The sequence below is a fragment of the Adiantum capillus-veneris genome, chromosome 1 (genome assembly GCF_014529385.1).
Source record: "Adiantum capillus-veneris isolate H3 chromosome 1, ASM1452938v2, whole genome shotgun sequence".
NCBI lineage: Eukaryota > Viridiplantae > Streptophyta > Polypodiopsida > Polypodiales > Pteridaceae > Adiantum > Adiantum capillus-veneris.
This window is the reverse complement of record NC_140931.1, coordinates 135,321,820-135,465,998: the sequence shown is the minus strand read 5'-3', so window position 1 is coordinate 135,465,998 and position 144,179 is coordinate 135,321,820. Positions and strand designations below refer to the sequence as shown.

Genomic DNA, 144,179 nt, shown 5'->3' with positions numbered 1-144,179 from the left:
ATTGCACTATGGTTGACAAGACGAATGACATCGGGGAAGAGGGTTTGTCTTCACAGGACATACAGGCTGTTCCTCCTCCAGTGTTTGAGCGTGGCGAAAGTTCACGGCCACCCCTGTTTGTAGCTCTTGTTGAGTTGAATGCTCCCAAGGTCAAGGGTTTATGACTAGGCAACTAGAAGAGGATGCATTCAGGACACAATTGGTTGCTGCTTTGAATGTGTTTTCTCAGTTGGTGCAAAATCCTAGGTTTATGGAATTTGTGCAAGCGTCACCAGTGTCACAACAAACAAGGCAACTGTCTCATGCAGTAGAGCTTTTGAGGCTCAAACCCAAGTCCCTCACGCGTCCCAGCAGGGCAAGGAGCACTCGCATGATGTGAAGTCAGTTGGGGCTCCAAGGCAAATTCCTTCTATCCACGAACAGGTGGCTAGGACGCAAGTTTCACAAGCCATACCGGTTCAGCCAGCCACCTTTTAAAGTCCAAATGCTGGTTTAAATGGACAAGGAATTAATTTCTAGGCTGTGCGTCAGGTTTTTCCATCACCCACAGTACATCCTGGGTATTTCTGGGGTGGATCTGTGTTTCAAAGCATGGTTGGTTATGCGTCTGGAAACAAGCAGTACATGCCAGGATCGGTCTTTGGGGGTATGCAGTGCATGATGCCAAACTCTATGTATGGTAACATTCCCCTCCACCAAGGGTTTCAAAGCAATCAGGGTCAGTTTGGGGTGCCACATGCCACTTTTGGTATGGCCCGTTTTTCCGACCAACAGGCAAATATTGCACTAGGGAATCAAAATGCTAATGGTCAAGGGGCACAAATGATCATCACCAGTGTACCCATGTTGCAGATGTAATAAACTTGGACACTCCAAGTTAAGATTCTACTGCGACACAGCAGAGATTCACTTCAAAACAGTTCACAATTCACAATTGATTCGACACGGCATGTAACAGACTTGGACACTCCAAGTCGAGAATCTGCCGCAGCAACACAAATAACCACTTCAAAACAGTTCACAGTTCACAATTGATTCGACACTGGCCCGACAGAGTTCCGTGCCTAGAGTTATTGGCCCCAAAGACTGGCGTCCCTTTCGGTATTTCTTTTTGTATTAATTTGTGTTCAAAGTACAAGAGTGCGGGCAAGCGCTTACACTCGGACTATGCGTCCAGATGCTCCGAGTTATGAGGCCTGCTCACATATTTAATGGTTACAAGGGATGCTAAAAACTGAAAATCAAAAGTCTAAAAATAAAGCAAAGGCTCTTTCTCTTACAAGCTCTCTCTTGAGCCAATAGAAAATAAAGCAAAAGTTTCTCTCTCTCTTTCCAATTTGCTTAGAGCAAATAAAGCAAAAGCTTTTTATCTGTGTGTGTGTGTGTGTGTGTGTGTGTGTGTGTGTGTGTAGGAAAGCAACAAAAAGCAATGCCAAAATCTGTTGCTAAAACAACCCGCAAAAAGTACCGCAATCGGCGGACGTCCATACAGTCTGTCATGCGTCTTGTATTTCGTGATTTTTGGGACTGGCAGCCACATCAGCATTTTCTTCCGGCTTGTGCAAGGTGTGTGTACACACGAGGCAGCCACGTCACCCATTTGTGACATACCCCCCTCTTGAAAGCATTGTAATCGCCCTCGATTGCGCCTGCAAAACAGACAGAAGCAATAAACTGCCTTAGAAGACACTGACTGTTAGTACCTATGCACTAGGAACACACATCTAGCACATGTACTAATCGACAGTCACATCACAGGACATCACATGACATTCAACATTCATTTGGATCTTAGACCATGATTTATCGGCAATGTAGTTAGCAATCGCATCTAGATCCACTCAGGACCTCATCAATGCCCGATTGACTAACCCCTATGGCAATCATGTCTTTTCGAGATCATTCATACCAAAATGTTGCAATCATTTCATCTATCAGTTTCTGCACTTAAAAACAAGTCAAGAACAAATGAGTTTCATATTCCGAAATTCCATATCATAAAGTCATACAACAGAATACTGTCAGCTCTCAGTATCCCTGAAGCTCAAAGAGACATCAGTGACTCTAGTACTCTGAAATCAAGGCATCTGTTGACAAGGAGCGGAGTAACTCCCCACTTGTGCACCCCACTGCACCAGATCTGCAGCCAAGCTGAATTCTGGGTTCCATTTCGAATAGATTATGCTAAACCAAAAGCTTCAAGGTAGAGTTTCACAATCTGAGTATCTGCTAGGTCCTCCTCCTCCATCCCTTTGCATCCAATGTAGGATAGTTCTTGAATTTAACCAAGAACCGCCTTCTCACTTTACCCTTATTCTTTGTGTCCTTATGTGCCAATATCTGTTCAGGAACAAGGATCTCCTCATTTTCCTCCACTTCGGGTTGCTCATCGGGCTCCCCATCTTCAGACACATCACCTTTGAAAGGTTTCAAGAGACTCACATGGAATGCATTGTGAATCCTCAAGTGTCAGGCAGTTTCAATCGAAAGGAGACATCATTGAACTTTTCAGAGATCTAGAAAGGTCCGTAGTATTGCATACTAAGATTTGGAAAAAGCCTCTCCTTTCCCTTCTTCTTTCTCAGGCGTGCCTTCTTAAAACGTAAGAGCACCCAATCATCCTCCTTCCGTTTCAAATCGCAGCGATGGCGATCCGCTGCCTTTTTCTGTCTTTCGTGAGATTTTTGCAAAGCCTCGAGGACCTTGGCAAAAGTCATGTCTAAGTCGCGCGTGTACTGTACTCACCGCTTGAAAAATCTTATCTTTCGTGATTAGGAAGGGTGGACCTTCGCAGCACCTTCAATAATCTCAAATGGCGCCTTCCCCGTCGAAGAGTGTATCGTGTTATTGTAGGCAAATTCCACCAAAGGTAGATACTTTTCCCATTGAGTCTTTTGATCCGAGATATAAGACTTGAATAAATCTAAAACACTAAGTTGGCAATCTCAGATTGCCCGTCAGTCTGCGGGTGGAAAGATGACGAGAATTGCAACCGCATGCCAATGTTCTCCCAAATTGCCTTTCGAAACAAACACGTAAATCTGGGGTCCCTGTTGGAGACAATCGTCTCAGACATGCCATGTAATCTGAAAATTTGGGCCACAAACAGTCTCGCTAAGTGATCCGGCTTGACTCATCCTTCTTGAGTCTCGACTCTCGGCCAAAAGACCATGGTGGTAGCAATGCTGCGGTGACCCGTAAAAGGCGGACAGTGGCATTCAGTAATAACCTTTTCCCTCAATGGCTGTGTAACACACAACATGGTTTTTCTCATCAAGTAGCCATCCCGAATGGAATATCCCGCTACTGTCTCCCCATCCCGTATCCGTGTGAAAACGTCTGAAAAATCCGGATCTGTGGCATACTGGTCGACCATATCCTCGAAGCTCCTATGACGTATCGCGGAAATAGCCAGATTCAAAGGCTTCCGAGACAAAGCATTTGCCACGAAATTCTTCTGTCCCTGAACATGGACAATCTGGAAGTGAAACTGTGACAAGATGTTCGCCCACCGCATCTGCTTTTCGATAGTTGCTTCTGTGACAAGAAGTAGCGTAAACTCTGATGGTCTGTAAAGACAGTAAAATCCGCTCCGAGTAGGTAGTGCCGCCACTGAGTAAGAGCATGGATAACCGCTAAAAGCTCTTTCTCATAAATCTGTGTTGTCAATTCTGGCCTTGAGAACAATCGGCTCTCATAAGCAATGACATGGCCTTCTTGCATTAAGACTGTACCCAGACTACGACCACAAGCATCACAATATACTTCAAATGACTTCTGCAAGTCCGGCAAAGTCAAAACTGGTCCCGTAGTCAATTTCTCTTTCAATGTCTGAAAGGCAGTCACCTCTGTGGATCCCCACGAGAAAGGGACTCCTTTCTGTGTCAAGATATGCATAGGGGAAGCAACCTCTGCAAACTTTCGAATGAACCGCCTGTAGTACAAACACAATCCCAAGAAGCTTCTAACTTCATGGACATTCTTCAAATCCGGCCAATCACGGATAGTCTCTATCTTGGCCGGATCCATTTGCACTCCTGCTCCTGGCACAATGTGTCCCAAAAAGTGTATCTCTAGTAGGAAAAATTCGCTTTTCTTCGCATTAATCACTAACTTGTGATCTTGTAATGCCTGAAAGACCTGAAGCAAATGATCTCTATGTTGTGCTCATCCTTGGAGAAAACAACGATATCGTCAAAGAAAGTGCCAACAAATAGCCTGTACTCTTTAAAAATCCTGTCCATCATCCGATTAAATGTCGCAGGAGCATTGGTTAGGCAAAAAGGCATCACCAAAAACTCAAATAACCCAAAAGTCGTCCGAAAGACTGTCTTGTAGACGTCTCCTGGCGCGATTCGGATATGATGATATCCGCTCTTCAAATCAATCTTGCTAAAGCACGAGGGTCCGTGTAATCTGTCGAGTATATCATCGATCCTAGGAATCGGAAATCTGTTCTTGATGGTGATTTTGTTGAGAGCTCTATAATCGATGCACATTCTCCAAGATCCATCTTTCTTCAAAACCAGCAACACTGGAGAGCAATACAATGAAGTAGTAGGTTGGACAAGACCCTTTTCCAAGAGGTCTTTCACTTGGTTCCTAATCTCTTCGTTCTGGGCCCGGCTCACACGGTAAGGGGCCGGTTCGGTGGTGTGCTGCCAGGTATCAGATCAATAGTATGATCTTCAGGACGAGCAGGTGGTAACTTGCCTGGCAGGCCCTCTAAGAAGCAATCGGCATGAGAGTGGGGAAAATCTTGCCGTTCTTTATCAAGTCAGACATATTTGTCCTATCCTCATCACTCAACTCTTTCAAAAAGATTGAGTAAACAAACAGACTGGATTTCATTAACTTTGAAATGGCCAAAGCCGATACAATTGCGACAGACTCGCCCTTAAGTACAATGGTTTTGCCCTTCTCTGTGGGCAATGTTGCTTTCCTCGCCCGATAGTCGACCACGGCGTTGTTCTTGTGGCACCAGGGAATTCCCAAGAGGACATCACAACCTTCCAAAGGCATTATGTAAGAGGCCTCATGCCCCAAATACCCCCGACAATGCAACCGAAGTTTGCCAATGACAGGTGTAATGGCTACATCCTTGCCGGGTGCCGCTAGAACTGCCTCCGCAAGTGGTCCCATCCAATCGGGAGTGATCTTGAGCCGCGTCGCCAATTCCGGTGAAATGAAGTTGGCCTTGGCTCCTCCATCAAAGAAGATCAGGGCTTCTTGGTCTTTCACTTTGCCCCAGGCTCGGCAAAGTTCTGTACTCTCGTCCGACGTGCTGGGATCGATACCCACGCAATCTTGAACTAGTCCTGTTTTCATCTTGCCTTTTCTTCCACGTTCCTTAGCTGCTCTCGAACTCTCAGGCCCTTTGTTGTCCTTGTCGTTCTGTTCTTTCTGTGCTTCTCTAGGGCACTTCGCGGAGGTATGTCCAGTTTCCTCGCATCCAAAGCACTTCCGTTCTTTGATGTAGCGAGCTCTCCTGTGAGGAGTAAGCTTGGGTCGTGCATCCTTCTTTTCTGGGTTGCCTTCCTCTTTCTACTTTCATTTGTCGAAGTCTGTTCGGCTCTTTGTGTCATGATCTCATCGGTGGGGTAGGTTAGACTGCCAGAGTGAATGGCAAAACCCTGTTTCTCATGACTCATTAGCTCCTGAATAGAAGCTGACTTTTGTTCCAAGTAGTGATCTCGGATCTCTGTAGGAAGATCCAAGGTAAACCGCTCAATCTGTTCCTTGAACAAGATCTTCTTAAATGAAGAGGCAGGTAGAAAGAGCTCCAGAATCTCTCGCAATAAGTGTTCACTGTATCCTTCTTGGTCATCCGAAGATGGTTCCAAGCAGTTTGTATATCACGTTCATACTCTCGAGTCAGCCAAGAAGAAATAAAAAGCCTCTTGAATTGCAACCATTTAACTGGCGCAGTCTTGTTTAATAGAAGCGTGGACCACCAAGTTCTAGCATTCCCCTTAAAGTAAGAGGCAGCACTCCGAATCTTAGAGTGCTGTCAGTAATGCCCTCCCGCGAAAGCGATGTCAAATTGCTGTACAAAAGACCAAAGCCTTTGAAGCATCTCTATATCTAGAAAACGTGTCAAATTTAATTGACTGTCCACCTTGCTTAAACTCTCGGACTTTCTTGCTTTTGTCTTCCATAAAGTCATACTGGTTGGCTTTATAGAAATTCTTCTTCTTTGCATAAAAGTTTCTATCGTCAGAGTCTGAACTGTCTGTAGAACTGTCACTCATAGGACGAGTCCTCTGTAGAACTGTCACTCACAGGGTGAGATTTAGTTTTCTTTGCCTTTTTCTTGCCCCATGGCTTTTCGGTTTTAGTTGTCGTGGTGGCTAGTTGTATATAGATTTTCCGATGTCACCTTTGGGCCTGCTCTGAGAGAGAGAGAGAGAGAGAGAGAGAGAGAGAGAGAGAGAGAGAGAGAGAGAGAGAGAGAGATGAAATGAAAAGATATATTAACGTCTACAAAAGGCCAAAATGACCTATGAGACCAAAACGATTACAATGGTGAGTCTAATACCAAGTTTGGGTACAAACAAAGAAAGCTACTAACTAAAAACTGAGATAGGAGTGCTACCGACTCCTATGGGTGGCTGGTAAGCTGAGCAATGGTATAATGCCACAAAGGTACAAAGTGGGGATAAGTGTCACCATGATACAAAATAGCAGTAGCATGAAGCCTATCCTGATCGACACTCTGGGTGTCATGCTAGAATCTTGTGGATCCTCTGCTGCAATCTTTGTCGGTGCTGCGTGGCTCCCCTTCTCATTCGTGGTCGTCTCGATCTCTCCAACTCTATGGCTCGATCAATGAGAGTACCACTGGTGTGTGTATGGGTGGGAACCGAGCTCTGTGGTGGTGGTGGCCCCTCTGGCTCTGTGGTACTCGGACTGAAGAAATCTGAGATGCGTCTCTGGGACCGTCTCTATCTATGCCCTCTCAATAGAGAGTCCTATGTCTCCGTATCTCAAGTAGAAATAATCCGAGACATCTCTGATCCTGATATCTCATGACTCTATCTAACGAGTCAAAACCATCTCTGAATAAACAGTGAAAGCGTCCCCGAATCTCATAGTAGACTGTGCAGTGACATATCAAGTGAAACTCTGTCTCTGGCTCTGCATGGCATAACTGACATATCCTCTTGTCTGCTGGTATGCCTCTGAATCTACCTGTCTCAATCCTAAGCTGGTGTGAAGATGTGCGTATCTGGCCTGTGGCACATCGTAACCCATGAAATAGATGTGTGTCCATGTAGCTGGGCCTTGTGACAAATCTGTCTGTCGTGAGTTGGAGAAGATGCTCTTTATTGAAAGCCCTCTTCGTACCCAACTCCCGTGATGGCTCTATCCATGTCCTCCTGGTATCAAGCTGGATAAGATCCTGTCGAATGAGTCTAGTAATCTCCATCCGTGTAAGAGCCAAAGATGTGCATCAAGAGAATACTAGAAAGGGGGCAGCCTGTCCATGCTGAAACCATGCCTCTGAAAGCATGAGCTCATCTGTGCATACCAACATGATGTATCTCCCTGTAATGCCAGCTGTCTGGATGACTCAAGAGCAAGCCTAGCATATCTGTCCCTGGTGGTGTCCCATAAGCTGTGTACAAATGATACTGATCTGGTAAGTGCCTCACTTTCCATAGGTGGGGCAGCCAGCTCTGTTCGTATGATGTCATGTGGAACTAAGGTCTTGGCTCTAATCAGCCTAGAAATCATAGATACTAAGGGCCTCTCCATATTACTCCATCCAGCACTGTCAATAGATGGTCCCCAAACCTGAATCCCGTAGTGCATAACTGAAGCGACCAAAGTGTCAAAGAGCCAGAGCTTTGTTTGAGGTTCCTGGAACTGAACCTGCGAACAAATCCTCTCTAAACCGCCTAGGGCTGCATAGGCACCGAGTCAATATATATATATATATATATATATATATATATATATATATATATATATATAGATAGATAGATAGATAGATAGATAGATAGATAGATAGATAGAGAGAGAGAGAGAGAGAGAGAGAGAGAGAGAGTTTTACAGGCAGATTGATTGTGATTGCAAGTTTCTAGAGTCCGAGCGTATAATGGATTAGAGTTTTGCAGGCAGATTGATTGTGATTGCAAGTTTCTAGAGTCCGAGCGTATAATGGATTACAGCCTCTTGTTGGGCCTCCATTTCAGGGCTCCACAATTTCCCGCCATTTTTTCATCAGAGCCATCCTGCCAAGCAGATACAGCAGTTAACGGAGTCAAGGATGGTATACTTGCAACATTGAATGTTTGCTTACTTGTAATGAGGTTCATACTCCTCACTTATCATCTGTGTTCTGTTTGTGTGTACTTCAGAAACCGTCAACGAGGCTGCACAAACGCCTTCCAATGGATTAGTTCTTGTTGCACATAAACCACAAAAGTCTGTTCTACCTGCAGGCTCGCATGTGAGAGGTAGTCCATTAAGAGCTCCTGCAGCTGGCAACAAGGAGGTTGATCTTTTGTTACCAGGAACTGCAAGGTTTGTGTGTGTGTGTGTTCAGTTCTAATGGTGTATGGCCCTCATTATTTCAGTACGTCACATAAACTTTTTCTTAGCAGATTGCGGGTTCAGTTAGGTGTTAACATGCCAGCAAGGGCAGATCGCAGGCCACGAGGCACAGGAAAAGATCAAGAGTTTGGGGAAGTTTATGATGTGGTGCTCTATCTTGGAATTATCGATATTCTGCAGGAGTATGATGTGGGCAAGAAATTGGAGCACGCATACAAATCCCTTCAGTTCGACTCTCTTTCGATCTCAGCTGTGGATCCGAGTCTGTATTCAAAGCGTTTCCAGGATTTCATTCGGAAGACATTTCCAGACAGCTGGGATTAGAGATGGCCATCGTAGCACTGCCTCCACATCGTCCAAGGTTAACCATACCTTCTTGATACTTTTTTGGGGTAAAGATGGGGTGAGTTTTGTTGTTGTGATGAGTCCGATTACGGATAACAAGAGTGGGCGAAGCAAATATACCATACAGCATCTCCCAAGCACTATGGTCTCCCACTTCATTCAACTTAAGCAAGTGCCTTGAGAGCTATACGAATTAAAGCAAGTCCAGTGCTGTTCCATTCTTTGGAATGCTTACAGAGTTGTTGAGTCTCTGTGCTCTTGGAGAACAGAATTACGCCAACAGAGTTGTATAGTCAAGAAGAGGCAAGCCTGCTTTGCAGCTAACAAATTTTTTTTTGGGCCTTTTCAGGCAGCCTTGTAATGTGCATAGATAACAATCTAATGTGAAAGCAGTTACCATTTTTTTATACGAGTCTGTTTTTGAATGGTCTTTTGTATCTTGCAAGAGGTGGGAAATTGGATGTTTATATTTATAAGACTTTAACCCTTTAATATGATCTGCAATCTTGTTGATGTGAGTGCCTCCCTTGTTAAATGGCACCTCTTTGAAGATGAGTCTTTTATACTCTCAACTGAAGTAAAGTGAAACTTCGTGCTCGTCTTTGTTCCTTTGTATTGAAAAGGTAATGGCTTGTAGCGGTAATGGCTTGTAGCGTTTGGTGGCTGTATTCAAAGCATCTTTTAGAAGACAAAAGAGTGTAAGATTCAACCACAACTTTTTGTCCTCCTATGCAAACTGAGTGACTTGGGAGGGCTATGGCACAATTATAATTGGGATATTAACACCATGGAGTTTCCATACGGTGTATGAATGCTCATATCGTACAAGGTACAAATACGGTGTACTCTATACAGTATTGTATGATCATACAATACAATAGACCAATAGTTTTAAAAAGAAACCCATTGCGCGATGCTAACTGTACGACATTGTGTGAGACTAATTTCCCGAGCAGATCGAATTGTACTTTACCGTACTACCATATGCTGACAATCTTGATTAACACTAGCAATGTATTTTGAGATATTTGGATGTTCGAAGTCTTTCTTAAAAAGGGGGCACCTAGGTGCTAGTGGGGCCTAAGGGGTCTCCAACCACCAACACAGAGGTCCTTGAGCGTGTGTATAATTTTTTCAACATTGAACACAAGTATTTAACTTTATCCAAAGAGCACCTAATGACAACTTAAGGGAATAAGGTGAATGCATGACAATATGGCATGGCATGGATCATACACATCAAAACGAGGCAAGGTTCATATAGATAATCATGTTCAAGCACTAAGCTCATTAGAACGGCTTCTTATATCGCTCCTAGAGGTCACACTAGTAGGGTCACAATTAATGAAATCATAATTGGAATAAAAGGAATAAATAAAACACACATGCTATAGACATCTCACTTGGAATGTGGTTTGGGGTAGATGCCCAACTTAATTTAGCAAAAAGATTATGATTGAGAAAGAAAAGTGACTAGTGTTTGTGGAGCCATGTGCTACATAAAATATTACTTTTGCCCAAAACAAAAAGAGAGAATTTTCAAGTTCCATAAACTCCATATACAAGATCATTAGCCATGATTGCCACGTAGAAAAGTTTCAGAGAAGAAAAAAAGGTACAAACAAGAAAAATAAAATCAAAGTAGAAATCTAAATAAGATTCTATCACCTATAGATATAAACTTAAGAAAAGGTAAATTGCAGACTGACAACACTATTCAAATCATGCACTTCGAGCATTGGGACCAAGTTGTTGATCACCTAGTTGTTGATCAAACACTTTATGCACTCATAAAACTAAGGTCTAGAAAGTTTTTATCACTTAAAATCCATGTTTGAACTCAACACTATTGTCAAACTAGTGAGTGTCCATAACAATAGGTATTGCAAGGTCCAAAATCTACTAGGTTGCATGTTGAGAGACAAAATAAGGAGTCCTATATAACCTCTCTAGATGGCGTGGCTTGTATCCCAAAGATAAGATCTATTATATTGATGGTTCACACAAACCTACAAGTCAACATCGGGTGTAATAAATAAGATCAATGATAGACTTTAATTTGAGCTTGCATTAAATTTTGAGTGGCAAAAATGTTCTCCCCCTTACTTTTGTGAATTAAAAAAAAAAAAGTTCTCTCCCTTCATTTTTGTTTATGAAAATGCTCCACACTTCAAAGCCTAATTGTCTTCTTTACAAGCAAGTATATTGGGAATTGCTCCACATTTGAGCTCATAATTTTTGTGAATGGTTTTCAATCAATTGTAAACGCTTTCTCACTTGATTAAGAAGTTGCACATCCTCCAATGGCTGATTTCACATTTCTTATTTCATCCTTTTACTAATTTGTCTTAAAGATAATGCAAGTACTCTAATTTATTGTTCATTAAAAAACAAGCTCACATGCCTCATAACCAACATTGGAGATGAGGTAATTTGCAGATGATTTAGTCCTCAAAAAGTGGGAGGCCACTTTCTATTGGATATCTAGATTGTAGTCATGCATCGTCTCTTTGCAATAAGATACAAAACTTAATTATCAAATTTCAATGTGCCTCCTCATTGCAATGATTCTGGTAGAAGGGGAAAACCTTGAATATGCAAGAATGATAGATTCATTGACTTTCCTCTTCCAATTTTTAAGAATGCTAAGAGAATCAACATCTAAAACCACATTATCTTTCCTGTGCTAGATTTTATCTTCAGGAAAGAAAGCCATCATGAAACCACTTGGGTTGATTTATCTCAACATTGATGGAATTTTTGCTTCAATCTCCCTTAGCTCCTTGGTTTTTCCAACTCCTCCCTTTCAAATTTCCTCTCTTTCCTTTCTTTCATTAATTCCTCCTCATCCTTCTGTATGCCATATCTTGAAGTGGCACTGGTTCTAGAACTTTATTAAACTTGTACCTCAACCTCCCTAGGATAATCATGTCTTTATCCATAAGGGTAACCTATGTGAGTGGCTGCATAGATGCATTTTGAACGAGCTCAATCAAGAAATATATAGTAGCCTACTGCATGCAATCCAAGGCACTCCTTGCCTAGCTCATATCTATTTTGAGTTTCTCAACAATCTTGGAAATTGCCACACTCAGTGCCTTTTGTGTTGTTCTAATCTCCTTCATAAAAGTCAATCTCTGAGAAAAGCTTCTCTTCTTTTGCAACATGCTTGATTGGGATATTTGTATCACTTTCTTTTTGTGAACCATTCTTTTGTCCCTCTTTAGGTGGTTTTTTTTGCTGGAGGCTTCTTTGCTTGCTTTGGACCCTCTTCTTTGTTTGCTTTGTCCTCATTAGGTGGCTCTTTTTGACTAATATGACCTTCCTAGCTATTTGCTTTGTCCTTGCTATTGTTTAAATCTCACCCCTTGCAACACCAATCAAAATCAAAGCGTAAGTGATTAACTAAATCATGGAAGAACTATTACATGTAAAGGAATATATCTTTTTGATATTCAACTTAGGGCATGTTTTCCCTTATACACAAAACATACTAGGCAGATAACCCTCTGTGTAAGCTAAATTCATGCAGGGAGAAAACCATGCAACGAAATTGACTTTGATGGATGGTTTTCTCCTGACACCAAAACATTGTCATCAGATGGCCCAATGACATTGGCTTTGATGGATGGTTTTTCCTCCTTATGCAAAAACATTGTCATCAAATGGCCCACCATACAAATTTTTTTTGCACAAGGACGACACCATAAAAAAAGTTTGTGTTAAATGGGACGTTTCCTCCATATGCAAAAATAGGCTCGTTGGACTGCTCTCTTATCAAAGCAAAATTCGTGCAGGATAAGACCACCAAAAAGAGTTGTGTTGATTGGGCGGTTTCCTCCATACACAACAAAAAAGCTCATTGGAGTGCTCTTCATGGAACAAGAAAACTTGCCATTAGGAAAATTCCATGCAAAAAAATGGCTTTATTGGCTATTTTTTCCCTTACACCAAAATAGCATTATCAAACATGCCTCTCTTGCTGCATATTTTGTGCGAGGATGACTCCATGCTAAAAATAAGGGGAAAATAACATATTCTTACTTGCACAAGTTGAGACAATTTGGTATAGGTTCGGGCAAAAATCAGAGGGGATTGGAGAACATTAGGAGTAGATTATAGGCATGTCCTCAAAAAATCTGGTCTAAATGGGTGAGTAGGTAGGCAAAATGGGTGAATGGGAAGTTGGTGGAAAATGGAAGGAAGCCCTGACAAAAATATGATAGAAAATTGAATTTGGAGGTGACATTCCATTTATATAGATGTATACAATTCCCTATGCAATGATATGCATGGTCACATATATCTAGAAAAAAATAGATGTTGGGTGCCAGATTTCACCGCCACTCAAATTTCTAGGAGCATAAGTGTAGCACTATGTAAAGACCAAGGGTACCCTAAGTGACATTTTTTTCTCTTTCACAAAAATTTTCCTCAATGAGCTAGATTTTATAACCACGATGCTAAGAGGGCATGAAGTTGTTCTTCATTAAGTTTCCTCTTTGTACCATTTTAGTGTTAGCAGAGAACCCTCTATTTACACTATTTTTGTTTACTAGGTGAACCATGGACCATAACACACCATTAGGTGCCAATGGCCACCAATAGTCATGACGGTTTCCTCTCTTCATGATTTTAATGTTGATGGATAGTCCTCTGTGTACATTATAATCGCTTACAATGTGAACCATGGACCAAAATACACCATTAGGCACCAATGACCACCAATAGTAGGATGGTTCTTTCATTGCACAATTTTGCCCTCCATATACACTTTAATCATTTATAGAGTGAACAATGGACCAAAACACACGATTAGGTGCCAATGACCATAAATAGTAGGATGGTGTCCGCTTGCACGGTTTTAATTTTAACAAACAACCCTTTGTGTACACTATAATTGTGTACAAGGTGAACCATGGACCAAAAGACACCATTAGGTGCCAATGAGGAGCAATAATAAATGATTTTATAGTATGTTTTTGTGAGAATAAGGGAGAGAGAGAGAGAGTGTGTGTGATAACCGAGGATAGTGCTAAACATGAGTTTCTTCTTTTCTAGGAAAACCTTCTAGGAGGAACTGAGAAGGCATTGGACATTTAAGAGGTTGAAGAGATAGGTGATGATGATTGACGACCCTCCTTTATTAGGTGAAGGAGTTATAAAAGTTTGCCTATATTAAGGATATCTTCAATCTTCTTGTTGACTTGGAGAGCTTTCTTGAAGTGTTCCCTTCAAGAGGTATATAGAGACCTTACAAAGGAGAAACAAGGTCGAAACTTTATAAATTCTTTTTGACATATTCAAGGCAAGAAACTTAACCAAGAGCACTGGGTCCAAAACATGGAAAACACTCCTATATAATTGGAAGATGATACATAACCCTTGTCAATGGCATGGCACTAAGGATTTCCATTATGTGATTGAAGACATTGGATACTTGGTTTTTTTGAGTCTTCTTCCAGTAGAAGAGAGAGAGAGGGTCAAAATTCTTGCAAATAACACAAGTTGAAAATGATATAGATGTTGAAGAGACAACTAAAGATTTTAGTGAGGAGGATGAAATACAAAAAAGATTGAAAATAGACCACCTATGCAGAGAAGATGCCAAAGAAGCTAAACAACAGAACCAACCTTTTCCATTGACCTCTAGAATAAGGAACTTTTTGAAGATGTTGAAAACCCAAAGGTAAGCCAAACATTTGCAAGCACAATGTCTAGGCTAATGAAGCTTTGATTACATATTTCTAATACTGATTTTTAAATACATATTGACATTGTTGATACATATAAATTTTTGGGAAAACAAAGGGCCAAACATTTGCAAGCACAATGTCTAGGCTAATGAAGCTTTGATTACATATTTCTAATACTAATTTTTAAACACATATTGACATTGTTGATACATATAATTTTTTGGGAAAACAAAAGGGATCAAGGCCTTTAATCTCAAGAGGCATCAAAGTTTGGGACATTTCATTGGGAATTTTATACCGTAGAAGTCTCTCTTCATCACCTAATCTCCCCATGCTTATAGTACAACACTATAAAGGGTGGTTGACTCACAATGAATATGCTCGAGAGTTGAAAAAATAATACATGTTGAAAATTAGGAGGCCATTATAATATTTATACTTGCTCTAAGACTTATGGGATCAAAAATTGCATACTATGATAGGCTATGTGTGTACCTCTACTAGTGATATAGGAAAGTAATTTCAGGGTTACAAGACGCAAGAGTACTTGAAATGGAGGAGAAGGATTGAAAACCAGGCTCAAGTAGCCAAATTTGATCCTTGTAATGCTCTCCACTCGCTTTCTTGTCTCTCCCTAGTGGCAAGCCATTGTAAAAACCTTTCACTTGTAGACGACCTATTGTATGCATCTTTCCTTTGTTGCTTGCTCCTGTGTATAGTTGTACCAAAATTTGAATACTCTAATAGTTTCTTAGCTTCTTGTGATCTTGTTCTATGCCACACTTGTTTGTAAAATCATTCAAATACTTCAAGAAAACTATTAGAGTTTTTTGCTCCTCCTCCATGTTTAGTGTGCTTGAAAAACTTGGTTCTTGTTGGGTACCGAGACTTTTGCATAGTTTGGGTTGACAAGGTCCCATATTTCTTTATACACCGAGAAGTGTAATAGTAGAAGATATGTTGCACAAAAAAGTGAATTCATCTAACATTTTATGCAGAAGTGTTGAAGTAAATTAGTAGCCATATTGTAATAAATCAAGATGAAGTAAATGAGATGTATCATAATTGACTCTTATCGTGTATTGTTTGAAGTGCTCTAAGCTTTAACAAATTTTCATAGTTTTCTTAAATATGCTGAGCTGTGTCTTAAAGTTGGAGAGGTCATTCTTTCTCGAATGAGTTTTATCACAGTAAGAGAAGACTACATCCAAAGCTTCCCACACTTTTGCCTTTTGATTTCCAATGCCATCAAGTCCATGGTCCTTCAAAACAATGTACAAGGCATCCATTGGTTGTAGTAAACATTGAATGCACCCCTACCCAATTTCCCATGGAATCCTAGGAAGGTCCTTGTCTTCCACCCACAACCTTTCTAATAGTAGTGTTTCCATTATATGACCTCTTGGGGTTTGTCTCAATCACCACAATCTCCCATGAAGTCCAAAAAATAAAATAAAATCCACGTAGACTGCTACCTCTCATGACACGAGAGAGAGAGAGAGAGAGAGAGAGAGAGAGAGAGAGAGAGAGAGAATCCCTACAAGGCACTAGAAAGAGAGAGACCCAAATTTTATTGTAGTTTCCCTGGATGATAAAGGTTGTAGTTTTCATACAAATCCTATATAAAGATGCACAATCTTCTCAATAATTCTACACAATGTATGCAATGTGTACAAGTGAACATTTGAGAGGGGGATATCCATAATTGCTTCAAAGTTTGGATGTTTTGAGAGTCTTTCATAGGCTTTATTCCAATTAGCAGGATTTAATTCCCTTGCCATGGGCTTTATTGCAATAATTCCCTTGCCACACCCATGCAATAGATACAATGGCTTTTGGCTTTGGAACCCTTTGACGCATTATACATACACATTAGTGTCTTTATATCTCTCCATGTGCCATTCCACCTTGTACCTACCAAAAACCTCAACAACAAGCTCCTCCTATGCCCTCAAAAGCACCCAACCAATAAATGTCTTTAGATCTCCCCATGTGCCATTCCACCTTGTACCTACCAAAACTCTCAACAACTAGCTCCTCCCAGGCCCTCAAAAGCACCCAACCACTAAATGTGGATCTTTCATTGGACACTAAAACTTTTAATTTCTCAAGAGCTCTATCCACAATATTTATTGAGACAGTCCCTCTAGTTTCCTATTCTTCACAATTTCACTTTCATCTAAATTAATCACAAAAATGGCTTGCTCATTCTTCACAATTTCACTTTTATATAACTTAATCACAAAAATGTCATGCCCATTCACCTTAGAATGCCAAAGATTGTAGAATTTGAACATTGCTCACTACAAAGTCTTAAAGCAAAAGAATAGATTATGGAAATAGTTAAACTTGGGCTCTTTTTTCTTCCCATGATATATGTCATTAATGTGAAAGGCTCCCTAAGCAACTCCATGACCCTAGAACTAATTCTAAGCCTTAATTGCTAATCAAGAGATGGATTTGGTAGCAAGAGGCCCTTCAATTTTGAGTTCTTTAAGCTTCTATTCATGATCTTGAATACCTTTATATATTGAGTGGATAACCTCCCCTACTAATTCCAACTTTGTCCATATTGCTTTGAACATCATCCTTGTCCAAAGTAGAACTTTCCAATAGTCCATCTAGGCATTTGTACTTATCCTTCTTGAACCTTCTCTCATCAAACAAGAACAAATGGAATCACTTCACAAAATGATTGTGATCCACCTTTTATGTTTGCTTATGGACAATGTGGTTGAACTAGGTACTTGACTTGAATGCAAGCAGAGTATAACACTAGTTTCTTTGATTAAAAGAACAAATCTAAAGATATCTACTTGAAAAATAAACCAATTTTACCTCACTACTTTTATTTTTCTAGTAAAGCCTCCACCTCTTTTCTTGAGACTCTCAACATTGTTCTTCTTTCTTTATCTCTGTGTAATCCCAAGCCCTGTCTTCTTTATTCTGGTTGCAGTCAGTAAAGATTGAAATTTATTTATCTTATCCTTGATTTCTTCAACCTCATGGTTGAGAGAATATCTAAACTCTTGTAGAAAATGTTCTTGCACCTTAAGAATGTTCCTCTTTACTGCACGATTTTGTGTATAGCCTAATAGCGCTTCAATGCCATCTCCTATAAACCGCATTGATGAAGAACATTTGAAGATTGGCGGGATGCTTTTGGTGATGGGATGTAGAAGGTGGGAACCGTTCCCTAGAGAGATGACTTTCACGTGAATATTTAAAGTAGCAGTCTCATACTATACGACATGCCGGCTAATCAAAGCCCAATGTAAATGCCTATAAATAGGGCCTGCTCATCTCATTTTGGGACTTTTTGACTCTTGAGATCTTACCTTTATAACTCTTACACTTGGATGAGCCTAGGAGAGTTTAGGAGCAGTCAATGCTAGTCTATGTATTGTTTGTGCTTTCTAGTCAATCATTCCAGAGTTATCAATCTGAACCAATCGTACTCTGTATTGTTATTTGAATAGGAACCATATTCTAAGTTGATTTCATTTAATGTCTCATAATTTGATTTATCTATTTCATCTAAGTCTAGTTGTTTATATGTAGTTTAATAAGTCATTTAAAGTCTAAATATGTCATTGGTCATCTGAACATATTCAGTTACTTTGAGCCTAGCTCTAGAATAGTTGTTAAGTGATCTAGCTCATTTTGGCAATTATGGCGGTGAGCTAAAGCTCTTGACAAGAACCGCTTTCCCGAGTTAGGACTCAGAGTTAGAGTTCTTATCCAAGATTTCAAGCAATATGCTAACCTTAAAGACATTGATGAAGATGAATGGGTGAAATATTCCCCTCAAACCATGAAGGATGCAGCTCAACAATGATACTACTATTATTTGGAATATAGGATGAGAACATATAGAAAGTTGAAGAAAGATTTCATACTTGAGTATGGTGAGAATGGAGGGGATGAGGATATCGTCTGTGAACTAGACAAGATTCACCAAGGTAAGTTGTTGATACATAGCTACGTAGAAAACATCAAAGTACTCACTAGACATCTGCATGAACCCCCATCAAGAAATGCATGAGAGAATGATTTCTAAGTGAATTTAAGAGCAAGAAGATGAGGGAGTAGTAAGTTACATCTCCCACAAGGAAATTTAATGATCTAGTGCAAAGAGCTATAAAATTGGAGCAACATCCCAAGAAGGAGAAGGGTCAAAAAGGTAAGTCTAGCTAAAGCTCCAGTGAATCTTCTTTAGAAGATCCATCATCTAGCTCCAACTCCTATTAGGACAAGAATTTTGAAGAAATATCCAAGTAAAGAAGAAAGAAATCTGAAAGCAAAATAATGAAGAGATGTCCAAACAAATATGTGAGATCTCAAGGACTAGACCTTCAATTTGGAAAGTAGAGACTGAGGGTAGTTTTCTAGAAGAGAGATTATCAAGTTTAGATAGTAGTTCTGGAAAATGGGCGTTGATGAAATCTATGTAAAGAAAGATTTGTGAAAGAATCCAAAAGCTGATTATTATCAAGTTGGATGATATCAGATAAGACTTTTCCAGAGGCAAAAAAGTTCAAGAACAAGCAAAGGAAAAAGGATTGGGATGTAATGGTAGCCAACTGGTTTGAGACTAAGGTAGCAGTCTTCCAGATTGACTATAAAGTAAGAAAGCAATGGGAATTATTGTCAGGAGTCATCTGGATGAGGGTGTGGGTGTAAACATTTTAAGTGAGTATATCAGACAAAAACTGGGGATAATGAAGATGAAGCCTACACCATTCAGGATTGAACTGGCAGATCAAAGGATTGCGCAAGCCAACGATATGATTGAGAATCTCTAGATCAATATTTTAGAGAAGTTCAAGACAAATTTTTTGGTAATGGATGTGCAGGATGCTTATAATATGTTGTTGGGAAGGCCGTGGTCGAGGGCTATGCATGATTATGCTAGCCATAAATTCACTATACAAGGGCCTATCAAAACAATTCAGGTCAAAATGAATAATATCAAAACTTGGAATAAAGCCATGAATCCTAAAGAGCTATTTAGGAATATGGCACTAAGAAGATTGAACAGATGCTATTCTCCATGAATATATTTCCCATATTTGAAATAGACCTCAATGTGATTCTTGTCTACCAACAAAGGGCACAAGAGAAATATTTGTAGTACCCTGTGAATTTTATTGAATCAAACCCAAGAGAATGACCAGTGAGTCTAGATGGGAGATCTTTAGAAGAAGGATCAAAGTAGACATCAGGTACAAATTCAAATGGAAGTACACATAGAAGGATCTGACTAGATAGTGTTGACACATGGTTTAGGCATCAGAATGGCCAGACCCCAAAAGGTGATGATCAATCACTATTTGAAGTGGAACACTTACCAGCCAATGCAGAATCTTCAGCTAGATGGGAAGGAGATGGGACATCTAATGGCTACTACTATTTGATTAGGAGGTAGAGGAGTGGAACCTTGGTACATAATCAAATCCAAAAGCCATAAATATCAACAAACATTTGAAGCAAGAGGTCAAGGAGAAAGCTAAACAAAAATTTCAAAAATATAAAGACATTTTACGTGGGAGCATACTGATTTGAAAGGAGTCAATCCTGAGGTTTGTCAACATAGAATACCACTTAAGCCTCATGCTAGAGCAGTCAGATTACAGAGTTATAAGATGAGCCCAAAAGAGGGTATGCCAAATTCCTCATCCAAACTCTGCTCAAATCCACTACTATCACTATCATCATGACCATCACTCAAATTTGGCAACTTAGGGGAATCATCAACTTTTTACTTCCCTTTCCTTGATACATTTGAAGAGTTAGTAGGACTCACTCATTCACGCAACTTTCCCCTCCATGGATTCTCACCATGGCCTGCACTAGATGAACCTTGTGGCCCACTCAAGACTTCTGACTGCACACCTATATTTTTTGCAGCCACATTCTCTCTCTTACATCAGCCCCCAAATCATCTTTTACATCAGCATACCAACTTGCCATTTCATAAAAAACAACATCCTTTCTCACACTCACTTTAGGATTGTAACACTTGTACTCTTTTTGCTCAAGGGAATAGCCTATGGTCACACATTTTTCTTCTTTTGGATCAAGCTTACTTCTTGGCTCATCCAACACATGCACAAAAGCAATACATCCGAACACTTTAAAATTTGATACATTCAATTTTTCACCACTGAAATTCTCTTCATGTGTCATATCATGTACTGCAGTAGTAGGGGTCATGTTCATAATGTAAACACTTGTAGAAATAGCCTCAACCCAATAACAATGAAGCATGTTCTTCTCATTCAGGATCTAGCAACTTTTGCAATTTGCCTTCTCTTTCGCTTACCAACACCATTTTGCTACGGAGTATACCTGCATGAAAACTGCCTCTGAATTCCATGCTTTTTCAAAAAACCAATGAATTCATTGGAGAAGTATTCTCCCCCTCCATATGACCTCAGGCACTTTACATGTTTCCTAATCTGCTTTTCAACCATAACTTTCAAATTATGAAAACATAAACACCTCACTTTTTTGCTTCATGAAATAGACCCATAATTTCCTTGTATGGTCATCAAAATGAAACTCACATAGTATCTACATCCACCCATAGATGCAGTCTTTGTCAAGAGATAGAGAAGAAGAGAGCTTGAGCTCTTGCAAGCGTGCACACACACACACACACACACACACACACACACACACACACACACACACACACACAAAGATGGAGGCAAAAGACTGTACTTCTTCTTCTTTACAAACTCAAGATAAGAGGTCTTTAAAACATAAGGGAAAATACAACATAAAAGGGAGACTAGTACAACGGTCTAGTATGAACCGCTAGTGAGTGAGGTGTGTAGGAAAGTGTGCCATCACTCTGGGAGGTAGACCAATTTGGTGTAGTCCAGCTGTAGTATCACCGGGGAAGATATGTGTATCCACCTAGGTGCACCAATGATGATGACTGTCAGTGATAGTCATCCAGGAGTTGTACATGTTGAGCTTGACATCTCAACACTCCCCCTCAAGCTCAACGCCATCTCTTGTATGCCAAGTATTTCTTGAAACCGTCGTAGGTTTGCCAATCCAAGGGCCTTCGGAAGATATCTGCAAATTGCTCATCCATCGCCACATACTCTAGGTCGATATGTCACCTGCTAAGACCCTCTCTCTGATAAAGTGGTAGTGCACCTCAATGTGATTTGTACTAACATGAAACATGGGTTTTGTGCCAAGTATATGATGCTAAGGTTGTCACAATATTTGACAATCGGTCTCTATACTTGTACTCCAAAGTCGTGAAGTAGCAATCCCAGACATGCTATCTCACATGCTACCAGTGCAACACCCCTTGTACTCTACCTCTATACTCAAAAGAGCAATCATAGGTTGCTTTTTTCTTCTCCATGTGATAATAGCACTCCCAAGTGAGAACATGAATCCACTGGTAGACTTGCAATCGTATATACTACCATCCCAATCCGCATCTGTGTAGCCATAGAGCTGCAACTCCAAATCAGCCCTATAAAAGAGTGCATAATCTAAAGTAGCACTCACATAGCACAAAGTGCATCTCACTTCATCGAAGTGTCATTTCCTCGAAGACTGCATAAACTGACTCACCAATCTAATTGTGTAGCTCAAGTCTGGATGTGAGATAGTCAAGTAGATCAAGCTACCCCACAATCTTCTAGTATATGGTAGCATTATCAAGCACTTGACCTGCATCATATCCCAACTTCAAATTCTGATATAAGGGCATTGAAATTGGCTTACAATTAGCCATACCATACTTTTTCAGTTTATCCAAAGCATATTGCCTTTGTGACAGCCATACACCTTCTCTCGTGCAAATAATTTTAATGCCCACGAAATAACGCAAGTCTCCCAAGTCTTTCATGTCAAATTTCTGCATAAGTAGAGCCTGCATGCCCTCTACTTCAGCCACATTATCATCTCCAACAATCAAATTATCCACATAGGTACATATTACCACAATTCCTGCCTCATTCTTCCGCACATACAATGAATGGTCTGCATTAGACATCTCAAAGCCCAATGAAATGAGAAATGCCACAATCCTCTCATACCAAGATCTAGGTGCTTGCTTCAGCCCATAAAATGCTTTCTTTAACTTTCATACAAGGTCACGTAGCTTCATATTTGCATAACCTTGTGGCTACTCCATATACACAGTTTCGTCCAAGTTTCCATTCCAAAATGCATTCTTTACATCCATTTGTTTCAACACCCATTTGAATGCGGCAGCCACTGCAATAAACACACGAATGGTAGCCACCTTAGCTACGAGGCTGAACGTCTCCTCATAATCAATCCCATAATTCTATGCATAACCTTTGGCCACAAATCTAGCCTTATACCTGCTCACATTGCCATGCTTTATTTTGTGAACCCACTTACATCCAATCGCCTTCTTATTCTTTGGTAATGGCATCAATTCCCATGTTCCATTTTCATCAACTGCAGCCATCTCTTCATCCATAGCTTGCCGCCATTTTTCATCCTTGACAGCATCCTCAAAACATGTGGGTTCTACTTCTTTTGTAATCTTTGCCATAAATGCACAATGATGAGCCACATAATTGTCATAATTCAATCTCTGCACATGAATTCTTGCTCTTTTTGACCTGCGTGGTCCTGGATCACTTCCAAGTGCCCTATTCCCTGCTTGCATTCTTCTTGTACCCGAAGTCTTCACAGAGGGTATGCCAAACTCCTCGTCCAAACTCTACTCAGAACCACTGCTATCGCCATCATCATAACTAGCACTCAAATTTGGCAACTTAGGGGAATCATCAACTTTTTCCTTTCCTTTCCTTGATACATTTCAAGAGTTTGTAGGACTTACTCTTTCATGTAACTTGCCACTCTATGGATTCTCACCATGACTTGCACTAGAGGACCCTTGCGGCCCACTTAAAATTTGTGATTGCACATCTGTATTTTGTGCAGCCACATTCTCTCTTACATCAGTCCTAAAATTTGTGATTGCACATCTGTATTTGTGATTGCACATCTGTATTTTGTGCAGCCACATTCTCTCTTACATCAGTCCTAAAATCATCCTTTACATCAACATACCAGCTTGCCATTTCATAAAAAAAGGCATCCTTGCTCACCCTCACTTTACCTGTGACAAGATTGTAACACTTGTACCCTTTGTGCTCAAGGCAATAGCCAACATAAACACATTTTTTTGCTTTTGGATCAAGCTTACTTCTTAGCTCATCCGGCACATGCACATAAGCAATTCATCCAAAGACTTTAAAATATGATACATTTGGTTTCTCACCACTGAACTTTTTTTCAGGTATCATATCATGTACTACAGGAGTAGGGGTCCTGCTCATAATGTAGACACCTGTAGCAATAGCCTCGGCCCAATAACAGTGATGTTGTTCTTCTCATTCATCAATGCTCTAGCCACTTCTACAATGATTCTTCCACTTAGCAACACCATTTTGCTGCAGAGTATACCTGCATGAAAATTGCCTCTGAATTCCATGCTTTTTCAGAAAACCGTTGAATTCATTGGAGAAGTATTCTCCCCCTCCATCTGATCTCATGCACTTTATATGTTTCCCAGTCTTTTTTTCAACCATAACTTTGAAATTCCAAAAATGCATAAACACCTCACTTTTTTTGCCTCATGAAATAGACCCATACCTTCCTTGTATGGTCGTCAATGAAACTCACATTGTATCTACATTCACCCATAGATGCAGTCTTTGCAAGACCCCATACTTGTATGGTCGTCAATGAAACTCAGATTGTATCTACAACCACCCATAGATGTAGTCTTTGCAAGATCCCATACATTTGTATGCACTAAATCTAATGCATTCTTGCTTACATGCTTATCATGAGGAAAGGATGCTTTTGCCTGCTTTCCAAATTGACAAACTTTTTGCATTTTAGCAACTCGAAACATAGGTAAACATGTAACCATCTCTTTAGTCTGCATCATTTTCAGCCTTTGCAAATTGACATGACCAATACATTTGTGCCAAATCTCTATATTTGGAACAACACCTGCACCTTTTGAAACCATGGCAGCATTCACCTTGGGTACATTTACATCCAAAGTAAACATTCTGCCCTTTTTCTTTCCTTGCGCAACCAGCCTTCCATCCTTCTTATGCTCTTTGACAAAGAGACCATCGGAGTTAAACCTGACCTGTAAACCCTGCTCAACCATTTTCCCAATAGAAACCAGGTTCTTTGTAATGTTAGGTACATGTAGTACACCAGCTAGGTACTTCACTTTACCATCTGCCATAGACAATGACACATTGCCTATATTCATAACAGAATGTGCAGTATCATCCCCATTTTCTATATAACCACGACTTTGTAAAGTCTGGATTTCCTTAAACCATTCACCATGGCTGGTCATGTGATTCGATGCACCAAAATCCACATATCAGACATTATCACTTGATTTTTCCACATTTTCGCACATAGTATTCAGCATGTGTTGCATCAAAAATAGCCTCTTAGGATCATCTGCTTTCCTGCTAGTGATTGCGTAATTGTTTTGCTGCCTCCTATCTGAATAGTCACGTTCAAAGTGACCATGTCTTCCACAACCCCAACGTACTACATTTCCATGTTGACCTGCATTATTGTGCTTCCTATTTCCATGACCTCTTGGACTTCCCCTAACTGAAAAGTTCCCTCAACCACCACCTGTGTTCTGACCATGATTTTTGTTCTGCTGTTGTGCTTGGTGGTTGCCTCTTCCATGGCCTCATCCATGACCTGGACCACATACTCTTCCTCTTCATTTGTTGTTGAAAAGAACCCGTTCAATATTGTTTCCACCCTGCGTAGAGGAGTCTTCCTCAAGTTCCTTCTCTTCCATAATCAATAAGGACACCAAATCTGTAAACGAGGGAATGTTCTCTCAAAGATGGATGCCGGTTTTGAATTGTTTGTACTCAAGACCCAAAACTCGCACACAGACTTCTACTTTATCATCATCATCGATTGTAACACCAATCGATGCAAGTGACTCACATATGCTCTTTATCTTCAGCAAATAGTCATTGATGGATAGGGTTTTGTTCTGCATAGTATTCAGCTCAGTCTTCAACTGCGACTTCCTTGCCTTTGTGTTGGTCACATCCAATGATAGCAAAGTGTCCCAAGTCTCCTTAGGAGATTGAGCATCCTATATATGCCCAATCGTAGTGTCTTGTACACTGACAAAAAGCCAGTACATGACCTTCCGAACTCCCTAGTTCCAATCTTTAAATGTCTTAATCTGCGCAGCAGTCGCACCTTCCTCTCACCCCAATAACCTTTGCCCATAAGGAAATTGGTCATTGAAATTCCAAGCATGGAATTTGTTCTTGTTCAGATTCTCACTGACAACCTAGTTAAGCCCATCATTGTTGGTGGACAACATGTTTCCAACCCTTCACACAGTCTTTGAGCAACCTGCTAAAAATAGTCGGTTACCACCTGTAACCACAATCTGCATACATACACCTATTTCACTGCACTAAACAGTGTTTGTGCACACTACAACCAAACCAAATCTTTCTACACCACCTATATGTAGATCTGCAGAATTTTGAACCTTAGCATTTCTGCATGCGGACGCACTCTAACTCCGAAACGGGGTCGAAACGCGCCCAGAATGAAAATCTGGCTACACAGTTGTAGTCCAAAGGGCCGTTTAAAAATTTGAGATGCACACTTTGCAAGTGGAATCACCTGAATTGGAGATCGTGTTACGACAACTCTCGGGAATACAGAAGCCGCTTCCTAGGCTGCTCCTGCTTGCTGCTTCAAGCTCCTCAGACACAACCAGACACTGATACCATGTCAAGAGATAGAGAAGGAGAGAGCTTGATCTCTTGTAAGAGCACGCACATGCACGCACATACACACACACACGCACCTACACACAAAGATGGAGGCAAAAGACTGCACTTCTTCTTCTTCACAAACTCAAGATAAGAGGTCTTTAAAACATAAGGGAAAGTACAACATAAAAGAGAAACTAGTACAACTATTTAGTATGAACCGCTAGTGAGTGAGGTGAGTAGGCAAGTGTGCGATCACTCTGATAGGTAGACCAACTCGATTTAGTCCAATTGTAGTATCATTGGAAAAAATATGTGTATCCACCAAGGCGCGTCAATGATGATGACTGTCGATGATAGTCATCCAGGAGTCGTACATGTTGAGCTTGACATCTCAACAATCTTTGCCGGACCCCGCAAATTTGTATGCACTAAATCCAATGCATTCCTGCTTATATGCTTATCATGAGGAAAGGATGCTTTTCCTGCTTGCCAAATTGACAAGCTTCACAAACTTTCTACATTTCAGTAACTTTAAATGTTGGTAGACCTATAACCATCTTTTTAGTTTGCATCATCTTTAGCCTCTGCAAACTTACATGAACAATACATTTGTGCCAATTCTCAATATTTGGAAAAACACCTATGCTCTTCAACAAAGAGACCATCAGAATTAAACCTGACCTGCATGCCTTGCTCAACCATTTGCCCAATAGATACGAGATTCTTTGTGATGTTGGGTACATGCAATACATCAGCCATATACTTTACCATCTGTCATAGACAATGACACATTTCTTGTATGCATAATGGGATGTGAAATATCATCCCTAGTCTCTACATAACCAGAACTTTGTAAAGTCTACATTTCCTTGAACCACTCACTATAATTGGTCATGTGATTTTTGATGCACCAGATTCCACATACCATACATAATCACTAGATTTTTCCACATTTACAGACATAGTGTACAACATGTGTTGCACCACAAATAGCCTTTCAGGCTCATCTACATTCCCGTTGGTGGTTGCATAATTATTTTTGTATCTCATGTTTGGACATTCACATTCAAAATGATCACATATTTCACAACCCCAACATACTACATCTCCGTGTTGACTTGCATTATTGCAGGTGCGCATTTCCATGACCTCTTGGACTCCCCCTAACTCAAAATTTTCCTCTACCACCTATGTTCTGACCCTGATTTTTATTTTGTTGTTGTGCTTGGTGGTTGCCTCTTCCTCGGCCACCTATGTTTTGACCCTGATTGTTATTCTGTTGTTGTGCTTGGTGGTTGCCTCTTCCTTGGCCTCGTCCATGACCTGTACCACGTCCTCTTCCTCTTTCTCTATTGTTGAAAAGTACCTGTTCAAAATTGTTTCCACCCCGTGTGGACGAGTCTTCATCAAGTTCCTTCTCTTCCACAATCAATAAGGACACCAAAAATGTAAATGAGGGAATGTTCTCTCAAAGATGGATACCAGTTTTAAACTATTTGTATTTTGGACCCAAACCTTGTAGACAAACTTCTACTTTATCATCATCATTGACTGTAACACCAATCAATGCAAGTGACTCACATGTGTTCTTTATCTGCAACGAATAGTCATTGATGGACATGTTTCTTTTCTGTGCACAATATTCATCTTAGTCTTCAATTGCAGCTTCCTTGCCTTTATGTTGGTCATATCCAATCATAGCAAGGTGTCCCAAGCTTCTTTAGGGGTATGAGCATCTTGTGTCCAATCATAGTGTCCTTCACAATCACAAAAAGCCAGTACATGACCTTCCAAGCTCCCTAATTCCCATATTTGAACATATTTATTTGTGCATCCCTTTCACCTCCCTCTGGTAATGGTGGTGCTATCTCATGCTCTCCATCAATGTAGTCCCAACAACCTTTACCCATAAGTAAATTGGTCATTATGAACTCCAAAGCATGGAGATTGTTCTTTTCCAGCTTCTCACTGACAAGTTGGTTAAGCCCATCATTGTTGGATGACATGTTTCCAAAATTCCACCAAGTCTTTGAGAAGCTTGCTAAAAATAGTTAGTTACCACTTGTAACCACAATCTATGTACATACAATTGTTTCACTATGCCAAACAGTATATGTGCACACTGCAAAAGCTTTCTGCACCACCAACATGCAGATTTGGAGAATCTCGAACCTCAGCATTTTTGCACGCAAACACACATAACTCCAAAACGGGGGTCAAATCATGCCCGAAATGGAAATTCGGATGCACAATTTTGCAGTCCAAAGGACTACATAGAAACCTTAGACACACAATCTCCAAAAGGAAGCACCTCAATTGGAGATCCTTTGACGATGGCTCCTGAGAATTTCAAGACTACTTTCTCTTCTGCTCTTGCTTGTTACTCCAAGCCCTCAGACACAACCTGTCTTTGATACCTTGTTAGGAGATAAAGAAAGAGATAGCTTGAGCTCTTGCAAATGTGCATGCATACGCGCGTGCGCGCGCACACACACACACACACACACACACACACACACACACACACACACACACACACACACACACACACACACACACACACACTCACACACAAAGATGGAGGCAAAATACAATTCTTCTTCACTAACTCAAGATAAGAAGTCTACAAAATGTAACAAAAAATACAACATAAAAGGAAACTAGTACAACAATCTAGTGTAAATGCTAGTGAGTGAGGTGAGTAGATAAGTATTCCATAAAGATGGAGGCAAAAGAAAATTCTTCTTCTTCACTAACTCAAGATAAGAGGTCTACAAAACATAAGGAAAACTACAGCATAAAAGGAAACTAGTACAACGGTCTAGTGTAAACGCTAGTGAGTGAGGTGAGTAAATAAGTGTTCCATGACTCCGGTAGGTAGATCAACTTGGTGTAGTACAATTGTAGTATCACTAGCAAAGATTTGCATATCCACCAAGGCACGCCAGTGATGATGACTGTCGGTGGTAGTCATCTAGGAGTTGTACATGTTCAGCTTGACATCTCAACACAAGGTCCCAAGGAAAGATAAGGGTAAGGGCTCCAAGGAAAACAAAAAAGATAATACATATACTCCAAAAAAGGTAAGAGAAAGTCCGTGAAGCCACATAAGTTGAAGCCAATTTAAAGTAAGAGAAAGTTTAGCCAAGGTGTCGAGTGCTTCAAGGAGATAATGAGGGCACAAAGGGAATTAACATGGCCTTTCCAAGGCTTCCTTTTAAGAGGTTGTGTAGAAAAATTGTGAAGGAGTACAAAATTGATATGATACGTCAAAGGTCAACATTGGGATGTCTTCAAGAAGTTATTGAGGACTTTCATATTGAGCTCATGAAAGACTCTTATATTTGTGCTACCCATGCCCATAGGGTCACTCTCATGGACAAAGATGTGATAATTGTGAGAAGATTAAAGTACAAATTTAGCAAGATTTTAGATCCAATAGCAATGCATGATGAGAAGACTTACAACATTGTCAACATTCCTCCATGGAGGGAGCCTAAGGAGCCAGATGTAAAGATTGAGGAAGTTTCCTCTGAGAGTGAACACGTTGATGAGAAAGGGAAGAAATAGGAGTTAGAAGAAAGTCTACAAGCTCTTGAGAGGAAAGTCAACTAAATGCTCCCTTCACTCAACCCAAATGGATTTCTTGTGTCATGCTTCCTGCCAAATGATCCATGCAATAGAGAGCAGAGAGCCTAAAAATTCTATCTAACTGGACTCTTGAGATCAATGATCCAATTATTTAATGTGCAATGAGGTTTCTCCAAGATCTATATCTTGTGACGTTAATACTATATATCTTTAAATAACATCTCTATTTTCTTTTTTGAAACAATCTTATGGTGCATGACTTCCCCTTGAATGTCCAAGAAAATGTAGAGGTGGTTGACCCTTCAATTTGTCTCTTTCTTAGGACAGAAGGAACTACCAGTGACCTTACCAGGTGGACAAGGCATATAGATTTGAAAGTCTGTGAGGTCTTCATCATCCCATACCATGAGAAGTAAGACCCTACTTTTTATGACTTTTATTTCCCTTTTTGAATAATGATATGGCATACACCATGACTTTCTACAATGGTCACTAGAGATTGATGTTGCTTGATGTTACTAGAAGGAGATGCTACTTTGCAAATTCCTTGATGGGCAAGTGTGGCTCGTTAAGATTGTAAGCGGTGCTTTCAACTTGGATTATCACATAATGTTATGCATTTTTTCTTAGTAGTTTTTCTCTTCTTAAATTTTGGCCTACTACAAGATTTATTAATGTGTTAGAGCATTGCCCACAAAGGCCAAAAATGATGGAGGATATCAAGTGTGTAAATGTCCCATAGACCAAATTTCTTCCTTATAGTTTTCCTATGGATGGAGGACAATAACCAATGTAAATTTTGATGCTTCAGTACATTTACTCCAGTGAAAACAAAGATGTTGAGGTGAGATATCTCCAAATTAAATATTGTGATGCATTTCTCAATTCCTTATAGAATGTATCATTTATTTTGACAAATATCAAGGAAGTGCTATGAGGATAGCCATGTTTGGTTTACAAGTGAAGACGCAATTAAACCACCAAAGGAGAGGAAGGAGGGAGAGTCAAGTAAACAAGCGGGTGAAAATAAGAGGAGGAAGCAATAGCAACAAAAAAGTGAGAAGGAGGAGAAAGAACAAAAAAGGGATCCTAATTACAAAGTTGAAGATTTTGAGGATATGGAATCTGAGGCAATTTTCCAACCAACACATGAATAATTTGAAGAGGAAGAGGCAGATATGGAAGAAACAGATAAGGAGTCAATAGAGGAGGAAGGTGATGAGGAAAATGAGGAAGGTGACGAGGCAAACAAGGAGACAAATAGAGAGGCAATAGAGGAGGTAGTTGATGAGGCCAATGTACATGAGACGGACAAAAATGTTGATCATGAGGAGCCAAGGGTTGATCAAGAGGAACCAAAGAAAGAGAAGGTATGGCAAGATGATTCAGATAAACAAGATACAAAGGAAGAGTTGGTGGGGCAAGATGATTCAAAAAATAAGGATACAAAGAAAGAGAAGAAAAGGCAAGATACAGAGGAGAAATAGGAGGAGCCCAAGGAAACGAGTCTTAAGAATCGTCCACCCTCTGCAATCCCTTGGAAGAGACCTAGATTCCATCCTCCCTCTACAAGGAAACCCAAAACACAAGGGAGAAAGCTATTTTGAACAACAAACCATTCAAGAGTACATGTTTATCTAGTCATTTTGTAAAGAGAACATTTTGTAAAGACAACATTATATAAAGAGAACCAAAGTTTTGAGTTCTTTATTATGTTTGGAAATTTAATTCTGGGTGGAGATCATATGATTGTAAGCAACGGAGTTGGGTTGGACATTGCATGTGCCTCCATTGACTGCTTTGTGTTCCATCCCTCATCCACAAACTCGAGAACTTTTTAATTTCTAAGCATTTTACTAAGAACATTGTACTAGAATCTTGGAATTTAGTATCTGAGAAAAAGTACACAAATACATTTAATGGCATGAAAAGTGTTATTTTGCTTTGTTTTCTTGCAATATTTTACTTCAAGCATCTCTAGATTTCATTGAAGATTTTACACTTATAGCTCTCACTTGTCATGGAGCTTGGAAGTGGCAAATCTCCACTTTTGAAACCAAGATTATCTACTTTTGACAGAAAAACCCATTCCCCATTATCTCTTGGAGGAATATAAGAATAATCATTAAAAAAAACACCATTTTCAGCAAGAGATCCCTTGGTTCTCCCTTTGTAAATATCTTCACCAGTAGACCCATGAAAGACATCCAATATGTCAATGACACACTCCACATGTTGCCACTCCTCTATATTGGAGGGATATAAGACTGTGCAAGCAATAGTTATACTCAATAACAATTAGCAATTGTCTATGCAAGCAATTCAATAACATTCAAAGTTAGTTCAACTTACAATTTGGTCTATGCATAGGAAAATTGTAGTGCTATGGATACACATATAGCTCTTTGTGCATGTATACATGCTGCACCAAAATTTCCTTAACGCTCTTCTTGCTAGTCCCTTGTCTAAAAGCTTTCACTCTTCCCTTCTAGTAAGACAAAAATAGATTCTTAGAGGATGTTTTTTTCCTTCTACTTTGCTGCATAAGAATCCAACTACTCCGTTGCATAAGAATCCAGCTACTCTGTTACATAAGAATCTAGCCACCTTTGGTTATAGTGATTGTAATCCTTCTTCCTTCTACTCTATTGCATAATAATCCATCTACCTTTGTTTATATTGATTGGAATTCATTGATTTCGTTTGTCAAATGTGTTGTCGGTGATTATTGAATCAATGGATGTGCTTGGTCTTTTGGATGGGGAAGCCATAGCTTCTATGCAAGAGGAGGTGCAAAAGGAGGGAAACCTTGATGAGGTGCAGACTCCGGGAGTGAAATCCATATTTTGAATGTTAGTTCCACGTGTTTTTTCTTTTAAAAGGACATTCCATAATAGAGAAACAAGAGGTAATTGGAAATGTTCAAGAAAAGATAAAAAGGAAGGTAGAAATGATAGATTTCTTGTACAAATAGCACTTTCACAAATAGAAAGTGACACTTACTCAAATATATTTTCCCTTTTCTAAATCTAAAACTATTCTCTGGATGTAATAATTCCAAAGCTTTTGTAACAAAAGCTTTCCTCCCATTGGTTGAGAGCACTCTCTCTCAATGCTAAAAGGAAAAAATATGGCCTCAAACTTTCCCTAATGATGGGTGCAAGTAAGAGCTCATGTGATGATGACATTGTGTGTGGAGAGGACAACAAAATGAACTTAGGGCCATAAAAGCATTGCATGGTGATTCTAATTTGAGCCATGAATAACCAACTCCTTTCACACCTTTGAGAAAGAACAATGGTTATTGACGTGTCATACGTGCATTGGTCAATCCTTATAATCATCATCATTGGCTTGGTTCTCAAAAATATTTGATCATTAATGCACCACCAATTATTGTTAATCACTTTAGATATAGTCTCATTGTCTGGTCAAGTCTTTAGATGGTTGGCTGGTTATCCGCATGTCAGATACATACTGTTATTCAATCTAAAAACTATCACCACCTTTGTCAAGATCAGATCTTATTGGAAGTAAGTCCAATGTTTGAGTTTTAAAATCTAATGTATCTTATAGGTTAGTAGGTTGTGCTTGGGGTTACTCTGGGTTAAGTAATGCAGCTTTTTTTACTCGATAACATCAATCTAGATAAATCTTTCATTCTAATTATCCCATTGGAGAACACCCAATTGACCTCATAAGGTCCATACCATGAAATTTTCAAGTTGGTTTTCTTGCCCTCACTTAGACTGGTATAGCAAAATCAGATTCCCTTCCTAGAACTCCCATACTTTTAACTTAGTGTGATGCCAATATTTCCTTCATTGCTACACTATCTCCTATAGCTTTAGTAGATTTTCCAATTCCTTTTTCATATTAGTTTTATAGTCTATATCATGTTTAGCTACAACACTGAGATTGGAAACTACAAACACTAATGGGACTATTACCTCAATACCATACACCATTGTGAATGGTGTCATTCCAATAGTGATCTTGTAGGCTATTTATAGGCCCATAGTGCAATTCAAAGCTTCTAATCCCAGCTGTGGGACTCCTTCTTGACAATTTTAGATAAGATAGTCTTTATGGTCTTGTTAATGCTTTCAACATATCCATTGCATCAATGATAATCTGGTGTTGATCTCCAATGCTTGATAGAGAACATCTCAATTAAGATCTAAATAGCATCGTTAATGAAATGAGTTTTCTGATCAGAAACTATTTTCAAAAGGCAACCATACTGACAAATGATATGCTCATATATGAATTGGGATGTGGACTTGGCTATGTTGTTTGGTAGTGCCTTGGCTTCTACCCACTTACTCACATAGCATGTTGCCATGTCTATGTTATTATTCTTCATGGGTGTGACTTTCTTGAAAGGCCCCATAAAGATTAGTCCCCACTTCATATATATTTAGAAGGGCTCAATAGTGGTCAATGGTGTCATATTTGTTGTAGGTTTACCCATTCTCTAAAAAAATATCACGTCTTGCAAAAGGCTTGAGCATTTGACGTCATACTCTACAACCATAAACCAGCCTGTAGAATTTTCATATAAGTGATATCGTTGGAAAAGTGTCCTCCCAAATTCCCATTGTGGGCCTCAGTAATGACCTATATTTTGGCTTGCATAGGCACAGACCTCCTCAATGCTCCATCAATGCCCAATTGATACAAGGATCCAACAATAGTAGTAAATGTTAGACTTACGAGAATGAGTGCCTTCTTGCTAGAATGTGACCAGTCCTTTGGTAAACCAACAAGGAATCATAAAATTCTTTCCATTCTAGATCTGGATCTTTAGCAATCAAAGTTTGAAATAACTTTACTGGTCACCTCGCACAATGAAACTGATGAAACACCTTCAGTGCTTCTCGATAGGAAGTATGTGCCACAATGGAACTTTCTAGGCTTATTGTAAATCGTAAAATCAAACTCCGGTAAAAAAATCATACGTCTAATCAATTTAACCTAGATGACAACCTTGTTTATCAAATGCAATAGAGCTTGCCGATAATCTACATAGAAATGAAATAACTTTCCCAACAAGTAGCATATGAATTTTGTAGCATTGAAAACCATTCCAAGTGCCTCCCTTTTTGCAGCTGAATACCCTTATTTTGCCTTATCAAACGTGTGACTGGAAAAGTACATTGGTTATCAATTTGCTATTCTAGTTGAGCAAAAAATAGCACCCATCATCATGCTAGAGGCATCAACATACACATGGAAAATGACATCACAGTTTTGGCTGGCAAAGCATTGGTTTTGTGCTATAATAGTTGTTTTTAGATTTTAAAAGGCCACTTCACATTCAAGGGAACATATAAACTTGACACCTTTTTGGGTCAATTCATTTAATAGAAGAGCCTTGGAAACAAACAAATGGATGAATCTTTGATATAAATCAATATATCCTAGAAAATTGCTTAGTTTAGTTCCAACACATTTATGGTGTTCTGGCCTCCTAGACCCTTCATATTTTCTCTTCAACCATTTCAATGCCATTTTTGAGCACAATGCGGCCTAACGGCCATCCCTTCCATACCATGAACATTGACTTGAAGGGCTTCTAAAAAATCCTCTTTTCTCAGTATCTCTCAAAATTTAGCAAATCCATCTCTTCAGATGAATATATAGTGAAGTTGAAAAACGTATGCAAGAACTCACTCAATATTTCCATCATACATCTCTAAAATTTTTTTGGAGTAAGGAGTCATTTTATTCATTCAAACATGTTAAAAGAGGGATTTCTTTAATACCCCACGAACGCACGTTATATAGGGGGATATTGAACGGTGAACCCCCCTGAGGTGCCAATGGACAACACTCCCAAGCCCACAGCCTCCAGTGGCCAATCTCAAGAGCTGCTAGGTCAAGATCTATGACACAAGTCCTCCCACAGATGCCCATAAGTCGGATCCTCTGAAAACAACACTCTGCCACCTATGGGGCCTCTACTAAAACTCGGTGTAAATGACCCTCACCCTGTAGCTTGAAAAACAGGGAGGGTACAATCTCTGAGCAAACCCAAACTGCAATGAGAACCTCCAGTCGCGTGAAGGCCCCCATCCATCTGGGTGTTGTTGACTCAAGAGGTGTGAGCCACTTAGCTGGTATTGCCTCTGAGTCATGCTCTGCACCTCTCTCATGCCCTGTAGTTGGATGCTTTGAAGATCCTCTGATAAGCCTGAAAACTGTAGCCAATCACCTAAAGTGCATGCTAGACCCTCTGCCATGGGACCCCAAGGAACATGAGGCCTACTACGAACCAAGTGGCCTCTTTGAGTGCTAACCATGGGGTTCCAAACAAGGAGCTGTCTCAGGCGCTCCTCCATGCAAGTAGGTCCCTCCAGGCCCCTCCACAGCTTCTCCCAGGAGCGGAGCAGACTCACGACAAAACGGTCCTGCAATCTCCTACTCATGCCAACCTTGCGCATCTCTGTGAAAATCCATCTGGTGAAAGGTCGCTAAGGCCTCCAGCCTGAGGCACTCTAGCACTAAGCTGCTAAAGCAAAAACTCCTTCCAGGGCTCCTCCCGTGGAAGTAATCCTCTGACAACAAACTTCCCAAGAAGGGCTCTGCTCCGCTGTGCTAGGTCTATGATCCCCAACCCTCCGTGAGAGCAAGGAAGAGTGATGACCTGCTAGGCCACTTTGGCCCGGGCTATCTGAGTTTCATGCCCTGACCAAAGGAATTTCCTGATCAGCCTTTCTACCTGGCTGATGCAGGAACTCAAAAAGATCCAACAAGAAGTGATGTACCACATAGTAGCCAACAACACCTAGTTGGCCACAACAACTCTGCCTGCCAGCAGAGAAAGTCGTGTGGAGCTCTAATGTAACAACTTCCTACTGATGGACAGGAGGAGGGGAGAAATCTGCTACTCAGGAGACAAGTCCAGAACAACCTGACAACCCAAGTATCGAACTGCAGTCCCTGGGGGAAACCATCTGAAACCCTCAACTAGCAGCCAACAATCAGGTGTAGGAGCACTACCAACCGAGAAAGCCAATGTCTTTCTCGAGTTGATCAGTGTGCCTGATGCACAACAGAAGGTCTCAAGAGCCTGCTCACACCTATGAAGGTTGGCCTCCTGGCCCTCCAAGTACAAGGCTGAGTTGCTAGAAAACTCAGTATCTAGTAGCTCATCTCCCCGAATAGGGAGTGCTAAGGCACGTAGACCAACCTGCTGTGAAACCAAAACCCTGCTCATCGCCTTAGCATAGAACAGAAAGAGGAAGGGGGCAAGAGAGCAGCAATGTCTGATGGAACGTGTGAGCATGAAATGATATCCTCTACCACCTGAAAAAAGTACCTGACTATGTGCCCGTCTGTAAAGAGCTGACACACCTTTGATCCAGGCATCTGAGAAGCCCATCCTGCGTAGAGTGCCCTCCAAAAAGTCCCAGTCAACTCTATCGTAGGCCTTCTAAAAATCAAGAAGAAGCATCATTAGATCCTCACCACGAAGGCGCGCGAGGGCAGATGCCTCCCAGAAAGTAAAGATAATGTCAAGGATACTACGCTCCTCGACAAAACCTGTCTGTGTCCCATGTATGATGCTCTCTAGAAGTGGTTGAATCCTCAAACTCAGAGCCTTGGCAAGAATTTTATAGGCTAAGTTGAGGATGGTGATGGGCCGCCACTATTGAATCTCATCCAAGGAGCCACCCTCCTTGGAAATGAGGTAAATCAGGCCCTCACTCATGCTATCAGGCATGTCTCATGTGTGTAGGATGTACTAAAAAGTGATGCAGAGATCTGAGCCAAGCAAGTCCCAGTACTCTAAGAAAAAGCTCGGAGTCAAACCATCCTCACCTAGATAGCTACCACGGGGAAGTGCTCTGAGGGCCGCATGGAGCTCCTCTAGCTGAAGAGGTAGCTCAAGCCTCTAGTGCATCTCCTCAATCACAAGACAAAGCATCTGTGCCCACACCTGCTCTATGCATGCATCCTGACGCTCTGACTGAGGCTCTATTGACAGCAGGTCACGATAAAAGTCGGTGACAACTGCACGCATGTCCTCTGTCTCTGAAGCAACTGACCCGTAAGGCCTCCTCAACTGGCTGACCTTGGCATGCGCATGCAAGGGCCCCACTGTGTCAAAGAAAGCCCATGTCACTCTGTCACCCACCTGGGTCCACTGAGATGCCTGTCGATGAAAAGCAAACTCTAGATGCCTCTCTTTTGTGCTGGCAAGCTCGTGGCGAACCTGCTGCAACTGCTCCTCCAACCAAGGACTACCTAGATGCTGCTCCTGCATCCTCTGCAAGGAAGAAACACCTTGTTGGAGACGTTGCTCCCCTCTCTCGCTGCAGCTAGGTGGGCCGTAGACTCCTGGAGAAATAGCCAACAAAGCTGAGCAAGTCCAGAGGCCACTCTGTCAGCACGAGAGTCTTGCATGTTTAAGGTCTCTGTCCAAAGAGCCACCACTCGCTCTCTGAGCGCAGAGTCCAGCGAGATCCTCTTAGGGATGCGAAGCATTGTGCTCCCCCTCCCCTGTCTATCTGTCATTGTGATGATCACTGGTGCATGGTCCGAAAAAGAAGTCCCACTCAGAATGCAAACTGACCCACCCAAGTCACATAAGTGGTCACTACTGTAGAAGCGATCTATCCAAGATAGATTCACTCCTCCCACTCTGCGGTCCGAGAGAAGGCCAAACTATCTAGGGGCCTCACAAAGCTAGAATGCTGCCACACATCTGAAACCCACAGAGTCATACATAACCTCTCCCAAGTTGCCAACTCAACTCTATGTAAAGTAGTATGGCTACCTCCAATCCTGTCAAAGGGGTCCTCCAACATGTTGAAGTCACCCCCAATGCACCATTGCTCTGCCTGTGGTAGAGACTTTACAATATGAGAACAAAACTCTGCATGTGCACTCGCCACATTGGGCGGGTAGATGTTCAGGAAGCCCATGAGGCAACCCTGAACCTGCATAATAACCCACTGAGCCCTGCCTGGCACAATAATCCCTCTGTCCATAATGGCCTACTGCAAAGAATCCACAATAGTCATACATACCCCACCTTGGATGCCTCCAAGTCCAAATGTAGTGTACCAAAACGTCTCATAGCGACCACGCAAAATTTAACCACACCGTCTAATGCGGCTCTCACAAAGATGATGCTCCTGTAGCATAATAATGTCAATCTCACCACCCACAAGGCATCTCTAAAGCTCCTGACGCAGACGACCCCTCTGATGCTGGAATTGGGGCCCTCCAAATCCCTGTACATTCCATGAGACGAACATCATGGAGTCAGTGGGAGAAAACAGATGCTGCCACAGTAGCCAACCTTGCTATCTTTGAGGCCGGTTTGGATGGGGAATAATCTGCATGCGAACAACCTCTAGAAAAGCACAAAAGAAGTGACTGTCCCGCCCAGGCCCAAGCCGAGCGTGCAGCCCGAAGGGCTACATCCTCTGTCCAAGAATCCTCATGTACAAATACATAACAAGGAGGGCTCTGAGTGTCAACAAACAAATGCACCACAATGTGCTCGCAGCCCGCTGTATTCGGAGGTGTCACACTAAACTTGGCAAGAGACCAAAGTTTCTGCACCAGATCTGTCACCCTTGAGTCCCCTGTGTAGTGTGAGAACTTAGTAGCTCGAGTCTGGATCCAGTCAAAAATTGTATGCTAGGTTCACTCTGTGAGATCCCTACTGCACAACAGAAAGGAGAAACCCACCGCTGTGTCCAAAGCCTCAATGCCTCTAGCTGCAAGAAAGAGGACGTGGACTCAAAAGAAAGCCTCCTCCAGGTCAGGAGAAGAGTCACCCGGAAACCATGTGAAACTGTAGTCTAAGAAGTTCCAGCATCTGCAAATGTCAAAGCTAGTCAAACCTATAGGACTACTGCAAAAGAAGAAGTATGCACCAAAAAAGGCGGCCTCAAGTGGGGCTGTCCTCTCGAGCCACACGGCTCATAGCAAAATCACTACCAAGAGATCGCCTCGCAGCAGATGCGTGGCCAGACCTCTGCATCTGAGGAGGAGTGGTGGAGGGGTCGGGAGAAGAGGCTGTAGAGGTGAAGGTGGAGGTGGAGGTGGGGGAGGCGAAGCGGCAACATATGAAGGAGGAGGGGGTGGAGGTGTAGGAAGTAAAGTGGACGGGGCCTCCTCAGGTGGGTCCTGCTAAAGGGGGTCAAAACGGTTCCCAGTTGTGGCGGAACCTAGTGCTGCTGAGCTGCAAAAGGTCGGCCACCAGGGGGAGTAGTGAGGCGAGCCCGCCCTGTCGACAATGGCTAGGCACCTGTTGCCGCCAGTTGTCTGAACCTTGGTCTCAATCAAGGTACCAACATGTGTGTCCTGTGTGTCTGGATGTTGGGCTTGCTCAACCTTGGGAGGCTACGCATGCACTGTGGGTCGAGTTCTTCTGCAAGGAGATGCCTTTGCCAAATGGCCCATCTATTTGGAAATGAAACACTAATTTGGGAGGCCCGAATACTTCACGCTCTGACGGAACCAACCCCCACTCACCCGAGGTAGTAGGATGACCTTCGGGAGAGTGTGGGTTTCTCAAACCAGAACACGTATTGAGGGGATGTCGGCTACCATGTCGCCTTAACAGCTACAGATGCTGTCGTGCGAAGTGTCTCTAGAACAGTCCCAATCTCTGAGCCTATCCTGGACAAGAGTGGCAAGTACTCCCTCGTCAAACCGGAAAAGCAGACAGAGATGGGAAGGTCTGCCTCCGCTACCAAAACATCTGTAGCAGGATCAAAATCATGCTGCCACTGTCGGAAGTGGGCTCGAACTGCTTGGATGGCCAAGGGGCTTATCATGATGACCTTGGACACGAGTTTGAAAGTATCAAACTCTATCTGAGAGTAGCCGTGTCCAAGGAATTGAACATCCAAGATATTGCCCACCTCTACGAGAAGAAGGGCCTGGAGAAGATCACGCACCTCTCCTCTGCTGGGTGTGGTGCCGAGAATCTTGCAGATGACGAAAGTCACCTGAAGGCATTCCACTTATGCTGCAAGGCTCGCTTGTTGTGTCGGCGAAAGAGAAAGTCGGATGGTGGGCTCTGCAGAGTAGGGCAAGAGGGGTTCTTGAGAGTTCCTCTGAGGTGGAGCATGAGCCTCCATCAGTGTCTGCTGTTGTGGAGAAGGGGTGAAGTGACGTCGATGAAGGAACGCCTTTTGCTGGATCAAGCACGTCGAGGTTGTCGGTGAGACCAGCCAAGAAGGACCCGGGGGGGGGGGGGGATGGGTAGGGCAACGGGAAGGTAGGGGGGAGGGTGAGAGAAGGGGGGAGCACAATGGCGAGCAGGGAGGCGAGGGGGAAGAGCAGCAGCAGCGAGCGCATCACCGCATTTTTTAAGTATGCGAAGGAAATCCGTCTTCACGTCCATCTAGACCAATTCCATGTCCTCAATTGGTACTAGTCCAAGCATAAGATACAATGTAGTCATTTTGACCACTGGAGAAAAAATCTCATCAAAGTCCATGCCTTTCTTCTACTTGAATCCCTTAGCAACCAATCTAGCCTTATACTTAGGCTCATGATCTTTTGCTATGTACTTTTTCTTATAGACCCAATTGTCAGGAAAGGCTTCTTTTTCTTATACACCCAGTTGCAAGGCAAGGCTTCTTTTCCCTCTATCAAATTTTTTAGTTCCCAAGTCTCATTTTCCATAATCAAGTTATACTCAAAATTGCATTGCTTTCTCCCTCTTCACATTATCTTCCATCTCAATAGACTCTTGGTAGTAGATAGGCTCTCCACAGTCAATGACCAACAAATAGTCTAACCTTGGCTAAAAATGCTTAGGGTCACGAGATACACATGTAGATCTCCTCATTGCATGATTGTCTAACTTTGTTGTCTCATGAGCATCATTAGATCTCTCTAGAACATTACTACATCGCTACTAGATTGAGTTGTTTATGTAATTGGACTTGAGGCTACGTCCTCAAATCTTACTTTGCAATATTCAACCTCTTGCACCGACTGTTTGTGCATCTTTGACTCATCAAAGATCACTTGTGAGCTGCAAATAAATCTCCAAGATTTTGGGTTCCAAAGACGATAACTCGTCGCTCCATTTGAACCGTAGCCAACCAAGATCATTTATGCATTAGGAAAAGTTTGAACTCAAATTTGGGCCTTGTAAGAAATGCCATGTCAGCATAGGGAGAGATAATGGGAAATTTATTTTCTCTTTTTCATACATTTGTTCTAAAATTCAAATATCTTTTTCATTACAAGGTACGTTTATTAAAAAACTCAAAAAGTAATCTAGTCATGCTAACACTAAACTGTTTTTGGCCGCTAAGTGGAGCGGAACACAACAACCTCCTTGGCACCTTATGACCTCATACTCAATCACAAAAACATCACTAGCCTCTTGGATGACAAGCGCTATGGTAAGATGGTTTCCAAGCAGCTTGAGAGTCTTTTAAAGGAGAACCAGTTTCATTTGCACTTTTCATTTTATTAAGGAAGGGTTTAACATCCTAACTCCTCGTATTCATGTATGTGCAACCACATGTTAAAAATATTCATATCAAGCACACCCTACTTTCAAACCCTTTCTCTATTCAAAAAACAAGACAGGAAGTTAACGAGGGACAACTTCAAACTCTGGGTAGTCCTTTTCACATTGATTCAACATACACATCACCGAAAGGAGAGAAAATGGTATCTGACAAGTAACGTAATCGAACCATGGCTTGGATGTTGGATACACGTAGTCATTGTCAGTGGCTTCATATTCCCCCCTTCCACTAGAAGGAGCAAAAGCCTCCCACTCAAGTTGAACCAATAGATAAAGGGTGAAAATCAGGGTTATGTTTCAACTATTGAAGACCTTAAAGTATTTTCTTACGTAAGTAATAGCTTCTTTTTGTTCGAATCACACAAAATCCCGTGTGAATCGAAGCAAACATCTTTTGCAAGTAATAGCTTATAAGCGATTTAAAAATCCCAACATTTTCCTTTTACCAACCCCCCCCCCCCCCCCCCCCCCCCCTTCCTTTTTTTTCTTGCTAGCTATTGGGATCAAGATAGTAAAGTAGAGACCATGTCAAAAATTTAGAGACTTGAGACGACACTAAACAAAAATAGAAATGACTAAAAATTTGAATAAGTACAACAGATGCTCCTTTGTGCAACAAAAGTTTGATAAGAGTGATGAGTGAATTAGGGTAGCCTTATCTTGGACAACCCTTCCTTTTAGGCTAGCATTCCCAACAAAGAGGTAACTTTGTAGGAGCAATCCCAAGACACCTCAAAGATCTATTTTCAATTGTTGAACTCGAGACCTTTTGTTCGAGCGGGACCTAGGAATTGAGAGAGAGAGAGAGAGAGAGAGAGAGAGAGACCTCATAGCGGGAAAAGGAAGGAATCTTTTCAGATTCCAAATATCAAATCCCTCCTTCCTCATCTCCAACTCTGTCTCCTTCCCCACGGCTGCCCGCGCGTTTCTTCTCCAATGCTCCCCCCTCTGTCGCATGACCCCAAACAGTGTCCTGCCCCCACAGTTTTCCTGTGCGCAACATCTGCAGTATATCATGCAGCTCAGAAGCACCGCAATCGTGCGCAACACCAACTGTAACAGATTGTGTAGGAATATAGAGAGAGAGAGAGAGAGAGAGAGAGAGAGAGAGAGAGAGAGAGATGACCGCCTCTGCAAGCTACTTTCCCCCCCTTCCCTTTCCTCGTTTCGCAGCCTTCCATGCATACCGTCCCTTTCACTCCCATCTGGCTTAGCTCCCACTCCCTTCGATGTGAATCTCTCTCTCTCTCTCATTGAAATAGGGCGGGGTAAACTAGGGTGTGATTGTGCACCACACCGACATGGACAGTGACCCGCGCTAGCGTGATGCTAGGGCTTTCGTATGGCTCCCGAGAGGTCTCGGATTCAACCCACCCCCCGCGAGGCAAGTGAACTAGGAGTGAACTCGAGGCGCCATTTTTGTCCCCAATTCAACTTGAGTTCACCCCCTAGTTCACTCCTAGTTCACCAAGCAATCCCACGGTTGAGATCAAAACCGTTCAATGACCCCAAATTGAGCCCTAGATCCCCCCGGCTGCACCCCCCCCTCCCCCCCCCCAATGTGTGACTAAATACACTTCATGCTCATTCAAAGACGTGTCAATCGCACTACTCGTAAATAAATTTTGAAAAATCGACATTGATCCCGACTAGAAACAACTCTTGTCTCAATGTGGTACATAATAAGCATGCATCGTAGTAGCAACAAGCTTGATACACATGTTACATACACTTCTGGAGGGTAAGAATTCCTCCAGTAAGGTTTTTCTCAGATCATGTGAATGATGTTTGTGAGCCGCGACAAGATGCAGATAAATCATTGAAGATTAGTGAGAGATGTGAATAAATGTTAAGTGAAAACAAACAACAGTAAATTTTCTCTTTTTCTCTTTGGGAGATCACACATCGGTAAGATTGGACTCGTGTGATAGAGAGGTATTTGGAGCTCTTTATCGAAAACCAGAAGTACCTCCATAATTTATTCTCCCAGAAAGCCTAGCCTCCATCCATTTGGCCACTGGCCAACACAATGTTCCCCATTGCTTCCTCAGCTTTGTCCATGGCATCGTTAGTCCCTACATCAGTAGCCCTCTCATTTTGGACCTCAGAGCCAGCTTGGTCCTGGCCTGATAAAATTTGAGCCTGTGTATTGGGAAGTCCTACATTGAGCCATAAATGCAAAAGACATTGACTGGCCGTAGGCCGTTTTTCAGGAACAAAATCTAGCAAGGGAAGAAGAAAATCGCTAAGCTCCTTCGCATTTTGTTGTGAAAACTCGTACTTCTCAACGAGCACTCTGTCTAGAGGCCAGTATCTTAATCTTCTAATGTGTCTCAAATCCCCATGCCTATTGAAAAAGTCCTTTGAATATCGACCACCAAGAGCAATCTGCAAAATAAGTCGAGCATTAAAATGATCAGCTTACAAAGGGTGGACAAACCCTTACATGCCCTATCTTTTAAAGCAGAAAAGTCATTTAAAGCAGAAAGGTCATTAAGGTAGCATTTGAGGATTGTTTACAAATCCCTATAAATCAGTGTCGCTATACAAGGATTTTCCAAAACACTTACAGACTCCGTCTATACATAGCAAGGCATGGTCAACAAGCTTGATGAGCAGCTCTTGGAATGGGCCTCTTTTTCAAGTGATTTTACATTAAGTCTTAAGTTGATGGGCTGCATGTGAAGGATAGGTCACCAAGGGGTGAGGTGAGAGAGCCGCCAGAAGAGATGAGAGGAAGGAGGTGGGCAGAATGGGTTGCCATGCTCGTGGCCATCATGAAGGGAGGTCATCAAAGTTTCAAACAAAAGAGGGGCTACCTATGCAAGGGAAGCAGTCATTGGCAGGCACAGAGAGTCACCATCTGAATACCTGAGAAGAGAGCTCTTCCTGACAATTTGCCTAGTGTATAAGAGCTTATGTCTCTTGAATAGGGCAGGAGTGGTGAGAGGAAGCGGGTGGAAAGTCGCCCTTGATGTAGAGGGGCATCAGATCACCGGGTACGGAGCTCACCATACACATGAAAGAGATGGGGTTAATTCTTTCTAAAGAGCCAGCCTATTTCAACCATCTTAAGCAATCGACATCGAGCTGTACAATGTCTCCATCAGCCTCCTTCAACCTTAGTGAAGTTAACAGCTTCGGTCTTCCCTTTTTCTAAAGCTCGAAGTTGTAGAGGTTTGAATAGAATTCCTTTTTTCCAGCAAGTGTCAACAATGAAGTAAGCACAGTAATACAAATCTACAGTAAACCCATTTATATTTCTCATATTTAAACTCTCTAATCTGTCAGACCTCTCTCTAAGAAAGATCGCTTGGAGGAAGCTTTTGTAAAAATGCCCTCCGCTTCTACTAGTAAATATGACTGAGCCCCCTATACTCTCCCTTGTTCTTGGTCAAGAGGCTCCTTATTTCATGCTCTTTTAATAGCTTTCCTTTATGATGGGAGATAAACCTACCTTTAGGCGTCAATGCTGATGAATGGGTGGAGTTTAGTATTCCTGATGATCTCCCTGATTTTATTCATCAGATGGAGTTTTCTGATGAGGCGGATACACTGCAATTTATCTAATAGATCAAAGTTTGTAATAAAGGTTTTCTTTCCTAGGTTGCATGTGTTTCATTTCCTCTTGAAAATTAGAGGCTTGGGGAGCAAGCATGACTTGTAGAATTACAAGGGAGCATAAAGACAATGCATGAAGAGTGTGAGGTAAGAGTATTCAGCACTCCCACTGCTTCATCTTGGTCTACGGCATACTTGTATGGCTAGTTTGTCTCCCAACATACGAATGACCGGTATGATAGAGAAACCCACCTCTAGCCCCGAAGAAGAGGCTAAAGCGCTATCCAGCAAACTTGGCTATAAAGGAGATGACCACCCCCTTTTCATCAAGCTTCGTGAGCAAGAGGGTGGTGTTGCAATAAGAGGGTTCTGTACCGCGACGGCCGTGTCATCACTGATGGCAACGCAATCGAATAGGGACTCGCCGTCTATGAGACACCATGCGCAGATCTACACATGGCGGTGTGAAACTACAATATATCCCTATGAGCACACCCAAGGAGATTGGAGGAGGTAACGGCATGTAGAGACATCATATTTCTCACCAAGACACATGAGAGTCATGAATAGGGCCTACCGGAGTACAATGGTTTGTATGGAGTCCCTACATCGGAAGTGTATGTGCCATAACACTTCCCGGGGATCAAGACGCATGGCAATCTTCACATACAAGAGCTACAAGGGAGGATAAAGTTCATGACACACAACCCAGAGGCCCCCTTTGTGTCGATCAGACTATAGGTACATGAGGGGAGCTTAATACACCTTGCTCTTTGCTACTTTGCACGAATTCGGCAGTAATGAGGCAGAGAAATTGTAACAGACTTGGACACTCCAAGTCAAGAATCAATCGCGACAGCACCAAATAACCACTTCAAAACAATTCACAGATCACAATAGATTTGCACTAGCCCGGTGGAGTTCTGTGCCTAAAGATATTGGCCCCAAAGATTGGCGCCCCTTTCGGTATTTCTTTATGTATTAAAACAATGTCAGAGTACAAAGAGCGGTTAAGGTTTCACTCTCAGAGTCTGCGTCCAGATGCTTTGCAGAGTGAGCCCTAAACCATGTATATAAAGATTACAAGGGATGCCCAAAAGCAGAGCCCCAAAAACTTTCAGTTCAAAAGCAGTTTCTCTCTCTCTCAATGAGAGCAAAATAAGCAAAGCGTAGCCCAAAAGCTGGGATTTGCGTCGCTCAAAAATTTTATTTATTTATTTTTCCACCTCCATAATTTCCGGAAATTAAGGTTTTTGCAAAATTAGGGTTTCTGGCAGAAATAAGGGTTTGCAAGAATTTTAGGGTTTCTGCTGTGGGTAGCCACGTCATCACTTTGTGACATACCCCCCTCTTGAAATCATTGTAATAGACCACGATTACGCCTTCAAAACCGACAAAAGCCATAAACCGTCTTAGCGGACACTGATTGTTAGTACCTACGTACTAGGAACACACATCTAGCACATGTACCAAATCGACAGTCACATCACACAATATCACGGGACATCACTAGAAATCACTGGACATCACATGACATTCAACATTCATTCGGATCGTAGAGCATGATTTATCGACAATGTAGCTAGCAATCATCTCTAGGTCCAATCGGGACCTCATCGATGTCCGATTGACTAACCCCTATTGCAACCATGTCTATTCGAGATCAATCAGACTAAAATGCTGCAGTCATTTCGTCTATCAGCTCATGCACTTAAAAGAAGTCAAGAACAAATTAGTATCATAATTAGGAATTCCATTTCATAAAGTCATCCAATAGAATACTGTCAGCTCTCAGTATCCTTGAAGCTCAAAGAGACATCAGTGACTTTAGTATCAAAATCAAGGCATCTGTTGACAAAGGAGTGGAGTGACTCCCCTCTTGTGCATCCCACTACACCAGATCTCCGGCCAAGCTGAATTCTGGGTTCCGTTTGGAGTAGACTACGCTAAACCAAAGCATCAAGGTAAAGTTTCACAATCCGAGGAGTATCTGCTAGGTCCTCCTCCTCCATCCACTTCGCATCAAATCCAGGATAGTTCTTGAACTTAACCAAGAACCGCCTTCGGACTTTACCTTTAGTCTTCGTATCCTTATGTGCCAAATCTGTTCAGGAACAAGGATCTCCTCGTTTTCTTGCACTTCGGGTTGCTCATCACGCTCCCCATCATTAGGCACATCACCCTCAACAGGTTTCAAGAGACTCACATGCAATGCATTGTGAATCCTCTAAGTATCTGGTAGTTTCAATCGGAAGGAGACATCATTTATCTTTTCAATGATCTGGAAAGGTCCATAGTATCGCATACTAAGCTTTGGAAAAAGCCTCTCCTTTCCCTTTTTCTTTCTTAGGTGTGCCTTCTCAAAACGTAAGAGCACCCAATCATCCTCCTTCAATTTCAAGTCACGGAGATGGCGATCCGCTGCCTTTTTCTGTCGTTCTTGAGACTTCTGCAAAGTCTCGCGAACCTCGGCAAAAGCCGCATCCAAATCTCGCGAATATTCATCCGCTTCAAATATCTAATCTTTCGTACTCAGGAAGGATGGAACCTTCGCAGCACTTTCAACAATCTCAAATGGCGTCTTCCCCGTCGAAGAGTGTATCTTGTTAATGTAGGCAAATTCCACCAAAGGTAAGTTCCTTTCCCATTGAGTCTTCTGATCCGAGATACAAGACTTCAATAAATCTAAAACCAATGGATTGGCAATCTCAGATTGCCCGTCGGTCTGCAAGTGGAACGATGACAAGAACTGAAACCGCGTGCCAATGTTCTCCCAAATTGCCTTTCAAAACAAACTCATAAATCTGGGGTCTCTGTCAGAGACAATCGTGATCATTCTGTGTTCTCGACAGATCAAAAATGAAATCCATTGCAATACTTTCCCAGGGGTGGGTGGGTATGGGTAAAGGCTATAACAATCCCTGTGCCTTATGCCTGTCAAACTTGACCTTCTGGCATACTGAGCAACTGCACACAAACTCTTCCACATCCTTTTTGAGTCTCGGCCAATAGAAGTATCTCTCTACCCCCTTCATGGTGGTAGCAATGCCGCGGTGACCCGTAAAAGTTGGACAGTGGCATTCAGTCATAACCTTTTCCCTCAACGGCTGTGTAATGCACAACATAGTCTTTCTCACTAAGTAGCCTTCCCGAAGGGAGTATCCAGCTACTGTCTCCCCATCCCGTATCCGTGTGAAAATATCTGGAAAATCTGTATCTGTATCCTCAAAGCTCCTATGATGTATTGCGGAAATAGCCAGAACCAACGGCTTCCGAGACAAAGCATCTGCTTTTCCGACAACTGCTTCTGTGACAAGAAGTAGCGCAAACTCTGATGGTCCGTAAAGACAGTAAAATCTGCTCCGAGTAGGTAATGCCGCCACTAAGTAAGAGCATGGATAACCGCCAAAAGCTCTTTCTCATATATCTGTGCTGTCATCTCCGGCATAGAGAACAATCGGCTCTCGTAAGCAATGACATGGCCTTCTTGCATCAAGACCGCACCTAGACTACGACCACAAGCATCACAATATACTTCAAATGACTTCTGCAAGTCTGACAAAGTCAAAACTAATCCCGTAGTCAATTTCTCTTTCAATGTGTGAAAGGCAGTCACCTCTGTGGATCCCCACAAGAAAGGGACTCCTTTCAGTATAAATATATGCAAAGGGGAAGCAACCGCTGCAAACTTTCGAATGAACCGTCTGTAGTACGAACACAGTCCCAAGAAGCTTCCAACTTCATGGACATTCTTCAAATGGGGCCAATCACGGATAGTGTCTATCTTGGCCGGATCCAGTTGCACTCCTACTACTGAGACAAAGTATCCCAAAAAAGTATCTCTGAAGCAGATGATCTCTGTGTTCTGCCTCATTCTTGGAGAAAACAATGATATCATCAAAGAAAGTGCCAACAAATAGCCTGTACTCTCGAAAAATCATGTCCATCATCCGGTTAAATATCGCAGGGGCATTGGTTAAGCCAAAAGGCATCACCAAAAACTCAAATAACCCAAAAGTCGTCCGAAAGGCTATCTTGTACACGTTTCCCGACGCGATTCGAATCTGATGATATCCAAAACTGAAGTTCATCAAGTACAATCTCTCAGCCCTTCATTTATCAAAGTCGCTTTCTCGACCTGGTAGTCAACCACGGCGTAGTTCTTGTGGTACCAAGGGATCCTGAGTAGAACGTCACTCGCGTGCCCTGAACACCCCTGTCATCGCAAACGAAGTTTGCCAATGCTCGGTGTAATGGCAACATCCCATTCGGGTGCTAGTCGAACTACCTCCGCCTGTGGCATCAGTCTGTCGGGCGTAATTCCAAATCGAGCCGCCAATTCCAAGTGAAAAGAAGTTGGCCTTGGCTCCTTCAAAAGAGCTTCCTGATCCTTCACTTTGCCACAAAAGCGGCAAAGTTTGTACTTTCATTCATTAGATTCCGTGCAGGTCCCATGCCATGTGGTACCAGTTCTGCTTTTCTATCTTCCTTTTCTACCACGTTCCTCAACTGCTCTCGAACTCTCAAGCCTATCGTCGTGTTTATCATTCCGTTCTTTCTGTGTCTTTTTAGAGCACTTCGTGGAGATATGTCCATGTTCCCCGCATCCAAAGCACTTCCCCTCTCTAATGAAGCGAGCTCGCTCCTCAGGAATAAGCTTGGGTCGTGCATCCTTTTTCTCTGAGTTGCTCTTTTCTTTCTACTTTTATTTCCAAAAGTCCGTTCGACTCGTTGTGTCATGGTCTCATCTGTGGGTAGGTCAGACTGCCAGAGTGAATGGCAAAGCCCAGCTTCGCATGACTCATCAACTCCTGAATAGAAGCTGACTTCTGTTCCAAGCAATGATCTCGGATCTCTGTAAGTAGACCCAAGGTAAACCGCTCAATCTGTTCTCTGAACGAGATCTTCTTGAATCAAGAGGCGGGTAGAAAAGAGATCGAGAATCGTTCACAGTAAGCATTGATTGTATCTTTCTTGGTCATCCGAAGATGGTTCCAAGCAGCTCGTATATCTCGTTCATATTCTTTCGTCAACCAAGAAGAAATAAAAAGCTTCTTAAATTTCAGCCATTTAACTGGCTCGGTCTTGTTTAAAAGAAGCGTGGACCACCAAGTACAAGCATTCCCCTTAGAGTAAGAGGTAGCTCTCCGAATCTGGGAGTGCTCTAAATAGCGTCCTCCCGCGAAAGCGATGTCAAACTGCTGTATAAAAGACAAAGCCTTCGAAGGATCTGAGTATCCTGAAAAAGTATCAAACTTGATCGAGTGGCCATCTTCCTTAAACTCTCGGACTTTCTTGCTTTTATCTTCGAGAAAGTCATACTGGTTGGCTTTGTAAAAATTCTTCTTGTTCGCATAAAAGTTTCCATCATCGGAATCTGAGCTGTCTGTAGACGAGTCCTCAGTAGATTTGTCAGACTCTAGGCGAGATTTAGCCTTCTTTGCCTTTTTCTTGCCCTTTCCGAAGCATTGTTTCTTGCTTCGCTTTTTACCTTTTCTGTCTTCTTCGCTCGAATCTGAAGAGCTAGAAGAACTGTCAGAAGAAGAAGAAGAAGAACTGAGTACTCCTTCAAATCGAACCCGTTTCTTCTGTTTCTTTGCCTTGTCGAATGTCGAGTGACGACCCAAATATCCCAGGAAGTCGGTGCCTTTCTTCTGCTTTTTGCCGTGCTTTTTGGCTTTCTTTTGCACGTCAAGAAGTTGAGCAATCCGTGCATCAACCTTGTAATTCCTTCTCTGAATACTATTTGTGATCAGAAGGTTTCTTGAGAGCGGGTTTCAGGGGTGGTGTGGTGGTTTTCTGCCACTACGTATGCACTTCCTGAAAAGAAGTCTCGCTCATATATTTTGCCAATTTCGGATCCTTCGCAAAACTGAGCATTATCTTTGTTGCATCGCCGATTAATTGACGACGCTTCATCTCTCTTTGCTCCGCCTGAGTAGGCCGAGGTGGGCCATACTCTCTCCCGGAATCTTCGTTGTGATCCTTGCCCGCATCTCCAGATGCAGAGGGAGTCGATTTATCCTTGCGTGAAGCCATAGGTGCCGCGGAAAGAAAAATTGGGGATCGGATTTCCCGTAGAAGAGAAATCGGCCGTGCTCTGATACCACTGTAACAGACTTGGACACTCCAAGTCAAGAATCAATCACGACAACACCAAATAACCACTTCAAAACAATTCACAGATCACAATAGATTTGCACTGGCCCAGTGGAGTTCCGTGCCTAGAGATATTGGCCCCAAAGACTGGCGCCCCTTTCGGTATTTCTTGATGTATTAAATCAATGTCAAAGTACAAAGAGCGGTTAGGGTTTCACTCTCAGACTCAGCGTCCAAATGCTATGCAGAGTGAGCCCTAAACCGTGTATATAAAGATTACAAGGGATGCCCAAAAGCAGAGCCCCAAAAACTTTCAGTTCAAAGGCAGTTTCTCTCTCTCTCTCAATGAGAGCAAAATAAAGCAAAGCGTAGCCCAAAAGCTGGGATTTGCGTCGCTCAAATTATAAAAAAAATTAAAAATTTAAAAAAAAAAACCACCTCCGTGATTTTCGAAAATTAGGGTTTCTACAAAATTAGGGGTTTTGGCATAAATTAAGGTTTGTAGGAATTTTAGGGTTTCTGGCAAAAATTAGGGTTTCTGTTGTCGGTAGCCACGTCATCACTTTGTGACAGAAACGACACCCAATTGAGCAAGAGAGGGAGGAGGATGATAACACCCTCTCACATATACATGTCTTGAAAAGGGGATCATAGTATTTTGGCCTCGGAGAGGACTTCCTCATGGGACACTTCAATGGCCGACCAGAGCAAGCAATCAAAGAGTATCGAAGACTTATGCCTTTGAAGAGTTTGCGATGATGCACGCCCGAAATGAGACTCAAGTCGAGGTCCTAGTCGAGAAGGCCTCGGTAGATACGACAACACCCATAGCCCATGGGCAACATCTGCCACAAACTGTTGACGTGTCAAGTCACTGAAGAACAGTGTCACCTGACACATCCAACCCTATGTGTCCGTGGACAAGCTACAGCATGACCAAGGTTCAATTCAATCAAGTCAGTCTAGAATAGGAAGTGTTCTGGCACTTTTGTGAGTCTGTTCGCAGACCGTGCATGTCCAGGCACTTAGAGTAGATGCATATCCTCCGGTTACACACAGCATGATCATCAGATTTCCATCAGATTTCTTCAAGAGCATTTTTACAGTGCATAGACCTATTTTCCTTATTTTTGACATTTTTTTCACTTATTATTTTTAAGTGACTTTTGTTGAAACTGGGTAGGGAAAATTAGCAAGTCTAGTATATAAGAAAACCTAGCGCTAGCACTTTCTGGCAGAAGAGGCAGCAAGAACCCGGTGTTCATCAAGTAACTTCTCAGCAAGACTCCCCCCCGCGACAACTCTAGCGTTTTCACTCACCAGAAGGCCTAGCGTTTTTGCATCAGATCAGCCAGCGTTTTTGCACTTGCAAATTCCCGGCGACAGTAGACGGCAGATCAGCCCTAGCATTAGTAGATTCCCTAGAAGACAGCAGATTCCCGACGTCAGCAGATTTCCACCGCACAAAGTAGAATTCAACCTTGCGTTTTTGGTTTGCAGATCAGCCTCAGTGTTTTGCAATTCCATCGCGACAGATTCAGCCCTAGGACCAGCATTTTCAGTTTTCCGCCTTAAAGCAGAACAAGTCCCAAACCTCGCAGATCTCACCTTCCCGCAGCAGATCCTCGCCGGAAGGTCAGATTCCGCGAAGTTTGCAGATTCAGCGTAGATTTCAGCATCTGCGTTTTCAGCGCGTCGTCGTCGCATCGTCGTCATCGACATCGTCATCGACATAGAGTCAGAATTCAACAGATAAAGATTTGCAGATTTCAGCCATTAGCATTTTCAAAATTCAGCCTGTCTCATCGTCGTCGACATCGTCGGCAAGTCCAAGCATTGTAGAGATTTGTGCAATCAATAGTAGACCGCTCTCGCCATAGAGAGTGGGGCCTTCGGAGGAGGGTTTTGACAACATTTTGGTGTCGTATTCTTCTCTCTCTATCTCTCAGTCTCAGCACCTTCATTCACAGTGTTCATCCACTTTGTTTGTGTCCATTGCACTCTCTCACTAAAGGAACGAAAGGCTCTCCCTTCCATAAGTAAAAGGAAACCTTGAGCACAGTTCGGAGTACTCATTTTGAGCAAAGTTCAACATTCACTTCCGTTGCACCTTACATTGGTATCAGAGCTTTGGCAGTGTTCTGTATCACTCAAGGAAAGAACCACATAAATTTATTCTTTTTGCTTGTTGCCGTCGCACGTAACCCAAGTCCTCTTGGGCGTGTCGATTCTTAATCGTGTTTTTGAAGAGTGACAGGAAACCCAAGAAAGAAGGGCTTGTCCAACCTCCCCTTGTGCCTCATTTCACTCATTGAGAGCGGACCGTGCACTTAGCAGCCGGCCAATCGACGTGAGGTGGGAAAAAGTAACCTTGGTGTGAGCACAAGGCCGCCAAGGGGTGCCCCGCGGAAAAGAGCAGAACTCGGGTGAAGAGAAGATCCTTCTCTAACACGGATTGCAAGCTAAAGAAGAACCTCAAGAACCTCAAGAACTCAAGAACCAAGACCCACAAGAACCCAAGAGAACCCAAGACTTCAGTGGATGGTCATCACCCAAAGCGGCATGGATACTTCGCATAATGGTGATGAGCATGAGGGTGGTGAAGAAGAATTTTCCCCACCAGGAGGTTTTTCCGGCCCTCCCCCTTCCACATCTACGCCAAGGATTGCACTAACTCCTATGGAGGAGTTGAAGCAGCTGTTTATGGAAAGGAAGTTAGAAAGCGAAGCAAGAACAACAGAAAGAATGGCAGAAATTGATCGTAAGTACCAAGAAAAATAAGAAGCCAAAACGCGTGAGCACGACGAAAGAGAAGCAAATTTGATCGCGAGAACAAAGCAAGAATGCAAGAGATGTTGCGACTCTTTTCTCAAGTTCAGGCACAGATGCAAGAGATTGGGGAAAAGGAGACTCTCTCAGTGTCTTCTTCTCCAAAGCATGAGGCACAAGATTTGCATGATGATAAGCATGATGAATTGCGTAATAATGATAAGCATGATGATTTGAATGACAATGACAAGTATGATGATTTGGCTGACAATGACAAGCATAATAATTTGCATGATGATCACGATGTGATTTCTCACGAGCATGATGATTGTTATGATCAAGATGTGATTGTTCACAAGGATGATGGTTTAGTTGATGCTTTTTCTAGCGAAGCTAACCTCATTGCAGATTCGATAGATCCCGAAGAACCAATCTTGGCTCTCGAGCCTAGGTCCAAAGAACCCTCTCAGGAAGTATTATGTGTTCAAATGATTAGTCAGCACGCATTGTTCGAGTGTTTCATTCGTGATCGTTTCCTGTATTTTAGTCAGTGTCTCTATGTGATCCCTTTCCAAAGGCATGCCATATTGTACGTTGAGCAGATTCACTCATGAATGAGCACGGATGTATGCGGATTTCTCATGAAAAGCTGAAATGTTTGCACCCAAGGAGTTCACATTCCATGTCTCTTCCTTGGCATGACACAGTATCCGAAAGAGCACAAGAAGGATTGAGCATCAAGCATCGGCATTTCCATTGTGATTTAACACAGTTGATTGACTTAAATCGGAAAGTCAAGATTCAACCCCATTGTTTGCGTGTATTTGATGAACAGTTTGGCACTCTATCTCTATGTTCATCTACATTGCATGCACAGTTTTTTCGAAAGAATACTATTTTTCCAGTCACTTTACATGAAATGGGTATGTTCATGTTTTTGTGTTGGAAGTGGTTTCAGAAATTTTCAGCCTCGGAGATTCTTGAAGAAGGTGTACCTACGTCCATAGAAGAAGTGGAAGCATTGAAGGAGCCACAGAAGACTGTCGCTTTCGGCGCGGCCCAAAGAAGCAAGCATTGCAGACCTTTATGAAGTTCAAGTATCGCATGGAACACGCATCAGAGTGGGCTGGCAAAGATTCCTTTCCAGGATTCCAGACACTGTTGGCGATCTCCCTCGACGCCATACAGTTCGGTACCAATACCTCACTTTGAAAAGGAGGGGATGTCACGTGACACATCCAACCCTATGTGTCCGTGGACAAGCTACAACATGACCAGGGTTCAGTTCAATCGTCGGTCTAGAATAGGAAGTGTTCTGACACTTTTGTGAGTCTGTTCGCAGACTGTGCATGTCCTAGCACTTAAGGTAGATGCATATCCTCCGGTTGCACACAGCATGATCATCAGATTTCCATCAGAACCCATCAGGAGCATTTTTACAATGCATAGACCTATTTTTCCTATTTTTGACATTTTTCACTTATTATTTTTAAGTGACTTTTGTTGGAAACTAGGTAGGGTAAATTAGCAAGTCTAGTATATAAGAAAACCTAGCGCTAGCACTTTCTGGCAGAAGACGCAGCAGAAACCCAGTGTTCATTAGGCAACTTCTCAGCAAGACTCCCCCCCGCGACAACTCTACCATTTTCACTCACCAGAAGGCCTAGCGTTTTTGCATCAGATCAGCCAGTGTTTTTGCACTTGCAGATTCCCGGCGACAGTAGACAGCAGATCAGCCCTAGCGTTAGCAGATTCCCTAGAAGACAACAGATTCCCAGCGTCAGCAAAATTCCACCGCAGGAAGTAGAATTCAACCTAGCGTTTTTGGTTTGCAGATCAGCCTCGGTGTTTTGCAATTCCATCGCAACAGATTCAGCCCTAGGACCAGCATTTTCAGTTTTCAGCCTTTAAACACAGTAGAACAAGTCCCGAACCTCGCAGATCTCACCTTCCCGCAGCAGATCCTCGCCACACGGTCAGATTCCACGAAGTTTGCAGATTCAGCCCGGAAAACGCAGGTTTCAGCATCTGCGTTTTCAGCACGTCGTCGTAGCATCGTCGTCATCGACATAGCGTCATAATTCAGCATATAAAGATTTGCAGATTTAAGCCATTAGCATTTTCAGAATTCAGCCCGTCTCGTCGTCATCCTTATCGTCCTCATTGTCATCGACATCGTCGGCAAGTCCAAGCATTGTAGAGATTTGTGCAATCAATAGTAGACCGCTCTCGCCATAGAGAGGGCCTTCGGAGGAGGGTTTTGACAACATTCTGGTGTCGTATTCTTCTCTCTCTATCTCTTAGTCTCAGCACCTTCATTCATAGTGTTCATCCACTTTGTTTGTGTCCATTGCACTCTCTCGCTAAAGGAACGGAAGGCTTTCCCTTCCGTAAGTAAAAGGAACCCTTGAGCACAGTTCGAAGCACTCATCTTTAGCAAAGTTCAACATTCACTTCCGCTGCACCTTACAAACGGAGCCAACCTTCAAATCCCGGCCGAGGGACCTAAACCCTAAGTGAAGAAGCAGAAGCAGCATAACAGGTTTTACCAACTTGCAAAGTCTTGCCGAGAGGCCTATTTTTAAAGAGAAGTTCCCGCCAACTTATGGGACCCTGTCCGAAGGGGCCCAAGTGAACTAAAGATATTAAAATAAAGCAGGACCAGTGCACACGCACACACACAGACGTGCTAATTTGCAAGTAGCTTGATGACGTGGTAGGCTTGTATGGATTCCCAAATCTTGCTCTGACTTTTGACGTGGCAGATTGTACGGATTGTTGACGTGGCAGAGCTGTACAGATTTTTGCTTTTGCACTGGCAATATTTGGGCATTTGTTTTTTAGGACAGTTGCTTTTGAGTTTATAGCTTTTTATGTAAACTTCTTTTCATAGGCAGGGTCTTTAAAAATGAGCCAAGGGCTCATTCTCTGGCATGCTCCACGTGAGGTGCAGAGGATGGAGTACCAACGATGTACTGAGTTCAAGCAATATAAAGAATACCGGAAGGGGTGCCAAGGTTTGGGGCCAGTGCTCTCTGAGGTGGAACTCCGCCACTCCCGTCTCTTGTGTCGTGCATCTCTTTCAGTTCAGTTGTTATTTTAAGTGCTGAAAGTCTGTTCAGTCTGTTCTTTTCTATTGGCACGTGGTACCCGTCCCGTGACAACATCTACTCACATCGCGATCACAATAATGTCTAGTGATCTATGCCAAGAATCAGGATGGCCCAATAACCAAATTCGCAATGTCTCACAAGTATTTCGTCATTATTTCGATATTTCTTTATTATTGCTAACAACAAAGTACAACTCCCGAGGGTCCTCAGCTCTCAGCCTTTGCGTCATTATTTCGGTATTTCTTTATTATTGCTAACAACAAAGTACAACTCCCGAGGGTCCTCTGCTCTTAGACTTTGCGTCCAGAGGCTCTACAGAGTGAGGCCCCAAGGATCCATATAAACATTACAAGGGATGCCCAAAAACAAAGTCCTAAAAGCAATCACTTCAAAAGCACTACAAAAGCATCTACTTCCAAAATCTAGTGTTGGAGACTCCAAAAGCAGCTAGCGTAACTTGCGAAAATCCGTACAGCTTGCCACGTGGAACTAACAACGCAAAACGTAGAATATCCATATTGTCATGCCACATCATCGTCTGTACGGACTGCCAAGTCAGCATGTCAACACCATTTAAGAAAATCTCTTTCAAAGTTTAAGCTTCTGTCTTTTAGGTTTTGGGCCCCACGATCGATACTCATAAGTTCTTCAAGTTGGTCGGTTCAATTTCTCTTGTCCACTCAGCCATTTCTCTTTCATTTGGTCATGCCACATCATCACTTTGTGACATTCCCTCCTCTTGAAAGAATTGTAATCGCCCTCGATTATACCTACAAAAACAGCCAAAGGACAGAAACTTTCTTCATTAGACACTAACTCTATGTACTCATGCACCAGGCCCCACCAATCCAGCACTTCTACAAAGACATCAATCACTGATCTATTTCTGTTGAGGATCTCAAATGCAAATCTTGATCATTGTAACCATTTAGCAATCACATCAAGACCACGCTGATCTTTTCACGGATGTCTTGATCTACTAAATATTGTTACTATCAGATTCATATACTTTCATTTCACATTTCAACCAAGCAAACCATGGCCATGACCATCCTCACATGATAGTACATCCACATAGCATGCAATTCACAAAACCACACACTTAGTTCACATTGAACATCATGTTTTCAATCATTCAGACTACTAGCCATCTCATTCCGTCCAAAACTCTTGATCCACCTAGATCACTGTGCAGCCATCTCCTCCTTCCGGAACTCTTGATGCACTCACAATAGTATCCAATCATCTCATCGAGATAGACATCTTAATGCACTAGAATCTCATTCAGTTCACATTCACTTAGACGTCAGATCTAGATCTCATTGATCTCTAACAGATGTCTAGATGCACTAAGTTTAAATCATTCATCAGATAAAATGTTGCAGACATTTCATCTTTCTCTACATGTCTCTAACAATACACACATGAAAGAGCACATGTTTTCAATTCAATCAAGGAAATTTCCAATTGAGTGCACCACAGTTCATAAAGTCATTCCTCAAAATACTGTCAGCCCGTCAGTACCCTAAAATCTCAAAGAGAAATTAGTGACTTTATTCAATTTAGGCAATTTGTGACAAAGGAGTGGATTGGCTCCCTCTTGTGCAGTCCGCACCACACCAGATTCAACCCACTGATTCATTGGTAACTTTTGGCATGGACACTACTAATAGCCCAAAAGCTTCAAGGTACAGCTCTCTCAGAAGAGAATTTGCGAGGTTCTCTTTCTCCATCCACTTCGCATCAAGGGCCAAAAAGCATAGTCACAAGGGACGCCCATTTTTGGGTATCCCATCCCCCCTTGCCGTCCCTCCCTCTTTTTTTCACTAAAAACCCTCTGAGCCCCGTCCCCATTCCCCCGTCCCCACTCCTTGGGACGCGTCCCATGTGACTATGCCAAAAAGTACCCTTGACCAAATTGTTTGGTGGACCTAGCTGACCTTTCTGTTCTTGTCTCATGCCCTGTGAAGTGTTGGTAGCCCTCCTCACCTCCCTCTCCTTGGCACTTCAATCCGGATCTATGCAATTCTTTGATCTACCAACTAATTCCCTCTTCTTTCTTTCCTGGTGCCCTAGGACCTGTGAGTAGACTCGCTAGCCTCCCCTGTCCGTCAACACGTCAGTCTCAATCGTCGGAACCCTGAGATGCACTATCATCTAATCCATGTTCTTCTCCGGAATCATCTGATGAACTTGCATCTCGTTCCCTTAGTTCGTTGAAACCCTCGGATGCGCTACCATCTGATTCTCTTACAGCTCCAGAATCATGCCATGAGGTGTCATCCAGTTCCCCTAATTCATTCTCCAGTGGAAGACTCTTGCCATGTTGAGGTGGATACTCTCCTGTCCGTAGGATAAGTCAATGAGCCGGCATGCATTCCAACTCCTTGCTTAACATGTCCCATAAGTCTCTGAATAGAGTCATTTCTCTATTCTAGATAGGACTCTCGAATCTCTTTTGGCAAACCACAGCAAAATCGCTCAATCTGGTCCCTCAAAGTAATCTTTTGAAACGAAGACACTGTCAAGTAAGTATCCCAAAACCTCTGTCAATAGTCATCCAATGTATCTTTCTTAGTCATTCTCAAATGATGCCAAGCCGTGATGACATCTCTTTCATATTCGTCTGTTGTTACGCAGGTGCTTCTCTGCGTAACAACAGAGTAGACCACCATGATTGTGCAGTTCCTTTCAAGTAAGATGTCGCCCTTCGCACCTTGGAGTGTTTTGAGAGCCTCCTCCAAAAAAGGCGACGTCAAATAGCTATGTAAACTCAAGGGCTCGATGGGTGTCTTGGTAGCCTGAAAACTTCTCAAACCTAACGGCCTAACCCCCTTCCTTGAACTCCTTGGTCTTCTTGCTCATATGATCATTGTTAGTAGAGGACGAGCCTGTTCTTCTCCGGAATCATCTGATGACCTTGCATCTAGTTTCCTTAGTTCGTCGGAACCCTCGGATGCGCTCCTATCTCATTCTCTTACTGCTCTAGAATCCTATGATGAACTGTCATCCAGTTCTTCTGATTCATTCTCTTCACTAGAAGACTCTTGCCCTCGTGAGGTGGATACTATCCTATCCAAAGGATAAGTCAATGAGCCAGCCCGCATTCTAAATCCTTGCTTAGCATGTCACATAAGTTTCTGGATAGAGTCAGACTTCTGTTCTAGACAATACTCTCGAATCTCTTTTGGCAAACCATAGCAAAATTGCTCAAACTTGTCCCTCAAAGTAATCTTCCGAAACGAAGACACAAGCAAATAAATAACCCAAAACCTATCACAGACTTGGACACCTCAAGTCGGAAATCCAGCACGACTCACAAGAGAATCACTTAGAATACTTCACAACTTTATCACACTTAAAAATTAGAGTCGACAAGGCCCGGCGTAGTTCCGTGCCCAAAGGTATTGGCCCCAAAATTTGGCGCCCCTTTCGGTATTTATTTTTATATTAATGCTTGAGCAAAGTTACTACACCCACGGGCCCTCTCTGCTCAGAAGCTTGTCCGCTAACTGAGGAAAACGAGTGACCTTGGGTTCTTATTTAAAGGCCCTTGGCCATTGAAAAGCAATTACATGAAAAGCTTCAAACTCAAAAGCATTGGGCCCCAAAAACAACCAGCGTGAATCGTGGAAATTTGTCCAACCTGCCACGCAACACATTGCAAAACGCAGAAATCCGTACTGCCGCCACGTCAGCATGTCAACGCAATTTATGAGATTCTGCATTGCCACGTCATCAAGGCCGTACAATTCTGCCGTGTCATCAGGTTCGAGCTGCCACGTCATCAGTTTGTGACATACCCCCTTCTTGAAAGAATTATATTGCCCTCAATTACGTCTGCAAAATCAGACAGTAAGCCATAAACCAGTCCAATAGACACTGACTCTAAGTACCGACGCACTAGACCACACAAATCTAGCACTTGCACAAAGACGACAGTCACATCACATTCACATTCACATTCAGATCATATCACATAAAAATCAATCCAAATTTAGGACCATGATTCTTGGCAATGTATTTAGCAATCGCATCTAAATTCCCACCGGACCTCATTAATGTCGCATTAACTAATTCTTATTGTCATCATCTCCATAGATTTTTCAAGACCAAAATGCTGCAATTTCGTCGTTCAATCATTTCATCTTTCAATCTTGCACTCAAACAAAATCACGTCAGTGAGTATTGAAAAATCAAGTTTATTTCCGAAAATTCAAGTTCATCAATCACACACTGATTTCATACTGAAAAGAGTATTTCAATCATTTAGTCTAATCATGTTATCGTTGTGTAGCCATCTCCTCCCTTGGGAACTCTTAATGCGCTCACAATAGTATCTAGTCGTATCATTCATCATCAATCATCATCATCATTCAAAATTCATGATTCTTATCTCGAATCGTGATCGGGTTCATTCTAAAGCTGTCATTGCTCCCAATTGCATTCATATGCAAACTCATCATCATCTCATTCTCGTTTTCACTTGTTATCTGTTCACAAATAACCAGACCTTCCAAACACATTAATTCATACATAAATCAAAGTCATCTTCGAAAATTCCTATTTCAAAATTATTCTGTCGTAAAGCAAAATATTGTCAGCACATCAGTATCTTTTTCAATTGTCTATCCAGTACCTGTTCTCGAGCGAGTATCTCCTTGCCCAATTCTATTTCAGTCGGTCAGTAATTCTCATTCTTGTGCCTTTCTGGGGATCCATGCAAATATATGTCCTTGTTCCCCACAGTCAAAACACTTCCCTGTTTTGAGGTATTCGTCTTTCTGTTCCTCTGTCAATCGGGGACCTCTTTCCCCTTTTTCTGCCATCATTCGTCGAGAGTTGCTTTGTTGGATAAGTCAAGTTACTTGAACGCATAGCAAACCCATCCTTAGCATGTCCCATCAGTTGCTGTATACTCAGACTTTTGCGATAAGCAATAGTCTCCTATCTCTTTGGGAAGTCCATAGCAAAATCGTTCAATTTGTTGCTTAAAACTGGTCTCTTTAAAAGATGAGGCGGACAGAAAAACATCCCGAAATCTCTCGCAATAAGTATCCAGAGTATCTACCTTGGCCATCCCAAGATGATTCCAAGCGATAATCACGTCACCTTCGTACTCTTCAGTGAGCCATGAGGAAATAAAAAGTCCTTTAAACTTTAGCCACTTTGTCGGTGCTCTTTTTGTAACAAAAGAGTGGACCACCATGCCCGTGCATTTCCTTTTAAATAGGATGTTGCCCTTCTGATCTTAGAGTGCTCTGAATAGCGCCCTCCAGAAAAAGCTTTGTCAAACTATTAAATAAAAGCGAGACTTCTGCGCATCTCGAAAACTTGAAAAGGTATCAAATTTTATCACTTGTCCGCTCTCCTTGAATTCTTTGGTCTTCTTGCTCTCATCTTCGAGAAAGTCGTATTGATTGGCTCAATAAAAGTGCTTCCTCTTAGAATAAAACATCTCATCCTCAGAGTCCGAACTCTCAAAAGAGGATGAACTCTCAAAAGAGGATGAATCCTCCTCATAACTGTCAGAAAATTGCCGGGATCTTCAATGCGATCTGCTTTTCTTGGAGTTCTTCTTGTTCTTTCCATGTCTCTCGTTCTTTCGTCGTTTCTTGTCCTTTCTATCCTCATCACTGGAATCGGAAGAGGAAGAGCTGTCGGAACTGTGAGAAGAGGATGAGGACGAACTAGACACTCCCTCGAAGCGTACACGCTTCTTGGCTTCTCGTGCATTTGCAAAAGAAGACTGTCGACCCAAATAGCCGGGGTAATCTGTTCTCTTGGTGCGTCTTATTGCATGCTTTGTGGTCTTCAATATTTGGTTGACTCGTCGTTCGATCACATCATCAAGTTCATCTTCAAGGTACATCTGCGGGGTAAGTGGTTTCTTCAATGCGAATTTTGATGGTGAATCGATGGCCGTACGCCATCGTAAATGCATCTCATCAATCGAGTACCAGGTCAACAATTTCGCATACTGGGGATCCTTCGAGTACTGTAGCATCTACTTAGCACAAGCATCAACCTAATGTTGATGCAGCATCTCTATTCGTTCATATACTCCGTAGGCCGTGGAGGCCCGTACTCTTGTTCCAATTGCCCATTTGAATTTCCCGTATTTTCACCCAATCCGAAAATTGTCGGCTGGGTTCGTCTGATTCTTGCAGGATTCGTCACCGGAATCCATATATGTCGCGACAGAAAGGATCAGATTTCCTGGCGGAAGACCAATTGACTGAGCTCTGATACCACAGTCACCGACTTGGACACCCCAAGTCGGAAATCTGGCACGACACACAAGAGAATCACTTAAAATACTTCACATCTCTATTCGTTCATATACTCCGTAGGCCGTGGAGGCCCGTACTCTTGTTCCAATTGCCCATTTGAATTTCCCGTATTTTCACCCAATCCGAAAATTGTCGGCTGGGTTCGTCTGATTCTTGCGGGATTCGTCACCGGAATCCATATATGTCGCGACAGAAAGGATCAGATTTCCTGGCGGAAGACCAATTGACTGAGCTCTGATACCACAGTCACCGACTTGGACACCCCAAGTCGGAAATCTGGCACGACACACAAGAGAATCACTTAAAATACTTCACAACTTTATCACACTTTAAAATTAGAGTTGCCACAGCCCGACATAGTTCCGTGCCCAGAGGTATTGGCCCCAAAATCTGGGGCCCCTTTCGGTATTTATTTTTATATTAATGCTTGAGCAAAGTTACAACTTCCGCGGGCCCTCTCTACTCAGAAGCTCGTCAGCTAATTGAGGAAAGAGCAGTCTTTGGTTCTTTAAAAAAGACCCTTGGCCATTCAAAAGCAGTTACGTGAAAAGCTTCAAACTCAAAAGCATTGGGCCCCAAAAACAACCAACGTGAATCGCGGAAATCCATACAGCCTACCACATGGCACAGCGCAAAACGCGGAAATCCATATTATTGCCACGTCAACATGTCAGCGCAATTTGCGGGATTTTGTACTGCCACATCATCAAGGCTGTACAGTTCTGCCACATCATCAAGTCCGAGCTGCCACATTATCAGTTTGTGACAAAAACTCTAGCAGTAGTCATCCAATGTATCTTTCTTGGTCATATCCTGAGATGATGCCAAGTCGAGATGATATCTCTTTCATATTCGTTTGATATCCAAATTGACGTGAAAATTTTCTTGAATTTTACCGTCACAGGTGCTTCTCTGCGTAATAACAGAGTAGACCACCATGTCTGTGTAGTTTCTTTCAAGTAGGATGATGCCCTTCGCACCTTGGAGTGTTCGATGAACCAACCTCCAAAGAAGGCGACTTCGAACTACTATATAAACTCAAGGGCTTGATGGGTGTCTTAGTAGCCTAAAAACGTCTCAAACGTGACGGCTTGACCCCCTTCCTTGAACTCCTTGGTCTTCTTGCTCATTTGGTCACTGTCAGAAGAGGACAAGCTCTCCTCCTCTGAACTACTAGATGGCCTCCCATGCCTTCTAGACTTTTTCAAAAATCTGCTTTTCTTGCTTTTTCTCCACTTCTTCCATCTTTTCTCATCCTCACTAAAACTAGAGGACAACGAACTGTTGGAACTCTCTAGAGAAGAAGAAAAATATGAGTCATCCTCGAAACAAGCGCGCTTCTTGGATCTGCTTGCCACCTCAAAAGTCGACTCCCGGTCAAGCTAATTTCCTCTTCTTCCGAGAGTGCTTCAAGCCTTTCATTATCTCGTTCATCTTGTTGTCAAGAGCTCTGTCCAGGTCTTTCTGTGAGTACAGATTCTTTTTTTCTGCACTCGTCTGTCCTTTCAGCTTTCTTCCCGACCTGAGAGGAGACTCGATGGCCTCTCGCCATCTTGCGCAAATCTCATCAAATCAGGTAATTCTTCATGTCTTTCACAAATTTCGGGTCCCTAGAGTACCTGAACAATCTTTTCACACGAGTGTCAACCTGCAATTGACGCTTGTACTCCCCTCTCGCAAACTTCCCTGCCGAAAATTTACCCAATTCTTCATTCTTTTCTTCAATTCCAGCGTCGAGTTTCAACCTTTCTTCGCCTTCCCACTAAGAAGTGTTATCTCTGTCAGATTCTCTACGAGAACCCATGTGTGCTCTTCGGTTCGTTAAGGCTTATGCCCCTTAAGACAGAGCAATGAATACGAGAGCGCGCCCGATGCACGATGAACTAAGAATGGAGACTCTAGTAAGTCTGAGGCAGGGACATGAAGATTCCTTGCTAAACAAAATCTTGACTGCTCTGTTAGATTCTCCTCAAAAACCTGTGTTGCAGAAGGGATCGGATCCTAAGTAGAAAAAGAATCTTTCTAAGCTCTGATACCACTGTTACAGGCTTGGACACTCCAAGCGAGACATCAATAGCAACACACGAACAACGACTGCAAAGTCCCTGAACTTTACGAGAGAGAGAGAGAGAGAGAGAGAGAGAGAGAGAGATGGTACGACGGGGTTCCGTGCCCAGATGCACTTGCCCCCAAAGTCTGGCACCCCTTTCGGCATTTCTTTATTATTGCTCACAAAAAAGTACAACTCTCAAGGGTCCTCTGCTCTCAGACTCTACGTCTGAATGCTCTGCAAAGTGAGGCCCCAAGGGTCCTTTATAAACAGTACAAGGGTTGCCTAAAAGCAGAGCCCCAAAAGCAATTAAACCAAAAGCACTTTCCCCCAAAAGCGTCAGCTACCAAAAGCTCACACAAAACTGCCACGTCATTAGCCCAACGCAAATCGCAAAAATCCGTACAGCCAGCTACGTGGCACAACTGGCACGATTTACAGCCAACAGTCCCAAAGTTCAAGCTTTTGATATTTTGGGGTTTAGGTCCCACGATCGGTGCTCCTTAAGTTCTTTAGGTCACTAGGGGTTAGGTTTTTAATTCCTAGCCCCTTTTAGGCCTCTGAGCCACAATTTCTTTCTTTTGTTCTTCTCTGTTCAGTTTCTCTTGTCCTCTCGGCCATTTCTCTTCCACATGGGCACGCCAAGTCATCACTTTGTGACGGAGCTTTCCATGCTTTTCTTACTTTTTCTCCGCTTCTTTCGCCTTTTCTCATCCTCACTAGAACTAGAGGACGATGAATTGTCCAAACTCTCTGGAGACGAAGAAAAATCCTGGAAACAAGCGCGCTTCTTGGATTTGCTTGCCACCTTGAAACTCGACTTTCGGCCCAAATAACCGGGGAAATCCGCCAATTTCCTCTGCTTCTGAGAGTGCTTCAAGCCTTTCATTATCAGGTTCATCTTCTTGTCAAGAGCTCTATCAGCTCTTTCTACGAGTACAACTTCCGCTTTTCTGCACTCATCTGTCCTTTCTACTTTCTTTCCGACCTGAGAGGAGAATCAATGGCCTCACGCCATCTCGAGTGAATCTCATCAATCGGGTAATAATCTCGGGTCTTTGGAGTACTTGATCAATCTTTTCACACACTTGTCAACCCGCAGGTGACGTTTATACTCTGCTCTAGCAAACTTCCCCTTCAAAAATTTGCCCATTTCTTCATTCTTTTCTTCAGTTCCCGCGCCGGATTTCAAGTTTTCTTCGCCTTACCGTTGAGAGGTGTTATCTCTGTCATATTCTCCACAAGAACCCATGTGTGGTCTTGGGTTCTTATGGCTTGTGCCCCTTGAGAAAGAGCGATGAAGACGGGAGCTCGCCGATGCGCGATGGACTAAAGGTGGGAGTGGCTAATAAAACCGGGACAAGGACACAAAGATTCCTTGACAAACAAAATCTTGATTGCTATGTCAGATTCTCCTCGAAAATCTATGTGTGTTGCAGAAGGGATCAAATCCTCCGTAGAAGAAGAATCTTTTTGCGTTCTGATACCACTGTTACAGGCTTGGACACTCCAAGCAAGAAAGAGTAGCAACACACAAGCAAGAGAGAGAGAGAGAGAGCTGACACGGCACGACAGATTTCCACGCCCAAAAGCATTGGCCCCAAAGACTGGCGCCCCTTTCGGCATTTCTTTATTAGTACTCATAACTTCCCAGAGTCCTCTGCTCTCAGACTCTGCGTCCAGATGCTCCGCAGAGTGAGGCCCCAAGGGTCCTTATAAACATTACAAGGGATGCCCAAAAACAGTCTCAAAGGCAATCAATTCAAAAGCACTACACCCCAAAGCATCTGCTCCCAAAAGCTAGCAGTGGAAACTCCAAAAGCGACCAGCGTAATTTGCGGAAATACGTACAGCTTGCCACATGGCACCAACAACTCAAAACGCCGAAAATCTGCATTGTAATTTGTCCTACCACGTCTCGTCCGTATGGACTTCCACGTCAATATGTCAACGCGATTTAGGAAAATCTCTTTCAAAATTCAAGCTTCTCTCTTTTAGGGTTCTGGGCCCCACGGCAGATTCTCGTAAGTTCTTCAAGTCGATCGGTTCAATTTCTCTTGTCCACTCAATCATTTCTCTTCCAGTTTGGCATGCCACGTCATCACATGCACCCCACACAACCATACACAATTTGTTTGATATCTACACTCAGCACGTCTATGATGGTATTTACCAGCTAGACCTCTTAGCACCACTTGAGAAAGTCACGACCCAACTCTTCTATTTTGCACACCAGCTCTCAGTAGCCTCCCACACAATACTCATGCAACACTACGTACTTTGGGACTATGCCCCACAACATATAGTTTGATGACGAGTGCAGAGAGCTATCAGCCGACTTCGTACACAATGTGCACTAGTTGAGATCATTGAGTGAGAGGCTCACCAATAGATGAGGACTCTCACCCATCGTACAAAGCAAGAGTTCAAGCCTGAAGAAGGCCCAAGAGCTGGAGTTGTACCACCTACTCACGAGCCGCCATTCAACTATGGCATGGCGCCGACTACGAGAGCCCTACCCGCTACCCCGCTCGCATGACTATGCACAAAGACTATCCAATAGCTAGACAGCCGAAGACTTCAGAGCCTCCAAATCCACACCCGACCACATGGGCTATTTGCCGCATGCAACACAACCGTTCCTCAAATCACACGTGCATGCAGAGTAAGAACATTGTATACGCCACAGGCACCCTCGCCCCATTCACTAGCTTGCTCTTCAACAAAGCACTAGTAGAGGGATTACCAACACAGTGGACTTGTCATAAAAGTGATGACGTGGCATGTGCCACTAAAGAGGACCAGTTCTAGCACCTAAAAACTGATGACGTGGTACCTTGTACGGAATCCCAGATTTCGCGCCGCGATTCACGAAATGCTCACGTGGAAGTCTACACCCAAGAATAGGATGCTTTAATTTTGTAATTGGTACTTTTTAGGGCTTGGGGCCTCTTAAAATAAGTGCCTTGGGGGAGCTCTCTAACAAATCTAGCACATGCAAATTACAGAACAACTTCCCCAGCAGTTGTACCTTTGTCTTGAGCAACATAAAAGAAATATCGAAAAGGGACGCCAAGGTTTTTAGAGACGGTGCGTCTGTGAGTGGAACTCCACCACTCTATCTACCATATGGATTCTTCTAGACAACCCACAAAAGCTTATGTTCCTCTAGGGAGAGGGAGAGATGGTTGCACCATCTGATTTTGCATCACTTGTGTTGCCTCCTTTGCCATCACCTCCACCATCGCCACCTCTATTTCACAATTGGAGCCCATATGCCTACCCTTGTTATCCACCTTTGGTACCCACAGAAAAGAAAGCATTGCACTCCAGTTTGACAATATCTATTCATTGGTAAACCACACAAAAGAATCCAAAATCATTGCCTACCCTTGTTATCCACCTTTGGTACCCACAGAAAAGAAAGCATTGCACTCCAGTTTGACAATATCTATTCATTGGTAAACCACACAAAAGAATCTCAAGCAGTCGCTTTTCTCAAGGACAATGCTATGCAATCATGGAGTTCTTCAGCCACAAAACCTTCCGTCCCAAGGACTTTGCAAGCTTTCATGTCACATGCACATCTAACCCTATGTGTATGAGGACAAGCTACTTCATGACATGGGTTCAGTTCAGTCTGTCTAGCCTAGGAAGTGTTCTCGCACTTTTGTGAGTCTGTTTGCAGATCGTGCATGTCCAGACACTTAGAGTAGATGCATATCCTCTGGTTGCACACAACATGATCATCAGATTACCATTAGAACCCATCACGAGTATATTTATAGTGCATAGACCTATTTTCACTATTTTAGCCAATTTTCACTTATTACTTTTAAGTGACTTTTGTTGGGAACTAGGTAGGGCAATTTGGCCAATGAAGTATAAAAAGAAACCTAGCGCTAGCACTTTCTGGCAGAAGAGGCAACAGGAGCTTCGCGTTCAACAGGCACCTTCTCAGCAAGACCACCTTCCCGCAACAAGCCTAGGGTTTTCAGCCCATCTGAAAGGCCTAGCGTTTTTGCATGACAAATCAGCCGTGGCATTTGCATTGCAGATCAGCCCCAGCGACAACAAGATAGCAGATCAGCCCTAGCGTTAGCAGATTCCACAGCAACACAGCAGATCAGCCCTAGGGTTAGCAGATTCCTCCAACAGGACAGAGCCAGCCCTAGTGTTTTTGGTTTGCAGATCAGCCTCAGCGTTTTGCAGATTCATCGCGACGGAACCTCAGTAAGCACCAGCATTTTCAGTTTTCAGCAGTCAGACATCGTAGTAGAAGTCCCAAACCTCGCAGATCTCACCATCCCGCAACAGATCCTCGCCGCACGGTCAGATCCCGCATTGTTTGCAGATTCAGCCCGGAAAACGCAGATTTCAGCATCTGCCTTTTAAGCGCGTCGTCGTTGCATCGTCGCCATCAACATCATCACCGACATAGAGTTAGAATTCAGCAGATAAAGATTTGCAGATTTCAGCCCGTCTTGTCGTCCTCCTCATCGTCATCGACATTGTCGGCAAGTCCAAAGCATTGTAAAGATTTGTGCAATCAATAGTAACCGCTCTCGCCATAGAGAGTGGGGCCTTCAGAGGAGGGTTTTGACAACATTCTGGTGTCGTATTCTTCTCTCTCTATCTCTCAGTCTCAGCACCTTCATTCACAGTGTTTATCTACTTTGCTTGTGATCACTTGCACTCTCTCATTAAAGGCACAGAAGGCTCTCCCTTCCGTAAGTAAAAGGAACCTTGAGCACAGTTCGGAGCACTCACCTTGAGCAAAGTTCAACATTCATTTCCGTTGCACCTTACATTGGTATTAGAGCTTTGGCAGTGTTCTGTATCACTCAAGGAAAGAACCACAATAAATTTTTTTGCTTGTTGCGGTCGCACGTAACCCAAGTCCTCTTGGACATGTCGATTCCTAATCGTGTTTTTGAAGAGTGAATGGAAACCCAAAAAAGAAGGTATTGTCCAGCCTCCCCTTGTTTCTCTTTTCACTCATTGCGAGCGGACCGTGCACTTAGCGGCCGGCCAATGTGAGGTGGGAAAAAGCAACCTTGGTGTGAACGCAAGGCCACCAAGGGGTGCGCCCGCAGGGAAGAGTATAGCTCGGGTAAGAGAAGATCCTTCTCTAACACAGAGACTACAAGCTAAAAAAGAACCTCAAGAACCAAGACCTACAAGAACCCAAGTTCGTCGTGAACTTAAGAACCCACGACTTCATTGTATGGTCATTACCCGAAGCGGAATGGACACTTCGCATGGAGGTGATGAGCATGGTAGTGGCGAAGAAGAATTTTCCCCACCAGGAGGTTTTTCTAACCTTCCCCCTTCCCCATCTATGCCAAGGATTGCACTAACTCCTATGGAGGCTTTCGACAAGGTGATGATGGACAGGAAGTTAGAACGCGAAGCAAGAAAAGCAGAAAGAAAGGCAGAACACAAAGAAAGAATGGCAACCATAGCACGTGAACACAAAGAAAGAAGAGCCAAAATAGAGCGTGATCACAACGAAAGGAAAGCGGCATTGGTCCTATTTTTTTCTAGTGTGCAGGTGCAGCTTAAAGAGATTCAGGAGAAGGAGACTCTCTCAGTCTTTTCTTCTCCAAAGCACGACCCACATGATTTGCATGTTAATGATAAGCATGATGATTTGCATGATCAAGATGTAATTAGTCACGAGCATGATGATTTGCATGATCAAGATGTGATTATTCACGAGCATGATGATTTGAAGGAAGAAATTGTGATTGTTCACAAGGATGATGGTTTAGTTGATACTTTTTCTAGTGAAGCTAACCTCATTGCAGATTCGATCAATCACGAAGAACTGATCTTGGCTCTCGAGTCGAGGTCCAAAGAACCCCCACAAGAAGATTTGATCAATCACGAAGAACCGATCTTGGCTCTCGAGTTGAGGTCCAATGAACCCCCCAAGGAAGTATTATGTGTACGGATGATTAGTCAGCACGCATTGTTCGAGTGTTTCATTCGTGATGCTTTCCTGTATATCGTCCTTATGTGATCCCTTTTCATAGGCATGCCATATTGTATGCTGAACACGATTCACTCATGAATGAGCACGGATGTATGCGGATTACTCATGAAAAGCTGAAATGTTTGCACCCAAGGAATTCACACTCCGTGTCTCTTCCTTGGCATGACAAAGTATCAGAAAGAGCACAAGAAGGATTGAGCATCAAGCATCGGCATTTCCATTGTGATTTGTCACAGTTAATTGATTTAGATCAGAAAGTCGAGATTCGACCCCATTGTTTGCGTGTGTTCGATGAACGGTTTGGAACTCCGTCACTTTGTTCATCTACATTGCATGCACAATTTTTTAGAAAGACTAGAATTTTTCCAGTCACTTTACATGGAATGGGTATGTTCATGTTTTTGTGTTGGAAGTGGTTAAAGGAATTTTCATCCTCGGAGATTCTTGAAGAAGGTAGACGCATGACTATAAACGAAGTTGAAGCATTGAAGGAGCCACATATGACTTTGTGTTGCTTTCGGCGTGGCCCAAAGAAGCAAGCATTGCAAACCTTTATGAAGTTCAAGTATCGCATGACCCACGCATCAGAGTGGGCCGGCGAAGAGTCCTTTCCAAGATTCCAGATCCTGTTGGCAATCTCCCTCAACACCATACAGTTCGGTACCAGTACCTCACTTTAAAAAGGAGGGGATGCCACGTGCACATCTAACCCTATGTGTATGTGGACAAGCTACTTCATGACATGGGTTCAGTTCACTCTGTCTAGCCTAGGAAGTGTTCTCGCACTTTTGTGAGTCTGTTCACAGACCGTGCATGTCTAGACACTTAGAGTAGATGCATATCCTCTGGTTACACACAGCATGATCATCAGATTACCATCAGAACCCATCAGGAGCATTTTTATAGTGCATAAACCTATTTTCCCTATTTTAGCCAATTTTCACTTATTATTTTTAAGTGACTTTTGTTGGGAACTGTGTAGGGCAATTTGGCCAATGAAGTATATAAAGAAACCTTGCGCTAGCACTTCCTGGCAAAAGAGGCAGCAGGAACTTCGCGTTCAACAGGCACCTTCTCAAACAGACCACCTTCCCGCAACAGACCTAGCGTTTTCAGCCCATCTGAAAGGCCTAGCGTTTTTGCATGACAGATCAGCCCTGGCGTTTGCATTACAAATCAGCCCCGGCGACAGCAAGATAGCAGATCAGCCCTAGCGTTAGCAGATTCCATAGCAACACAGCAGATCAGCCCTAATGTTAGCAGATTTCTCCAGCAGGACAGAACCAACCCTAGCGTTTTTGGTTTGCAGATCAGCCTCGGCGTTTTGCAGATTCATCGCGATGGAACCTCAACAAGCACCCGCGTTTTCAGTTTTCAGCAGTCAGACATCGCAATAGAAGTCCCAAACCTCGCAGATCTCACCATCCCGCAGTAGATCCTAGCCGCACAATCAGATCCAACATAGTTTGCAGATTCGGCCTGGAAAACGCAGATTTCAGCATCTGCGTTTTCAGCGCGTCGTCGTTGCATCATCGCCATCGACATCGTCACCGACATAGAGTCAGAATTCAGCAAATAAGATTTGCAGATTTCAGCCCGTCTCGTCGTCGTCGACATCGTCGGCAAGTCCAAAGCATTATAGAGATTTGTGCAATCAATAGTAGACCGCTCTCGCCATAGAGAGTGGGGCCTTCGGAGGAGGGTCTGGTCAATACTTCTGGGCATGGAACTACGCCGAGCCGTGTCATCTCAAACTGAACTATGATTTAAAGTTGTGAAGTATTTTCAATGAATCTCTCTCTCGTGTCACGACAGATTCTAGACTTGGGGTGCCCAAGTCTGTGACAGTGGTATTAGAGCATCAAGCGTGTGCTTTTCTCAAAGCATACCGGTCCTATACCTCTGGGTACGAAACTACGTAGGGACATGTCGTCTCGAATTGAACTGTGATTTAAAGTTGTGAAGTATTTTAAGTGATTCTCGTGTGTCGTGCCCGATTTCCAACTTGGGGTGCCCAAGCCCGTGACAGTGGTATCAGATCATCAAGCGTGTGCTTTTCTCAAAGCATACTGGTCCTATCAAAGAGCAGACACGGCACTTGGGTATAACTTCGGAAGTTATTATTAAAGAATATTCGTGGCGAACCCCGAACTTATTAGGCACTCCCACCTTACATCATCGCGCATCAGGCATGCTCCCCTCTTCATCGCTCTGTCTTACAGAGCATAAGCCATAAAGAATCCCAAATTACACATGGGTTCTCATGGAGAATCTGACAGAGATAACACCTCTCAGCGGGAAGGCAAGAAGAGTTGAAATCTGACACGGGGACTGAAGAAAAGAATGAAGATTTGGGCAAATTTTTCGACGGAGAAGTTTGCCAAAGCGAAGTACAAGCGTTAACTACAAGTTGACACATGTGTGGAAAGATTGATCAAGTACCTCAGAAACCCGAGATTTGCGAAACACCTGAAGAATTACCAGATTGAGGTGATTCATTCGAGATGGCGTGAGGCCATTGAGTCTCCTCTCAAGACAGGGTGGAAAGCTAAAAGGACTAACGAGTGCAGAAAAGACAAAGCTTTACTCGTAGGAAGAGCTGGACGGAGCAGTTGACCAGAAGATGAACCAGATACTAGAAAGGACACTGAAAGGGACACTGATGTACTAACAATCTGGTTTTTTGTGACAGATAACCGGAAATAGGAGCGAGGAACTCACATCTGTATGGATTGGGAAGCATGGAGCTGGACATCCACTCTTTTGCAACGAGGTGAGCCATCTCCTTGCCTGTTTTGCAAGTCAGATCAAGGATGAGATGGTGAGATCGGGAGCGACGGAAGCTCAAGAATATATCCGTCGATTCAACATAAGAATGATGAATTTGGATGAATGGATGATGGCGCGTGTGAATGATTCTAGTGCATCAAGATTCCCATATGAATGAGATGACTCGATACTATGGTGAGAGCATCAAAAGCTCCTGCGGGATGAGATGGCTACATAGGGATCTAGGTGCATCAAGACTTCTGGACGGATTAGATGACTAGATGCTTGAAACACTGTGTTCAGTATGAACTAAGTGTAGAACTTCAAAATAGGAATGTCCGAAGATGAATTTGATTTATGCATGAGATTAATGTTCTCTCGAAGAACTTGCTAGATGTGTGCAAGTAACAGGTGAAATCGTTGATAATGGATAACCAATTCGGAGCATTGACTCCTCCAGAATGAACCCCATAAATATCATGAATTTTGAATGAAACTGATGTTTTATGGAAGATCCTGCTATTTGTAAACAGATAACAAGATTAAGAATGAGATGATGATGATTTTGGAGCAGTGACGGCTCCGAATGAAGCTGAAGTGGAAAAGAACGAGGAGATACTCATTCCGGAACAAGTATTGGAACGCAAAGAGAAAGGTAAAGTGAATGGTGGTTCTTAATTAAGAACCATTCAGTATAAATGCGAAATGGATGGAGGAGGAGGACCTAGCAGATACTCCTCAGATTTGGAACTTTACCTTGACGCTTTTTGTCTAGCATCGGCTATTCCAAGAGTTCCCGGAGATCAACGGGTTAAATCTGGTGCAGGCGGGACTGCACAAGAGGGGAGTTACTCCGCTCCTTTGTCACAGATTACCTGGATGGAATAAAGTCACTCGTTTCCCTTTGGACTTCAAGGATACTGATGTGCTAACAGTATTCTGCTCGATGACTTTATGAAAGAAGTACTTCGAAGTGGGCTTCCCGGAAATGATTACTCGCACACGACAATACTTGAGTGGAACGATTGACAAAATGACTGCAGCATTTCGGTCTTGAAAATCTCTATAGACATGATCGCAATAAGCATTAGTTGATTCGACATCAATGAGGTCCGGGATGGATCTAGATGCGATTACTAAATACATTGCTAGCAGTCATGGTTTGAGAATTGGAATGAATTTTCCTGTGATTAATTTGATTTGTCATGTGATGTGATGTGACGTGACTGTGGTCTTTGTACAAGTGCTGGATTTGTGTCGTCTAGTGTGTCGGTACTTAGAGTCAGTGTCTACTGAGCTGGTTTATGGCTTATGTCTGATTTTGAGGCGTAATCGAGGGCAATTCTTTCAAGAGGGGGGTATGTCACAAAATGGTGACGTGGCATGACTACCTGCTACCGTGGATAGACAATATGGATAGATGACTTGCAACTGATGACATGGCCGTTGTACGAACGCCCGAAATTTCCGCTGACATGGCATGTGGACCAGCAATACGAAATTCCGGTTTTCGTGTTGACATGCTGACGTAGCATACTGTACGGATTTCCGCAATTTACGCTAATGCTTTTTGGCAGTTTTTGAGAACCACTTGCCTTCACGACAGTTTGCTTTTGAGTTTAACTGCTTTTGGGGCTCTGCTTTTGGCATCCCTTGTAAGAATAAAAGGACCCTAAGGGCCTCACTCTTCAGAGCATCTGGACGCAGAGGCTTAGAGCCGAGGACCCCTACGAGAGTTGTGCTTTGCTCAAGATCTAACATAATAAAGAAATACCAAAAGGGGCGCCAGTTTTTGGGGTCAATACCTTTGGGCACGGAACTACGCCAAGCCGTCTCGTCTCGAATTGAACTGTGATTTAAAGTTGTAAAGTATTTTCAATGAATCTCTCTCTCGTGTCACGAGAGATTCTAGACTTGGGGTGCCCAAGTCTGTGACACGATAATATATCTAGGCAAGAAAACTTAGCTCTTTTTCCCATTGACCACCAATCTATGCTTCCGTAATGCATCAAAAACCTGTAAGAGATGGTGTCAATGATCTGTCTCATTCTTGAAAACACGATGATGTCGTCAAAACAGGTGCCCACAAATGACCTATACTCTCTAAACATCTGGTCCGTCGTCATATTGAACGCTGAAGGAGCATTTGTGAGACCACAAGGCATCACCAAATACTTGTACAATCCAAAGGACATCCTGAATGCCGTCTTGTATACATCTCCATGAGCGATATTGACCTAATGATAGCCACTTGTCAGGTCAATTCTACTAAAACACGTAGAACGTTGTAGCCTGTCAAGTATATCATCGATCCTGGGTATTGGAAACCTGATCTTGATGGTGATTATATTAAGAGCTATGTAGTCAATGCACATTCTCCATGATCATTCCTTCTTTAAAACTAGAAGAGTTGGTGAACAATAAGGTGATGTATTGGGTTGAAGTAGACCCTTCTAAAGAAGTTCTTTACTTGGTTCATTTTGGGCTCCTTTTTGTATTTCTTTACTATTATGCTTGACAAAGTACAACTTCCAAGGGTCCAACTCTCTCCAAGACTTTACGTCTAAATGCTCTCTGAGAAGTGGCCCTCTGGGCACTTATAAACTTACAAGGGATGCCTAAAAGCAGAGCCCCAAAAGCATTTATCCCCAAAAGCTTTGAACCAAAAAGCCTTGCATAAAAACTACCAAACTCAGAAGCGCAAATCACAGAAATCCATACAGCAGTGCCATGTGGTAGCCAAACAGTGCATTTTATAAAAATCAACTCAGAGTTCCAACTTTTGACTTTTTTGGGTTTTAGGGCCCTCGGTCGGTGCTCCATAAGTTGGTAGAGATTAGGATTAATACACTAACTCCCTCCCTCTGTTTTAGGCCCCTCGGCCAATCTTTCTGGATTCAATTTGTCTGGATTCTTTAACCCCTTGTCCTCTTTGCCAATTCTTTCCACTTGGGCACGCCATGTCCTCACTTTGTGACATTCCCCTCTCTTGAAAGAATTGTAATCGGCCTCAATTACACCTGCAAAACAACCAAAGGACAGAAACTTTCTCAAGTAGACACTGACTCTATGTACCCATGCACTAGACTCCACCAATCCAACACTTTTACAAAGACATCAGTCATCACTGATCAACCACATTTCTGTCGAGGGTCTCAAATACAAATCATGATCATTGTAACCATTTAGCAATCACATCTAGACCGCACTGATCTTTTCATATGGGACACTTCCCCTTTGATTCGGACATGTTTTCACACGAGAACTATTCTATTTCGCAATCTGTTGCGATGGAACTGTGCGTACCTTTGGGGGATTAGCAATTAGCTAATCCGGTTCCTATTCAAAAGGCTCTAGCCTTGGCAAATGTGCATAAAACCCATAAGACTGTACCTAGTCATCTGAGGAGCCCAACTAGTGGGGCGTTACCATATGTGTAAGGGGAGGAGAGACGCAAACGTGCGGAATCATCGCACTACATGAGACAAGGGAAGAAGGAAAGCTTTCCAAGAAAGCTCCTGAAAATCTACCCACAAATGCTGAAAATACAGCCTCCACCCTGATATTGGGCACCTCCCCAGTTGGGAGAGACCTTCTGGAGTGTGTTGACCAACAGGTGGCTCTCCTTCAGCCATGTGTCCATCAGTGACTTGCCGAGTGGCCCAAATTCCATTTGGACGCACAGAAACTTCCATACTCATCATAATTCAGTGCTACCTGGCTCGACAAGTCCCCGACTGACCGACCTAGATTCCCGATGTGAGAAACCCATTTGGCTGCAACCGTTTCACATTGGCCATGCAATGTCTACTTTCACCTTTTCAAGTTCCAGGGAAAAACGAGTTTAAAAACAAATTTGAAAAAAATGTAGTACATATTTAAAGAAGGCAACAGGAAAAATACACCTCTTGGTGACAATATCTATTGTGCTCTCTCTCTCTCTCTCTCTCTCTCTCTCTCTCTCTCTCTCTCTCTCTCTCTCTCTCTCTCTCTCTCTCTCTCTCTCTCTCTCTCAGCTAGCAGGGACATGGATTCCGTTGTTACTATATGCTGATAATATTGTGCTGATTTCTGACTCTCCAGAGGGGATGCAACGTCATTTGGATGCTCTGCATACATTTGCTCGTGACAGTGGATTGTCTATCAATCTGGGGAAAACCAAGGTTATGGTGTTCAACACCACACCACAGTGGGTCAGGAGGTCGGCACCCACATTTATGTATGGCCAGGAGACTGTGGAGTACACAGATGCATATACTTATCTTGGGGTAGTCTTCGATGGACCGGTGTTGTCACTAAAGAGAGCATCAGAGACTAGACTGACGAGAGCATATGTAGCTTTGGGAGGACTGGAGAGGATGTGTTCGTAGGTTCAGTTTCAAGAACCACGAACAAAGCTTTGGCTTTTTGACACTCTAGTGACTCCAGCTATGCTCTATGGAGTTCAGGTATGGGAACCCTCAATAGACCACCAGGGGAGATCTGGCAAAACAAATGGATGGAGATGTATGGTGAGGCCTCTGGTCTCTATGATCGCTCGGATGATTCGGGCTAAGGCCTCAGTACCACATGAGATTATCCGAGCCGAGCTAGCCGCCCCCCCCCCCCCCCCTCGTGGTGGAGGCATTGACGAGATCAGTTTCCTCTATACACGGTCTATGGCATATCCCCAGGGAGAGATACGCTCCACTTGCCCTGGAGTCATCTCGACAACTAGCTCTACAAGGCGATACAACATGTTGGTATGGACAGATGACAGCATGGTTTCAGTCGCATGGTCTCAACATGGATAGATTACCTCCGCTTCAATACTCCCTGGATGCACCCTCTCTGTCTCTCACACGGACAGAGATCACCAGACTCATACGTCAGGATCTGATTCACTAAATACCAGGAGCACATGGATACAACCGACACAAGAGCTAGGCACGAAGATGGCCTTCTACAGAGAGCATCTTCTCCAACTCACGGAGGACGGCTTTGTGACTAGACCTGCATACATGGACACACTTATCTCATGGGATAAGATGTGCTATTGGACAGATACGCACATCCTCACATCAGCTCCAAATCGAGACTAGCCGATTTCGAGGGGTGCCAACAGGAGCTAGGATATGTCACCTATGTAAATTAGAGCCAGAGACAGAATTGCACTACACATGTCATTGCCCAGCATACTATGAGATACGCGGCCGCTTCCATTGCCTGTTCAAAGAAGGGTTCGAACCTTTTTCTAGAGTCATGAGATACAAGGATCAGAGTTGTCTCGGATTGTTCCTACTAGAGCTACGCAAACTTAGGGAGAGCTTGCTGAGGGCATCAGAGGAAAGACAGTCTCAGAGACGAATCACAGATTTCTTTACACCAGCCAGAGAAGAGCCAACGGAGCAGTCATTACAGCAGATCTCAGAGCCTACTCATACTAGAGGTACACTGCTTGATCAAGCCACGGAGCTTGGCAAATCCAGACTTCCACGACCTCGGGGGGGTCTCCCGCTACCGACAAAGGCTGCAACAAAAGATACAGATCACTCTAGCTCGACATGCAAGACGCCCAACCAGAGTACTGACCATGGAGGAGGTCGATGAGATCTGACAGCGACCGATGAGAGATTTCATATGAACCCACAAACCCCCCCCCCCCCCCCCCCCCTATTTCCTTTCTCCTTAGTGTTTTAGATTTAGTTCTTTGTAACTCTGTAATTTCCGTACTCAGACATGGTATCAGATTCACCAATTGTAACTTTTTGGTCTCATAGGTCATTTTGGCCTTTTGAAGACGTTAATATAACATTTCATTTCATTTCCTCTCTCTCTCTCTCTCTCTCTCTCTCTCTCTCTCTCTCTCTCTCTCTCTCTCTCTCTCTCTCTCTCTCTCTCTCTCTCTCTCTCTCTCTCTCTCTCTCTCTCTTCAATTGTGTTTGAAGTGCTGAAGTTTGTTCCAATCTTGTTCTTTGCACTTGGCATGTAGCGCTTGTCGGTTATAGGACTAGGTACACCATTGTTTCTGTCCACATGTGCGGGGCCCCCTTGACCACAGCAACTTCCAGACCATCATGATTGGCCATACATTGGTCAAACTCTATGGAGCCATGTTGGAGGCAGAGCTGAGCTCATACGCAAAAACCAAGGGCCTACGAGACTCAACATACCAGTTTCAAACGAGCCTAGAGTGTAGTGTAGGTGCCTCTTCCGTACCTTTAATTGATCCATCAGGTAACACAGAGTGAAAATGTGGTCAATGCTAGAGAAGGAAGCTCAAACTAAGAAGTTAGCACACCAAAGTCCTCCATACCAAGGAAAGCAAGACTAAGCGGTCTGCGCTATAGAAGTTGTTGTATGTTGCAGCAACCACCAAAAGACTGTAAGAAACACCACCAGATGAAGTCCTATCAGTAAGTAAAGACCTCCAAGATGAGAGAGCGCCAAAATAGAGTTTAACAGTTTGCTCATAAACATCCTCCGTGAGGAGGGAAAGCCAAACATAGAATTCTGTCACATGCACATCTAACCCTATGTGCATGTGGACAAGCTAACCCTATTTCTAGGATTTAGGGCGGCCTAGGAAATGTTCTGGCACCCTTGTGAGCATGTACGCACGACGTGCATGTCCAAGCACTTTAGATGCATACCCTCTAATTGCACATGAGCATAGCCAATGTCTGTTACGTGTAGGCATTGGGGAGTGTTCCCATAAAGTTGCCTTAGTACCCAACCTAGGTATTTATCTGCATGTGAATCACCTCTTGATTGATAAGTGACATTTTGCATCATTTTAAAAATCATGGGATTTTTAAGTTGGATTGCCCGAACCAGCTTTTACCCCATATATAAGTGACCCTAGGGGTCACTTCTCAACCATAAGCCAATACCCACAGTACAAGTACCAGTACCCACAATATCTCAGCACCTCTCGCATTCACACACCAAATCAGCCAGCGTTTTTCGCCGAAGTACCACATCAGACCAGCATTTTCAGATTCAGCCTCTAATCAGATTAGCGTTTTCAGATTCAAATCGGTGTCACAAAGTGATGGCGTGGCATGACCACCCGGATGGGCACTAGTGGAAAGTGTTAGATAAATGTCATAAGTTGGAACAACTTATGGGGTCCCGTCCGATGGGACCCAAGGGACACAAGAATAAAGCAAAGACTAATTTTGCATGGGATTGCTAACGTGGCACGCTATACGGAAACACGTTGACTACTGACATGGCAGGCTGTACGAACACCCGCGAATTGCAGCGCGATTTACGCTGGCAGCTTTTGGCGCTAGCATGAGAGACGAGAGCTTTTGGGTGAAAGTGCTTTTGAACATGATGCTTTTGGGGCTCTGCTTTTGGGCATCCCTTGTACTATTTATAAGAGCCCTTGGGGCCTCACTCTGCAGAGCATCTCGACGCAGTCTGAGAGCAGAGAACCCTCGGGAGTTGCACCCCACTGTGATCAATAATAAAGAAATACCCAAAGGGGTGCCAGTCTTTGGGGCCAGTGGGCGCGGAACTCCACTGTGTCGTCTCTCTCTCTCTCTCTCTCTCTCTCTCTCTCTCTGATATTAAAGTTCAATGATTTTGAAGTTTTTGTTCGTGTAGCTATTGATTTCTTGCTTGGAGTGTCCAAGCCTGTTACAATTGGATTCAAATCAGATCATCGTTTTTAGATTCAGCCTCAGATCAGACCAGCATTTTCAGATTCAGCCTCAGATTAGAGCAGCATTTTCAGATTCAGCCACTGATTAGAGCAGCATTTTCAGATTCGGACCAGATCAGCGTTTTTCAGTTTTCAGCCCATCGTCCACATCGGCGAAAGCAGATCAGCCCATAGCCTCATCAGAGTTGCAAATCCCAGCCAAAATCCCTAGCGTTTTGCATTTCCAGCTCTTAGCCTCGCAGATCCAAGCACCTACCACAAGATACCATCATCATCTCAGCATCTAGGACCATTGTATCAGCATTTGTGCAATCTAAAGCAAATACCTCTCTAGCGATAGAGAGGGGGGCCCTTGGAGGGGGGTTTGGGACCCCATCTAGTGTTAGTCTCTCTCTCTCTCTCTCTCTCTCTCTCTCTCTCTCTCTCTCTCTCTCTCTCTCTCTCTCTCTCTCTCTCTCTCTCTCTCTCTCGCGCGGCAATCTACGCCATCAAGAGCCTTAGAGAAGGGGATGCCCAATCCAACATGTATGAGTTGTGATGGCTATATCTCTCGACTCCAAACTGCCAATGTCGACCAAAGCACAATCCATGCCAACAATGCCAACAAACCGCAACTTGGTGTGGCTCTTAACTTGTATGACCTGGGAGAGAACCTCTTATACCTAGCTGGATCTAGCAATAGCCCAAATTCACCTATATAGGACTTACACCACTCTGCTGCTTCACTTAGGTCTAGGGCATACTTGTACGGCTAGTATGTCTCCGGGCTGGCCACCCATTGCATTGTCCGGCCGCCCACCTTTGTTCGGGGCCCGAGCACCCTCATATTTCATATATTCTTTTTCTTGTTGGGTCGTGGGGCATTTTCCAGGCGTTTGCCCTAGTTCCCCTTGGGCACCTATTTACGGGGACAGGGGGTACCCACTTCCAAAACTCTGATTATTGTGTATACACGTCTTCTGCTCTGGTAGTCATGGGGGGCTGATCGCCCCCTCTTCACCATACCTAGCGTTTTGTCTCTCTCTGTCTCGCTCTCTCTCACGCTTCCGCACACGCGCACTCACATGGTATCAGTCGCCAGTGTTGAGGGCGCACCTTCAGCAACACGTACTCTACCCAAGGGATCAGCAACAGCCAGCAATTCTCTAAAAGGAGCACAGATCTGCCATCGTTTTTGCATGCACCAGGCAAGCAATGGAAATCTACGTTTTTCTGTCGCGGGTTTTCCGCCCCGAAAAGGCCCAAATAGTAGTGCTGGCAGCCAGAAGTAAAAACGCCAGGTGTAAATGCAAAAATGTAGGTTGAGGAGGTTCCTCTCCTCTATTTGCGTTTTTCAACCAGATCTACACGGTTTCGCATCCAGTGCCTCGCCGTCGAAAATCTTCTGCATTTCCACCAGATTTCAGCCGTATACCCTTGCTGTTTTCTCTGTTTTCAGCCCATCAAGGCAGTGACTTTCATTACCCACCCTCCCTGCACCCTTTGCATCGCTCCGGACCTTGCTGGGAGCGTACGAGCCGCTGAAAATTGCTGGACAGCAGCATTTTTATCACCTTGCACTTGCGTTTTTGGGTGGAAAGCAGCCTCTTGGCTTTTGTTTTTTACAGAGGATGAAGTTACCTCCTGCCAGGACACCATCTGGTGGTGGTCCGTGCGGTCTCTCAGTGACTGCTGCAGTACACGGTATCTTCGACGTCGGCTTGATCATACACAGGCATACGATCCTTTAAGAGATCCATTCATTCCAGCCATCATTCAGCGGTTGCACACTCCAGAGGGGGGGGTTACTTGTGGTTTGCTATGGACACACCTATGCACTCATTAGAGGAGTTCACACAAGATTTGGCCATGCTCATGGCATATGGGATTCCGACATTTCCAGAGAAGACACCACCATCTTGGGTGGACAGACACTTACCGCTTGACCTCGACACATCAGATCACTTGCTTACACAGGAGCATCTACATGGACTCAGGGAGAGGATCTTGGATCTCTTCTTGGACAGGTTCATTGCTTGGATCTACAGACCGGAGTGGGACTTCAGTGCTTAAGACTCTCTTGGAGAGTTTACCGCCAGATGCGGGAGATTAGGCATCCCACAACTACATCTGGAGTCACCCGGAGCTTAGCTTGGCTTGGCTTATCACTTGGATTGCTACCTTCAGAGTTGATTACACTAACCCTCGGTAACCTTACAACAGAATTATTCCCCGACCTCGGCAGTAGGCCACTCCTAGCTCATTCACATTGAGAGCCACACCGATAGGCGGCTTGGTGGCGTTGTTGGCGCAAATTTTGTTTTGGTTGACACCAAGGGATTGGAGGTAGGAGATACAAGCAAAGACGGCGCAGACAGATTGGTTTGGCCTTTCCTCTTCTCAGAAGATCTTCGCAGCACAGACTTCTCAGTCTGGCTTCCCTTCTTCATACAGGATGATTATGGTGCAGACAGCTTGGTCTGACCACACCTCTTCTCAGAGGCCCTTCACAATGCAGACTCTTGAGTCTGGCTTTCCCCTCATCTTGGATTACCCTACCTACTGACAGGACACCATCCGGTGGTGGTCCATGCGGTCTATCGGTGACTACTGCAGCTTACAGTAGCTTCTATAGTGCAGACTGCACTAGTCTAGCTTTCCTTGATTCGGAGGAGTTTACAGTGCAGATTGCTACATCTGGCCTTCCTGGAGTTTTACACATCTTAGCCACCTAGCCACACTGGGTTATAAGTTCATGCATTGACAGGCTTCCGGTCATTCTCATGACGGTTGTTGGGCTTCCCCATTTTCTCCAGACGGTTTTACTACAGACACCACAGATCCTATTGGGCAGGGCACTTACAGGTCTATTAGCACTTCTTTCACGACAAGGAGTTGTTTTCACACTGAGTTTGGACCTTCACGCAGTATCTTCACCCTGTATCGACAGAGTACAGCAGTTTGTTACACTGCTCGTGACGGCACTTTACCATGGAGATCTCTCAGAGGTAGTGACACCCCAAACTGCTGCTACACTCTTGGAGTATTATTCTTCAGTGGGCATCGCAGCAAACATCTTCATCATTTGCCTCACATCTTCAACTTCATGCGATTTGTTCAGCATCCGATGCTGAGAGGGGGTGTTAAGACTTACACCACTCTGCTGCTTCACTTAGGTCTAGGGCATACTTGTACGGCTAGTATGTCTCCGGGCTGGCCACCATTGCATTGTCCAGGTGCCCACTTCTGGGCCAGTCGGCCACCTTTGTCCGGGCGCCCTCGTATTTCATATATTCTTTTTCTTGTTGGGTCGTGAGGATTTTTCCGGGCATTTGACCTACCTCCCCTTGGGCACCTATTTATGGGGCCACGGGGGTACCCACTTCCAAAACTATCTAGTTATTGTGTATACGGGTCTTCCGCTCTGGTAGTCATGGGTGGCTGATCGCCCCCTCTTCACAATACCTAGCGTTTTGTGTGTCTGTCTCTCTCTCTCCTCTCTCACGCTTCCGCACACGCGCACTCTCACAAACTGCAGCTAAGACTCATGGTAGTCATCCATAAGATAGCATAGCCATCAACTTCATCATGCATAGCATTGACTAAATACAACATCAGCCCCACTAACGTCATCAATGCACAATAGTGGGTGTAGAACTAGGTACTAACATAAGCTCTTAACAGAACACACAGCGCGCGCACACACACACACATGAGCTACATCAACACAAACTTCAAAGTTTCAACGTATTGAGTTTCTGTAATGACTCCACGGCCTCTGCCTAGGTTGAGGGATAAGTCAATTGTGAGTTTACCAAGGGTGAATTTAAAGGAAAAAATTCATATAATCAAGAAAGTAGGAGCAACTATACTACCAACCAAGCTATGCTCAAGGAGGCTCCCACTGCAAGAAATAGTTGTCGGAAGTGGCAGCGGCAATGGCACATGGACGGATATGGCTAATGACCGGCAACATGTGTGCAACCTCTCGTATTCAATGGCCAGCAGCAGCAACCTTTGAATCTAGAACCTTCGAGAGCAAGCCGTCACAATGATCTCCTAGATCTCCAAGGTAAGTGTAGGAAGGTTGTCGCCTAGGGCAGGGGAAGGCACAAAGGAGAGAGTTCGCAAAAATGCCAAGGCACAAGGAAGTGAGGGCGATTTAAACCAAAAATAATAGAAAGAGAAAACATTCAAAACGCTGGCTCTGACTGCAATACACGAAACTAATAATACGATTGGGTGGGCACCAACGTAAATATGAAACGTTTCAAGGCCGAAACGTTTCACCCTGAAACGCAGCGTTCCACCACGGAGCGCTTCAATCCAAAATGAGAGCATACTGAAACGTGAGACTGAAACGTGCGTTTAGCGACTTTGAAACTAAAACTATCTTAGTGTTTCACTTGGTGAGCGAAAAGTTTCAAGGCCCGAAACGTTTCACCTATCCTGACCTGTCGAAACGCATTTCATGGTGACGCTGATGTGCACCCCCTCTCTAGAGTATACCTAGTTGCCTGACCTCCTCAAAAACCCCACGACCATATAAATATGGCTTACAACTTGGAAAAACAATAACCCTGCCCGTAGGTGCAAACCAATGGCACTAGGCTCTAGGATAAAATGCCCTAGACCTAAGGCCACCAAGAGGCACACCATGTACCACTACTAACAGTACAGGGTAGGCAAAACAATGGTCGAAGCGGACCAAAAATGAGAAAACTACCTCACATAGAAGGGGGACAACCATAAAACAACCCTTACTCCCTATGATCAACCCTTCGGAGATACTAGGACACTAGCGGTGTCACAAAGTGATGATGTGGTGGACAGCAAAAACCCTAATTTTTGCCAAAAACCCTAAAAAAACCTGCAAACCCTAATTTTTGCCACAAACCCTAATTTTCGGAAATCGCGGAGGCTTTAAAAAGAAAAAAATGATGAGCGACGCGAATCTTGCTTTTTACTCTACGCAAGAGAAAGGAAGAGAATGCTTTTTTTTAATAAAAAAAAGAGAAGAGCTTGAGAGAGAAGAGCTTTTGAGCTCTTATGCTTTTAACTGGAAAGCTTTTGGAGCTCTGCTTTTGGGCATCCCTTGTAATCTTTAAATTAGTGGTGAGGGCCTCACTTCTCAGAGCATCTAGACGCAGAGTCTGAGAGTGAAACCCTAGCCACTCTCTTGTACTTTGATCTGATTAATGTAAAAAGAAATACCGAAAGGGGCGCCAGTCTTTGGGGCCAATATCTCTAGGCATGGAACTCCGCCGGGCCAGTGCAAATCTATTGTGATCTGTGAATTGTTTTGAAGTGGTTATTTGGTGCTGTCGCGGTTGATTCTTGACTTGGAGTGTCCAAGTCTGTTACAGTGGTATCAGAGCACGGCCGATTTCTCTTCTACGGGAAATTCGATCCCCAATTTGTTTCCCGCGGCACCTATGGCTTCAGGCAATGATCAATCGACTCCCTCTGCATCTGGAGATGCGGGCTGGGATCACAACGAAGATTCAGACAGAGAGTATGGCCCGCCTCGGCCTACTCAGGCGGAGCAAAGAGAGATGGAGCGTCGTCAATTGATTGGCGATGCAACAAAGATGATGCTCAATTTTGCCAAGGACTCGAAGATGGCAAAATATATGAACCAGACCTCTTTGGAAGAGGTACAGATGGAGTGGCAAAGAACCACAACACCACTCCCGAAACCCGCTCTCAACAAACCTTCTGCCTCCAAGAAATATACGGAGAAGGAACTGGAGAACGTGGTTGATGCACGGATTGCTCAGCTTTTCGACGTGCAAAAGAAAGACAAAAAGCACGGCAAAAAGCAGAAGAAAGACACTGACTTCTCGGGATATTTGGGTCGTCAGTCGACATTTGACAAGGCAAAGAAATTGAAGAAGCGCGTCAAGTTTGAAGACCTACCCAGTTCTTCTTCTTCTTCTTCTGACAGTTCTTCTAGCTCTTCAGACTCGAGCGAAGAAGACAGGAAAAGATAAAAAGCGAAGCAAGAAACAAAGCTTCGGAAAGGGCAAGAAAAAGGCAAAGAAGGCTACATCTCGCCCAGAGACTAACAGTTCTACTGAGGACTCGTCTACTACAGACAGCTCAGATTCCGATGACAGAAACTTTTATGCGAACAAGAACAATTTTTACAAAACCAACAAGTATGACTTTCTCGAAGATAAAAGCAAGAAAGTCCGAGAGTTTAAGGAAGGTGGCCACTCGATCAAGTTTGATACTTTTTTAGGATACTCAGATGCTTCGAAGGCTTTGTCTTTTATACAGCAGTTTGACATCGCTTTCGCGGGAGGACGCTATTCAGAGCACTCCAAGATTCAGAGAGCTGCCTCTTATTTTAAGGGGAATGCTCGCACTTGGTGGTCCACGCTTCTATTAAGCAAGACTATGCCAGTTACATGGCTGAAATTCAAGAGGCTTTTTATTTCTTCTTGGTTGACACACGAATATGAACGAGATGTACGAGCTGCTTGGAACCATCTTCGGATGACCAAGAAAGATACAATCAATGCTTATTGTGAAAGATTCTGGAGCTCTTTTCTACCCACCTCTTCATTCAAGAAGATCTCGTTCAGAGAACAGATTGAGCGGTTTACCTTGGGTCTACCTACAGAGATCCGAGATCACTGCTTGGAATAGAAGTCAGCTTCTATTTAGGAGTTGATCAGTCATGCGAAGCGGGGCTTTGCCATTCACTCTGGCAGTTTGACCTACCCCACAAATAAGGCCATGACACAACAAGCCGAACAGACTTCCGGGAATGAAAGTAGCAAGAAAAAGAGCAACACAGAGAAAAAGGATGCACGACCCAAGCTTACTCCTGAGGAGAGAGCTCGCTTCATCAGAGAGGAGAAGTGCTTTGGATGCGGGGAACATGGACATATCTCCGCGAAGTACCCTAAAAAGGCACAAAAAGAACAGAATGATAAAGACGACGACAGGCCTGAGAGTTCGAGAGCAGCTGAGGAATGTGGCAGAAAAGGCAGAACTGGTACCACATGGCGTGGGACCTGCACCGAATCTAATGAATGAAAGTACAAACTTTGCCACTTTTGGGGCAAAGTGGAGGATCAGGAAGCTCTTTTGAAGGAGCCAAGGCCAACTTCTTTTCACTTGGAATTGGCGGCTCGATTTGGAATTACGCCCGACAAACTGACGCCACAGGCGGAGGTAGTTCGACTGGCACCCGAATGGGATGTTGCCATTACACCGAGCATTGGCAAACTTCGTTTGCAATGACAGGGGTGTTCAAGGCACGCGAGTGACGTTCTACTCAGGATCCCTTGGTACCACAAGAACTACGCTGTGGTTGACTACCGGGCCGAGAAAGCGACTTTGATAAATTAAGGGCTTAGAGATTGTACTTGACGAACTTCAGTTTCTTACTCATTCTTTTGGGAGAGAACTGAAATGGATAACGGTTGAATATGTTTTGACCTGATCAAAAGAACGCAAAGATTTTTCTCCACACTCATGCCGATTGTTTTTTTTTTAAGAGGGCCTGAAGATCAGACCATTGTCATGATACCTGGAAGCACGTCATCGAACCGGCCACCTTACCGTGTGAGCCGAGTACAGAATGAAGAGATTATGAACCAAGTGAAAGACCTCTTGGAAAAGGGTCTTGTCCAACCAAGTACTTCACCGTATTGCTCTCCAGTGTTGTTGGTTTTGAAGAAACACCGATCTTGGAGAATGTGCATCGATTATAGCACTCTCAACGAAATCACCATCAAGGACAGATTTTCGATTCCTAGGATCGATGATATACTCGACAGGTTACAGGGATCCTCGTGCTTTAGCAGGATTGACTTGAAGAGTGGATATCATCAGATCAGGATAGCGCCGAGCGATGTCTACAAGACAGCTTTTCGGACGACTTTTGGGTTATTTGAGTTTTTGGTGATGCCTTTTGGCTTAACCAATGCTCTTGCGACATTTAACCGGATGATGGACAAGATTTTTTCGAGAGTACAGGCTATTTGTTGGCACTTTCTTTGACGACATCATTGTTTTCTCCAAGAATGAGGCAAAACACAGAGATCATCTGCTTCAAGTCTTTCAGGCATTACGAGATCACACGTTAGTGATTAATGCAAAGAAAAGTGGATTTTTCCTACCAGAGATACACTTTTTGGGACACATTGTGTGAGCAGCAGGAGTGCAAATGGACCCGGCCAAGATAGAGACTATCCATGATTGGCCCGATTTGAGGAATGTCCATGAAGTTAGAAGCTTCTTGGGATTGTGTTCGTACTACAGGCGGTTCATACGAAAGTTTGCAGAGGTTGCTTCCCCTTTGCATACCTTGACACAGAAAGGAGTACCTTTTTCGTGGGGACCCACAGAGGTGACTACCTTTCGGACATTGAAAGAGAAATTGACTACAGGACCAGATTTGACTTTGTCGGACTTGCAGAAGTCATTTTAAGTATATTGTGATGCTTGTGGTCATAGTCTGGGTGCGGTCTTGATGCAAGAAGGCCATGTCATAGCTTACGAGAGCCGTTTGTTCTCTAGGCCGGAGATGACAGCATAGATCTATGAGAAAGAGCTTTTGGCGGTTATCCATGCTCTTAATCAGTGGCGGCATTACCTACTCGGAGCGGATTTTACTGTCTTTACAGACTATCAGAGTTTGCGCTACTTCTTGTCACAGAAGCAGCTTTCGAAAAAGCAGATGCGGTGGGCGAACATCTTGTCACAATTCCACTTCCAGATTGTCCATGTGCAGAGACAAAAGAATGTGGTGGCAGATGCTTTGTCTCAGAAACCGACGGAAACCGTTGGTTCTGGCTATTTCCGCGATACATCATAGGAGCTTCGAGGATATGGTCGATCAATATGCCACAGATACAGATTTTGTAGATATTTTCACACGGATACGGGATGGGGAGACAGTAACTGGATACTCCCTTCGGGAAGGTTACTTGATGAAAAAGACTATGTTGTGCGTTACACAGCCGTTGAGGGAAAAGGTTATGACTGAATGCCACTGTCCACCTTTTACGGGTCACCGCTGCATTGCTACCACCATGAAAGGGGTAGAGAGATATTTCTTTTGGCCGAGACTCAAGAAAGATGTGGAAGAGTTTGTGCGCAGTTGCTTGGTATGCCAGAAGGTCAAGTTTGACAGGCATAAGGCACAGGGATTGTTAAAGCCTTTACCCATACCCACCCACCCCTGGAAAAGTATTGAAATGGATTTCGTTTTTGATCTCCCGAGAACACAGAATGATCACGATGATTTTCCGATTACATGGCACGTCTGAGACGATTGTCTCAGACAGAGACCCCAGATTTATGAGTTTGTTTTGGAAGGCAATTTGGGAGAACATTGGCACGCAGTTGCAGTTCTCGTCATCGATCCACTTGCAGACTGACGAGCAATTTGAGATTGCCAATTCAGTGATTTTAGATTTATTGAAGTCTTGTATCTCGGATCAGAAGACTCAATGGGAAAAGAACTTACCTTTGGTGGAATTTGCCTACAATAACACGATACACTCTTCGACGGGGAAGACGCCATGTGAGATTGTTGAAAGTACTGCGAAGGTTCCATCCTTCCTGAGCACGAAAGATTAGATATTGGAAGCGGATGAATATTCGCGAGATTTGGATACGGTGTTGAAAGTACTGCAAAGGTTCCATCCTTCCTGAGCACGAAAGATTAGATATTGGAAGAGGATGAATATTCGCGAGATTTGGATACGGCTTTTGCCAAGGTTCGCGAGACTTTGCAGGAGTCTCAAGAACGAGAGAAAAAGGCAACGGATCGCCATCGTCGCGACTTGAAATTGAAGGAGGATGATTGGGTGCTTTTACGTTTTGAGAAGGCACGCCTACGAAAGAAAAAGGGAAAGGAGAGGCTTTTTCCAAAGCTTAGTATGCAATACTACGGACCTTTCCAGATCACTGACAAGATAAATGATGTCTCCTTCCGATTGAAACTGCCAGATACTTGGAGGAGTCACAATGCATTGCATGTGAGTCTCTTGAAACCTGTTAAGGGTGATGTGCCTTATGATGGGGAGCCTGATGAGCAACCCGAAGTGGAAGAAAAGGAGGAGATCCTTGTTCCTGAACAGATTTTGGCACATAACGATACGAAGAAAGGTAAAGTCCGAAGGCGGTTCTTGGTTAAGTTCAAGAACTTTCCTACATTTGATGCGAAGTGGATGGAGGAGTAGGACCTAGCAGATACTCCTCGGATTGTGAAACTTTACCTCGATGTTTTGGTTTAGCATAGTCTACTCCAAACGGAACCCAAAAATTCAGCTTGGCCGAAGATCTGGTGCAGTGGGATGCACAAGAGGGGAGTTACTCCGCTCCTTTGTCAACAGATGCCTTGATTTTGATACTAAAGTCACTGATGTCTCTTTGAGCTTCAGGGATACTGAGAGCTGACAATATTCTGCTGGATGACTTTATGAAATGGAATTCCTGATAATGATATGATTTGTTCTTGACTTCTTGTGAGTGCAGGAACTGATAGACGAAATGACTGCAACATTTTGGTCTGATTGATCTCGAATAGACATGGTTGCAATAGGGGTTAGTCAATCGGACATCGATGAGGTCCCGATTGGACCTAGATGTGATTGATAGCTACATTGCCGATAAATCATGGTCTAAGATCCGAATGAATGTTGAATGTCATGTGATGTCCTGTGATGTCTGGTGATGTCCTGTGATGTCGTGTGATGTGACTGTCGATTTGGTACATGTGCTAGATGTGTGTCCCTAGTACGTAGGTACTAACAATCAGTGTCTACTAAGACGGTTTATGGCTTTTGTCGGTTTTGCAGGCGTAATCGCAATCGATTACATTGCTTTCAAGAGGGGGGTATGTCACAAAGTGATGACGTGGCGGACAGCAAAAACCCTAATTTCTGCCAGAAACCCTTAAAAAACCTGCAAACCCTAATTTCTGCCACAAACCCTGATTTCCGAAAATCGTGGAGGCAAAAATTTTCTTTTTTTAATGATGAGCGACGCGAATCTTGCTTTTTACTCTACGCAAGAGAAAGGAAGAGAATGCTTTTTTTCTAATTAAAAAAAGAGAAGAGCTTGAGAGAGAAGAGCTTTTGAGCTCTTATGCTTTTAACTAGAAAGCTTTTGGGGCTCTACTTTTGGGCATCCCTTGTAATCTTTAAATTAGTGGTGAGGGCCTCACTTCTCAAAGCATCTGGACGCAGAGTCTGAGAGTGAAACCCTAGCCACTCTCTTGTACTTTGATCTGATTAATATAAAAAGAAATACCGAAAGGGGCGCCAGTCTTTGGGGCCAATATCTCTAGGCACGGAACTCCGCCGGGCCAGTGCAAATCTATTGTGATCTGTGAATTGTTTTGAAGTGGTTATTTTGTGCTGTCGCGGTTGATTCTTGACTTGGAGTGTCCAAGTCTGTTACAAGCGGCTCCATTGGGACCAGCAAAGAGGTGGGTGACAAACTTTAACAATAGCATGATTGATCCCCCGCATCTCGCTTGTAAACTCCCCAAAGAAGTCCAAAGCACTTCAATCTGTAGATCAAGGCCAATACAAGGCCAATAAGTGATCCTAGATCCTCTCGATAAGGCCAAGAGAATGCCCCTCCATAGGTAAAGTACCTACGAAAACAAGGTCCACTGTGAAGACACCTCCACCCAGAGTGGAGGTGTCTTCTCTAGGAACATCACGGTCCTATAAGCCAATAGCATGGTCATATCTCGTATGTCCTCTCATAATGAATGCACGAATGTGTCCAAAGCAATCCGCAAGTCACCACCCCTCTAGAGTAGGCATCTGCCGAACAAGGACTAGAATGAATAAATCTCCCAAGCATTGAATGTCCATCGATGATCCAGCCAAAGTTAAAGCTACCATATGCTAAAACAATCACCAATACACTCATCAAATTGTATTTTGTCAAGAGGTAGCATCCTCCAATGCGCTACCCCCCTTCTCCAAAAACACAAATCAGCCGGAATTGAAATTCCTGATCCTTCCCAAAACCGCAAATTAGGGGAAAAGGCCAGAGGAGAAAAAAGTAGGGGGTTTCCTCGATGAAGATCTGCAAGAGGCTAGCGCTACCTTCAAGAGGAGGGATCGCAGAGGATTTGAGTAAAAACGCAAAATAGGATTTGCCAAAAATGCAAGGGGAAGACCTACCACATACATGAGCACCCTCGTCCAAGATCTTTCAAGCGCCTAAAGCTCTGATACCATTGTGAGAGAGCACCAATGCACAAGCGCCACACACACACACACACACACAGAGTCCCGACCCCCCCCCCCCCCCCCCCCACGTAAACATCCATGACCTCAAGCCTCAAGGAAGGGCACTAGAAGCTCTGATACCATTGTGAGAGCACAAGTGCGGAAGAGAGAGAGAAAGAGAACACGCCAAGAGCAATGGAGAGGATCCCCCCGCGCCCCCCAACCATCAATGTCCCGACTCCTCAAGCCTCGAGGAGGGCGCCAGAAGCAGATACAGCATCATATGAAAAGGTCCCATAGCCTCTGCCTATACATTGGGGTCGAGGTCAAGGCTGGATCGGGCAAACATCACGACAACTCCACGACGGATAATAATGGGAGGCCCCAATGGGCAGCCGCACAAAATAGGTGGCCAGGCCAAAACTAGCCGGCCAGGACCAAATGCATGGCCGGACCAAATGCAACCTAAGTGCCCATGTGAGCAAAGTGGTGTATACTCTAACAATACCATCATCTGAAGATGATCATCAACTAGCCTACCCAAAAGCGCTTAGACACACCCACAAACCTCTCTCATGCCTGAATGTTCAAAGGTCCAACGCATCAGATTCAATCCTTACATAAAATTTCATTATAATATCAGGGTTTATTGAACATCACACCAACAGCAAGCTCTCATGTTTGAATGTTCAAAGTCCTAACTCACATGTGCAAGCGAAAAGGAGTGTTCCCACAGAGAGAGAGAGACGCTCCATGCACTCCTTTTCATTGCAATAGCTAAAATGCACATAAATACTGCAATGACAATTAAATAAACCCTTTGCAATCTACTGAGACTTGTCTTCTTGATTCATCAAACACAAGATATACTCTTCATGTCTAGCAAGGAATGTATTGTGTTCCAATCTTGTGCCTGTTCAAAATTTAAACTCACCTTTTTTGGAATGCGTCCCAGAAGTTCCATCATCAAAGCTAGATGATCCTGGCCAAAAGTATTGAGCTGGTCACAAAAATTGTGGTAGCTATGCTGGCAAATAGAATGCAATGCTCAATCACATCATACCTCATCTCGGTCGTAGTCATCACCACTGTGGGGATCAAACAGAAAATCCCCAGTTGCAAGTTCAAACACTATACACGCAAATGACCACATATCAGCTGATGTTGAATACTTGGCTCCAAGCAACACCTCTGGACACCGGTACTGCCGTGTCTGTATGTCATTTGTAAATTGTTTGTATGTCCAGCAAGCATTACCCAAGTCCACTATTTTGCAATGGAGATCATCAGAGGTAAGGGGTCTCTTACAGTAAGGGTTGGCACCTTTCTTGCATGAGTTTTCAGGTCGACGAGCGTCTGAGCTCTCTCCCATTCCATCGATGGCATTCTGTTCTTTGTTTGCCGGTGCGCTGATTGCATCAGAATAGCTAGAATCACCATCCCCCTGTCCATTTTCCTGATGACAGCCTTGATCCCTTTCTGTTTCATTTTCTAGAACAATCGTGCTAGCTTTCTTTGCCTTGCGCTTTAGCTTCTTCTTCTGGTTTTTTGTTAATCCAGAAGCAGTACTTCCAATCTTTATGTTCTTGCATTCTGCACTAGTCCCCAGCTTGTCTATACCATTGCTTAGTAATGGACCTTCCTTTGTAAGCTGAGGGTCTTTCTCTGGGTCCATTGAGAATCGGAGTAGGATATTCTCAGGTTTTAAGTCTGTGTGAATAATTGAGAGTTGACGATGTAGATAGTCCAAACCTACCAGTACATGGTGAGAAATCTGTTTGACCATCTCAAGAGGGAGACCCTTGTAATTGTAACATTTAACTAGTGTCAAGAGGTTGTCTCCCAAGTATTCAAAAACCATGCACACATGATGTCCGTTAGGCCCACTGTGCTTGAAATTATCTAGTAGTTTGACCACGCTCTTTGTATCATCAGGATCCCCCTCTGCAATCTGCTTAAGAATGGAAACTTCATCCATGGCAGCCTCTGTGTAATGCTGGGCACTTTTTTGAATTTTTAATGCCACATGACGCTGCAGAGGAAGATGAAAGCATGAGTATGCGACCAGAGAGAGACAGAGCACCCTGCACTGAAGTAAGCACGATGAATCGAGAGAGACGAGAAGGATAGTACCTTGCATTGCACATCCCAAGCAAGCCAGACGGTGGAGAAATGGCCCCATCCCAGCTTGCGCTGCACCATATATCTCCCATTCTTGAACGTGTCCCCCAAGCGCACTGCATGATAGCCCCCTCGACGATAATCGTCGGTGCCCTCGTCATCAGACTCCGAATATCCCGAGCTCCCTTCCTCTGTGTTATATGCCGACCCGCTCCCCGCCATAAACCTTTCGTTTGCAGGTGTCAACTCTACTTCATCAGGGCATGAAAACCAGAAACTAGTTTGAGAGACGAGTGAAACAAGGTGAGGAGACACGAAGGCTTGCTAACTTAAGGGAAGATGAAGGAGAGTAACTTAAATACATGCGAACAATCACAAGGGAATTTTTATTGTGTTTTAATATAAAATGTATTATCTACTATACATATATAATCACAACTGATTTTTATATTACAAAGGGCCCCACTTAAATAATGTGAGAGGTTTACATTGCATATCAACATTTTGAAACAAAAGAAAATGAAAAGGAAGTAAAATAAAAACAAAAAAATATTTTAGTGATTTTTCATTAAAAAAAATAAATTTAATAAACATAAAAATTAATTAAATAAATCTTTATGAAGTCCTTCGACAAAGGACTCTTTATCAATATATTGCATCATGGGATCAAACTCTCATGAGTACACTTTTTAATCCAAAAAGGTGAATGCAACTTTAGAAAATAGCATTTAAAAGACCCGGATTTCTTTTCATTCACAAGACTTTTAAGCTTGCTTGGGGACACTTGTCAAACGATGAAAATTGAATGACCTTCATCCATAGTGCACTAGTCCGTTTGATAATTGCCTTCCAAGGATATTTGGGGGGGGGGGGGTCATGGACACGCATCCAAGTGACAATAGTTGTTGCATAATGTCCTACACAAGTGTCGCGGCAAAAACCTATAAGGACAAAGACTTCAGCTTACACGGCCACATATACAAAGGAAAGAAAGTAGTTGTTGTTTCTCTGTTAAATATCTGGACGAGCAAGGCAAAGAGGACAAAGACCCAAAGAAACCCCCCCCATACCCAATCAAGAGATAGGATAGAAAGTGCAATAGAAACCCCAAATCCCAATGAGAAAGGTAGAATGGACCTAAAGAAAAGAAGTGCTAGATGCCTGCTACCAAGGAGCGTTGGAGTGGCTGGAGTATAGATAAACACCCACAAATGACAAACACGGTTTGAGTACGAATATGATGATGATTGATAACAAAATGATGTAGAGAATGATTACATGAGCCGACACAATGGAAATAGGCACAAATTTGTGTTTGTATTATGATATATGAGCGCAAGCCGCTTTTACAGATGATTGCTTTGTTTTTATCCCACAAATGGAGGGAGAGAGAAAGAAAATTTAGCTCGAAATTGCTGCGTCGAAGGTTGAAACTTGATGGCGAGGCTCAGAGGGACCCTCACGACCCTCGAAGGTTGAATTTTACAAAACTTCAATATTTTTAATAAATTTACAAACTTTCACGGAAGTTGCTATGAGTGCTATATGGGAGCAAAAGTGTGTGAAGCGTGTAAATAGCTAGAGGTAGAAAATCTTTGATTTGGTATCGTCGTAGCGCCATCGCTTCTGAGGTTTGACGGTAGTCCCGGCTTCGATGTCTACCTTTGTAGTGGCACTTGAAATCTACCACTCTCTCCCTTCCCGTTTGAATTCAACCTCATTATCTCTCTCTCTCTCTCTCTCTCTCTCTCTCTCTCTCTCTCTCTCTCTCTCTCTCTCTCTCTCTCTCTCTCTCTCTCTCTCTCTCTCTTTCCAACAGTAAGTGCTTCCCTCTCTCTCTCTCGTTCCAGCTTTAAGTGCTTCCCTCTCTCCCTTATTCCTTTTTTAACTCGCTCGGGAGGTTCTATCTCTCTCTCTCTCTCTCTCTCTCTCTCTCTCTCTCTCTCTCTCTCTCTCTCTCTCTCTCTCTCTCTCTCTCTCGTTCCAGCTTTAAGTGCTTCCCTCTCTCCCTTATTCCTTTTTTAACTCGCTCGGGAGGTCTCTCTCTCTCTCTCTCTCTCTCTCTCTCTCTCTCTCTCTCTCTCTCTCTCTCTCTCTCTCTCTCTTATGGGAAGCCTCCCTTGGAGGAATTTAATAGTTCACCAATTTGACTTTTTAAAAAAACTTAAGATAATTGTCTACAGAAAGACAAACTGTCTCTCTCTCTCTCTCTCCTCGCTCTTGGCACTGTACAGAGGCTCTCGTTCTCTTTCTTTTCTCCCTCCTCACTCTCGGCGGCCTGCATAGCTCTCCTTCTCCCCGATTCATAGCAGGGCATAGCCTCTTTCTCTCCCTATTTTCAAGGCATCCCTCTCAAGGCTCTTCTCTCCCCCTATCTCGCTCTTGGCAGCTTGGAAGGAACCACTCTCTCCCCGATTCCAGCTCTCGGCAGCCCGAAGCAAACCACTCTCTCCCCGATTTATACAGAGGGAGATTCTCTCTCTCTCTCTCTCTCTCTCTCTCTCTCTCTCTCTCTCTCTCTCTCTCTCTCTCTCTCTCTCTCTCTCCCCGAATCCTCACAGCCTGTAGAGAGGCTTTCTCTCTTCGACTCTCCTCTACATAGTAAATTCTCCCTCTCTACTCTCGTTTCCTTCAACCTCAACAAGCAATGAAGGGAGGTTCTATCTATTGAATTGTGGAAACAGGAATGCACTCACACACATACAATGCAATGGTGCTCACAGCATACACACACACACGCTCACAACTTGCTTCATTAGCAGTCGACCCTTGCAAATGGAACCCCTACCCCTCTTCTCCTTCACGAGCAGACACCAACCCAATGCACCCTTTCATTTTTGTAAACCTTGCTCTTTTTAAAAAAGGCTCAACCTTAGACCTTTACAGCTTTAGTGACTACCCAAAAATTCGCTTAAATGTAAGCAAAAACTCGTTTTGGTGCAAAATTTTTGGATTGACGAGATAATGCACTTGATTGCGATTCCATCTGGCAGTATCATCGGCTTCAAAATTCCTTTGTGCTCCAAAATTGCAAAACGACGACCCTTCCTTGACCAAGATTAAGTGCATCAGTTAAGGCAATAATAGTGTAGATGGTGCCATCCATGATGCAAACGAGTGCAACACGGTGCTAATGCAATACACGTGCAAATAAAAATGCATGCAGTGGTACTGCATTATAAACGATGCATTTGTCCCAAAAAAAAATGCAATAGTGGCGTCCTGCGGGGAAAACTAGCCTACTAGTGTGAACCCATAATTTCCAGTTAGACCGGTGCCTTATCCATTGGGCTACAAAATCATAAGTAAATGGCAAGGGTCAATAGTGAGGAAAGTGATATCATAAAGGTGAATAAATCTACGAGTCATAGATAAAATGAGGGAATCAAAAGTGGTAGGGTGGGTGGTTTGCAAACTCCTAAGATGATTACCTAACCCCTCTAATCCCAAGCATTTTAAATTTTGAAACATATCCCAAGGGTCATCATGAATAGACGAGGCTGTCACCAAGAAACTATCAAAATTTTAGGTGAAAGATACAGATAGGGCCATCAAAGCAAGGGAATCTACAACACGGTTCTCTTGACGAGGCAAAAAGGTAAGGGTGGAAGAGATAAAATGGGTGAAGAGGTCACGGGCTAAAAGGCTATAGTAGTGCATCAAAAGATGAAGGGTGCGGGCGTGGCCATGAAACTGGTGCACGACAAGTTGTAAATCTCCATAAATATGAGCATTTGTTGCTCCCAAAAGAAGTAGTGCTCTCAAACCAATCAAAAGTGCTTGATACTTTGCAATATTATTACTCAACTGATCGCCCAAAAGAACTCCCAATAAAATAGCATCCCCCTTGGGTGGGTATATGACAATACCACAACTTCCAACCTTCTCCTTGCCGCAACAAGCTCCATCAAAGTAGAGAGACCAAAGAGAAGACTCATCAACAGCATCTACAACAAGGAAGAAGATCACATCCAATAAGGTTTAATTTTATCAAAATTGGTTTTCGTGGAAAACCATGTCCCATCCATTTCTGCAAGTTGTGCCTTGTTCCCAGGAAAGACCTTCACAATACGATAAAGGACCGGACCACACATGGATCAACTTCCCGGGGAACAACTCATGGCGTGCATCATATAAGAGAACTAATTGCCCATCCTCAAAGGTGTAGGTTTTAGCTTTCTTTGCTCTTTGTTTTATTCGATGATTCTTTGCTACCTCTTGATGTAAATAAGCTCTCAATCTCCACTCATCTAGGTGCTAATGTGCCCAACCTCTCTTTCAAACTCTCCTCCAAATGCAAGGAATGTGCATGCAAGAACCTCAAGGTGGCAAGCTCATGCTCAATGGGTAGCACACACTCTTGACTATAAACGAGAGAGAAGGGAGGGAAACATGTTACCTCCTTAAAAGTAGTGTTATACGCTCACACAGTGGCTGGTAGTTTCTTATCCCAATCCCTATTATTCACATCCATAGTTTTTCTTAAAATAGTTACTAGAGTCTTATTGGTGCTCTCAACTTGCCCATTCGTAGAAGGCTTATAAGGGGTGGTTTTATCATTTCTAATGTTAAGATGAGACCTGAGATCCTCAAGAACATCTTTTAAAAAGTGTGTCCCCCTATCGAATACAAGTTCTATTGGTGCCCCAAAATGATAAATAACAGCAGTAGTGCATGCATCATCACTCCTCACCATTCTAGCCTCATATCACTTTGTCGAGTAATTAGTTGCAACAATGATGTAGGATTTCCCATGCTTAGATGTAGGAGTGATGGGCCATACATAGTCAATGCCCCACTTCTCAAATGGTAATGTGGCCATAATAGGATTGTTAGGGTGCAAACGATTCTCAAGGGGGGTGGCTCTCTGGCAAACATCACATCTCTTACACCACTCAAACGAGTTCTTAAACACACTAGGCCACGAATACCCTGCTCTCAAGATCTTCAATGCAGTCAACTTCCTGGGGAAATGTCCCCCACATGCACTATCATGACACTCTTTTAGAATATGAGGGATCTCTTCTTGTGTAATACAACGGCGATAAATGCCCTCAAACCCCTTTTGATATAAAGACCCATCAATAATAGAGAACTTTTGTGCATGGGTAACTAATCTTTTCTTTGCAGCCTTACTCATGTTTGGGGGAAATTTTAGAGTAGACAAATAATGAGCAATTTGGTCATGCCACTCTCGAGAAGGCTTAGTGCAAAACAAATTGGGTTCAAGTGCGATGGGCTCATCGCCACAAGGAGACACATCAGCAAGCAATCAACAAGCTTTTGCAGTGCAGAATTTTGGATTTAAACTCATAATCAAAGGTTTGCAACTCAACAAGCCATCGCATAATACGCTCAGGGGGCTCCAACTTATTCATCATAAGGCGTAATGAGTCCTTAGACACGTATATAATGGAGTGTTGTGTGGATAAATATGTGTGAAACTTCCTAGCACTCTCAGTAATACCGAAACAAGCCCGTTCTACCCAAGTATAGCGTGTCTCAGTATCTTTAAGCTTGCGACTATAATATGCAACGGGATGCAATTTTTTATGATAAAGTTGGGCAATGCAACTAGATAAAACATAATGCGAGCAAATGGAAAATAAATGAAAAGGTTTGGAAGCATCGGGTGGCTTAAGAATAGGAGCCTTAGTAAATGCAGTTTTGACGAAAAGGAGGTCTCTTGAGGTGTCCCCCAAATAAACTTTTTCTCAACCCTCAAAAGAGTATTAAGTGGTAAAATAAGATGAGCCATATCTTTTATAAAATGCCTCTAACCTTACGAACAGTAGTAGGTGCACGAAAGGGGAGGATGGCCTCAACCTTTGTAGCATCCATAGCTATCCTGTGTTCACTAATAAGATGTCCCAATAAAATATCATAGGAGACTCCAAACACACACTTACGAGCATTCAATGCAATGGACTTCTCTCAACACTTTTGAAACACATAATGGAGGGCTTTAAGAAAATTCGCTCGAGTGGTCCCAAAGCCTATATCATCCATAAATATTTTGAGAAAGTCAATCAGGTCATCACAAAAATTGTCATGCTTATATATTTTAATATGATGCACCAACGTTGCATAACCCAAATGGAATGACATGATATGCAAATGTCCCAAAGATGGTGGTAAAAGTGGTTTTAAGCTTATCTTTATCATCTATGGCCATCTGGTTGTATCTCGAGAACCCATCCATAAATCTCCCTCCCAGCTAAAGCATCTAAAATCTAATCAATAAAAGGCAAAGGATAGTAGTCTTTGATTGTAGCCTTATTAAGTTGTTTATAATCAACACATATATGAAGCTGCTTATTTTTCTTGGGTACAACAACAATAGGGAAAACCCACTCAGTGTTATCCACGGGAAAAATTAGCCCAGCCTCTAAAAGTTTTTTTTATCTCCATATAGACCCCCTCTCTATAATGCTATGGCAATCTCCGCTGACGTTGACAAACAGGAACAACACCTGGCTTAAGTGGAATGCGATGCACAACTAACTCGGGTGGGAAACCTTTTAACTCTGTGTAATCCCATGCAAAAATGTCTTAATACTCACGACATAAGCAAATAACCTACTCCCTTGATGGTGACTCTAAAGAAGCTCCCAAAAGAACCACTTTATCCTCCCCCTTTATAGGAACCCTCACAATGTCTTCCTCTCTATCCAAAGGTGGAGTCTCATCCTCATCAAGGGTAATCTCAATAGCATCAGGGTAAATACAATAAGAACTGGGTGTACAAGAAGAAGTAGAACTTCGGTCATCATCTGCATCACTCTCAATCTTTGAAGGAACCCTAGGGCTCGTAATAGAAGAAGGATAAGTTGGCACAACCACCCGAGAAGATCCTCTACCCAGCAGCAGTTGCCCTCTAGGGATATCAATAACACAGTCAGTCATCCATATCAAGGTCTCCCCAAAAGAAGAGAATACTATCCAAGTCCCGGACTAAGCTGCAAAACATAACAATCAATCTCTACAGTTCGGCCTGCCATTAATGGGCAAACCCTGGATGAAGGTGGTGTAACTCAAAACATTTACGCCCGACCAGCCATCAACAATAGTATGTGGGATCACGAGCTGGTGGATCATGCTCTCCACTCGGGGACATGCGCTCAACAAGAAGGGAATCCACCTTCTAAACAACAAGAAGAATAGGACTCACCCCCTTGGAAGAACCCAAAGCTCTGCAGTACCTCCTCAAAAGGGCACGGCTAGAAGGAGGTGAGTGTTATGGAATTGATATTTTATTATTTGTTGCAGCTGACAGGTGGAAAAGACTGGGACCGAGCTAGGCCTATGCGAATGAAAGTATATACATTGTACATTTTATTATTCAAGTGCTCTTTTATGAGCTTTGGCCACTCATGACCGGCCGGCCACTTTGTACTCACATTTGACCATTCAAGAAATCTATAAATAAAAAACGTGCAAGAGGGAAATGGTCACTCTTGCACGGGGGGGAGATTGCACCCAGTGTCTGTGTACTTCTTCTCTCCTCTTCCCTCTTCTCTCTCGCCGTGCCGGTGTAGCACTCTGCTCTAGGGGGTGCGCCTGCACGTGCTCTCTCGTTCTATCACGCTCTCTTTCTCTCTCTGCTCGTGTACAACTTGGATTATGCTTTGTGTGATTCGAGGTATGCAGATTTGTTCGTTTCATGACTTGTAGTATATTGTATTTGCTATTTTGCAGGGCCCGCGACGCTTCCGGCTGTAGCAGTGGTATCAGAGCAAGGGCTACGCTCCAAACTAAATATTTTAGCAAGGAACAGCTAAGTATTTTTTTAAAATGTTTTTAGACTCCATTAATTGTTTCAATTAGCATTGATTGCATGATACAATTAGTGATCTTCATAATTAAAGATAATTTCTACTTTATTATCATGATATTAGTGATTGATAAGAGTAGGAGAATTGTACAGGAGTAGAATAGCACAAAGATAAATTCAATTAAAGGTTATTTAAGGTGGATTAGCATAGCAAGTAGAAGAAGGCTTGATGATTAATTGGATGACTAGAAGAAAAGGGAGTAATAAGGCGAAGAATAATTAGGTCATATTTTTTCATGTCTCAGGAACAATACAGAGAAACCTCGAAGATCTTTTCGATAAGATATGAACTCAACTCTTGTTACACTTGCGGAAAAAGGGCTGACCAATCCGCACATGTTTGCGAAGCAAAAGAGGGGTGTTCTTAGGTTGTACCAAATCCTTACACATAGTCACATACGATCGATCCCATAGCCACTTTTAAAATAACAAGAAAAATATAGATAACAGAGAAGGGACGTTATTGCATATTATTAACATGGTAATACACCATACTCTATCTGATGAGTATTTGATGGGCTCCAACTAACGGTTGTCATCAGAGTCGCCGGCAGCAGCATTACTGACAGTAAGCCCGGACCTAGTCGTCACCAACACTAGCAATGATGACCCATGCCTTTGCTACCCAACCATAACCCCCAGTCCCTACCCATGCAGCGCCACTCTCTCTCTCTCTCTCTATCTATCGCTAGCTAACCACCAGTTTCTCTCACTCACCCCAACCACCCTTCTCCAACTGTCTCAACCTCGGCATGCTGCAAGTGTCACCCTCCTCCACTCACTATCGCTCCCACCCACCTATTGAGTTCTCCACCCACCAACAGCCCACATGCAAAGGGCCGCAGTAAATCTCTCTCTCTCTCTCTCTCTCTCTCTCTCTCTCTCTCTCTCTCTCTCTCTCTCTCTCTCTCTCCTCTTCTCAACATCTGTAGTCGCTGCTGTGACGTACCTTCTCTCTCTATCTCCCATGCAGCCATCAGAAACTTGTGGACATCCAGTTTTCTCTCTGTGCTCACTCCCTACAAGCTGCCTATCATGGGCCATACACACCATACAACAAAAGGGGCGGCTCTGCTCAGTTCATTCAACGCAAATTGTAGCAGTCTCCTCGTCTGCATGGCGCCCACAACCACCAATCGAATACTAGGTGTGCCGACAGACAGACACACACACACACACACACTCTTGGTTCTCGAAAACTGCCACCAACCAACTGGCCTTCACAACTAACCCAAGCAAGAATTTTCACTGGCACCAATTGCCTCTCTCCCTTACGTCGGCTGCCATGATATCGACGCCACACACAGACCCAGCCTTTTTACCAAACCCCCCCCTACATCACACACCATGCAAACCGACAACCACTCCTACCTTGAAGTCGAGTGGGTTGCAGCTCTTATCCACGGAAAATCCATCGTGCACCAACCTCTTCGCCCACCACTAGCCGTAGCCCCTTTTTTTCGACCCCCAGTAGCTGTAAAGAATGAGGATGCAAGAGAGCTACACAAGACAAGCACAAAGCACACAGAGATGGAAAGCTTCTTTTTCTTCTTTACAGAAAAGAGAGTACAAAATGACTAAGTGCTAAAGCTGAAAAGTAGCACATATGTACATGCGGTCACTAAGTGTGAACTCGCTAGAAGCGTACTAGGCTGGCACTATAAGTGTAGTCCAGCTGTAGAATCACTGGCTGAGATCCTCCGTGTCGGTCACCTAACGCGCCAGTGAGTAAATGCCGTAAGCGGCCAAGACCCGTAGTGGATGCCAGCTCAAGGTGTAGAGCTCGACATCTCAACACTCCCCCTCGAGCTCTGCATGTCGCAGAGTCCAAGCATAGTCCGGAAACGTCGAAGCTTCTCAGCTCTGAGGGCCTTGGTAAAGATATCCGCTATCTGCTCCTCTGTGCTGACGTAGACCAAGTCGATGTCGCCCGCCAACACTCGCTCTCGAACGTAGTGGTAATGGACCTCTATGTGTTTGGTCCTGGCATGGAACACTGGGTTCCTAGCCAACTGCATGCTGCTGAGGTTGTCACAATGGATGAAAATCTGCTGGTCCACCTACACTCCCAAGTCCTCAAGTAATGTGCGTAGCCAAGCTACCTCGCCCGCCGCAACTGCTGCACCTCTGTACTCGGCCTCTGTGCTCGATAAAGCAACCGTAGGCTGCTTTTTATTGCTCCAAGTAACAGTAGCACTCCCAAAAGAGAACATGAAGCCACTCGTAGATCTCCTATCAACAATGCTACCTGCCCAATCTGCATCTGTATACCCATACAATGCTAATGGTGCATCTGCTGCATAGAACAATGCATAGTCAAGAGTCCCTTGCACATACCTAAGTGTGCGTCGTACTCCATACAAATGTGGCTTCCTCGGAAGCTGCATGAACTGACTCTCCAAGCCTACTGTGTAGCTCAAGTCTGGCCTCGTGATAGTCAAGTAGATTAGACTACCCACAATCTTCCTGTACATATTGACATCCTCAACAACATCACCCTTCTCTGCCCTCAGCTTTGCATTCACATCCAAGGGAATAGAAATTGGCTTACAATCAGCCATACCATACTTTGACAACATGTCCAAAGCATACTGTCTCTGTGACAGCCATACACCCTCTAGAGTCCTGACCACCTCAATGCCAAGAAAGTAGCACAACTCGCCCAAATATTTCATTTCAAACTCCTGTTTGAGAAGACCCTTCACATGGTCAATCTCCATAGCATTGTCACCCACAATAATAAGGTCATCTACATATATGGTAATGGCCACAATCCCCAAATCACTCTCACGTACATAGAGTGAATGATCAGCATGAGCTCTCTTAAAACCAATACTGACAAGATACTTGGCAATCCTGTCATACCATGCTCTAGCTGCTTCAAACCATACAAAGCTTTGAGAAGTCTGCATACATAATCTGGGTAACCTGGATCGACATAACCAGGTGGCTGATCCATATACACTTCCTCTTGCAACTCACCATTCAAGAAGGCATTCTTTACATCCATTTGATGCATAATCCATCCTCTAGATGCAGCCACTGACTGACAGCTCTCACAGTCGTCATCTTTGCCACTGGAGCAAAGGTCTCCTCATAGTCTATGCCATATGTCTGTGCATAACCCTTTGCGACCAGCCTTGCCTTGTGACGCTCAATGTTACCATCAGCCTTATGCTTGGTTTTATACACCCATTTACAGCCAATAGCTTTCTTGCCACTTGGCAATGGCACCAACTCCCATGTGTCGTTTGCTTCCAATGCAGCCATCTCTTCATTCATTGCATCATCCCAGTGCACATTTCCAACTGCATCCTCAAAACATGTGGGCTCCACATCCTGTATCACCTTAGCCATGTAGGCTTGGTGATGCGCTAGATACCCATCATAAGTCAATTTCTGAACTGGATTTCTGACTCTATTAGATCTGCGCGGTCCTGGGTCACTCCTTTGCCCTCTAGCATCTTCTTGTACTTTCCTTACACCAGGTGTCCTGACAGCCGGGATTCCAAATTCCTCATCAAGACTTTGTTCAGAACCATCTGAATCCATGTCTACATGTGAAAAACTTGATGATGCATCATCCATAAAGGGAGGTTCATCAACCTTTTCCTTTCCTTTTCGTGATACATTCCCTGTACCTGTTGGTGGAGTAACCTACGTACGTAGTCTACCATTCCATGGTTTCTCAACAGAGCCACGAGAAGAGGACTCTTGTGGTTCACTCAAAACCTGTGATTGTGGCCTCACATTTTGTACAACCACATCATCTTTTACATCAGCCCCAATAGTGCCATGTGCATTACTGTACCAGCTGCTCATCTCATCAAAGACTACATCTCTGCTCACTCGTAATTCTCGTATAGTAGGATTGTAGCACCTGTACCCCTTTTGTTCAAGGGAATATCCCACAAGAATACATTTCTCTGCTTTAGGATCCAATTTCCTACGCAACTCATCTGGTACATGCACGTAAGCTATGCAGCCAAACACTTTCAAGTGTGCCAAATCAGGCTTTGTACCTGTAAACTTTTCCTCAGGTGTTACATCATGCACCGCAGCTGTAGGTGTCCTGTTCATAATGTACACAGCTGTATTTACGGCTTCAGCCCAGAAATGATGAGGCATGTTCTTCTCATTCATCAATGCACGTGCAACCTCTGCAATGTGCCTGTTTTTCCTTTCTGCGACCCCATTCTGTTGTGGAGTATATCTGCATGTAAACTGCCTGCGTATACCATGCATTTGCAGAAAATCTGAAAAATCATTGGAGAAGTACTCTCCCCCTCCATCTGACCTCAATATCTTGATTTGCATATCTGTCTCCTTCTCAATCATGACTTTGAAGTCTTGAAAGTGACCAAACACTTCACTTTTGTTACGCATAAAGTAGACCCATACTTTCCTTGTATGGTCATCAATGAAAGAGACATAATACCTGCAACCATGTATACTTGCAGTATCGGTTGGACCCCAAACATCTGTGTGCACCACCTCAAGTGGCTTTTTACATACATTGCGCTCATGTGGAAATGAGCCCTTTGACTGTTTTCCAAACTGGCATGCTGCACACACTTTATGCATACCATCCACCTTGAATTTGGGCAAACCTTTTACAATCTGTTTTGATTGCATGCTACGCAATCTTTGCTCATTGACATGGCCAATGCGTTTGTGCCAAATGTCAACATCAGCCACAACACCTGTGCCCTGTGCAAATAATGCAGCTTTTACCTTAGGCATGTCTACATTCAGCGTAAACATTCTGCCCACACATTTGCCCTCTGTGATCAGCTTACAGCCATTCTAGAAATCTTCTACATAACAACCATTTGGATTGAAGCGAACCTGCAAACCCTGCTCAACCATTTGTCCAACAGAAACAAGATTCTTTGTAATGTTTGGGACATGAAGTACATCTGCTAAGTACTTTGATTTCCCACTCTTCGTATTTAGAGGTATGTCCCCTACATGAGCAATGGGGTGAGCTGTGTCATCTCCTGTCTGCACATAGCCTGACACATCTGGTTTGCGCATATCTCTAAACCACTCTCCACGAGACGTCATGTGATTAGAGGCACCTGAATCCACATACCAAACATCATCTTGGGTGGAATTCTCTGCAGTCATTGTATTCATTACATGTTGTATAACAAACATGCGCTCGTTTTTGCTGTCATGTGCATCTCTGCTAGTAGATGCATAATTGCCCTGTTCTCTCTTTCCACTTGCTTTTCCCTTTGGACAGTCACGTGACATGTGACCTCTTTCACCACAAGTCCAACATTCTCTGCTATCTGCAGTATGTTGCTGCCTAATTGATCCTGCACCACGACCTCTTTGACTCCCCCTGCCTTGAGACTGGTTTCCCCTACCACCTGTATTGTTTTGATTTGATTGACCTTCCAAAAATTGGCCCCTGCAACCCCTTGGGCCTCGACCACGACCTCTACCTCTACCTCTGTTGGAGTTAGAATAGAAGGCCTGTTCAGAATTATTTCTGCCATGAGAAGAAGATGTGTCAAGGTTCTTCTCCTCAAGAATAAGCATAGAAATCAAATCTTGGAACGTGGGGATGTCGTCTCTTGTATTCATGGAAGACCTGAAATGTACATACTCATCTCCTAGGCCATCCAAGCATGCACGGACAATGTCATCGTCTGCCACTGAGACTTTAATAGATCCAAGAGCCTCAATGATACTCTTGATCTTCAAGGCATAATCATTGATTGAGAGGTTGTTCCTCTTAACCTGATTTAGCTCCGACTTTAGTTGAAGCTTCCTGGCCTTGGTGTTCACCTCGAACACTCTGCCTAAGTTTCTCCATGCAATGGCGGGGGTTTCAGCATCCTATAGATAGCCCATCATGCCATCTGTGATGCTCATAGAAAGCCAATACATCACTTTGCTCTGGCCTTGTTGCCAGTCCCTCAAAGCTTTTCTTTGTTCTGCTGTAGCATTTGCCTCGGGAATCTCTGGTTCCTTTTCACTGTCTCCTTCTACATAGTCCCAATGACCTTTTCCTTTTAGGAAATTTGTTATTCTGAACTTCCATGCAGGGTAGTTATTTTTCTCAAGCTTCTCAGTAACAATCTGACTGAAACCGTCAGACATCTTGAAGCACTAAGACAAAATAGCTGCAATCTGCAAAAACCTGCAAATCTGCTGAACCTGCTATCGTGGTACCTGTAACGCTTTCTACACTCAACGAGTGTCCACAATCAAGCGTACATACAACCACTGTACTTGTACAGTAAATCTCTGTGTACTGCACTTTGGAGACCTGTTCAGAAACTTGGACGAAAAACCCCTAAAATTTTTTTCGCTGCGCGGGGCGCCTTCGGCATCTGGTCGTGGATTGCGAACGAAGAGATTGTGATGCTCTTGCTCTCTTAGCCTCTCTTGCCTGCACCAGGCTCTGATACCATGTAAAGAATGAGGATGCAAGAGAGCTACACAAGACAAGCACAAAGCACACAGAGATGGAAAGCTTCTTCTTCTTCTTTACAGAAAAGAGAGTACAAAATGACTAAGTGCTAAAGCTGAAAAGTAGCACATATGTACATGCGGTCACTAAGTGTGAACTCGCTAGAAGCGTACTAGGCTGGCACTATAAGTGTAGTCCAGCTGTAGAATCACTGGCTGAGATCCTCCGTGTCGGTCACCTAACGCGCCAGTGAGTAAATGCAGTAAGCGGCCAAGACCCGTAGTGGATGCTAGCTCAAGGTGTAGAGCTCGACATCTCAACAGTAGCCCCATACTCATGCAATCAACAAGCGGCAACCTTTCTCTCTCTCCTTGATCGTCTGCAACAGGCAAACGGTCTCCACACGAGTTAAATTCTCTCTCTCTCCCTCTCTCTCCTCAACCTGTATCTCCCTCTCTCATAGTTGGGGATAGTCAATTTTCTCTGGCCGCTGCTCACTGCCATCATCGTCATCATGGCATCTGTCCTTATTATCATTGTTGATGCTCTGAGATACTGCACCAGCAATTCAGTTGCTAGGCTTGTGTATGGTAGGTGGGTCCCCGTATCTCATTAGTTGCGCCCTCCTGGGTTCTGTTCCCACGTAGCTTCTCCATGATATTCATCTTCAAGTACATTATCAACACAGTCCCCGCATCATTTCTGAAGCTCACCCTATATACTCACACGAGTCATTAAGAGTTGCGTCCCTACTTCATCACTGTGGGATTCAGCCTTAAGGCCTCCTTATAGCAAACCCCTCAATTATAGGTCAAGTTTGGACGTAAATTAGAGGGTCCTACAGGTGCTCATGGTGACGATCCTCCTCATCAGCTCTTTCTCTTCTACAAATGCCGGCACATGGGCCGGATCTGGCCGAGGCAGTTACGCTGACATGTGTGATGTCTCGACAAGAGCATATTATCAAGGCGACATGATGGGCGATGAAGTGCAACAGATTCTTTATGACACCACCACTGGTGTTGTATTGTGCTCAACTATGGGTGCCTCCTACTATGATTGCGCTTTGTGCGATGCGGCTAACGCGTATACCCATAGCTGCAACACCATAACCCACTGTTCCCATCATGACACCATCTAACTTGGGTATCTCTCACTTCCTAAGTATCATCATCTTATTTGAAGCCATCGTAGGCTCTTCGACATTGCCAAGGGAAGGTTCATCTCGATTTACTTTATGAATCTTTGATCTGTGATTATTGCTTGATGAAAACGAGAATAAGAAGGGTGGATCGGAGTGGTCAAAGACAGCAATAGTGGGTGGCGGTGATGGTGACCAGAAACACAGTACAAGGGTGAAGATGAGCTTGATAGCTTTAGGATACTCGTCCCTAGTTGCAGTTCAGATGCAACGCTTGTTTTCAACCAATCCAGGATTAATTTAAGATATCTTTACTACCAATGGTTTTTCCATTCTCAACTTATTATCAAAAGGCTTTGTACACTTTTATCGTCTTGTGCTTTTGTATAACCCTAACTCCATTGACCTACTCATAACTCATTCGTGAGGATTGGCCTTACCTAGGCCACAAGGTGCTAAAACATATCAAGCTCTAGTGTAATTTGTTTGTTTTTTTTTAAATTTCGCACGGCATCAGGTCATCTACCTATTAACCATCATCAATACCGTCTATTTATTATATATATATATATATATATATATATATATATATAAAAGAAGAGATAAAGATTATGTTGAACCTCCTAGGAGGCAGCTGCCATTGATGGCGCTATACATAGCTGAAAAGGAAGGGTAGTTGGTGTAGTTCCCTTGCTAGGTATGACGGCGCTATGGAGGGTGAGTGGGAGTTGGGACTATATTGACGCACCAAAAATCTATATTCTCATCCCTAATTCTAGCTCTACCTCACAAATAATTTGTCATAAATAAAGGCTTCTAGGCAAAGGCAGTTCAAGATCAAATTACTTTTGGGTTGTTTGTGCAATCAGTCACGGTTAATCATCGTAGACGTCTGTCAGTCCTCAATGTAATTTTATCTCCCACATTGCACTATAAAATTGAATTAGATCTCCTTACCTACATTTTTTTTCTTGCCTTGTTCGTGGTTTTTGTCTATCTGTGCTATTTCATTAGGACTGCAACATTTTCTCACATTTCCATTTTCGCAGGGCTATGGCTAACTTTTAATTTGTGTTCCAGCTTCATTTAATTTATTTTGCGATTGTTGAATCGAAGTGATAACACTGTATGTTCTTAATATGTGATCACACACTAATCTTGAATCAAATTCTCAACAAACAACATAGTCTTTTATTTTATTTCAAATTACTAACACAAAATTAACATATTTTGGAATTTTTAATTATACTATGGTGCAAGTTTGATAGTCGCAGTTCTCCTTAGCTTCTACAAATCTGTTTGACACGCCTCAGATGCAAGTTACAGTCATATCTCTCTCCACAAACACACTGGCTCATATAATTTTGATGCACTGTACCCTCAAGGTATGTACATTAACCTCACTCCCCTTTTCATAATTGCTTTACCGACAATCTTTTATAGATTAGGCAACCCAACATCTCTCATGTCATCACTAATACTTATAAAATGGAATCTCAAATACATCACTCCTATTTTTAAATTTCATTTCTCTACATTATCTGCTCACTGAATACTCCAAATGCTTCGATCATGGCTTCTAATTGTACTACAAGTACTTTTTGTAAAGATGATTTGTCACTAAGCCCTGCAACTACTCATGTGAGCCATGATGTTTTGGGATAGTGCACAAAAATTTGTAAGTGCCTTGATATACTGCACTGCGATGTCAACATAGTAACTAATTTTATTTTCTCCTTTATGCCTTGTCTAGTCCATTGGTCACAACCACACAGATCCGCCGATTTAGGCAGCATTAGTGCAGATTCGCCGATTTTGGCAGCACGTTTTATTGGTGTAGACTCGCCGGATGAGGCAACACCGATCACAAAATCATGCTGCAGTGGTTGGCCACCACTGCAACTGGTATGATTTTGTTACCCGGGGTACATAATGAAAGTGATTTTGATTTGGACTTATACTGTGGAATTGGAATTGGATTGGGATTTGGTATCTGGTGATTATTATGGCAGTGTTTATGTGATGAGACTTGACATTATGAGATTAATGATGAGTGTGACCAATGATATTCTGATTCATCAGGATATGACATATACTGCCTATTCTAGTGGTATGGGACACTAGAATAGGTAGTATGTGGATGACGGCATGCATAAGCAATATTGTCTAATTTTATGAATTTTGTTACTATTTGATACAAATTTCTAATCATTGTTTTTGACAAGTATTGTTTGCAGATTTCTATCTTCGCAACTGAGGACAGTTGCTTTCCAACGGAGAGGTATGTTATGGAATTGATATTTTATTATTTGTTGCAGCTGACAGATGGAAAAGACTGAGACTGAGCTAGGCCTATGCGAATGAAAGTATATACATTGTACATTTTATTATTCAAGTGCTCTTTTATGAGCTTTGGCCACTTATGACCGGCCGGCCAGTTTGTACTCACATTTGACCATTCAAGAAATCTATAAATAAAAAACGTGCAAGAGGGAAATGGTCACTCTTGCACGGGGGGAGATTGCACCCAGTGTCTGTGTACTTCTTCTCTCCTCTTCCCTCTTCTATCTCGCCGTGCCGGTGTAGCACTCCGCTCTAGGAGGTGCGCCTGCACGTGCTCTCTCGTTCTATCACGCTCTCTTTCTCTCTCTGCTCGTGTTCAACTTGGATTATGTGTTGTGTGATTCGAGGTATGCAGATTTGTTCGTTTCATGGCTTGTAGTATATTGTATTTGCTATTTTGCAGGGCTCGCGACGCTTCCAGCTGTAGCAGTGAGAAGGTATTGTGGTAGGGACATGGTAAACTCTACTTGATTAAGAGCAGCAACAAGGTCAAAAGAAGGAATAGGAGAGAATAACTTACTTGGGGGTAGGGTGAGTACGCACGTGTTGAGGTTGGGGGGAAGGGTCTGGAATCGGAACAATGACACGGGTGGGTGGGTGGGTAGCAACAACAGGTGTAGGATCCCTCTCCTCCTCAACAAATTTCCCTTTCCCCTTTTGTGTAATGGCGTGTACATGCAATGCAACAGAATCAATCATAGTAACTAATGGATTATTGGTTGTTGTGGGTGCCGAACTAGAAGAAGCCATGGCCGGAGAACTAGGAGACTCCCTCTATAGAAGTGTGCAACTAGGGCCTCGAGGTCTCTCATTCCCGCTACGATGGTTATGGGGCCAGGGGGTGGTATTATAGAGTTGCTATTCATCAAGTGGTGCATCTTAATATAACAACTTTCTTCAGTGTGACCCCTACCCAAACATCTTTCATAAGTGCAGATAATAGTGGGACAATCTTTGGAAAGATGGCCAGGTACAAAACAAGCTCAACACACAATCTTAGTGGGATTAGGCTCAGAGCGACGAGCAGATAACATGTTTTGTTGATGCTTCAAAAAATTCACATCTAGAGTCATAGCTTTCATGTTTTCATTCAATTGGTAATATAATTAGTCATCATTTCTTTCAAGTCCCCTGTACTAGATGCAGTGATCTCATAACCATCCCCGCCCTTGTGATGTATGGAAGGTGCAATGGTAGCAGTGGACCAAGGATAAGTCACAAAAGGTGAAGCATGTGGAGAGGTGGATGAAGAGGAGGTGTTAATAACGGATGTGGGTGCCAGGAGCAAAAAAGGTGATGGTGTAGTTTGAATTTGGGGTGTCGTAATGGGCGATAATTGAAGAGGTGGTGTTGATTGTAATTGGGGTACATAAGATGGAGCTGGTAAAGATAAACTAGGAGTGGTCATGGGTAAAGAATGTGGCGCTAGCCATGGGTAATAAGATGGAGATGGAGTCGCAACTAGTTGTTGTTCATAAGCACACCGATAGGAACTCTCCACATTAACAACAGACTTGATAGCAACATTCAAATCTTGTGGAGCCTGAGCCCTCACTAAAATGTGAAGACTAGGATGCAACCCTCTAGGAAATGATCCCATGATGGTAAGCGCATCAACATGGAAGGTGGGAGTATAATGGTCGATAAAACTCCCGAACCTCTTGGCAAATTTATTCAATGCTTTCATGAGGATAATTTTGCTTGAAGGAGCACAATTGCTCAAAAAATGAGAAAATTTTTGGAGGCTTGCAAAAAGCGGCTAGAAATTTTTGTTTGAAATCGGCAAAACTAGGAATAGAATTTGCTTGCAGCTTGGAAAACCAATAGGAAGCTTCCCCTTTAAGTGTGGTGCTAAAATAAGTCATTACATGTCCCTCCTCAACAATATGTGACGTCAAACAAGCAATTTTCAGATTGTTTACGTGAGCCACATGATCTTCCAAGGGAGACCCATGGAATGTCGGGAATGGGATGACTGGTGCATCACGGCGAGCGAGATTAGCTGGTAACACTAGGGGTGACTGGATTGCAAAAGCTTGAGCCATGATGGGAATGTGAAAAGGAAGTGAGATTAAGGTAAACTTCCTCCTGGTGGTGTTGACACTTTTGGAATCTGTTGTTGTGCAGGGTTGCAGGAATAGAATGCTCTCGTAATGCTTTTTTTCTTTTCCCTTCTATGATATTCCTTAGCTCTCTCACTCTCCCTGAGATGTTCTTGCCACTCTCTATCACCGTGCATATGTCCCCTTTCAAGTAGGTTCGTGTTATGGAACCTCGACTAAGTCAAGGTCCCACCATGATCGCCACTATCTGGTAAATAACTGGACGAGCAAGGCAAAGAGGACAAAGATCCAAAGACCCCCCAGATACCCAACAAAGATAGGATAGAAAGTGCAATAGAAACCCTAAAGCCCAATGAGAAAGGTATAATGGACCTAGAGAAAAGATAGTGCTCTAGATGTCTGCTGCCAAGGAGCGCTGGTGTGGCTGGGAGTATTGGCAAACACCCACAAATGACAAACATGGTATGAGCACGAATATGATGATGATCGATAACAAAATGATGTAGAGAATGATTACACGAGCCGACACAATGGAAATAGGCACAAATTTGTGTTTGTATTATGATATATGAACGTAAGCCACTTTTATAGATGATTGCTTTGTTTTTATACCACAAATGGAGCACGAGAGAAAGAAAACTTAGCTTGAAACTGCCACGTCGAAGGTTGAAACTTGATGGCGAGGCTCAGAGGGACCCTCACAACCCTCGAAGGTTGAAACTTGATGGCGAGGCTCAGAGGAACCCTCACAACCCTCGAAGGTTGAATTTTACAAAGCTTCAATATCTTTAATAAATTTACAAACTTTCACGGAAGTTGCTATGTGTGCTATATGGGAGCGAAAGTGTGTGAAGCGTGTAAATAGCTAGAGGTAGATAATCTTTGCTTTGGTATCATCGTAGCACCGTCTTTTCTGAGGTTTGACGGTAGTCCCGGCTTCGATGTCTGCCTTTAGAGTGGCACTTGAAATCTGCAAGAAAAATTAAACCAAGCAGGAGAGCACCTCTCACCGTTCAATGGTGAGCCACTCTATCCCTTCCCATTTGAATGCAACCTCAGTCTCTCTCTCTCTCTCTCTCTCTCTCTCTCTCTCTCTCTCTCTCTCTCTCTCTCTCTCTCTCTCTCTCTCTCTCTCTCTCTCTCTCTCTTTCTCTCTATGGATCCTCATAGCCTGCAGAGAGGCTTCCTCTCTTCGACTATGCTCTACAGAGCAAATTCTCCCTCTCTACTCTCGTTTCCTTCAAGCTCGACAAGCAGTGAAGAGAGGTTCTATCTATTGAATTGTGCGAACAAGAATGCACGCAAAGACATACAATGCAATGGTGCTCACATCATACACACACACACATGGGCGCGCTCATAGCTTGCTTCATTAGCAATCGACCCTTGCAAATGGAACCCCTGCCCCTCTTCTCCTTTACGTGCAGACACAAACCCAATGCACCCTTTCATTTTTGTAAACCATGCTCTTTTTAAAAAGGCTCAACCTTAGACCTTTACAACTTTAGTGACTACCCAAAAATTCGCCGAAATGTAAGCAGAAACTCGTTTTGGTGCAAATTTTTTGGATCAACGAGATAATCCACTTACTTGCGATTCCATTTGGCAGTGTCGTCGGCTTCAAAATTCCTTGGTGCTCTTGAATTGCAAAACGACAACCCTTCCTCGACCAAGATTAAGCGCATCACTTAAGGCAATTGAATAGTATAGATGGTGATCATGCTGATCCAAACGAGTGCAACATGGCGGTAATGCAATACATGTGCATATAAAAATGCATGCGGTGGTACTACGATATAAACGATGCACTTGTCCCAAAAAAAAATGCAACATTGTTTTCTATAAAGGATTTTGCGTGGTTGATAGCTTTAAGGGTAATAAACTAAGTTCAAGAAGTGATTACAATGTATCATTCAAGGAGAAAAACCAAGTACTTTATACTACAATGAGGTGTGGATTTGTAACGGAATATGGCTAATAACATTGATTGTAGTGGAATTAAAGTAACAGTAGTGAGGAATTCCTTGAGAGGATTCTTAATGACCATAAGGAGAGTACTTGATTGAAGATTGCAAAATAAACAGTATACCTAGTTAGCTTGGCATGAACAATACTTGCAAAAGAGAGAGAGAGAGAGAGAGAGAGAGAGAGAGAGAGAGAGAGAGAGAATTAGAGAAATTGACAACATTTGAGGACCGGATTTACTTGGAGCCACGGTCCCCCCTCCAAAAGGCCTTTGTAATATAGATTCTCCCTTAAAGAGAGACTTGGTACAATACGTGCTTTGTGTTCCTTGAGTTCTTGTTGATGCCAGCTTCATGCACCAATATTATGTCTGTAACTAACTTGCAAAAACATTGACTTGTCCCCGGCCTCAATCCCAATACCTCAACCACCTTCAAAGGTGGAGAGAGCTAGTAGGGAGTGAGGGAAGGAAATCTTACAAGAAAGAAATAGTCTCTGCACATATCATTACTCTTAGAGTAGAGCATAGCATAGTAATGGAGATGAAGAAGATCTTAAGCATTGCTTTGAAACATGGCTCTTGGATGGATTTGCATTCCATAGACAAGAGGAGTTGGTGTAGGCTCTCTACTTCTCAAGCTTGGAGAAGGAGATGAAGTTCTTGCTCAACACATGACAGAATGTGTGAGTGTGTGTGTGAGAATGCCAAAAATGAGAGCCCTAGCTTGCCTTGCTCGAGCCCTCTCTCTCCTAGCACTAGCTTGCACCCCATTGGTCCATGCGAAGCATGCTCAATCACAAGCTATGGTCATATCAAGCAATAGAGATAGCATTTGGACAAGTGTCCTTCTTGCCCCCTTTAAGAGAGAGAGAGAGAGAGAGAGAGAGAGAGAGAGAGAGAGAGAGAGAGAGAGAGAGAGAGAGAGAGAGAGAGACGAATAGCTTCTCCATCAAGCGGTTGAATGTGGCTGGTGCATTGGTCAAGCCAAAAGGCACGAGAATGTATTTGTAAAGACCAAACGTAGTGCGAAATGCGGTCTTTACAATGTCTTGATCAACTATCCTTATTTGATGATAGCCACTTTTTAGGTCAATCCTACTGAAGTAGGTGGACCCTTGTAGCTTATCAAATAGGTCTTCTACCCGTGGAACGGGAAACCTATTCTTGATAGTGATCCTATTCAGTGCTCTATAGTCAACAAACATACAATATGTGCCATCTTTCTTTTGCACTAATAACACATGTGAGTAAAATGGAGACGAGCTAGGCCTAACCATGCCCTTCTCTACTAACTCATGCACTTGCCGCATAATCTCCTCTTGTTGACTTGAGAAACTCTATAAGGAGGTTTATGAGACGTGAACTTCCTGGAAGAAGTTTAATTGCATGGTCATTATTGCCTCGTTTAGGAGGTAGTTCACAAGGGATGTCGTCAATAAAGACATCTTGAAACCCCTTGATAAAATTGGATAACTCTAATTCCTCGAGATTGTTTATATTTTCTTTTGCTAAAGCATTAGGTTCATTTTGAGAATCTCTAACAAAAATCATGTACACGGAAATAGAGCTCTAATTTGACTTATTGAAAGCTTGTGTAATTAAATGCATCTAAAATCTCATTGGACCTCCCTAAAGGTCATCCAATAGAATTTAGGCACACTATGAGGGCAACAGGGCTAGGGGCTTGACATGTGTCCTTTATGCCTCTTGAGTCTTGGGCTTGCCTTTAGTGTGTGTGTGTGTGTGTGTTCTCTCTCATCCCGTACTCTTAGGGCTTGCCCCCTTCTGTGAAGGAGTCATGTTTGACTTGAAGACCACAAGCACCTTGGTCATCAAGCACCTCAAAGACCTTAGTCATGAAGCACCTCAAGCACCTTAGTCATTAAGCACGACAAACACCTCAAGCACCTTAGTCAGCTCAAGCACGACAAGCACCTCAAGCACATGCCTAGCTTGCCTAAGGTTTAAAGTACCTAAAGGTCTTAGGTCTAAGGACTTCTAACACTAACCTTTGGAGGTATTTAATGAAGCTAACCCTAAGGTCTTTTAAGCTCCATTATCTGCTCATTGCTCTTTGGTAGACCATTTCTTTTTTGGACCCTTAATGAGATGTAGCCTTCTCTCCCTTTGGTCCCATGCTGAGATAGATTTAAAAGCACATATCTATATTCTAACTCTCGTTCCCATTCATTTTCCCACATTAAATGATCTGTTCAATATGAGAAAATCATTTGGGATAGGTAGATATTAGATTTCATGACAGGGTTCAAGCGAATTCATGCTAAAAATTTCATGATATTTAGATTAAGGTTTAGTCACATGAACAAAGATCCTCTCTAGATGATTACGAGTTTGGATTGATTTGGTTGGTTACAAGTTTTTACGAAGTACCTAGTGCTTATATTCTTGAGTGCAAGATGTAGAGCGCACTTGTAACACCTCAAGCTGAGTTAAAGGTCTCTAGTTTATCTCTATATTTTACCCATGTATTGTTTACAAAGAATGGCTCTCATAGCCTAAGGACATGTTTCAAGGAGTCATGGTACTAATCAAAGTGTTGTGTGAGGTATTTAGAGAGAATCCAAATTTGTGTGCACTCACACTTAGAACCTTTACCCATTACTGAACATGTAACTTAAAGCATCTCAAATAGCATGCAATAGAGTTAAAAGAGGATCACTATGAACATCGGGTGAGTTTTCCTACCTATAGATTGAGGTCATCGTGTTATGTCAGTCCTAGATGCCAAGGCTGCCCGTGTATAAGGAACGGCACTTCTTGCAATATTGTAAAGTTATGTTGTTTCCACTCTCCCACATTATGAATATTAGTTTGTTTAATCCACCCTAATGAAGCAATTGGTATCAAAGTCAATAAGGATTGGTACTTTCTAATCCATTGATCACTTTATTAAAGTCATTAGTTTAGCTTGTCATTAGTGTAAGCACTTCTTAATCTATGTGTGATAGGTTGCATGTGGAAAATTTCTTCAACAACCAATGAACCACTACCCTCCTTCACAACATTGCAATAGATGGTGTGTGTGGGTAATTGCATTAGCATATATAGTCTTTCACCACCACTACCCTCCTTGACCAAATTGCCATAGATTAAGGAGGAGGTGTGTGTAGGTAATAATTGCATTAGAATATATTGTTTTTCACTAATCCACCTTCATGAGGTGATTTTTGATCATGCCCTAGCCTTTATCTCTCTTTCAACACAATCATTTGATACTCAAATTAGATCATCATTGATCCACATTATCCATTCAATACTTGTATGAAGTGATAATTTAGTGCGTTTGTGAGAAATATACCATACACTCTTGCATAAGGCTCGTGTGTTCTATCACTCATGCTATCAATGATTGTGTATTTTTGCACATACATACCCGATCCTATGGATCATGTTTTCTCATAGGCTCACACCATAATATGTTTCGCTCAAACACCTCTCTGTTCTTCTCCTTGTGCGCATCCTCTAGGGTCTTTTTCTTCAGTATATGTACCCAAAGCCCCCTCTCGCAGGCCTTGGTTTACCTGCACATCATGACCACTCTCGACCCCTATGTAGTAGGAGGAAACACACACACACACACACACACACACACACACACACACACACACACACACACACACACACACACACGTGTGTTACAGTACTTAATAAATCCTATCTTTGACACTTCTTTCGTTCTTCTCATGATGTATTTCCTCCCCACCATGTAAGCCCTATCGCATATTGAGATGCGTGTACGTACATCCGTGCACACACACATTCTATAGTGCAACACATATCTATTTGAAGGTTTGTCCACCCACAATTTCTCTCTCTCTCTCTCTCTCTCTCTCTCACACACACACACACACACACACACACACACAACACATTAGCATCACAAGCCCACCAAGAAAACATTAGCCTCACAAGCCCACTACAAAAACGTTGAGGATGCTTAGAGTTTGGGAAAAATAATATTGGGTTTGGGATAAAGATGAAAGTTTGGGACTTTAGTTCTTCTAAAGAAATGCCTGGATAAGAAAAATGTGAGGATAAAAAATGAGACACACATTACACATAAGCCCGTTTATGCAAATTTTGAGAATTTTCACTTATTTAAAGCCAAGCGCTACCTCACCCACTCATATACTTATTTTGGAGTTTTCTCATCCAAACACCTCACGACTGTATACATGCATGAACACACATAATCCTCCACCTAAGAAATCTGTGGTTGGATGTGCTATTAAAATACAATCGGATCTCATGGCCTCACAACCACAAATCCACAAGTTTTCGCTACGCATTTTTCTTGACATCTCTCTTGAGAAATCCAGACACCCTACTTCACAAGTTGGCTCTTTAGCCTCACGAGCTCTTGTTCCCCTGTATCTTTCCCCCCGTCCCCCCTCTCTTTCTCTCAGTACTCGACACACATCACAAGTAGCAACAATCAAGATTATGGAGCGTGGTGGTAAACCATACGTCTTCATACAAAACGACCCTAGTTTCATCATTTATGTGCTTTTGAGGAAGCTATGACAGGTATGCACACAATTTGTTGTTGTTTTTGTTTTTCTCATGTGAAAACGTTTAAATTTTTATATTCTAACCAAGAAATAGTACTCAAAACACTTGTTATGATTGAGTTAGAATATGAGTAATTTTATTTATGTCAAACAATGGCTTTTGTAAAAGGGATGTACACTTCATGCTCATGGATATGCCATAAAATGCTATCACACAATTTGGGTTACAGCCATTAAAGTTTTTGTTGCTTTTGGTAATCCAATGTCTAAAATTTTTATGGTACAGAAGTTATTTGCAGACTTTAATTTTAGATAGAAGAGTATTGACCTTTTTTATGATACCTTGAACTTGTAATATTCTCTCTCTCTCTCTCTCTCTCTCTCACACACACACACACACACACACGCACGCACGCACACGCACTGACCATGACCACTTAATGTCATTTAATTCTTTGGTCAAAAAGGTTATGGATTTTACATTTTGGTTCATCTAATCTTGGTTATCTAATTGTCATGACATGGTTTAACTACATCTTGGTTGTTTAATTATCATGACATGGTTTATTATAGTTGTTAAGATTATATATACTAGGATTTTACAGACCTTTGTATACTCAAAATTCACATATTCTCATTAGTTTGATTCTCTGATGTGCTAGGTTGGTTGTAATCTTTGACATCGATAACAAGGGGAAGGGGTCGTAGACACCTGTCTTCCCATGTATATGTTACAGGAGTACTGATAATATTCTTGTTTTCATGTTTTGGATGGTGGCAGGTAAGAGGTTCCTTCCTTGGGATTACGATAACAACTGCAGCAATAGCTGAAGATCATCCATTCTTGATTGTTTTTTTACGATCGATACATAGCCCTTGTATACACTTTCATATTTTTATATATTCACAAAAATACAATTTGTGTCCAATTGTCAAGTCTAAATGTCAATGTAGTTTTATCTCTCATTTTAAGTTTACTTCTTATCTACTATAAATAAATATTTTGTGGTTATTGTATAACACAGTCTGGTCTCTAGTCCCATTGTGTGGTTCAATAGTTTGTGAAATCAAACTATTGTTAGATAATCAATCTTAAAAACACACACACACACACACACACACACACACACACACACACAAATCACGATATAAGGAAATAGATGTCATAATTCTCTTTTATGGAGATTATATCTTAATTGGAAGAGGTAGGCGCTAGTGATTGGAGAGTCTCCATTGCTAAAACCTCTCTAGTATAATGGGGGGAAAAGGGTTAGAGAAGTTCAATGGTGAGGGTTTCCATGCTTGGTAGACCAAGCTGAGGGGGCAACTCAAGAAGAAAAACCCATGGGCAAATCACCTACTTTAACAAGTAACAAGTATTTGTTGGGATTGGGCTATGACCTATGACCCTTGGGAGAACCACACCTTGGTGCACATTTGTTGAGCATCCATATGTTTCCTTAGTGTCCTGCTTGGAGCAGTTACAATTGCACTACAATCCAAAAGTTTTCGCTACAAAGTTTTCACTTGCACCATGATGTCATGGTTCCCCACCTTGTCCAATGTCAACCCTAAATTCTTGGCTCCAACTATAAAAGAGGCTTTCTTGTATACACTCAATCAAATCATCTGAATGGTTTACTAGTGTACCCTAAACCTAACTCTAATAAGTGGTATCAATGCCCACTAAGTGATTTGTACCTCTAATCACCATAGATGCTTAATCTCCCTGTTTTATTTCTCATCAATACACTTAAAGATTAATTAGAACACTATTAACTATGTGTGAGCATGTACTTGAGCAAGACTCTTGAGCCACTACTCTCCTGGTTGTGGGGGATTATTAGAATCAACCATTTATCATAATTGTGTGTATTGTGTATTGCATAAGCACATAGATCCTTTTTCGAACATATGGTCATTAGCTTTTTCAAAAAAGCTCCTAGCCCTAATCACTCCTTACACTCATTGGGTGTTGAAATTGGATCAAATCAATTTATCAATTTTCATTTGAATAGAGTGATCAATGCTCTTGGAATCATCATTAGGTTAAGGATTCTATTGGATTGTTTGCATTGGATTACTTTTGTATTATTTCCTATCCAAGATCAAAGCTTAATTCTAGGCGTGCTTATAGTGTGCAAGATCCTCCTATGCACCAGCGTCCAATATAAGCTTTGTATTTGGGTTAATTAAACCCTACCAATACCTTGATTAGATGTGTGTGTGTGTGTGCGCGCGCGCATGCTTATGTGGAAAGCACTGCTTGAGCCAAAAGTAACATCTCTACCTTTAGTCCCTCTAGCACCAAGAGGCACTTGAGTTGGTGGTTGTCCCATTTTAGTGAGGATATACAACTTGTGGGTGGTGTGATCGATGTCTAAAATCCTAATCTTGGTATGAAGGAATTTGGATCGACTTGATTGGTCCACTAAATTGTAGTTGATTATATCTCGTTAGGTTCATGGGAAAGCGGTCACACATTATGTACAACTAGTGAACACATTCGGACCTCAAGAATGTCAAAATTCCTTTTACCTTTGACAGTCAGATCCAACTGAAGAGGGTTCTTGCTAGTGTTTCCTCTTGTGGAGATGGCACCAAGAGCTATTTCTAGGCTAGAGGGAATTCACAAAGCATTAGTTCACAAAGCTTATCATTTGAGCTTAAATTATTACCCAACCAAGTATAATACATTAATAATGTTTTTCTTAATATTCATATGACGAATCATTCATTGTGTAGTTGTGAGAAGGTAGACAATGCCTCTCTGGAGAGTCTCCTAGAGATAAGACCCCTTCATTTGAATCATGGCAAAATACAACTTTGAGAAATTTAATGGTGACGGGTTCCACACATGGTAGACTAAGTTACAACTAACCTTACAAGATATCTCATGAAAAAAGAAAAAAAGAACCTATGGTTAGGTATAAAGGCACCCCTAGTGCAACAATCAAGTGAAGGCACACTAAGTAGGATAGCTAGTGTACGACGCTTAGCCAAAGAGAAGGCCTTACATAGTATTACCATAGCTCTACATGATAATCATTTTTAGTTTATAGATGAGTATGAGTGTGTAGACATGGCATGGGAAATATTAAAAAGAACTTGATGGCAAAACCAAAAAGAGAAAGTTAGCCTTAAAAAGCAATTCTCTAAACCTTCAATGGACAAATATGAAGATGCAGCTAGCCTAGTCATTAGGCTAAAGAGCATTGTCAAAGGATCATACAAGAAATTTTTCGCATGCATTGTGCCAATCAATGCAATCCAAACAACAACATCAGCTGCATGTACAAGCCAAGGGGAGGAGTACATATTGCTGAATTCAAGGAAGAAGAAGAAGAGGGGAAAGGGAGTAAAAATCATGTGTTTACTCCATGAACAAAAACATAGTGACACTCAGATTCCATAGAGGATGGGGTGATCCTCATCCTTAGCATGATTTGGAGTCATTTTTGGTCAACCAGAGAGCTTGTTACCACCGTGGTTTACTAGTTTAAGGGGATGTATTTTGGTGGCATAGTAACTTGTGTGGCAGTATTGTATTGTGTGGCATAGTAGTAGCATGTGTGGCTTTGAGTATTTCTTCTATATTTTTCAAAGGCCAAAGCCTAAGGGGAGGGTTGTTGGGTGTGGGCAATGTCCTATGACCCTTGGGAGAACCCTAACTAGGTGCATACTTGTTGAGTATCTATATGTATCCTCACTATGCTACTTGGAACCTACATGGCATTTATCAATTGACAACCCAAATGTATCCCATGAGGCATTTATCATTTCACTGGATTTCAAAAGATATTCCTACAAAAAGGGGTTTGATTTCTACCTCTTGATCCATGATTTCATGGATCCACACCTCATCTATATCAACTCTAGATATGGTTGGCTCCAAAATGGTTATGCTTTCATTGTGATCTCTCTATTATGAATTGTTCATTAGTGTTTTCACCCTAACCCTAACTCTAAAAATATTGCATTGCATTGTGTGTGAAAGGTAATTCGGTCATATGCTGCTACCATATTATGGTAGTGATGTGTGTGAACACACTTAGGAATGTCGAGGTAGTTATTTTCTTTTCTAGAGGGTTTTCTCCCCTAGCTTGTATATACACCACTCCTGCTAGCAAATCTATAGGTGCTTCTCACGAGGCAACGCAGGCACCGGGTAAGCCTTATCTTATATTAGCACACTCGATAATACTATTTTTTTGTTGTGTGCTTTTGAGCTTCTCCTTCATCTTTTGCATCATTTTTTGCATTCCTTTAGCCTATTTCCAATAGCTAATATTAGAGGCTTTGGCCCCCCGGGTAACATCATCAGTTTCACTCTTCCAACTCACATTCTCAGATTGGGGTGATTTTGGCAGAGTGCTTGTCACAGTGTGATACAACCTTTGGGAAAGCTCATATAGCTTGGTATCGCTAGACTTTTGATTCGGGCTCTTTTTGCCTGTTTCCACTACTGACAGTACTATGTAAGCAATTTCTTTCTTTTGTGTCAGTTTTTTGATAATGTTTTTTTTTTTGCAAAACATGCACTTATGTAGTCGTATGTGCATTGTCTGATATGTTGGGAACACGCACGGAGAGGAAAATGGAGATGAAGAAGAAACCTCTGAGCAGAGCAAGAGGGAGAGAGACTCATCAGAGATTTGAAATGCAAAAAAGGTTCTCTCTAAATAATAAGGACATTTAACAATCTCTTTATAGAGCTCATGGCTTGTGTGCATGCTCATGCAATAAGCTCAACCACTTTCTTTTGTGGCGTATAAGATGCATGTAATAAGGGTGTACTCCCATGTTGTGGATACACTTGATTTCTTAACCGTCCCCCCTAGCAAGTGTTATCCACTTTGGTTATAGCAATTTCTTATCGTCCTTTATTGGCTTACACAAGTTTTGGGTTAACTGTAAGTTCTTCAAGCTTTGTGATTGGATTTTGTTGTTAAATTTCCCCCCCCTTGATGTGACGTCCGTCTACTCTAGCTTATCCTTTTTTTGAAGGCTTATCTAAGCTTTGGAGATTACACGTTAGAAAAGGTTTCTACTTATGCATGTGATGTGTTGTGAAGAGGGTCTTTGCTCTCTTGGAGCCAATGTCTACCCCTTTTACAAATATAAAAAAGATGCAATATGATCTGCATATTAGAAAAATAATTGGCTGCTCTTGGCTTCTAGTATGTATGTAAATGCCAAGTATGATAGAACATTGATAACTTGGCCTTTGAGTGTATATTTTTGCCCATACTTGAGCATCATCATAGATATGGAAGCTAGAACCTCCTCTTGTACTTGGAGCATCTTCATGTAGGTTGTCATTTTGTTCATAACCTCATGTTTGATGAAGATTTTGTTCATGAGTTCAAGCAATTATGAAGTTTGAACATGACATTGATGTGAAACCTTGATACATTTACTTTGGAGCTGATTGCCTCGGTGATGAAGAGAATAGATCCGCATAGATTGATTCTCATGGCTTGCATCAAGGATGGTTTGTTTGGAAGTTGGCATTGTATCTAAGTCCAAGAGCTTTGAGGGTTTCCTTTCTTTTCTTTTGTCAAATTTTTGAGCTCCATGTTTTGTTTCACTCTATTGTTTTGAGTTTTTCTCTTTTTCTGAGATGGGATATCTGCCTGTGATTTTGTCCTTGATAGTATCATATACATCAACCATCATTAGAAACTCTGCCTTGCCCTTGAAATTTGGCACAAATTTTTTTTCCCTCAATCTACTCTCGCATTTTTTTCCTATACCTCTCTTGTCATCTACAACTTTGATGGAAAATTCAAAGATTTTTTCCTTTCCTCCCCATAGTAGTAGTTTGGGTCTTATGTGCTTCTTTTTTAAGTCTCGATCCTCTATTATGAAAGTTTCCTCCTCAAAGTTCATTAGTTACATCATAGCAGTGGTCCAAGAAAACTTGCTGATCATCCAATGGTACAATACTGACCATTTGGATAGGAACAATGTCATAGCCCTCTTCGTCATATAATAAGGTGGGTGTGGCCACACTCATTATTGCAGACATCCATGGTAGCCAATATTTGAGTCCACTCAAATGGCTTGAACAAATTTTTCGGAATAGATTTTGGTATATAATCAACCTTGTTCACTTTCTCGTCTAAGATACAATCCTCTCGCTTTAAGATCCATTTTTTGGAAGCGCCACTAGTAGTTGAGATCCTAGCTATTGTAGCCAATGTATGACACATAAGATTGGATCCCTATGAGGAGTATTTGATATCACCTATGGGCAAGCAATTATGGAAAAAGAGGTGGCTAGAGAGAGCACATGAAGGGGGACAACTGACCATGATTGGTGGTGCAAGGATGAGAGTCCGTTTGAGGTCTTGATGACTCTACTTAATGGGAAGCATGCCCTTGAGGGCTTGAGTGTGAGAGTAGGAGCTTGAGAGCTCAAGCAATATTGGATATGGTATTGGGGGCACCATCATAGCATAGCTCCAATGACCAACAATAAATGTCAATCTGGAGTGATGAGCTATCCGGCTAGGGCATGGAAACACTCATCTGATTAGTGAGATAATTATGGAAACATGAACTGCGACTCTTCAAGGTGAGCTTGTTGGCCGATGGAGGAACGAGGGAGGAGTTAAACCACAATCATTGGCAATCTCCACATCCACTTCCCTTCACCTCAAATCAACCCAATCACACACACTAACGATTGCAACGATGCACACATCACTAATCCCATCATGCAACACACTAATTACATGCACACACACATAGATCTATCGAGCATCCGCACTCCAATCAAACCTACATGCACACACAAAGAATAGAGGGCAATCACACAAGATTAGAGTAGGATTAACCACTGATTAGTTAAGATTAAGCTAATCAAACATCATAAGCAATCATAAAAGAGACACAGTGAAAAAAAATTAAGCATTGATTAGTGTTAATCATTCGCATGAGCAAAGAGAAGCTCAAGGACTCCATAGACACACACCTCATGAGCTAGTGGTCTCAAGTAATGAGGCTGAGAACTCTAATTCCATTTACACACTGCCTTATATACCTAGGGTAAAAATGTGCATTGTCGGGGCACCCAAGGCCTTTAGGCTCCACATCATATTGTATCTACAACTTAAGAATACTAATTGACCTATTCTTTATAGTTTGGAACTCTCATCAAGCCCGTAACACATTACAATTATTACAATGGCTTGCAATTAATAGAGAAATTACAATACATAGCCATTTTGGGAAAATGTCAAAATGTGTAATCCAATATCACTAGCTTCTTTGAATTCATCCTTGATGTGCATTTGCAAGGCTTGCGCCTTTAGTAGCTTCTATCAATTGATGTTGGCTCAGTTAACATATGGCTAGCAGCAGAACCTCAACAATTATAAAATGCTATCTTGCTGATAAAAAGGCTTTAAAAATTCTTTTATTTTGAAAGCATAATATGACATCATTGCTTACCATTCAAAATCCATTCTTATCCAAGAGATTCCAACAAACTTAGTGAAACATAGAAGTAGAATACTCTTATCTTAAAATAGGACCATAGAAGCATAAATATATAAATGAATTTTAAGCTTAGAAGAAAGGTCGATTAGAAATCCTTCTTTGATACCATATATATATATATATATATATAGAGAGAGAGAGAGAGAGAGAGAGAGAGAGAGAAGACAATACAGAAAACTTAGGAGAAGAACAATCTCACTAATTGAACCAAAAGAGTGTACTTGAGAGGGCTTTATAAGTGATATGTGTATGACCTTACTGACTATGCCAATGTGACATTGACCTCATGAATTATGTTAGACTAGGAAAACTAGACAAGGAATGGTTCCCATAGAGCTAACATATACTTCTTGCCACGAATGCATCATACTTCTTATTGACTATGCCACCAATGCATCATATTTCTTATTGACTATGTCAATGTGACACATTGACCTCATGGATTAGGTTAGTAGAGTAAGAATACTAGACTAGGAATGGTTCCCATAGAGCTCAGACATACTCCTTGCCATCAATGCAAATAGTAGGCCACAAAGAAATGATGACACAAATTTTGGTAAGTGGAAAAAAAACCTCAATGATAAACATAAAGTGATACGTGATTCTTTAATGATCATGGGCCAAAATGGTTGTGCAACACAAGGCTTTTGCTTGAAATACAAAAATTGGTTTTGAATGCTGCAGTCCAAAAATGGATGTGTAGCATGCTCATTCTTTGCAACCATGTAGTCTTAAAATATTTATTTTTTGTATACGTATCTGGCATTTGTAGTCCTAAAATCTTCATCTTGTACATATGTATCATGCATGATTGAAAATTGTGTACTTTCAATGATTAAAAAATTATTAACGGAGGGTCTTCTACTCAAAGCATCAACCACTACATTTTCGTTCCTAGGTCAGTATTGAATAGTAGGATTCAAACTTTGAATGAAAGAGGCCCACTTATTGTGACTATAAAAAATTAAAGGCTAATAGAGTAGATATTAAATCAAGCCCATTAAATAATATTTTCAACTTTTAAGTGCATGTAAAATATTCATGAGTTCCTTGTCATAGGTGTTATACTTAGATTAATAAGGTTTAAACTTTCATACTATCAAAAGTAATTGGGTGATCACCTATACTTTTTCCACTAGCATCCATTGGAATGACAAAGAGAGTAGACGAAAAAAATTAGGGAGGATTAAAATAAGTGCATTGATCGATGACTCTTTCAAAGGTTGAAAAGATTGGTCATGCAAGTGAGTATAAGGTATAATTTTCTTCAAAAGCAATGTGAGATAATGTTCTTTGTATGCAAAATTCCTAACAATTTTTCTATAATTACATAATCCAAGAAATGATCTCAGCTCATGCAAGTTTCCAAAAATTGGCTATCATTTGTAGCCTTAATTTTCTTACGATCTACATGAATACAATTCTTAGAGACTATATGTCCTAAATATTCAATGTCAAATTGAAAAACAAAGAGCTCTTTTTAGGATTTGAATACAATTAATTCTTTCTCAATAAAGGTGTTGTTTATGTTCATCCACAGACTTTAAAAAAACCCTACATCATCAAAAAATACAATTACAAATTCTTGATGTCAATGAAAATAAAATTTATCATACATGTGAGAGTAGCAGGTGCATTAGTTAACCCTAATGGCATAATAAGAAATTAAAAGACAACAAAAATGATGCGCTAGTCTATAGCACACAACAATTGGCAATGATGAAGCACATAAATTTGCAACAGTATCAGCTGGACACAAGAAGGAAGGATACAACTTTGCACGCACATGCATGCATTGGAGAGAGAGAGAGAGAGAGAGAGCAAGGACACTTTAATGAGAATAAAACGCTAAAGGGAAAACAAATGAGAAGAGAAACACACATATACAATGTGAAATCGAACACCTCTTTTTATGAACACAAAAGGTCAAAGGTCTTTTGATTTTCCACCTTCATATGTCTTTTGACTTTCCACCTTCTCCTATCTTTTTCATTTCTCAAACTCAACCTTCACTTCCGCACTTAGTATGTTTTGAAAGAGTTTTTATTTTTATGAGATTGGGGTTACCTAATGGCATAGTAAGAAATTCATAGTGCTCTATTTGAGTTCTAAATGTAGTTATGTAAATGTCTTCGTGGACCATTTTGACTTAATGATATCCCAAATTAAGGTCATGCTTCCTAAAGGTAGTAGCTCCTTCCACTTTATCTAAAAAATCATTTACATAAGAGATAGGGAATCTGTTTTTGATTGTGATCTTATTAAAAGCTATATACTATATACACATTTAAAAGGTAGCATTGCCTTCTTCACAAGAAGAACATGTGCTCCATGCGACGAACTACTAGGTTTGATAAGTCTTCTATTTAGCAATTTTTGGATTTGGGTCTGTATCTCTTTCTATGCAAGTGGATTTACACAATAAGATGCACAAGCTAATGGCTCATTTTCAGAATGATGTCAATTTTTATAGTCTTTGGGTCTAGAAAATTGTAACCTAGATGGACATTCATTCCTCAAACAATCTTAAAATTGGGTGAGAAATGGCTTGTGCGGTTCATCAGATGGGTGTTTCATGGACAATTACTTCATCGACTAGGACTAACTTTCCTTATTTTTGGATTACCATCTTGGCTTGAATGTGAGATAAAAGTGCACTTTTTGGTGATTCAATGATTTTCTTATACAAATTGATTTATTGAAATGCGTAAATGAGAGAGAACATATAGGGTAATTAACTTTGGAAACTCAAGACAAAATAGTCTACCAAGAATTGTGTCAATACTGTTAAGTATGTTAAGTATGGAGCCTGATTTACCGCTTGTAATTTTCTGTGGTAAAAACGCACATTTGTAAGGCCCCCATTATGAGGAGAAGCCATCGTGCGTGAAGGAAAATCACTCGCTGAACCAAAATTTTCAAGGACAAAATTCAGGGGCAACTTTAGGGGCCTCGAGGACGGAAGCCCCCGAGACTTTTTTTTTTCCTTCGTCGGAATATTCCTTTTCGCCGAAATATTATGGCCGACCGGCGGCCGAAAAGTGGTCGAAAAACGACCGGTCGGTTGGCCGGTGGCCGGTAGTCAATGGCCGATGGCCGGTAGTCGGAAGTCAATAGCAGGTGGCCGGTGGCCGAATTCAAAAGTGGACTTGTCTTCTCAAGGACAGCCACACATGGGCGGATTGGAGGGTCCGATTTGGACTTATCTACACAAGGGTGGCTACACATGGCTGCCTCTCATGAGAGAGGGCAGCCCTTTTGGCCTATAAAAGGAGGTCATTTCTACACACATTATATAGTGTGAACTTGATGCAACAAGGTGGATGTGAGGTGGTGGGAGTGAAGCAAGGCGGGAGCTCTATTAAGGGTATAATCCCTTTGTAAACTACTTCTTGTTTTGAAGTACTAAAGCCATTGAGTGGTTGCTTTTCCGTGGACGTAGCCCACATTGGGTGAACCACGTATATCGTGTGTACTCTCTCTCTCTCTCTCTACTCTATAATCTCTTGTGTGTGAAATCTATCTCTCTCCATTAAGTAATCTACTCAAATATCTATTTAGCTACGTCATATTTCCTAAAGTTGCCCGTGAATTTTGGCTTTGAAAATTTTGGTTTCCGGTGAGTGATTTTCCTTCACGCACGATGGCTTCTCCTCATAATGGGGGCCTTACAAATGTGCGTTTTTATCACAAAAAATTACAAGGGGTAAATCATGCTCCATACTTAACAATCTCCCACTTGGAGACTGATCTCCAAACCAAACCTGTGACTGCTTTCCATCCTAGCTTCTTATCCTTGAATGCCAATTGAAGATGAGTAAAAGCTCAACTTCTCCTTGTTGACCACCTTTGTAAACATGTATGCAGGATTTTCACTTGTATGCACTTTTCCTAGCTTTAGCTGTCCCTCTTCCAAAAGAGTGCGTATGAAGTGATATCTCACCTCAATGTGCTTTGTCCTTGAATGAAAGGCTGCGTTCTTCGCAAGATGGATAGCGCTTTGGCTATCACTGTACAAGACACAATTGTCTTTTTTGAATCCAAGCTCTTCTAAGAATCTGTGAAGCCACATAATTTCTTTGCTTGCCTCCGTCATTGCTACATACTCTGCTTCCGTGGTAGAAAGTGAGACCACGTTCTGCAGCTTTAAAGCCCAGCTTGCTGTTGTAGGCCTCCAACAATGAACACATAGCCAGTAGTGCTCCTTCGAGTATCTTTGTCACCTGCCATATCTGCATCATCATACCCTTCTAGAAAAATATCAGTTCCTCCAAAATACAAATCATTTGTTGTTGTCCCTTTTAGATACCTAAGTATCCACTTCACAGCTTGCCAATGCTCTTTACCTGGGTTGTCCATGAACCTACTCACAACTCCCACTGCATGTGCAATGTCTGGCCTTGTCCAGACCATAGCATACATTAGAAAACCTACCACTGCAGCATATGGAACTTTAGACATATAGGCTATCTCCTCTTGTGTCTTTGGACACATATCCTTCGTTAGTTTAAAGTGACCAGCCAAAGGTGTAGAAATTGGTTTTGCATTTTGCATTGTAAACCTTTCTAGTACTTTTTTTCGCTTCGTCGGAATATTATGGATAGACGACGGCCGAAAAGTGGTCGAAAAACGACCGGTCGGTTGGCCGGTGGCCGGTAGTCAGAAGTCAATAGCCGGTGGCCGGTGACCGAATTCAAAAGTGGACTTGTCTTCTCAAGGGCGGCCACACATGGGCGGATTGGAGGGTCTGATTTGGACTTATCTACACAAGGGTGGCTACACATGGCTGTCTCTCATGAGAGAGGGCAGCCCTTTTGGCCTATAAAAGGAGGTCATTTCTACACACATTATATAGTGTGAAGTTGATGCAACAAGGTGGATGTGAGGTGGTAGGAGTGAAGCAAGGCGGGAGCTCTATTAAGGGTATAATCCCTTTGTAAACTACTTCTTGTTTTGAAGTACTAAAGCCATTGAGTAGCTGCTTTCCCGTGGACGTAGCCCACATTGGGTGAACCATGTATATCGTGTGTACTCTCTCTCTCTCTCTCTACTCTATAATCTCTTGTGTGTGAAATCTATCTCTCTCCATTAAGTAATCTACTCAAATATCTATTTAGCTACGTCATATTTCCTAACAAATACCATGCATAGGTGCGTGTTAATCATTAAATGTTGCATTTGGTAATTGCAAGTTTACTTTTGGTTATTGAACACAATTTTTAGAGAGAGAAAGCTGATGTGCTAGATGTGAAGAAATAAAATCATGAATGCTCTCATCGTTAAGCAAAATATCGATCTATGTTCTTTACACTTCATCCTTCATCCTTAACAATACATGAGGGAAAATAGGAAGACTTGGATTTGCTCCATTCCAGTTCCTATCATAATTTGGGTTGCATTTTTCTCCAAAAATGGCTTCCACATCGAAAGTATCATTTTGAGATCCTTGCTCTATTATGTTGATAGTAGTAGAAATAATATTTTTACCATTGTGAAGCTTGGATTTCTTAACATTATTGTTGTTGCCCGTGGAATTTGGACACTTATCAACACACTGACCAAAGCCTTTATAACATTTTTCTTGAAAGCATCTCCATTGGGTTTGGAATCATGGATGGTATGGGGAGTGAATGATTGAGGGTTGGTTGACTAGGTGTCACTTTGGTTGCTTGGTTGATAAGACTTTGTTCTCTTTTTTGGACAAATGTCTTCTTAAAAGCTCTAAGCCTATCAAAAGTAGAAGAAATATGGGCTTTCTTGCGTGGTTACTGGCTTGGGTGGGTGATGTCCACCATTCTTCTTTTCATTGTTGAGTACCAAAGAAATTGTTTCTGCCAGAGTAGGAGGATTAAACATATCCACATCAATCCTTAGTGGTGGAGCTAAACCAGATATGAATTTCCTTTTGCTAACATGTTTTGTTGCCTATAATAGAATTAGAAAATTCCAAAAATGATTGACATATGCTTACACATTTTCATTTCAAGCCTATTTAACAAGATCCCATTGCATGCTTGCTTTAGACCTATAATGTGTAGGTAGAAATTGGCAGTTATATAGCTTCTAGAATGCATGCCACATACAAGGATATGTGCGATGTTGTTTCACGGAAATCCTATCAAAGTTGATGATGTAAAAGCATTGAACCAAGGAGAGAAGCACAAGAGAGAGAGTTCTGAACCAACCAACCTTGGGATGGAATTAATATATCTTTACATTGGGGACTAAGTGTGTCTATATACTCATCTTAGCTAATTTCCCAACCCAAGATTTGCAAATAAGTAAAATAAATACCTAAAGAAAAACAAATATTGGAATCACGTTGGGCTATTCACAACATTTAACACCCTCTCTGCAACTCATAGTAGTCAAAGGCTCTCTCTCGAGCGGGGTTGGGAGTGGACAAGGTAGATGGCTCCAAGACGCTCATCACCACCCCAAGGATTGTGCTCTGCTTCAATATCATGGGAATGACCCACACAATACAAAGCAACGGGTTTTTGATAAGTACTTATGACTCCATCAGTGGTTTTTTCTACATAACAACTATCACTTACCGCCTGCGGAGCGCGTCTGTCGAGGCATATGCTGATGTGCTTGCTGGCTCCCAAATCTTCAAATCATAGGAGGTTGTCCAGAATTTTTCTACAGTTGGGTAAAGTAAACTTCCATTTTTCATAAATAAACATCCTGTTCCTTTGGTTTTCATGCAAGAAGTCTTTCCCCTCCCTAGTACGTTGTATCGGTCTTGTGCAGGTAATACAAGTGGCAATATGTTTACTTGGTGAGCCTAATGTAGTCATGTGATTTCTAGAAGTGAAACATGGGGCTACCCATTGTTTGAGGTGATGGAGGAGACCCAACTCCGTCGGAATGGAGTCATATCCACAAGCAGAGACTATCAAAGACCCTCTATCAAAGGCAACCTGGTGATAAAAAGAAGCTCCATCTTTCCATGAACTTTGACGTGATTTCGAGATAATCAATGTTAGCTTCAATGCATGCTGCAACAACGGGTTGGCCGTAAAGATGAAAGGGGTCGACACAGTTGAGCACAAGCTTCGTGCCTCTACACATGGTTAAAATGGTTAGTGGGTCACCTACAAGCAGAGGAATGTAGGTGGATTCTGTAATTTTCAATTTTTGCTTGGTGAGCCTAGTGTGCTCGAGAAATTTTGTTCCCATAAGAACTTGGTGGCGTTGAACTCAAAGCAACGCCTTCGAGGAGACAACAAGCACATATGGAGCCAAAAAGAAGCACGACATTCAATTGCCTCCTCATGAGAATGCAAAAGAGGCAAAATGTAAGATAAGTTCTTGAAAAGGACATCAAGCACATGAACTTCAACTGTTCAATATTTACTTGTTTACTTGGTAAGCCTAATGTGTTTCCTTGGTTTCTTGAGCCAAGAGTTGGCCACTTGGCATGATCTATGCCACTACCCTAGACCCAAATTGACGGCGAGGATCCTCACGTAAAAAAAAACTCATGCTGCATTTAATATTAGACAAAAACTCACGCTGCATTTAATATTAGCTTATCACTTCTTTTTTGTTAAACATGCCTGCATTGAAAAGGCGCTCTCGCTGTAGCGGTGGAATGCTTCTTGAGGATTGCGTCTAAAGTTTGTGCACCTATAGCATGTCTACTTGGATATCCATCATCTCTTTTGGGACCCCTCATGTGAACTTGAGAGCGAGGTCGGTGGCAAATGGCAAGTAAAAGCCTGACATTGGTGCTAATGAAGTAGCGGCAATAGACAATAGAGCGTCGAGTAGTGTGAGTAGCATCACAGATCTTGCGAAAGACAGAGGAGGCAGTTGTGGCATGGGGGGAAGTAGTTGAAGGAGAACCAAAGATTTGAAAACGAGCTAAGCATGAGGCTAACAAAAGTAAGCATTCATAATCACTCTTCATTGGGCTCTTTGAGGGAAAATCAAAGCTCTGCAAAACGATCTTGAACATGAGACTAAGTTGAAAAAAGAGGAACAACATAGAAGCATTGGTGATGATAGACATAATAGCATAAGTGAACGCAAAAATTGACACGATGAAAAGCTATTGTATCAGAGATAATGAAGCAATAGTCGAGGGCCCTTGGAGTAACATGTTGTGCTTGGAAATTCTTTGCTTGATATGCATGCCAACTTTAATGGTGCCCTTAGAAAAGAACAAAAGTGTGTACCTGGGCGCATGCCCCCCAGATGAGAGCTTCATGGAGAGAAACGTTAATAATGCCCTTAGAATACAAAGTTAATATTGATTGAGCCATTCTATTGTAGTGCTGAACTAAGAACTCATCACTACAATAAACCCTACACCATCTATGATGTAGAAGATAAAGTTACCTTTGCTTCTTTTTAAGTTAACTCTATCTCCTGCATCTTTTGTATTTGTCTTAACGCGTGCTTTGTGTCTAATAGAGAGGACATATATTCACAACAATGGATGTTTTGATTGTACAATTAACGACTCCAGCTTGACAACATTGCAAGGTCCGTTATTTGCATCCAATTCCCCATGCCTATACATTTGCTTGGTGCAACACATTAATACTATGGGGCAGGGCACAACTTTTGTTTCTTATAATTTTTGGAGATACCATAGTGCCAACTCTCCACCATACGTTTGTATGGCACTTTTGCATGATGTACATTGTATATTTAGCATTTTCACTCTCTGACGCTTCATTGCAAGACAAAATGGTTCACTATTCACATTGCTTTTATGTAGCTTGACTCAAACATTGTCCTCCGGCTTGCACAATTGGACGACACACGTACACGATTATTACAGTTGTAATGCAACTTAATTTTTATAGTCTGTTGATGCTTTTTGTATGTTTGAATTTCTCAATGCTTCCTTAAGTTTAGTTTAGCTACATGTTTTCCTCAGTAGTACATGCTCAATCTTGATCATCACATCTATATATCAAATAGACCGTACGTACATCTTTTCTCATAGTTGGACAATTCAACTTATGTACTGCAATACTCGATGCACTCTGTGCGTGTTTACTTTATTCCTAGGTGGTTGATGTCAATCTACGTATGTCCTTGTTTGGAAATGCATATTATATATTGTTGGCCAATGTTCTCCTTTGCTTAACGATTCTGTAGTACGAAGACAATTCTTTATCCAATCTTTTTTCTCCTCAGATATGTTTTGCATCAACTTATATGATCAATAGCCAATACCCTCCAACTATGAAAATATGTAACTCACTCTCTCTCTCTCTCTCTCTCTCTCTCTCTCTCTCTCTCTCTCTCTCTCTCTCAGGTTTTACGAGAGATAAGAGAAAATTGACTAGACTTGATTCAGAGTAAGATGGGTGCCTCAAAGATGGGTCCCGGGTCTAGAGACTAAATGGCCGACGATTTTACCAAGCTGAATGACAATCTACAAATAAACTACCAAAATAGGTTAAGGAGTAGGGTTTAAGCATAATGATTAAGCTACAACCCTTTGCTCAATTTAATTATCCCCTTTATTTGTCCTCTATCATAACCAACTACGCTTCAAAATCTATGAGAACAATTACGACAAAGAGCCATGCCTTGGTCTCATTGCTCAAACAGTTGTAGAGAAAGCCGTGAAATTGAACCATTTAGAGACACTATAGAGCTAATCAATCATCATATATATTTAATAACTACACAAGCAATTCTTTTTTAAAATTTTTGCCAATTCACTTTGTACTTGTTTACTTCAGTCTTAGATGCTTGATGCCAAGCTATGTATGTCTTGTTATGTCCTATAGCAATGTCCACCAAGCAAGACTAGGTTTTTTTTTTTTTTGGGTGCAAAACCACAAAGATTGGGTGAGAATAAAGGAGCAATGGGGTAGCTAAGGATATGTGAGCATTGGCATATCTATGAATGGCGTTGTTGAGATCTAGTTGATGAGATGGTGCAACTGAGTGCGTGTGGCTGAGTGGTCAAAGCAAATCTCTAGTGTGAAAGCGAGATAGTCTATGTTAGTTCCGCAGTTAGGGTTTACTCCCTACTTTTGGGCTACGCTCTTGCACCTTGGGAAGGTAAAGTAGGTGGAGTGTGCATTGGGCTGCTTCATCAAGGTGATCAACATTTTGCTGCTTCATCACCAATCGCGATCCATCTCTAAGTATCGTGATTGACCTTTTAGTTTGTTGTTGATGCACGGGTTTCTATTCAAAGTGGGGGCACAACTTTTTTCTTGCTGGGATTCCCTTGTTGTCGACAATTGCCTCCTAGAAGAAGGTGGAGCTCCAATGGATCACGATCCTTGGAAGGGAGACGGATCGCGATCCATGTACTTGACAGCTTGCAAATTGACCTTAAATTAATTTGAAAAATTAAGCCCTCTTGGTGACGTGGATTGGGGTCGGGTCACCAACGACTATCGGGAGCTTCAGACATGGAAGAAACGCACAAGCCCGATCTTGATAGCAAAGGAAAGCCCATTGACATGGACTTCGTGTTCGTTGTCGAGGGTAAGATAAGAGCAAGTGGATCCGACAACCGAGATTTTGCATGGGGTGAACTTGTTCAGTTAGAATAATGTTGATGATGATTTTGTGATGTAGGCTAACTTCCACCAAGTGAATGGCAATCCATTCACTTGGCGATGTTCCCATTCACTAGACATCGCATCTACTCTATTGTCCATTTTCTCCTTGTTTTCCCACAATTCCTTGCCATCTTCATCCACATCCTCCTTGCATGAACCTTTTCCTTTGCTAATGTGGTGGCTTTTGGCTTGCGATCCCTCTTTTTATCTTGTGTTTTTCATGCTCAAGGAGTATGCAAAGAAGAAGAACCTCCATAGAGTAGACAAACATTGCAGCTTCATGTGATCTAGATAGTTTTCTATTACTTTATGACTTTGAGCATTGGTATTTCTCTGGAAAAAGATGTTTTCTCCCATTTAGATCCTAGCATTCATATCATTTTAGAGGAGTGTAGGACTTGTGTCACAAGTTTTCCATCACCCTCTTTGTGTGGCAATGTTACAAGAATTACCCTCCTTTAGAACATTGTTCTAGACACCCATCATGTGTTTCAAACAAAGATGCACATCCTATCTTATAGATTTACATATGGCAACCTATGCCTTGTTGTAAGCATCAACAGCCAGATTGACTTCGTTGGTCTCTAGTAAGCAGTTCAACACGCTATTGTAGTTGGCATGTTTTCCCTCTACTCCATATGAGCTAGTATGGAAATAGCCTCGCAGACTTACTTTTCCTTTAACCAACCATCTATCGTGCGATTGTAGATGAGGGTGTTTGAGGTGCATCTCCTATCTCTACTTGAGTTCTGACGGTGAGAGCCTTGTCGACTTTCATGTAGAGTGTATAATGTATCCCAACTTCCAAACCACTTCTTGGAACTTAATATTTTGTTTTTGTGCATCTTTTAGACTTATTCACTTACTTTCTATGCAATTCTTGAAAGACTACCTCTTAACCATGCACTTTCCATCGACTCTCTCCATACCCATAACCTCAATGGAACGAGATCCGGAGTCAAGAAGTGTCTTGACTTGGAAAGAGTTCATAAGAAGACAATTTTGGACATTCTCATACCCTTTATGAGTAGACTTAGAGATACTACCACCCCGTACTGTAAAGGACCAATGTCACCAAGGTGTCAATGATGTATTTCTTGGGAACCCAACATTTAATCTCTCTCGCATTGCACATATTCTTGCATGCATTGTAGGATCTCTTCCCAGCTTCCAAGTGTTGCATAGCATCATTATTTCATTTATGATTGGCCGAAACTTCACAGCCAAAGTACTTGGATCTCTCTACCACTTCAAGGGATCAATACATGGCTTCTCCTTGTCGAGATTTTTCCCATGAATAACCTTTGTTTTTGAGCCATTCACAATCAGCCCATATGCTACCAAAAGTTTTCCAAGATGATCATAAGCTTTTTTGCATCTTCTAAAGTATTGGACAAAAGCTCTATATATCATCCACATGCAACAAAAGCATGATCACTGCATTCCCAAACGTCAATGGCTTCTTATTCTATAAACTCAAGTATCATGTGTACTAATTCACTGATTAGCTCAAAGAGAGTTGGTGAAATTCTTGCTTGAAACCAAGATTGAATGTGAAGATTCTAAAATTCCCTCCCCCATATGGGCTTGATGTATCACTGTCTCATCAAAATACGAGAAGTTTCGTGCGTATATTGAGTTGGCACTTGTTTGTTTATAGATATCCAAAGATTCTCTCAAGGAACAAGCTCAAATGCTTTTTTGAAGGTCACAAAGTAACAATACAATGCTTTACCTTCCAATTGTCTTTCTTCCATGAGAAGTCAAAGAGTGACAAGGTGATCAATGGTGCTATGTTATTTTTGAGAACCCGCTTGTCCACATGCACATTTACCATCCTTTTTAGCCCATTCATTTATCTTAATTTCCATGATACATCCAAGCAACTTTGCCATAAGAAAACCAACCATATGATAGTCAGGTTGTTGTTTACATTGTTCACATCTTCCCCTTCATGAAAACATTTGATCCAACTTGTACTTAAATCATGAGCTGTCATGCCAAAATCCAAGGTTAAATAGATCACGTATCCACCAATGTGTTTCCTCCAACCATCTTTCCTCCATGAGAATTTAAAGAGTGACAAGGTAATCAATGGTGTTATGTTGTTTTTAGAAACCCGTTTGTCCACATGATTGTTTGCCATTCTTTTAGCCCATTCACTTATCTCCATTTCAATGACACATCCAAGCAACTTTGCCATACGAGAAGAACCATTAGAACGGTTGTTGGTCACATTGTTCACATCTTCCCCTTTACGTAAAATTTTGATCCAATTTGTACTCAAATCATGAGCTTCTAAGTTGAAATGCAAGGTTAAACATATCACGTATCCACAATGTGTTTTCTCATCTATCTATTTCAGCATTTTGGGCTTGATACCTTGAAGATCTCTGGCCTCTCAAGTGGGAAACTTTTTAAGCCCTTCACATACATCTCCGATGGTAAAGAAGGAAGTTATACATGAAACAAAACCATGTTATGGCATCTTGGGCCCACGTTTAGTTGCTCATATAGATCCATAAGAGTCACGTCACCAAAAATCTCAACACACTTGCCCTATATTTTTCTCCAAATTTTCCGCATGCTTGGGCTTTCTCTTTTGCTTGAAAAACTATTGTTTGACTTGTGTACCTTCTTCTTTGTTTTTGAAAAACTGCTTTGTATAC

At 42.5% G+C, this 144,179-nt stretch overlaps 2 protein-coding genes, 1 long non-coding RNA gene and 2 pseudogenes across 5 annotated transcripts in view; 2 read left to right on the top strand and 3 right to left on the bottom strand.

Moving 5' to 3' along the window:
• The window catches only part of LOC147465622 (phosphatidylinositol 4-phosphate 5-kinase 9-like), a 14,846-nt gene extending 5,533 nt beyond the window's left edge, over positions 1–9,313 (top strand). For 2 of the 3 annotated variants that reach the window (XM_086520963.1, XM_086520965.1), the window contains 3 exons: positions 8,121–8,275; positions 8,364–8,529; positions 8,610–9,313. In XM_086520963.1, coding sequence (XP_086377089.1) covers positions 8,121–8,275; positions 8,364–8,529; positions 8,610–8,883 — 595 coding nt within the window. In that variant the 3' untranslated portion in view covers positions 8,884–9,313. The remainder of the gene's footprint in view (positions 1–8,120; positions 8,276–8,363; positions 8,530–8,609) is intronic. The other variant, XM_086520968.1, reaches the window with a different exon arrangement.
• Positions 9,314–24,022: 14,709 nt separating this feature from the next.
• LOC147465621 (uncharacterized) lies at positions 24,023–28,425 on the bottom strand (annotated as a pseudogene).
• A 15,778-nt stretch (positions 28,426–44,203) lies between these two features.
• LOC147465620 (uncharacterized) lies at positions 44,204–97,469 on the bottom strand. Its single transcript, XM_086520960.1, has 4 exons — positions 97,161–97,469; positions 96,091–97,059; positions 95,962–96,009; positions 44,204–44,918 (listed from the first exon to the last, which is right to left on the bottom strand). The coding sequence occupies exons 1-4, from the start codon at positions 97,368–97,370 to the stop codon at positions 44,526–44,528; spliced, it is 1,620 nt and encodes a 539-aa protein (XP_086377086.1). The 5' UTR covers positions 97,371–97,469; the 3' UTR covers positions 44,204–44,525.
• Positions 97,470–100,673: 3,204 nt separating this feature from the next.
• On the bottom strand, positions 100,674–116,493 carry LOC147465619 (uncharacterized; annotated as a pseudogene).
• A 6,602-nt stretch (positions 116,494–123,095) lies between these two features.
• Positions 123,096–124,383, top strand: LOC147465618 (uncharacterized). Its single transcript, XR_015188038.1, has 2 exons — positions 123,096–123,470; positions 124,236–124,383. It is a non-coding gene; the product is annotated as an uncharacterized LOC147465618 (long non-coding RNA).
• Positions 124,384–144,179: the final 19,796 nt, after the last annotated feature.

Bases quoted from the DNA above. Each gene is read 5' to 3' on its own strand.
- LOC147465620 (XM_086520960.1), bottom strand. From the start codon at position 97,370: ATGGCGGGGAGCGGGTCGGCATATAACACAGAGGAAGGGAGCTCGGGA. The intron at 96,010-96,090 runs GTATGATGTGAT...ACTTTTGGCCAG, and splicing joins ATGACTACGACCGAGATGAG to GATCATCTAGCTTTGATGAT. The intron at 44,919-95,961 runs GTGAGTTTAAAT...CTTATTTTGCAG, and splicing joins TGGGACGCATTCCAAAAAAG to ATTGCTCTTGGTGGTCGATA.